This window comes from Oncorhynchus keta, chromosome 11 (assembly GCF_023373465.1).
Source record: "Oncorhynchus keta strain PuntledgeMale-10-30-2019 chromosome 11, Oket_V2, whole genome shotgun sequence".
Lineage (NCBI taxonomy): Eukaryota > Metazoa > Chordata > Actinopteri > Salmoniformes > Salmonidae > Oncorhynchus > Oncorhynchus keta.
In genome coordinates this window covers 41,707,238-41,851,416 of record NC_068431.1, presented here as the reverse complement: position 1 = coordinate 41,851,416, position 144,179 = coordinate 41,707,238, and the positions used below count along the sequence as shown (strand labels likewise).

General features: G+C 43.0%; 5 protein-coding genes and 1 long non-coding RNA gene across 16 annotated transcripts; 3 read left to right on the top strand and 3 right to left on the bottom strand.

Annotated features, from left to right (window-relative positions):
* The first annotated feature begins 1,153 nt into the window (after positions 1-1,153).
* Positions 1,154-5,582, top strand: LOC118390280 (galectin-9-like). Of its 5 annotated transcripts, none has more exons than XM_035780681.1 (11): positions 1,154-1,310; positions 2,055-2,143; positions 2,285-2,492; positions 2,665-2,790; positions 3,121-3,162; positions 3,357-3,434; positions 3,632-3,670; positions 3,879-3,911; positions 4,031-4,119; positions 4,756-4,912; positions 5,100-5,582. In XM_035780681.1, the coding sequence occupies exons 1-11, from the start codon at positions 1,281-1,283 to the stop codon at positions 5,244-5,246; spliced, it is 1,038 nt and encodes a 345-aa protein (XP_035636574.1). In that variant the 5' UTR covers positions 1,154-1,280; the 3' UTR covers positions 5,247-5,582. The 5 variants fall into 5 exon arrangements, with proteins under 5 accessions (XP_035636574.1, XP_035636575.1, XP_035636576.1 ...); XM_035780683.2 differs by lacking the exon at positions 1,154-1,310 and adding an exon at positions 1,352-1,552; XM_052457220.1 differs by lacking the exon at positions 1,154-1,310 and adding an exon at positions 1,610-1,889.
* Positions 5,583-26,190: 20,608 nt separating this feature from the next.
* On the bottom strand, positions 26,191-29,154 carry LOC127906256 (uncharacterized). The gene is made up of 3 exons (XR_008060674.1): positions 27,442-29,154; positions 27,264-27,335; positions 26,191-27,066 (listed from the first exon to the last, which is right to left on the bottom strand). It is a non-coding gene; the product is annotated as an uncharacterized LOC127906256 (long non-coding RNA).
* Positions 29,155-36,038: 6,884 nt separating this feature from the next.
* On the top strand, positions 36,039-113,154 carry nf1b (neurofibromin 1b). Of its 5 annotated transcripts, none has more exons than XM_035780676.2 (58): positions 36,039-36,280; positions 42,747-42,890; positions 42,993-43,076; positions 46,366-46,556; positions 49,628-49,734; positions 49,871-49,938; positions 50,400-50,475; positions 50,845-51,002; positions 51,092-51,265; positions 51,403-51,531; positions 51,689-51,763; positions 52,448-52,579; positions 54,343-54,468; positions 54,808-54,921; positions 55,081-55,160; positions 55,311-55,434; positions 55,661-55,907; positions 57,619-57,692; positions 57,813-57,896; positions 58,040-58,381; positions 58,575-58,714; positions 58,828-58,950; positions 59,088-59,171; positions 59,284-59,400; positions 59,512-59,693; positions 59,993-60,204; positions 60,445-60,606; positions 60,840-60,943; positions 61,205-61,340; positions 62,226-62,288; positions 64,151-64,309; positions 70,234-70,331; positions 70,447-70,593; positions 71,374-71,520; positions 71,663-71,773; positions 89,770-90,202; positions 90,474-90,814; positions 91,002-91,204; positions 91,647-91,840; positions 93,209-93,349; positions 97,668-97,947; positions 98,175-98,389; positions 98,648-98,709; positions 99,126-99,267; positions 99,686-99,787; positions 100,134-100,274; positions 100,431-100,557; positions 100,634-100,765; positions 101,430-101,565; positions 101,709-101,866; positions 102,085-102,207; positions 102,320-102,441; positions 102,596-102,696; positions 103,779-103,921; positions 104,034-104,080; positions 104,165-104,381; positions 105,574-105,627; positions 108,417-113,154. In XM_035780676.2, exons 1-58 carry the CDS (start codon positions 36,221-36,223, stop codon positions 108,557-108,559), a joined length of 8,331 nt encoding a protein of 2,776 aa, XP_035636569.1. In that variant the 5' UTR covers positions 36,039-36,220; the 3' UTR covers positions 108,560-113,154. The 5 variants fall into 5 exon arrangements, with proteins under 5 accessions (XP_035636569.1, XP_035636567.1, XP_035636568.1 ...); XM_035780674.2 differs by having other exon boundaries at positions 105,574-105,691; XM_035780675.2 differs by lacking the exon at positions 62,226-62,288 and having other exon boundaries at positions 105,574-105,691.
* Positions 75,090-78,155, bottom strand: LOC118390278 (oligodendrocyte-myelin glycoprotein-like). Its single transcript, XM_035780679.2, has 2 exons — positions 77,778-78,155; positions 75,090-76,817 (listed from the first exon to the last, which is right to left on the bottom strand). Exons 1-2 carry the CDS (start codon positions 77,921-77,923, stop codon positions 75,464-75,466), a joined length of 1,500 nt encoding a protein of 499 aa, XP_035636572.1. The 5' UTR covers positions 77,924-78,155; the 3' UTR covers positions 75,090-75,463.
* On the bottom strand, positions 78,930-81,001 carry LOC118390279 (uncharacterized). Its single transcript, XM_035780680.2, has 2 exons — positions 80,835-81,001; positions 78,930-80,293 (listed from the first exon to the last, which is right to left on the bottom strand). Exon 2 carries the CDS (start codon positions 80,287-80,289, stop codon positions 79,507-79,509), a length of 783 nt encoding a protein of 260 aa, XP_035636573.1. The 5' UTR covers positions 80,290-80,293; positions 80,835-81,001; the 3' UTR covers positions 78,930-79,506.
* A 244-nt stretch (positions 113,155-113,398) lies between the features above and the next one.
* Positions 113,399-139,492, top strand: LOC118390276 (A-kinase anchor protein 1, mitochondrial-like). Of its 3 annotated transcripts, XM_052457218.1 has the most exons (12): positions 113,399-113,731; positions 118,877-120,341; positions 120,843-121,027; positions 135,075-135,201; positions 135,320-135,444; positions 135,546-135,771; positions 136,463-136,510; positions 136,988-137,138; positions 138,262-138,329; positions 138,455-138,525; positions 138,633-138,695; positions 138,810-139,492. In XM_052457218.1, the coding sequence occupies exons 2-12, from the start codon at positions 118,907-118,909 to the stop codon at positions 138,870-138,872; spliced, it is 2,562 nt and encodes an 853-aa protein (XP_052313178.1). In that variant the 5' UTR covers positions 113,399-113,731; positions 118,877-118,906; the 3' UTR covers positions 138,873-139,492. The 3 variants fall into 3 exon arrangements, with proteins under 3 accessions (XP_052313178.1, XP_052313179.1, XP_035636566.1); XM_035780673.2 differs by lacking the exon at positions 136,463-136,510 and having other exon boundaries at positions 113,410-113,731; positions 135,546-135,723; XM_052457219.1 differs by lacking the exons at positions 136,463-136,510; positions 136,988-137,138; positions 138,262-138,329; ... (1 more) ...; positions 138,633-138,695; positions 138,810-139,492 and adding an exon at positions 136,233-136,330 and having other exon boundaries at positions 113,404-113,731.
* Positions 139,493-144,179: the final 4,687 nt, after the last annotated feature.

Sequence of the window (144,179 nt, the reverse complement as noted above, 5' to 3'; positions counted from 1 at the left end):
GTTGTAATTGTCATGATTACAAATACAAATCGACCGTTTAATCGGTATCAGCTTTTTTTTGTCCTCCAATAATCGGTATCGGCATTGAAAAATCGTAATCGGTCTACCTCTACTCTGGTGGCATTTATTTTGGGGTATGCATGGGTGTCTAGCTGTGTGTGTGTTAGTCGTTTAAACTAACAGCTCGGTGCTTTCAACATGACAATACCTCTCACAAATACCAGTAGTGATAAAGTCAATCTCTCCTCTACTTTGAGCCAGGAGAGATTAACATGCATATTATTAATGTTTGCTCTCTGTGTATATCCAAGGGCCAGCCATGCTGCCCTGTTCTGAGCTAATTGCAATTTTCCTTAGTCCCTCTTTGTGGCACCTGACCACATGACTGGGCAGTAGTCCAGGTGCAATAAAACAAGAGCCTGTAAGTCATTCCTTGTTGAGAGTGCTGTTAAGAAGACAGAGCAGTGCTTTATTATGGACAGACTTCTCCATTTTAGCTACTGTTGTATCAATATGTTTTGACCATAACAGTTTACAATCCAGGATTACTCCCAAGCAGTTTAGTCACCTCCATTTGCTCAATTTGTGTGTGTGCTGTTTGGAAGTCATGACCATGAACACATCTTGCTTTAACAATTTAACATTCGCTAAACAGCATACCCGTTAGGCTACTGCATCCTCTGCGACCTCACCTGTGATATCAAAGTCATTTTTGATAAGGCAAGAAAATAAAATTAACGATTTGGTATCATTTTGATTATGGAAGATTGAATAAGTGCGGTTCAAACTCTTTGCTTGGAATGATGTGTTGCTATCGTCTCTATCTGTGCATGAGAGTGCATCCGACTCCGTCTCCCTAACAGAAAATACGTATAACAACGATGACCTGAGTCATTATCAGAGAAACGACATTTTTCAGAGAAACGAAACTTATGGAAGAGAAAACAAAATAGTAAATCATTTACGAATGCCGCGTTCCACACAACTGGGAACTCGAAAATCTCCGACATCATTTTGTTCAAAACAAATCGGAACTCGGAAAAAATACTAGCTCCGACCTGGAATTATCGATTTGGACGGTCAACCAACTCGTAATTCCACCTGGGGAACTTGTGCCTCTTTCTCGAGCTCCGACTTTCCGACCTGAAGATCACTGACGTCATGATTTCCCCTCGTATTTTCCGAGTTTCCAGTTGTTTTGAACGTGGCAGAATAGAACCGCCGGACCTCGATGTGCTGCACTCTAGATTCACCAAACAGTCGCACAGACACACTGGAGCATGGCTTGTCAGCAACCCTTCTTCAATCCGGTAAAAATCTAATTTGACAGTATTTACATGTCTTTTTTTAGCCCCCCATTATGTTTGAGTTTCAGGAGTCATTTTGGTGATTATTTTTGTTGTAATGTCCACAATATTTTTATATTCTGGTCCCACAGATTTTCCTCTAGCCCAGCACGCACTAGCACATCCGCTGCAACTAAAATGAGTTGTAATGGGTCTGCTAATGATGAGTTTAGTGGACTAGAACAGGACTGAAAAACATTGAATAGGTCTGTCGATATTTCCTGTCATTTTCATATCCACCTTTGACACCTAAAACCTTAAGTGATTGATATAATTAATGAAAGAAGGTAAGGAGAAAGGAAACTAACCGTTGAGATTGTTATTGGTTACACAATGTTTGATGTGGCCATTGTTAGTGTAACGGATGTGAAATGGCTAGCTCGATAGCGTCTCAATCGGGACGTCACTTGCTCTGAGACCTTGAAGTAGTAGTTCCCCTTGCTCTGCAAGTGCCGCGGATTTTGTGGAGCGATGGGTAACGATGCTTCGAGGGTGACTGCTGTTGATGTGTGCAGAGGGTCCCTGGTTCGCGCCCGGTTATGGGTGAGGGGACGGTCTAAAGTTATACTGTTACATTAACGTTTAACGTTTTCAACTAAGTCTATTGCAAAGGCCCTCGCCTTATCAGGCAGACGACCTAACTACAAGCTGGTGAAGGACATTAGCTACCCAGCCTGGTCAAGTGTTGTTATTTGCTTCATGTCCTAGAGATTGCCATTCACTGGCTGTATCCACGGAGCTCTGCATGAGGGGAAGACCATCACGGTGACAGGGAGAGTCCTGCCAGGATCCCAGAGGTAGACCTACCTAGTAGTACATCTCTTTTTCACTGTAGGACAGCCATGTCTTCTTTAGCTCAGTCTTGTCACTATCAGCACAGAAGGGATCTTGTTAAACCTAATCACTTTAAAATATGCCCCCCTTTTTTCCCTCTGTAGGTTTTATGTGAATTTGCAATGTGGCTCAAGAGGAAATCCCGACATAGCCCTCCACTTCAACCCCCGATATGATGAATCCAAAGATGTTGTGGTCTGCAACACCATGCAGCACTCTAAGTGGGGCTCAGAGGAGCGTGAATACCCAGCATCCATGACCCGGGGGGCCAACTTTACCCTCATGTTCCTGGTCAACAGAGATTCATATTCAGTCAGGAGACTTTTATCACTTATACTTAGGCTACACATTTTTTTTTACTGTGGACTAATTGAATTGCATTGTGTCTCTGTTCTAGAGCAAAAAAGATTCAAACCCTTATTCATTATTTTTCCTCCATGTGCCATTGATTTTCTTGTCTCTCCTAAATCATGTCTTATCCCAGCTGATTGTGAATGGTGCTCACTTCATGGAGTACCTGCACCGGCTGTCGTTCTCCAGAGTGGACACCATCACCGTGGATGGAGGGGTGGAGATCCAATCCATTGCCTTCTCCAACCCTGCAGTGACAGTGAGTATCTGAAAGGTCCTCCGTTTTGGAGAATACTGTACATCTTTGCATTCCAAAGGATCAGGCTTGAACAAGGACAGATTTGCTGATCTTGGTCAGTTGTTTGGAATGCTACCCAGTCTGCAAAACAAGTTGCAACTTGCAATGGTCATGGTCGGAGTGTATAATGATTGTAAGGATGTTTTGGACATATTTTTTGTGTCCAAAAAACGTATTTCCCTCAGTTCCTACTTTAATCATTTAAATAAATAGTATTCAGACTTATATGTGCTGACCAAGGGTATGTCCATATCCTACACAGAGAAATGAAATGTGTTTTCTTTTCTCCAGTCACCTCCTCCCCAACCAGGATATCCTGTCCATCCACACAGTGTGAGTATTCTCCAGACAGACTGATCAACAGGTTTCTCAGTTAAACAAGTGTTAACGAGTTTTAGTATTTGGATTTACATAAGGCCTGCAGTTGTATGGAAACACTTGTAATTAGTAATAAGCACATTACTACATATGTGTCCTCACAAAACAGTAGCATAGGCCATAACCCAAGAGAGACATTTTGTTTACAGGGTCAACGGAACCGAACTAAATCTCATCAAAGTAAACCATGTCCCAAAACTCCTCCTCAATGGTGTAATGCCACACAGGTAGATTATAGCATTCTGGGTTGGAGGCTAATTTGGTGTATTTAGCCTTTTTCCTTGTGGTGGGTGTTGTCATAAGATGGCTGGATTTCATTCCATTCAGTCAATTTTAACTTTGATGGTTGATCATGCTTTCCTTGTATTCATGGTTTCCTTGTTTAATTTGATACTTGTTTGATAACTGTTTGTTTGTTTTGTAGGCTTTCTCGGCTGCGTTTTGTGCCCCAGGACTTTTTCAGGTGCATTGCATTCAAATGAATCAACTTTTTAGAGTTCAAAATTGTAGAGTAGAGGCCAACATCAGGAACTTTATTGGAGTCGTATCATTGATCTATCTAAAGGAATAAAGCTGAAATGAAAATGAAGCTCTGACCAGATTAAATAGTTTAGAGAATGTACTGAAAGGTGCTATTCTTCAGATGGTAATGTACAAGGTTTATTTTACAGACACCCCCTCCATACACCCCCCAGGCATCCTTCGTAAGTACCCCTTCTTTAACCTACAGACTAAGTGCAGACTGAAGAATTACATTAATTGATTTAGTATCGAAACCGATTGTTAGGGTGATATGGTGATGTTATGGACCCTGTGTTCTCAGGTTGTGCCATATAAAAATATAATGGTAGGTGGACTTTACCCAGGCAGAAACATCATCGTCCAGGGTGTGGTCAACCACAACGCTGATAGGTAAGTAACGATTACTCATTTGAAACACATCTGGCATTATTAATTTGCTTGTCACCTGCTATGGGTCGGAATTGGTACTATGAATCGTGTACCTGTACATTACAGAAAATCCCGATAGATGGTAAGGAAAAAGGTCCTTTTTAGATTAGTCTCACCCTCCAAATGATTTGCATTTTTTTTTCACAATTGTGTAACACCCACCAGCAAAGTTCTCCTTCTCTAGAAACATTACATTACAGAGCTATACAGTAGTCTCACCCTCCAAATGATTTGCATTTTTTTTTTCACAATTGTGTAACACTCACCACCAGCAAAGTTCTCCCTCTCTAGAAACATTAAATTACAGAGCTATACAGTAGTCTCACCCACCAAATGATTTGCATTTTTTTTTCACAATTGTGTAACACTCACCACCAGCAAAGTTCTCCCTCTCTAGAAACAGTACATTACAGAGCTATACAGTACTAAGTCATTCCTTCAGCATATCAATGGCCAACATGGGTAAGGGTGATACTCTTTGTAGGCTTACCTTTGCACACCCTTTCCTGTATCTACCACAGAGCGTTCATTTATTTGGTCATCTAACATATTCCTGGCCAAGCCTTATAACCATGATCATGGTCTTTATGGTTCCAGGTTCTATATTAACCTGCGTTTCAACTCGGGGGTGGCGCTCCACTTCAACCCCAGGTTTAATGAGAACACTGTCGTGCGTAATAGTCTCCTGAAGGAACAGTGGGGTCCAGAGGAGAGGAAAGGAGGCATGCCCTTCTACAGAGGCCAGCCTTTTACGGTATAAACTCCATTATACCTGATTGTAGACTGTATTATGGAAGCTAGCTATATTTTCATTTTTGTTTTGTTTTTGTGCATTGACAAGAATTTCATCTGAAATGAGTTCTGAATGTGTTTTAGCTGCAATGCTACCGTGTGCTTTTCCTTGGATGAACTCAGCACTCATGTCGGGCTCTCTGTTTCAGGTGACCATTACGTGTGACACCAAGTGCTACAGGGTGATGGTGAATGGAGTCCAGATGTTCAGCTACAACCACCGCCACTTCCTGCTCCAGCAGATAGATATCCTGGAGGTGGAAGGGGACGTGAGCCTGTCCTCTGTGGTGTTCTAAGTAATGACTCTGTCCTCTGTTATGGTTTGAGTCACATACACTGGGGTCAAAGGTCAACAGGGGTAGGATCTGATCAGGACATTATAAAGACCGATGGGTGAGAAATCATCTCTTCTGTGTGTGGATGTTTTGCTATGTGGCTGATGGCGAATGTTGATATCATGTTGGGCAAGATGTTTTCATCAATATTTTTATCTCTTTCATAAACTATTTTATTTAGAGTAGACTATGTATAATATAGTCTTCTATTTATCAAATTCCACGTACATACTGTACGTCTGTTCTCTCTGTACCGACAATGTTTCTACATCAAATAAACTTCAATATTGGAACTAAGATGTTGTCATAATTCTACATCTCCGCTAGGGGGCAGAGAGGTTCTGATTAAATTACTAACTTTGTCCTGCTTCAGATTGTCGTGGGAGGGTTCAGATTTTATATTAAAAACTCAATTCTATGGATTTTGACAAAGTAAATACTGATGACATTAACGGAGCTGTGAATCATTATAATTACATGAAGTGTATTCAAATGACTCTGGGAGTTCCAGGTGGTTGGAAATGGGCTAGTAGGCCGGTCGACAGATGTATGCCCTAGTTGGCTGGCCCTCGCTACATATTCGTCGCCAGACCCACTGGCTCCAGGTCATCTACAAGTCTATGCTAGGTAAAGCATCGCCTTATCTCAGTTCACTGGTCACGATGGCAACACCCACCCGTAGCACGCGCTCCAGCAGGTGTATCTCACTGATCATCCCTAAAGCCAAAACCTCATTTGGCCACCTTTCCTTCCAGTTCTCTGCTGCCTGTGACTGGAACAAATTGCAAAAAACGCTGAAGTTGGAGACTTTTATTTCCCTCACCAAACATCTGCTATCTGAGCAGCTAACAGATCACTGCAGCTGTACATAGTCCATCAGTATTTAGCCCACCCAATATACTTTTATATTTACTTTTCTGCTCTTTTGCACACCAGTATCTCTACCTGCACATGTTCATCTGGTCATTTATCACTCCAGTGTTAATCTGCTAAATTGTAATTATTCACTCCTATGGCCTATTTATTGCCTACCTCCTCATGCCTTTTGCACACAATGTATATAGATTTGTTTTTTCTACTATGTTATTGACTTGTTTATTGTTTATTGTTTACTCCATGTGTAACTCTGTGTTGTCTGATCACACTGCTATGCTTTATCTTGGCCAGGTCGCAGTTGTAAATGAGAACTTGTTCTCAACTAGCCTACCTGGTTAAATAAAGGTGAAATAAAATACATTTGAACACTGTGAAGCTTTTATTTGGGCTGCAATTTCTGAAGCTGGTAACTTTAATGAAAATATCCTCTGCAGCAGAGGTAACTCTGGGTCTCCCATTCCTGTGGCGGTCCTCATAAGAGCCAGTTTCATCATAGCGCTTGATGGTTTTTGTGACTGCACTTGAAGAAACTTTCAAAGTTCTTGAAATGTTCCATATTGACTGACCTTCATGGCTCAAAGTAATGATGGACTGTCATTTCTCTTTGCTTATTTGGTATTTTACCAAATAGGGCTGTCTTCTGCCTTATCCCGACCTTATCACAACACAACTGATTGGCAACACAAATTAACTTTTAAGAAGGCACGCCTGTTAATTGAAATGCATTCCAGGTGACTACCTTATGAAGCTGGTTGAGAGAATGCCAAGAGTGTGCAAAGCTGTCATCAAGGCAAAGGGTGGCTATTTGAACAATCTCAAAAATGAAATATATTTTGATTTGTTTAACACTTTTTTGTTTACTACATGATTCCATATGTGTTATTTCATAGTTTAGATGTTGTCACTATTATTCTACAATGTTGAAAATAGTAAAAATAAAGACAAATCATGGAATGAGTAGGTGCTCTAAATCTTTTGACTGGTAGTGTATATATTTTTCTCTCACAAAGTACCTTGTAGCCATCCTTTTCATCTGTAGGCCTATGGGCAGCCCTACATCCTTACTGCCACCAGTCATTTTTCACTCACTGTGCTATTTAAGAGGTAGCTCAGTGGTTGCGTAGGGGTGCTTTCAATCTATGGTGTGCATTCGTGCATGTATAAATACATACTTTCATGGGGGTGCTAGGCCTATTCTTTACAGGGCTTCAGCACTGTCTTGCCCCTCCCTGAAGCTGCCCATGACTGCCTGGTTGTACCAAAATTATTTAGACCAGTGCTGCACAAGTTGGCCTTTCTTTCACTAAAACAGATGCTGATGCAACATTCTTTAGATTAGTGAAATGAGTTCATTTTGCAGCATGTGATTTGATATGCTTTCTGAGGAGACCAAAATGGCATCTCATTCACAAAGAGCCCCTTCACACAGGGTCAAAGCATGGTAACATTACATGTCAACAAATTTGGATGACAACGTATGTCAAATCAAAGTTCAGGGCGGATGCAGCGAAATGCTTATGGTACTGGCTCCTAACAATGCAGTAGAATGTCAATCAAGTACACAAATAATACAAATAAATAAAGACATTTAGAACGAATCTAATTAACAACCCAAATAGCACTGTAACAGAATTGAATTTACACGATATTAAGAATGGTATGTACAGCAGTAGATACAGTGAGCTCCAAAAGTAATGGGACAGTGACAATTTTTGTTGTTGTTTTGGCTCTGTACTCCAGCACTTTGGATTTTAAATGATACAATGACTATGAGGTCAAAGTGCAGTCTGTCAACTTTAATTTGAGGGTATTTTCCTCTATAGCGGGAGAACTGTTTAGAAATTACAACACTTTTTGTACATTGTCCCCAATTTTAGGGGACTAAAAATATTGGGACAAATTCACTTATATGTGTATTAAAGTAGTAAAAAATTCAGTATTTGGTCCCATATTCCTAGCACGCAATGATTACATCAAGCTTGTGACTCTAGAAACTTGTTTGGTTGCGTTTGCTGTTTGTTTTGCTTGTGTTTCAGATTATTTTGTTCCCAATAGAAATGAATGATAAATAATGTATTGTGTGTCATTTTGGAGTTACTTTTATTGTAAATAAGAATATAATATGTTTCTAAACACTTTACATTATCATACCCCCAAGACATGCTAACCTCTCACCATTACAATAACAGTGGAGGTTAGCATTTTTGCAGCAGTAGGATATTTGTGTGTCTGTAACGTTCTCACTCATCATTATAGAACGGCAGCAAAAAAAGCTCTATTTTCATGTTGCTTATGAGTGCATTTCACACTTCTTTTGGATTATAATTGGATTTTAAGGGTTGTATGAATGTCATACTTAATATAATGTCTCATCATCGCAAATCAGTTGCATTGTACTTTTAAAAAATGGCTCTTTGGCTAACTTTTGCCATAGCCAATTCCAATGAGCGTTAGCATTCTAGCTAACAACTGCTGCCTCCAAAATAGTTTATTTGCAAGGATCACAAACAACTATAATCTTACGCTTCGATCACACTGACAGCGTCATTGTCATTGTGCAAAATAGTACGCAGCATCATCTGGATATGTCTGCAACAAAAGTTCAACATTCACCTTCTGCTGCCATTTCTGTCAAGAGGTCTATGCATACAGTTTGATGCATACATTATGCACCACACCGAACGCACTGCAACTGCCTGTGCAACGCAATGCTTAGAGTCAAATGCAGCCGTTTCATTGGAAATTAATGTACTTCTGGTGTACCAAAATGCAATGACGCTGTTGGTGTGATTGGAGCGTTAGAGACTGTTCACGCAAGAATCAAAACAATTGTTAGCATATGAGAACCCCAAAAACGTTTTTTGTTTAGAAATAATAAAAACATAAATCTAGGCTATGTTGAATAGGCGCAGATTGCGATGGCTTTCTTACTGCTGCCAAGAGTCACGCATATCTCTGCCTGATGTCAGTGTGTCGTGTACTGGAAACAGGTCAATAGGTTGCACCTCTGTCACTCGGTCGCGTCATGTGGTTATTATGAATGTTCTCAATCTGTCTTCTATCGGTGGCACCATAGTGATGCCCTAAAGAGGTGATACACCCAGTCATTCTGGATTGAGGATACTGTTTAGTCTAAATTAAACTATAGTGCCTTGAAATACGCTGACGTTGCTTAAGTAGTCAAATATACAAGGGCTGCATAGCGAACATAACAAATACAACTGTTTATATGGATTCTCATGACAATTTAAATTGCCATAAGCTGCAGTGTATGGGAATTGACGCTGTTGACTGTGTCTCCTCTTGTGGTTTTGAGCTCTTCGAACACACCGACAGCTCATTGCATTTTGGTACACCGGTATTACATTAATTTCCAATGAAACGCTGCGTTTCCCTTGCAGCATTGCGCTGCAGAAGCAGTTGCAGTGCGTTCGGTGTGGTGCATACGTTGACGTAAGCGTCAAACTGTATGCGTGGACGTCTTGACAGAAATGGCGGCAGAAGGTGAATGTTTAACTTTTGTTGCATACATATCCAGATGATCCTGCGTAATATTTTGCGCAAAGTCGGTCTATTCGAGTGGCCTGCTTTCAGTACGTTTTTAATGTTCTGGAATGTTCAATTGAACGGTAACGGTGCTGTACTGAACTACCAGTTGAAAACCAGGGAGGTTCGGGAACGCTGTCAGCATGGTCACTTCCCTTTAAATGCATCACTCATTGTTTCAAGCCACACCCACCAACACCACAACACCAAACGGGAGCAGATGCACCTCAAAGTCTGTTCAAGAACGTACAAGAACGTTTGGGGGAAACGTCTTGTTCAGTACAAACCGTTCTGCAACGTAGCAAACGATCAAGCGACCTGAACACACTTCTGATTTTATAGACTAGTAACATGGTAAACGTAAATCCGAGACACTCAAATGGGTATGTTATGTTTGGTGTGGTTACATAGGATTGACAGAAGGTTACTTACTAGCAACCCAAAAGTTATGTGTTTGAATTTCATCACTGACAACTTCAGCATTTTAGCGAACTACTTACTACAAAGCAAATCTAGCTTTGGCTTTGATAAATGCAACATGTAAAGTGTTGATCCCTGTTTTATGAGCTGAAATAAAATGTCCCATACATTTTCCATACCCCATACATTTTCCATATGTACAAAAACAATTATTTATCTTAAATTTTGTGCACACATTTTAGTAAGAATTTCTCCTTTGTCAAGATAATCCATCCACCTGACAGGTGTTGCGTATCAAGATGATTAAACAGCATTATCATTACACAGCTGCACTTTGTGTTGGAGACAATAGAAAGCGACTTTAAAATGTTCAGTTTTGTCACACAACACAATTCCACAGATGTCTCGAGTTTTGAGGGAGTGTGCCATTGGCATGCTGACTGCAGGAGTGTCCAACAGAGCTGTTGCCAGAAAATTGCATGTTCATTTCTTTACCATAAGCCACCTCCAAAGTCATTTTAGAGAATTTGGCAGTACATTACAAGCACATGTAACCACACCAGCCCAGGACTTCCACATCCAACTTCTTTACATGCGGGATCGTCTGAGACCAGCCACCCGGACAGCTGATGAAACTGAGGAGTATTTCTATCTGTAATAAAGCCCTTTTGCAGGGAAAAACTCATTCTGTGTGGGTAGGCCTGGTTCCCAAGTAGTTGGGCCTTTGGCCTCCCAGTCTCACCCATGGCTGCGCTTCTCTGCCCAGTCATGTGAAATACATAGATTAGGGCCTAATGAATTCATTTCAATTGACTGATTTCCTTATAGGAACTGTAACTCAGTAAAATCATTGAAAATGTTGCATTTATATTTTTGTTCTGTATAGTAAAACAATAATTGCTCTTATGCAATGGATAGACTGTGTCCTTAGGTTGTCATAAGAATTACTATGTACACTTTGTGAGAGAAAAATACACTGCTAAAAAAGTATAGGGAACACTTAAACAACACAATGTAACTTCAAGTCAATCACACCTCTGTGAAATCAAACTGTCCACTTAGGAAGCAACACTCATTGACATACATTTCACATGCTGTTGTGCAAATGGAATAGACAACAGGTGGAAATTGTAGGCATTTAGCAAGACACCCCCAATAAAGGAGTGGTTCTCAGTTCCTATGCTTCCTGGCTGATATTTTAGTCACTTTTGAATGCTGGCGGGTGCTTTCACTCTAGTGGTAGCATGAGACGGAGTCTACAACCCACACAAGTGGCTCAGGTAGTGCAGCTCATCCAGGATGGCACATCAATGCGAGCTGTGGCAAGAAGGTTTGCTGTGTCTGTCAGCGTAGTGTCCAGAGCATGGAGGCGCTACCAGGAGACAGGCCAGTACATCAGGAGACGTGGAGGAGGCCGTAGGAGGGCAACATCCCAGCAGCAGGACCGCTACCTCCGCCTTTGTGCAAGGAGGAGCAGGAGGAGCACTGCCAGAGCCCTGCAAAATGACCTCCAGCAGGCCACAAATGTGCATGTGTCTGCTCAAACAGTTAGAAACAGATTCCATGAGGGTGGTATGAGGGCCCGACGTCCACAGGTGGGGGTTGTGCAGGACGTTTGGCATTTGCCAGAGAACACCAAGATTGGAAAATTCGCCAATGGCGCCCTGTGCTCTTCACAGATGAAAGCAGGTTCACACTGAGCACATGTGACAATCTGGAGACGCTGTGGAGAACGTTCTGCTGCCTGCAACATCCTCCAGCATGACCGGTTTGGCGATGGGTCAGTCATGGTGTGGGGTGCCATTTCTTTGGTGGGCCGCACAGCCCTCCATGTGCTCGCCAGAGGTAGCCTGACTGCCATTAGGTACCGAGATGAGATCCTCAGACCCCTTGTGAGACCATATGCTGGTGTGGTTGGTCCTGGGTTCCTCCTAATGCAAGACAATGCTAGACCTCATGTGGCTGGAGTGTGTCAGCAGTTCCTGCAAGAGGAAGGCATTGACCTGTCAATCAATCACTGCGGGTGGACTTTGAGGGAAGGCAGTAGATTCGTCAGAAAAACTAGTGTAGTCTACTCTTTGAATTTATTGTGGCAAAAACCTAAGACAAAAGGTTGTGTTCTGTAAAGTAAACATGGATTCCTTGTTGAGAAACAACATTTTCAGGGGGATGACCCACAGATTGTGCACCCCCATTTTATACGAAGTCAGGGGCCCATTATAGACCTACAGGTATGCTTGAAGAATGAAGCAGGTTAAACATGTGCTTGGCTACACAGAAAGCATCAGCAGTATTTTGGACCAAAATGAGTCTCTCTCTCTGCTACTTATTGTTCCTGCAGTGAGGATTCAACATCTTAATTAAATGTTTTCATAATTTATCTGCAGATAATCGCCAAAAAGCAGTAGTAGCCTACTACTATGTAAATTAGGGAGCCAAATGAACAGCTCTCTCTCCGACTCAGTTCCCACATTCACCTAAAAGATCCGTTCAAAAATGGTTGTCACTTGTGAACAACTCATCACTAGGCTACACTGACAAGTCACTTTAGCGGTCACTGGCAAGTGTCGACATGGACTTCAAATCTTAGGACAATAGAAGCAAGATTTGGTTTACTTGTCCCAATGCGATACCATGGACATTTAACTATGTTGTATGAATAGCAAAGGGATATAGGATATTGACTTCATTCAGTCGACACCTTTTTATAAACTAGTCTGCTGTTAAAACACTTAAAAAAAAAAAATTTCACCTTGATTTAACCAGGTAGGCAAGTTGAGAACAAGTTCTGATTTACAATTGCGACCTGGCCAAGATAAAGCAAAGCAGTTCGACAGATACAACGACACAGAGTTACACATGGAGTAAAACAAACATACAGTCAATAATACAGTATAAACAAGTCTATATACAATGTGAGCAAATGAGGTGAGAAGGGAGGTAAAGGCAAAAAAGGCCATGGTGGCAAAGTAAATACAATATAGCAAGTAAAACACTGGAATGGTAGTTTTGCAATGGAAGAATGTGCAAAGTAGAAATAAAAATAATGGGGTGCAAAGGAGCAAAATAAATAAATTAATTAAATACAGTTGGGAACAAGGAGACTGCCTGTTACGCGAATGCAGTAAGCCAAGGTAAGTTGCTAGATAGCATTAAACTTATCTTATGAAAAACATTCACAATCACTAGTTAACTACACATGGTTCATGATATTACTAGATATTATCCAGCTTGTCCTGCGTTGCATATAATCAGACTGAGCATACAAGCATACAAGTATCTAAGTATCTGACTGAGCGGTGGTGGGCAGAAGCAGGCGTGTAAACATTAATTCATACAGCACTTTTGTGCGTTTTGCCAGCAGCTCTTCATTGTGCGTCAAGCATTGCGCTGTTTATGACTTCAAGCCTATCAACTCCCGAGATGAGGCTGGTGTAAGCGAAGTGAAATGGCTAGCTAGTTAGCGCGCGCTAATAGCGTTTCAAACATCACTCGCTCTGAGCCTTCTAGTAGTTGTTCCCCTTGCTCTGCATGGGTAACGCTGCTTCGATGGTGGCTGTTGTCTTTGTGTTGCTTGTTCGAGCCCAGGGAGGAGCGAGGAGAGGGACGGAAGCTATACTGTTACACTGGCCATACTAAAGTGCCTATAATAACATCTAATAGTCAAAGGTTAATGAAATACAAATGGTATAGAGGGGTATAGTCATATAATTCCTATAATAACTACAACCTAAAACTTCTTACCTGGGAATATTGAAGACTCATGTTGAAAGGAACCACCAGCTTTCATATGTTCTCATGTTCTGAGCAAGGAACTGAAACATTAGCTTTCTTACATAGCACATATTGCACTTTTACTTTCTTCTCCAACACTTTGTTTTTGCATTTATTTAAACCAAATTGAACATGTTTCATTATTTACTTGAGGCTAAGTTTCCGGCCTTTATTTTTTTTTGGGAGCTGGCGGATGGAGGACAGCTGTTAGTGGGTTCTTCAAGTCCTCCTTATTCTTGAAATCTGAATGCTTTTTGCATTATTGTTATTGGTCAGCCAAATGACGGCGGTCATTTTTTTAAAGCACATTTTGTACACTCCTCCACTCCTGACTGCATGTGCTGCTTAGCAGGGAGAAGGGCGCTGCCTTGGCAACCAAATACTTATTTTATACAACACCTTGCTTGTTTCAGTAAGGAGCAACCAAATTTCATCACGTTTTAAAGAGTCCGTGCTACCGCAGAAACGGACTCAATGCCTGGCCTCCCCGTCTTCAGTCAGCTGTTTGTTTATTCTATATTTTTCTTTTTCGATGGTATTTATTCATAATCGTGAGTTACATATACGGCTTAAATATACAGATTTCCACTTTGTTGCCCATGTCACTGCCAGTCAATTTAAAAGCATGACATATTAAACCCTTACTAGTAATTAGAAAATCCTTATATTTTCAATTAAATATTTAACTTAATGATCCACCACTATTGTCCCCAAGTATAACCCTCTTTGTCCCCAGTCCTCCCACGGTGCGCTGGGGTAATGGCAGATCCCAGGGGGAATAATGCAGAACAAACTATTTTGGTGGCCTCTGGTACATTCTAATGCCTTGATTCCATCTGAAATACACAGCTAAATTGTTGAATTCCCTAACGACTGCCTCCTAGATTGGGGAAATGAGTTGTGGTATTGAGTAGAAATATCTGACTTTAAAATAGCATAAAATGTAAGAATTCAGTGTGTTGTAAGTTGTTTTGGATATGGTCAAGGCCTGTATGTTCTAGGGCTGTGATGAGACCAATACCACAATATTTTATTCCATGGCAAAAATGAGAACAAGCATGCAACTCTCTGGTCCTTTAAAAACTTGCTGTATGCAAAATATTGTGCTAAAGCTTGGAAAATAAATAAATACATTAAATATAGTTGGGAAAGAGGTAGTTGTTTGGGCTAAATTATAGGTGGGCTATGTACAGGTGCAGTAATCTGTGAGCTGCTCTGACAGTTGGTGCTTAAAGCTAGTGAGGGAGATAAGTGTTTCCAGTTTCAGAGATTTTTGTAGTTCGTTCCAGTCATTGGCAGCAGAGAACTGGAAGGAGAGGCGGCCAAAGAAAGAATTGGTTTTGGGGGTGATTAGAGAGATATATACCTGCTGGAGCGTGTGCTACAGGTGGGAGATGCTATGGTGACCAGCGAGCTGAGATAAGGGGGGACTTTACCTAGCAGGGTCTTGTAGATGACATGGAGCCAGTGGGTTTGGCGACGAGTATGAAGCGAGGGCCAGCCAACGAGAGCGTACAGGTCGCAATGGTGGGTAGTATATGGGGCTTTGGTGCCAAAATGGATTGCACTGTGATAGACTGCATCCAATTTGTTGAGTAGGGTATTGGAGGCTATTTTGTAAATGACATCGCCACAGTCGAGGATTGGTAGGATGGTCAGTTTTACAAGGGTATGTTTGGCAGCATGAGTGAAGGATGCTTTGTTGCGAAATAGGAAGCCAATTCTAGATTTAACTTTGGATTGGAGATGTTTGATATGGGTCTGGAAGGAGAGTTTACAGTCTAACCAGACACCTAAGTATTTGTAGTTGTCCACGTATTCTAAGTGTTATGGATACAGTTATCCTGTGTCTGTGTGTATCCTGTGTGTGTGTTTCTTTTCTCTCCTTCTCCCCTCACAGGTGAAAATCATCACTCCCCAATCAATCATCAATCAGAAGACACACCTCCTCCTATTTCCTGACCTATCACAGTTCCTTCCCCATGGTTTAAAAACCCCATCATTTGTTTGTTCTAGGAGCTCAGCTCAGCTCAGCTCAGCTCAGCTCAGCTCAGCTCAGCTCAGCTCAGCTCAGCTCAGCTCAGCGCTCAGCTCAGCTCAGCTCAGCGCTCAGCTCAGCTCAGCTCAGCTCAGCTCAGCTCAGCTCAGCTCAGCTCAGTCTCTCTGTAATGCCATGTCTGTAGGTCTCTGTGTTTCACTCTCGCTTTGTGTCTTAACCTCTCTTTTGTTTAAAGCACTTCATAGCACTTTGTCATCACCTGTGAGTATTATTTTTGGTTATGGTATTTGTTTGTTGCTGGTGGGAAAAGGGGGAAACAAAGACAAGTCGCCCATGGGCATACACTACCCGTAGGTGAACTTTGTTAAATACACTAGTTAGAACTGGGTGGACCACCCACTGTATTTTTGGTTAGTTAGTTAGCTGTTGTTAAAGTAGGCTAGTCTAGCTTAGGGGTGTGTTTTTGTATACTTATTGTTTCTTTCCTTGGGTCCAGCTCAGCCCCTTTTCCTTCCTGCTCCCCCCCATTACCGTGTGTTTATAAATAAACCTAGAGTTTGACGGTAGATTTCTGTTGTCGTGGTTATTTCGTTCACACTTTTACTTTGTCACAATAATAATTTGCATGAGTTATGTTACGGGTCTCATTACCATCCCCCCCTAGACTGTCGGGCCAAAAGGGATTCGTAACACTAAGTCAGAGCCGTCCAGAGTAGTGATGTTGGACAGGCGGGTAGGTGCAGGTAGCGATCGGTTGAAGAGCATGCATTTAGTTTTACTTGTATTTAAGAGCAATTGGAGGCCACGGAAGGAGAGTTGTATGGCATTGAAGCTTGCCTGGAGGGTTGTTACAGTTTTTCTCAGTCGCTTTGGTGCATTTCTTAGATCAAAAGTGCAATTCTTGATACTACTTGTACAAATTCCAAATCATCTAGTCACTTCTGCACATCATTAAAGCAATTTCTTATTCCTTTTGAACAAATTGCAATTGATAATGTACAAGTGTCAGCTTTTTTTCACATGATCAATTGCTCATGTCATGTTGATCAAAATATAGTAGATGGTTCTCTGTTGAATAGTCTTACCCCTCAAAACATCTAGGCATTAGTTCCTTGCATAAGCCATTACATGCAAAATTGTTGAACTATTTGTCATAAACTGTCAAGCATAGTTTTACACATTTCTATTAGACCTTTTGTACAAAAACATGAATTGATGAATCGTGCAGGTGAAATTGACCCTCACTCATGAAGGAATGTAAAGTGTTAGTTCTACCAACAATCAACCAGTTGTCTAAATTGCTCAAAGTTGCATCTCACGAAGAATCAATTGGCAAGCATATATAGACAGACCACAACACAGAGTTGCAATTTTCCAATAATGGATGGACCAGGAAACGAACAGGGTCAACAGCAGCCGAATATTGGGAGATCAACCGTGTCCTCAATAGTTCAAACGTTTCGAAGAGAGAACAGGTATGTCCACCAATGTACAGTGCACTGTTACTGTATATAAGCAGTATACTGTATACTTCCTACAATGCTTCATATTACAGTATCCACTTGTATTTCACAGCATACAGAAATATACTCTATACAGATACATACTGCACCTTACATGCACCCACCTGTATGCTTTACAGTAAAATGTGTGTTTGCATAGTTTTTGTCTATGTGAAAGTGTGCGATGCATCACTGCATTTCCCCACATAGGACTGCAAGATTACCTCAAACCGGTGGCAGAGTACGACTTTTCACACCTAAACAGGAGGAGGCTATTTGCACCATGGTCCGAGTAAACAATGCCATGAGACTCAGGGAAATACAAAGGACCATTATAGAGGACAACGATGTCTTTGAAAACATCCATACGGTTAGCATCTCAACCATCGACAGGGTGCTGCATAGGAACCAGATGAGTATGAAACAGCTTTACCGTGTACCATTCCAAAGGAATGAGGACAGAGTTAAAGAGCTACGGTACCAGTATGTACAGGTAAAACATATATCTATGTAACTACTTTACAGCAACATTTTATAGTGATACATAGTACAGTAAGCATAAACTGCACACATTTCCATTGCTGTGAAAGGAACATGTAATATATGTACATTTTATGTCACTCTTCCTTACCAAAACAAATTCAACTGTGTGTTCTGGGATATAGCGTATAATGGAGTTGGAATCAAGTGAACCCTCTCACAACTTTGTATACGTGGATGAGGCTGGCTTCAACCTGACCAAATGCAGAAGGCAGGGTCGGAATATCATCGGTCACAGAGCTACTGTGGATTTGCCAGGCCGATGGGGAGGAAATATCACCATGTGTGCTGCTATTTCGGAGCATGGTGTCCTGACCCATATCCCCCTTATAGGGCCATACAACACCCAGCATCTACTCAACTTTGTAGAGACTCTCTACGGGGCTCTCATCCCTGATGATGAGAGGGGTCTGCTTAGAGAGGATTTGTATGTGGTAATTTGTGATAATGTGAGTTTCCATCGATCAAACATCATAAGGCAATGGTTTGTGACCCACCCGAGGATGCTCATAGAATTCCTCCCACCTTATTCACCATTCCTTAATCCAATTGAGTAGTTATTTTCAACATGGAGGTGGAAGGTGTACGATCGTCAGCCACACACACAGATGACCCTGCTGGCTGCAATGGATGCAGCATGTGAGGACATCACAGGAGACGCCTGCAGAGGATGGATAAGGCATTCCAAAAGATTCTTTCCACGTTGCATTGGAAGGGAAAATATCCGGTGTGATGTGGATGAGAATATGTGTACAACAGTGCTGCGGGCAAAGTTGTGCCTTAGGGGTGGTTTCCTGTGTTTCTTTCTAATTTAGTTTTTTTTCCTTTGTGCCCCTTGGGTTGTGCCCCAGTCTCTTTCAATCAATAACACACATACAGTAATATGTAAATAGTACTGTTGAAATTGATATATGCCATAGAAGTGCAGCCTTGTGCATTTTCAATACAGTAACTGTCATCCAAACTGTAGCCTCAGTTTACATCAGGTAATACTGTCAAAGTACACAGTTACATTGACAACATGCCTAAACATTTTGACGACCTTGTTCGTGAACAATGACTCAATGACTTATCATTCTGATGACACTGACATGATCATTGGCATGAATATTTACTTTTGAGAGATGTACTATGGATTTGTAGTGACTGACTAGCTTTAGAAACATATCTATTGTATATTGAAGTTTGTACAAATAGTTCTGAGAAATGCACTTATTATTTTGCACATGTTACGGATGATGCTAAAAATGCACCAAAGCGACTGAGAAAAACTGTAACACAGTGTCCAAAGAAGGGCCGGAAGTATACTTGCTGTTCGGTCGTCAATCAAAGCACAGTAAATAGCCTTTGCGCCCTGACTCCTTGGCTGGCTATATGAAACACGCTAAATTAATTAAATTAATTTGCGCTAAACATTAATTAAGTGGATTTAAATTAATTGTTACCACTTACATGGGACTTGTAAATTCACTCACAGGGGACGATGAAGCGCCATGCTCTCCCTGCTCCGTGAAAATACATTTTGACTGCAGCCAACCACAGCAAACATAAATAACATGGATACCGAGAGGCAGGACAGACAGCAGACTGACAAACCAGCAGTTACCCTGTCATCGCTCACTTTGTGACTGACAGGCGCCTGTTCTATCAATAGATTACAAGAAGATGTACGGTGTATCGTTCATTCTAGCGGGAGAAGGCTATACAGACTTTTCTGACGAGGGAATTGAACTTTTTAAATGAAATGAAGCCAAGTTTAATTTATGAAGTGGAAAAAGTAGGCGCTTAGAGAACACTGAATGTGTGACTTCATTTTTATGCAGAGCTCTCTCTGCTTTCGTGGTGCTCCGCACTGTCCATGGTGTAGTTGTTCAGGGATGCCAGCCTTGTCACTTGTCACTGACCATTCTCTGTGTGGGATGGCTTTGATCCTCAGCTATCAGTGGTTTCTCTCCTCTGGGTTAAGAGGGCAGTGCGGACATCGATTTAAAGGTTTTCTTCTTTTTGACCTCTAACCTTTCCTTCCTCCTTTCCTCCTCTTCTCACTTCCCTCCATCCCTCAGCAACCGAAGGACTGCATGCGTCTGGACGAGACCATGCTGGTGAAGCAGCTGCTGACAGAAATCTGTCACTTCATCCATACCTACCGCGAGGGCCACCAGCATAGACAACCCACCCAACTCACGCTCTGACCATACTAAAACAAAGACATAACAAAGGGTCAGAACGTGACAGGTGGGTAGTATATGGGGCTTTGGTGACAAAACAGATGGCACTGTGATAGACTGCATCCAATTTGTTGAGTAGAGTGTTGGAGGCTATTTTGTAAATGACATCGGCGAAGACAAGGATCGGTAGGATAGTCAGTTTTACGAGGGTATGTTTGGCATGAGTGAAGGATGCTTTGTTGTGATATAGGAAGCCGATTCTAGATTCAATTTTGGATTGGTATATGTAGTTGTCCACATATTCTAAGTCAGAACCGTCCAGAGTAGTGATGCTAGATGGGCGGGCAGGTGCGGGCAGCTATCAGTTAAAAAGCATGCACTTAGTTTTCCTTTCATTTAAGAGAAGTTGGAGGCCACCGAAGGAGAGTTGTATGGCATTGAAGCTCGTCTGTAGGTTAGTTAACACAGTGTCCAAAGAAGGGCCAGAAGTATACAGAATGGTGTCGTCTGCGTAGAGGTGGATCAGAGAATCACCAGCAGCAAGAGATATCATTGTTGTATACAGAGAAGAGAGTCGGCCCGAGAATTTAACCCTACGGCACCCCCATAGAGACTGCCAGAGGTCCGGACAACAAGCCCTCCGATTTGTCAGACTGAACTCTATCTGAGAAGTAGTTGGTGAACTAGGCAAGGCAGTCATTTGAGAAACCAAGGCTGTTGAGTCTGCCCATGACCAGCTCGGAAACCAGATTGCATAGCGGAGAAGGTATGGTGAGATTCGAAATGGTCGGTGATCTGTTTGTTGACTTGGCTTTTGAAGACCATAGAAAGGCAGGGTAGGATAGATATAGGTCTGTAGGAGTTTGGGTCGAGAGACAGGGCAGGGCAAGGTAGGATAGATATAGGTCTGTAGCAGTTTGGGTCTAGAGTGTCTCCCCCTTTGAAGAGGGGGATGACCTCGGCAGCTTTCCAATCTTTTGGTATCTCAGACGATACGAAAGAGAGGTTGAACAGGCTAGTCATAGGGGTTGTAACAATTTCGGGCAGATCATTTTAGAAAGAGAGGGTCCAGATTGTCTAGCCCGGCTAATTTGTAGGGGTCCAGATTTTGCAGCTCTTTCACAACATCAGCTATCTGAATTTGAGTGAATGAGCAATGGGGAGGCTTGGGCGAGTTACTGTGAGAGGTGCAGGGCTGTTGACCGGTGTAGGGGTAACTAGGTGGAAAGCATGGCCAGCTGTTGAAAAATGCTTATTTAAATGTTCAATTATCATGGATTTATCGGTGGTGACAGTGTTTCCTAGCCTCAGTGCAGTGGGCAGCTGGGAGGAGGTGCTCTTATTCTCCATGGACTTTACAGTGTCCCAGAACTTTTTTGAGTTTGTGCTACAGGATGCAAATTTCTGTTTGAAAAAGCTAGCCTTTGCTTTCCTAACTTCCCTGAAAAGTTGCATATCAAGGGGGCTATTCGATGCTATTGCAGTCCGCCACAGGATGTTTTTGTGCTGGTCAAGGACAGTCAGGTCTGGAGTGAACCAAGGGCTATATCTGATATTGCACCTGTACATAGTCCATCTGTAAACAGCCTATTTATCTACCTACCTCATTCCAATACTGTATTTATTTATCTTGCTCCTTTGCACCCCAGTATCTCTACTTGCACATTCATCTTCTGCACATCTACCATTCCAGTGTTTAACTGGTATATTGTAATTACTTCGCCACCATGGCCTATTTAATGCCTTAACTCCCTTATCTTACCTCATTTGCACTCACTGTATATATACTTTTTGTTTTCTTTGTTCTACTGTATTATTGACTGTATTTTTGTTTTACTCCATGTGTAACTCTGTGTCGTTGTATGTGTTGAACTGCTATGCTTTATCTTGGCCAGGTCGCAGTTGCAAATGAGAACTTGTTCTCAACTAGCCAACCTGGTTAAATAAAGGTGAAATAAAATAAAACATAAATATAACCTAGAGGATTTAGGGAGAAGAGGATAGAGGGATGAAGTGAAGGAGAGAGACTGTTATTGAGAAAATAAGGTAGTTCAAGAGACAGTGTTCAACAGTAATCTGTGTGTGGCCTCACCTGGTGTCCACACCACACTAAGTGGCTGCAGAGTACTTTATGCTGAAAAACATAAACGGACACATGAGGACAAACAATATAGCGTAGTTATATATATAATTAAGTGTCTCACTATTCTCCATGGTTGGTCCTCTTGCCTATTCTTTGAAGGTGGAAGGAGCCACAGTAATACACCTGAGCCTGCTTACTGCACAACACAATCCATCAATCAGATTGATACATGAGTGTGTAGGTGTGGGTTATAGAGTGTGTCATTGTTTTGTTTTTGTACAGACATCACAGCACCCTCACCTGAGAAGTAGAAATCAAAGGGAGAGAAACGGAACTGAATAACTGCAGTTGACATAGCGAAGTAAATGGAAGAATACTCTTATTGCAATATGAATGGCTCTTAAAAGAGCCTTTGGTTGTCCATAGTATAGTCTATGGTGTTGCCAGGGAACAGAACCCTCTTCAAAGAAGTAGGAGGTGAATATCTCCTGTACACAGATTGCCTCTTGCTGCGTTGTTGAACCCCATCCTTGAAACATCCTGCAGAGCAGCAGACTCCTCTGGCACATGGTGGCGAGCTGCAGATCCCCTCCTCGTTCTCGTGTCCATCCTCAAGAAGTTATCCAGGACACAGGTAGCCTTCACACACCTGAATTCCTCCAGGAGGCAGTCCCAGATGGCCCTGGTCACCCAACCTTGCAGTGCCCTACACGTTAACTGTAGGCAATCGTTTTGAAGGAATCTCAAATTACAAGGTATCTAGGAATATGGAAGATAATGTAATTATTTGACCTTTACATCACCAGGAGCTGAAGTAGTGGGGGTACAGTCTCGTTCCTATCACTCCCATGCTTAATGGTTGGTCCAAACTTTCTTTCCAGTTGCATTACAGAGTCCTTGGAGAAGCGGTATCTCCTTAAACTCATCATTATCATAAAACTCAACAGGATTCAACCTGTCTCTAATTAATCTCTGACGAACTCTGTCATTTTGATCTCTCACCTAGATATGCTGCCATTTGATCAGTTAAACCACCTCAAGTGGCAGTTCAGAATTAACCTTCCATCTAAGTTCATTTTATTTTAAAAATGTAATTGAGCAACAGGCTTAAAATGTATCTAGGTTTAAAGTGAAAACTAAAGGATTTAATTGAACTAAGATTAATTTAAAACTAGGTTTAAAATTTGGTGTGGCAAGATGAATAGATAAACCTTGATTTAACCCAGTGTGGCAGATGGCAGGGAGTGGTTATTGAGGGGAGTGGTTATTGAGGGGAGATACCTTGCAGCCCACTGGCTCCACCCCTGAGCTTTACATAGACTTCCTGCCCCAACGAGGCCAGGCTGTGGATCATTAAGCCAGGGAGTGCTTGGAGATAAAGGAGGAAGCAGCCTGCATATAAAGGGGAAGAGAATGGAGACAAAAATGTGGGTTATGAAGAGCGAACAATATCTGTGAGATTGACCGTTGTGACCTGGACTGTCAGATTACCCCCTTTGTGTACTGGATTGGCTGAGGACCTGAGTTTTAGGGTTACCCCTGAAGAATGGAACAGACAACAAGAACAGGTTCTGGAAGTAATTGAATTCCCCTTCTTCACCCGTGTACTAAAATCCCTAATAAACTCCCAATTTGTGTTCTAGTTGTGCTACTGGTGCATGTTTTGTTATTGAACTTGGTGATGTGGAAACCCCACACCCTTGAGCCTGCTACACAAGTTTATGAGTTAATCCATGTTGGTGCAACCCACCTTAGATTGTTATAGGTTACAAAATGCTTGATGTGGTCATTGTGAATGTAAAAGTTTTGCAATGTCCCTAGCATTATCAGGCAGACTTACTAGCTGGTGAATGATATTAGCTACCCAGCGTGGTCAAATGTTATTTGCTTCATGTCCAAGAGCGTGCCATTCACAGGCTGTATCCAGGGAGCTCTGCATGAGGGGAAGATCATCACTGTGACAGGGAGAGTCCTGCCAGGATCCCAGAGGTAGACCTACCTAGTAGTACATCTCTTTTTCACTGTAGGTCAGCCATGTCGTCTTTGGCTCAGTCTTGTCACTCACTATCAGCACAGAAGGGATCTTGTTAAACCTAATCACTTTAAAATATGGCTCCTTTTTCTCTCTGTGGGTTTCATGTGAATTTGCAATGTGGCTCAAAATAAGTACCTGACGTAGCCCTCCACTTCAACCCCCAATATGATGATTCCAGACAACATGTGGCCTGCAACACCATGCTGTGCTCTAAGTGGGGCCCAGAGGAGCGTAAATATTAAATACCCAGGAGGAACGATTTACCGTCCTGTTCCTGGTCAACCGAGATACATATTCAGTCAGACTTTTATCACTTATACTTAGGCTACACATTTTTGTTTTACTGTCGACTTACTGAATTGTATCAATATTCTTAAGCAAAAAAGATTCGAACCATAATTTTTTTCTCCATGTGCCATTGATTTCTTGTCTCTCCTAAATCCGGTCTCATCCCAGGTGATTGTGAATGGTGCCCACTTCATGGAGTACCTGCACCGGATGTCAATCACCCAAGTGGACACCATCTTCGTGTATGGGGGTGTGGAGATCGAATCCATTGCCTTCTCCAACTCTGCAGTAAGTATCTGACAGGTCCTCCGTTTGGGAGAGTACTGTACATCTGCAGTATTCTAGAGAAACTATTATGCATATATTTTTTTATCATAAAGTTAATTTCCGAAAATCTCGAATAAGCTAGCTAACATTAGTTAGCTAGCTTTATGTGTTGTGACATGCGTATGAAATTGTAATTCTGGTTTAATGTTTTAGGGACTCCTGAAACAACCAGCAAACCAGGCTGTCGTAATGTGAATCAGTGGATGTAAAGAATCTAGCTAGCTAAAGCATTTACTGCAAATTGAATGTACAATTTTGGAAGCTTGCCTTGCTGATATTTGCCATGCAATACAGAATATGAAGTAACGTAGTTATGTTCTTGCTTATTGTGCAGTGGAGGATACAAATACCTGTATGGCTGTTTAGATAGTTATTTAGCTGATCTGTGTATGGACCAAACAATTGGTATACATATCAGTTCAGAACCGAGCTATGACCCTCAGCTGTCATAGCCAGTTGTCATTCGGACGGGTTTGAAGTTGATATTTTAATGAAGCCTGTGGATTGAGTAGAATATAATAGAACTTTAGCCAAGGATGCAAGTTCTATATACATGTAGTTATTACCATGCATGAGATCCATCCCCACACTGTAGCCTGTACATTTAATATATTCACTGATCCATGTATTCTACCTTGGCAAATAAAGGTGCAGTTCAGGTATGAGTGTCTGAGATTATTTTCTGCCTTACTATTATTCGACCATGCTGGTCATTTATGAACATTTGAACATCTTGGCCATGTTCTGTTATAATCTCCACCCGGCACAGCCAGAAGAGGACTGGCCACCCCACATAGCCTGGTTCCTCTCTAGGTTTCTTCCTAGGTTTTGGCCTTTCTAGGGAGTTTTTCCTAGCCACCGTGCTTCTACACCTGCATTGCTTGCTGTTTGGGGTTTTAGGCTGGGTTTCTGTACAGCACTTTGAGATATCAGCTGATGTACGAAGGGCTATATAAATAAATTTGATTTGATTTTAGTCATATCCAATACCAGGAGTATCAAATTCCAGTGTTTGAATGATGCTGTGTCTGCATTACAATTATACACTTCAACAGTGTTTAACAATCTTGGTCCCGGGACAATGGATACACATGGTTCCCTACGACTAGAAAAGGGATTTAACTAGTTAAAGGCTGATTTGTAATTCATATATATATTTAAACAGAACACTACACTTCCTATGCATCATGTAAATACTCTAAAACCAGTTAATCACAATATCTAATGCCCTTCATCTGCATTGATCTGATTTAACACAAGATATGTTTAGTATTTCAACCAGTAGAGAATGTGAAATGTTTTGAAATAAGTAAATTATCCAAGTCTTATAAATGCATGCATTTATGATTGTATTATAAATACAAGTTCAATCTGTACTTCAATGCACATCTCTTGTGCATTTTTAAAAACAGAGGAAGAAAGGAGGTGAGAGGTGTAAGAATATAGGAGCAGGGAAGGCAGCATATTGAATTGAATCCCAGTGCTACCCAAATATTCTCTGTCACAATTACATAATAGCTTTTCAGTTTTTGATTTGTTGAAGGGGTTTGAAATATCCAGTGGGTGTCCTTCCACTTCATGATTGTGTCCCACTTGTTGTTGATTCTTCACAACAAAGTGCAGTTTTGTATCTTTGTGTTTGGGGCCTGAGGTGTGGCGGGGGGTCGCAAAGTTCAGGGGGGCCAGATACTTTCGCAAGGCACTGTATGTGTCTGTGTGAGTGTGTATATATGTGTCTGTGTGAGCGTGTATATATGTGTCTGTGTGAGTGTGTATATATGTGTCTGTGTGAGCGTGTGTATATGTGTCTGTGTGAGCGTGTATATATGTGTCTGTGTGAGCGTGTATATGTGTGTCTGTGTGAGCGTGTATATATGTGTCTGTGTGAGCGTGTATATGTGTGTCTGTGTGAGCGTGTATATATGTGTCTGTGTGAGCGTGTATATATGTGTCTGTGTGAGCGTGTATATATGTGTCGAGTCCTTCTGTAGCTCAGTTGGTAGAGCATGGCGCTTATAACGCCAGGGTAGTGGGTTCGATTCCCGGGACCACCCATACGTAGAATGTATGCACACATGACTGTAAGTCGCTTTGGATAAAAGCGTCTGCTAAATGGCATATATTATTATTATTATTATATTATAATAGCGTCTAGTCTACCCGAAGTTTATCTTAAAAGCAGGTGAGCTGGCGATGATGGGATCCTCTCACATCAAAACATATCTGCATACAGATGGAGAGAGAGCATGTTTAAGCCTTTTGTTATTTTTTTATTCTAACATTGTTAGTCATAATCAGGAGGTGAAATGCTAAACTGACCTTGGATCATTAACTCTGGGACTACAGCATCTCTTTCTGTATTTCAATGTAAAGCATCTCTTTAATAATTGTTTCTGTTGACCTGACCAATGATCTCTCACCTCTGATCATGCTGTGCCCTCTATGCAGCCAGTTCAGTTGCGGAAGGGGTTCACCAACACAGCTGATATAACCTTGAGGATTTAGGAAGAAGAGGAGAGAGGGATGAAGGAGAGACTTATTGATAAAATAAGGTAGTTAAAGAGACCGTGTTCAACAGTAATCTGTGTGTGGTCTCACCTGGTGTCCGCACCACGCTGGCTGCAGAGTACTTTATGCTGAAAAACAAACGGACACACGAGGACAAACAATATAGAAATAGAAATAATTTAGTGTTTTACTATTCTCCATGGTTGGCCCTCTTGCCTATTCTTTGAAGGTGGAAGGAGTCACAGTATTACACATGAGCCTGTTACTGCATAACACAATCAGATTGATAAATGTGTGTGGGTTATAGGGTGTCTTTGTTTTTGTACAGACATCACCCTCACTTAAGAAGAAGAAATCAAAGGGAGGGAAACTGGGAACTGAATAACTGCGGTTGACATAAGTAAATGGAAGAATACTCTTATTGCAATATGAATGGCTCTTAAAAGAGCCTTTGGTTGTCCATAGTGTAGTCTATGGTGTTGCCAGGGAACAGAACCCTCTTCAAAGAAGTAGGAGGTGAATATCTCCTGTACACAGATTGCCTCTTGCTGCGTTGTTGGACCCCATCCTTGAAACATCCTGCAGAGCAGCAGACTCCTCTGGCACATGGCGGCGAGCTGCAGATCCCCTCCTCGTTCTCGTGTCCATCCTCAAGAAGTTATGCAGGACACAGGTAGCCTTCACATACCTGAATTCCTCCAGGAGGCAGTCCCAGATGGCCCTGGTCACCCAACCTTGCAGTGCCCTACACGTTAACTGTAGGCAATTGTTTTGAAGGAATCTCCAGTTACAAGGTATCTAGGAATATGGAAGATAATGTAATTATTTGACTTTTACATCACCAGGTCACTGTGGATTACTAAGGTATAATATCCCCGATAACAAATCATGATAACATTGGATTAATAGATGCATGGGCACACATATTGACAATAACAGGATCATATCTAGGATAGCATCACAAATGAATACATAAATACCACTCGAAGCTTGATTATGAGTTGATCATTTGAGTCAGCTGTGCAGTGCTAAGACAACAACAACCTTCACCCCTTTGAGTCCCCAGGACAAGGACTGAGAACCACTGTTCTTCATTGGAACCTCTTCATATGTAGATATGCTTTCATAGCGCTCTTTAACTGAGGAAAGATAACCTCACCAGAAACAGACTTCATTATAGTCAAATTACACCGCACTGAATATTATGTTACTATTATCTCCGTCCTCACTTCTAGGGTAAGGTACTACACAAAAGTACTGCCCTATCCAGAATACAGTCGTGGCCAAAAGTTTTGAGAATGACACAAATTAATTTTCACAAAGTCTTCTGTCTCAGTTTGTATGATGGCAATTTGCATATACTCCAGAATGTTATGAAGAGTGATCAGATTAATTGAAATTAATTGCAAAGTCCCTCTTGGCCATGCAAATGAACTGAATCCCCCAAAACCATTTCCACTGCATGTCAGCCCTGCCACAAAAGGACCAGCTGACATGTCAGTGATTCTTTCGTTAACACAGGTCTGAGTGTTGACGAGGACATGGCTGGAGATCCCGCTCTCATGCTGTTTGAGTTCGAATAACAGACTGGAAGCTTCAAAAGGAGGGTGGTGCTTGGAATCCTTGTTCTTCCTTTGTCAGTCATGGTTACCTGCAAGGAAACATGTGCCGTCATCATTGCTTTGCACAAAAAGGGCTTCACAGGCAAGGATATTGCTGCCAGTAAGATTGCACCTAAATCAACCATTTATCGGATCATCAAGAACTTCAAGGAGAGCGGTTCAATTGTTGTGAAGAAGGCTTCAGGGCGCCCAAGATAGTCCAGCAAGCGCCAGGACGTCTCCTAAAATTGATTCAGCTGCGGGATCGGGGCACCACCAGTACAGAGCTTGCTCAGGAATGGCAGCAGGCAGGTGTGAGTGCATCTGCATGCACAGTGAGGCAAAGACTTTTGGAGGATGGCCTGGTGTCAAAGAAGGGCAGCAAAGAATCCACTTCTCTCCAGGAAAAACATCAGGGACAGACTGATATTCTGCAAAAGGTACAGGGATTGGACTGCTAAGGACTGGGGATAAGTCATTTTCTCTGATGAATACCAACTTTAAACATCTGCTATCTGAGCAGCTAACCGATCGCTGCAGCTGTACATAGTCCATCGGTAAATAGCCCACCCAATTTACCTACCTCATCCCCATACTGTTTTTATTGATTTACTTTTCTGCTCTTTTGCACACCAATATCTCTACCTGCACATGACCATCTGATCATTTATCACTCCAGTGTTAATCTGCTAAATTGTTTAAAATAAATTCTACTGTGTTATTGACTTGTTTGATTTGGAGTCACACTCAAAATTAAAGTGGAAAACCACACTACAGGCTGATCCAACTTTGATGTAATGTCCTTAAAACAAGTCAAAATGAGGCTCAGTAGTGTGTGTACCCTCCACGTGCCTGTATGACCTCCCTACAACGCCTTGGGCATGCTCCTGATAAGGTGGCAGATGGTCTCCTGAGGGATCTCCTCCCAGACCTGGACTAAAGCATCCGCCAACTCCTGGACAGTCTGTGGTGCAACGTGGCGTTGGTGGATGGAGCGAGACATGATGTCCCAGATGTGCTCAATTGGATTCAGGTCTGGGGAATGGGCGGGCCAGTCCATAGCATCAGTGCCTTCCTCTTGCAGGAACTGCTGACACACTCCAGCCACATGAGGTCTTGTATTGTTTTGCATTAGGAGGAACCCAGGGCCAACCGCACCAGCATATGGTCTCACAAGGGGTCTGAGGATCTCATCTCGGTACCTAATGGCAGTCAGGCTACCTCTGGCGAGCACATGGAGGGCTGTGCGGCCCACCAAAGAAATGCCACCCCACACCATGACTGACCCATCGCCAAACCGGTCATGCTGGAGGATGTTGCAGGCAGCAGAACGTTCTCCACGGCGTCTCCAGACTGTCACGTCTGTCACATGCTCAGTGTGAACCTGCTTTCATCTGTGAGCACAGGGCGCCAGTGGTGAATTTGCCAATCTTGGTGTTCTCTGGCAAATGCCAAACGTCCTGCACGGTGTTGGGCTGTATAAGCTCAACCCCCACCTGTGGGCGTCGGGCCCTCATACCACCCTCATGGAGTCTGTTTCTGACTGTTTGAGCAGACATATGCACATTTGTGGCCTGCTGGAGGTCATTTTGCAGGGCTCTGGCAGTGCTCCTCCTGCTCCTCCTTGCACAAAGGCGGAGGTAGCGGTCCTGCTGCTGGGTTGTTGTCCTCCTACGGCCTCCTCCACGTCTCCTGATGTACTGGCCTGTCTCCTGGTAGCGCCTCCATGCTCTGGACACTACGCTGACAGACACAGCAAACCTTCTTGCCACAGCTCGCATTGATGTTCCATCCTGGATGAGCTGCACTACCTGAGCCAATTGTGTGGGTTGTAGACTCCGTCTCATGCTACCACTAGAGTGAAAGCACAGCGAGCATTCAAAAGTGACCAAAACATCAGCCAGGAAGCATAGGAACTGAGAAGTGGTCTGTGGTCACCACCTGCAGAACCACTCCTTTATTGGGAGTGTCTTGCTTATTGCCTATAATTTCCACCTGTTGTCTATTCCATTTGCACAACAGCATGTGAAATTGATTGTCAATCAGTGTTGCTTCCTAAGTGGACAGTTTGATTTCACAGAAGTGTGATTGACTTGGAGTTACATTGTGTTGTTTAAGTGTTCCCTTTACTTTTTTAGCAGTGTATTTTTCTCTCACAAAGTACCTTTTAGCCATCCTTTTCATCTGTAGGCCTATGGGCAGCCCTACATCCTTACTGCCACCAGTCATTTTTCACTGCGCTATTTAAGAGGTAGCTCAGTGTTTGCGTAGGGGTGCTTTCAATCTATGGTGTGCATTCGTGCATGTATAAATACATTCTTTCATGGGGGTGCTAGGCCTATTCTTTACAGGGCTTCAGCACTGTCTTGCCCCTCCCTGAAGCTGCCCATGACTGCCTGGTTGTACCAAAATTATTTAGACCAGTGCTGCACAAGTTGGCCTTTCTTTCACTAAAACAGATGCCGATGCAACATTCTTTAGATTAGTGAAATGAGTTCATTTTACAGCATGTGATTTGACATGCTTTCTGAGGAGACCAAAATGGCATCTTATTCACAAAGAGCCCCTTCACACAGGGTCAAAGCATGGTAACATTACATGTCAACAAATTTGGATGACAAAGTATGTCAAATCAAAGTTTATTGGTCGCATACACAGTTTAGTAGATGTTAGGGCGGATGCAGCGAAATGCTTATGTTACTGGCTCCTAACAATGCAGTAGAATGTCAATCAAGTACACAAATAATACAAATAAATAAATAAATTTAGAACGAATCTAATTAACAACCCAAATAGCACTGTAACAGAATTGAATTTACACGATATTAAGAATGGTATGTACAGCAGTAGATACAGTGAGCTCCAAGAGTAATGGGACAGTGACAATTTTTGTTGTTGTTTTGGCTCTGTACTCCAGCACTTTGGATTTTAAATGATACAATGACTATGAGGTCAAAGTGCAGTCTGTCAACTTTAATTTGAGGGTATTTTCCTCTATAGCGGGAGAACTGTTTAGAAATTACAACACTTTTTGTACATTGTCCCCAATTTTAGGGGACTAAAAGGATTGGGACAAATTCACTTATATGTGTATTAAAGTAGTAAACAATTCAGTATTTGGTCCCATATTCCTAGCACGCAATGATTACATCAAGCTTGTGACTCTAGAAACTTGTTTGGTTGCGTTTGCTGTTTGTTTTGCTTGTGTTTCAGATTATTTTGTTCCCAATAGAAATTAATGATAAATAATGTATTGTGTCATTTTGGAGTCACTTTTATTGTAAATAAGATTAGAATATGTTTCTAAACACTTTACATTCATGTGGATGCTACCATGATTACAGATAGTCCTGAATGAATCGTGAATAATGTTGAGTGAGCAAGTTACAGATGCACGAATATCATACCCCCAAGACATGCTAACCTCTCACCATTACAATAACAGTGGAGGTTAGCATTTTTGCAGCAGTAGGATATTTGTGTGTCTGTAACGTTCTCACTCATCATTATAGAAAGGCAGCAAAAAAAGCTCTATTTTCATGTTGCTTATGAGTGCATTTCACACTTCTTTTGGATTATAATTGGATTTTAAGGCTTGTATGAATGTCCTGCTTAATATAATGTTTGTCTCATCATCACAAATCAATTGCATTTTACTTTTAAAAAATGGCTCTTGGGCTAACTTTTGCCATAGCCAATTTCAATGAGCGTTAGCATTCTAGCTAACAACTGCTGCCTCCAAAATAGTTTAATGTACTTCTGGTGTACCAAAATGCAATGACGCTGTTGGTGTGATTCGAGCATTAGAGACTGTTCACGCAAGAATCAAAACATAATTGTAAGTGTATGAGAACCCCAAAAACGTATTTTGTTTAGAAATAATAAAAATGTAAATCTAGGCTATGTTGAATGGGCACAGATCAATGGCTTTCTTACTGCTGCCAAGAGTCACGCATATCTCTGCCTGATGTCAGTGTGTCGTGTACTGGAAACAGGTCAATAGGTTGCACCTCTGTCACTCGGTCGTGTCATGTGGTTATTATGAATGTTCTCAACCTGCCTTCTATCGGTGGCACCATAGTGATGCCCTAAAGAGGTGATACACCCAGTCATTCTGGATTGAGGATACTGTTTAGTCTAAATTAAACTATAGTGCCTTGAAATACGCTGACGTTGCTCAAGTAGTCAAATATACAAGGGCTGCATAGCGAACATAACAAATACAACTGTTTATATGGATTCTCATGACAATTTAAATTGCCATAAGCTGCAGTGTATGGGAATTGACGCTGTTGACTGTGTCTCCTCTTGTGGTTTTGAGCTCTTCTTGCAGCGCGTTCGGTGTGGTGCATACGTTGACGTAAGCGTCAAACTGTATGCGTGGACGTCTTGACAGAAATGGCAGCAGAAGGTGAATGTTTAACTTTTGTTGCATACATATCCAGATGATCCTGCGTAATATTTTGCGCAATGTCGGTGTGTTCGAGTGGCCTGCTTTCAGTACGTTTTTAATGTTCTGGAATGTAACGGTGCTGTACTGAACTACCAGTTGAAAACCAGGGAGGTTCGGGAACGCTGTCAGCATGGTCACTTCCCTTTAAATGCATCACTCATTGTTTCAAGCCACACCCACCAAACGGGAGCAGATGCACCTCAAAGTCTGTTCAAGAACGTACAAGAACGTTTGGGGGAAACGTCTTGTTCAGTACAAACCGTTCTGCAACGTAGCAAACGATCAAGCGAACTGAACACACTTTTTTTTATATACTAGTAACATGGTAAACGTAAATCCGGGACACTCAAATGGGTATGTTATGTTCGGTGTGGTTACATAAGATTGATAGAAGGTTACTTACTAGAAACCCAAAAGTTACGTGTTTGAATTTAATCACTGACAACTTTAGCATTTTAGCTAACTACTTACTACAAAGCAAATCTAGCTTTGGCTTTGATAAATGCAACATGTAAAGTGTTGATCCCTGTTTTATGAGCTGAAATAAAATGTCCCATACATTTTCCATACCCCATACATTTTCCATATGTACAAAAACAATTATTTCTCTTAAATTTTGTGCACACATTTCAGTGAGAATTTCTCCTTTGTCAAGATAATCCATCCACCTAACAGGTGTTGCGTATCAAGATGATTAAACAGCATTATCATTACACAGCTGCACTTTGTGCTGGAGACAATAAAAGGCCACTTTAAAATGTTCAGTTTTGTCACACAACACAATTCCACAGATGTCTCGAGTTTTGAGGGAGTGTGCCATTGGCATGCTGACTGCAGGAGTGTCCAACAGAGCTGTTGCCAGAAAATTGTATGTTCATTTCTTTACCATAAGCCACCTCCAAAGTCATTTTAGAGAATTTGGCAGTACATTACAAGCACATGTAACCACACCAGCCCAGGACTTCCACATCCAACTTCTTTACATGCGGGATCGTCTGAGATCAGCCACCCGGACAGTTGATGAAACTGAGGAGTATTTCTGTCCCCTTTTGCGGGGAAAAACTCATTCTGAGTGGGTAGGCCTGGTTCCCAAGTGGGTGGGCCTTTGGCCATTCATTTCAATTGACTGATTTACTTATAGGAACTGTAACTCAGTAAAATCATTGAAATTGTTGCACTTTGCATTTATATTTTTGTTCTGTATAGTAAACCATAATTGTTCTTATGCAATGGATAGACTGTGTCATAAGGTTGTCATAAGAAGCACTATGTATATTATGTAACACTAGATACAGAACATCCGACTTTACCAATTGGGGCGACACGTAGTCAAGTGGTTAGCCTCTTAAGGATTCGCCCTTTCCCCCCCAATTTTCCCCTAAAATGACATACCCAAATCTACCTGCCTGTAGTTCAGGCCCTGAAGCAAGGATATGCATATTCTTGGTACCATTTGAAAGGAAATACTTTGAAGTTTGTGGAAATATGAAAGAATGGTAGGATAAAATAACACAATAGATCTGGTAAAAGATAATACAAAGAAATAACCAACTGTTCTTTTGTATTTTTTTGTACCATCATCTTTAAAATGCAACAGAAAGGCCATAATGTATTATTCCAGCCAGGTGTAATTTAGATTTTGGCCACTAGATGGCAGCAGTGTATGTGCACAGTTTTAGACTGATCCAATGAACCATTTAATTTTTGTTCAAAATGTTGTATCAAGACTATCCAAATGTGCCTAATTTGTTTATTAATAACTTGTCATGTTCAGAATTGTGCACGCTTCTCAAACAATAGCTGTAATAGCTACTGTAAATTGGACAGTGCAGTTAGCTTAAATTCTTGTTAATCTTTCTCCCAATATCAGATATGTCTATGTCCTGGGAAATGTTCTTGTTACATACAACCTCATGCTAATCGCATTAGCCTACGTTAGCTCAACCGTTCCGTGGACGTTAACTGACTTGCCTAAATATAGGTCAAACATTATTTAAAAAAAAAACATCATTAGCTATTAAGGAACTCCCTCCCCTTTTCTCACGCATTCAGCCCCCCACTCCTCACTCCACAGACACATTCACAAATAGCAGCCAGTAGGCTACTCTATTCATACTGTAGGAACGAAAGGCTCATCTGTAGGTGGATGAGGGAAATATATTTTCTAAGGAACAATCTGCTAAAAGATCATTCATAGGTTTAAAGGCAAGCCCATCATCCTTTCTTAAATATTAACAATTCATTATTTCCTGGGAGAAAAGAGGCAGGGAGGGACATAACAGGAAAAAAAGGTTACACAACAGCGTAGAATACCAGCACATATTACGGACTGGAGTATTATATTGTACATATTGATGATGTACACAGATCGAATGGCTATCTGGTGTACTGTTACCATGCATTTCTTATAATGTAACTGCAAAATGTTTATGGTTCTGTTTCTTCCGTATCTAAAATCACAAGGCAGTGTGACATCATCGGTTTGTTAACTAAAGCCTGTCATTGATGAAAACACACGGCATTGGTCCAATCCCCCGTTTTTACATTCATACTTGTCGCCGCAAAGATTCTTGCAACGCACGCGCAGTAATGTTAGCTGTTTCTCAAAGCAGCATCAGTGCCTGCTTCATTTCATTGAGAAGGAGGATTCAAACTTCCGGTACTGTCATGGCGACATGGTGCTGTGTCTGCTAAAATAAAGAAAAATAACCCCATCAACATCGGATTTTGAGCATTAACTGGTTGCAAATAGCAGAGGAATCATTGTTTATACGGATAATTCAGGTGGCCCATCGCGGCTCGCACCCGGCCGGCCATGGCGGCGCATAAACCCGTGGAATGGGTTCAGGCCGTAATTAGTAGATTCGACGAGCAGGTAAGAATAACACATCGTATCAGACATTGTGCCTCTGCCTTGTACCTGTAACATCATGGAGGTCGTGGTTTTGGCGACGGGATCATTTGAAGAAAGCTGCACTGTCATGACTGGTGTGTTTTGTGCGGATCTAGCTCGTTCAACACACCGCTCCTGCAGAGCCGCATCATCACACACAGGACTCGGGAGCAAGTGACAGCGACAGAGAGCGAAATAGCACATGGCAAATTTGTCCCAAACATTTGAGATACCATTTCAAATTCATAAGGATAATACCACGAGGATGTACTCTCTATATAAACAAAGGAGTCGACAGAGTACGCATTTCGCTGTTGAAAAGGAAGAACTAGCTAGATGTAGACTTAAGCAGTGAGTAGTTAGCTTGGTTAGCATAGCAATTACATTCAGCTTCTGCCAGTAACACTGTGCTAAGTATAGATAGCTAGCTAGCCACTGCGAGCTTTGTTGATATCCAATTTGTCAACCTGAAGCTAGTGTCCAGTAATTCATGTGCAAATTCAATTTCCATTTACCTACCTAGTAACTCATCTTGGACTACAAATCAAATTGTTTGTCTATACTACAAATAGTTTGTTTATAGCCTGTTGGCTATTACAGTAGCTGCTAGCTAGTCATATCCTGTGTTATTTTAGCTGCGTCCAGTTTGTTTAGCCAACAGTGTGTGTGTGGACTGTGGACTTTTCTATGCAGACTGACAAGCAGGTCTCATCCATTGCATTGGGAAACATTGGTGATGATGGGTATCGAAGCTTTTTTCTGAATGAATTTATTGATCTACTTTGCTCCCCTCACAAAATCTCACCAATATCTTAATTGTCCTTCTCGTACATCATAGCTATCCTATATGATGCAGTATGGGCTATGGTTGTACAGTATTAGGCTTGTATACAAAGCAGTGATTTCATTGTATCATCCTTGTGTTTACATTGTAATGTAACGTGTTTACATTGTAATGTATATGCCGAGCTAGTCTGTAATTCTGATCAGTGACGTTTGTAGTATATTGCAGTATGCACGGAGTGTACAAAACATTAGGAACACCTTCTCTTTCCATGACAGACTGACCAGGTGAAAGCTATGGTCCCTTAATGATGTCACATTCAATCAGTGTAGATGGGGAGGAGACAGGTTAAAGAAGGATTTTTATGCCTTGAGACATGGATTGTGTATGTGCGCTATACAGAGGGTAAATGGGCAAGATATTTAAGTGCCTTTGAACGAGGTATGGCAGTTGTGCTTGGAAGGCCAGGTGGCTGGGTGTGGCTCATTGCACTTTGATGAAGGTTTAATGGAGATCAGGCCTAATATGCTGTTAATCCTATTGATACCACTTTGTAATCATTAAAGAGGATTTTGTATGTTGGATTCTGGTTGGATTGAGACGGCTTTCTGTCAGAATCGGCTTTGAGATTAGCAGCTCAACCCTCGACTGTGACGTTATGCTGTATCACATTTCCTTTTGAGCTTGACCCGTTGAGGCCAGAGCAGAGCATTGGGGCAGCAGGTAGCCTAGCGGTTAGAGCATTGGAGTAGTAACCGAAAGGTTGCAAGATCTAATCCCCGATCTGACAAGGTAAAAATCTGTCATTCTGCCCCTGAACAAGGCAGTTAACCCACTGTTCCTAGGCCGTTGTTGAAAATAAGAATTTGTTCTTAACTGACTTGCCTTGTTAAATAAAAGTAAAGCAAATAAAATTGGATGTTATTAGCATATAAATAATCCAACCCTCACCTTTGTAAATCCAATGTTAGGTAGGCTTCTTTCCTCGTGCAAAATTCAAGAATAATGTAGTGTGTGAAGGGGATTCCAGTCAAAAGCAGATTCTTTCCCCCTGATGTGTAAACAACATATTTGTCAAATGTTATTAGTCACATACACATATTCAGCAGATGTTATTGCAGGTGTAGCGAATTGCTTGTGTCGCTAGCTCCAAAATGATGCACTATAATGTATTATCTAATAATACTGTCTTGCATGTATTGTGCTTGAGCTTGTAACACCAACGCTCCTAAGGAAAGAGCATGAAGTCTTTCTGACCTTTTCATTGGAAATCTGATGTTGATCCCTGATGCTGCTTTACAAGCCCTGACCTGGAAAGAGAAGCTCAGCCAAGTGAAGAGCCATGTCTTTTTTTTTAGATGGCATCTTAGATGGAAGATCATAAATATCTCCTAATGGTGTTTCTGTGCTCGCCTAAATAGTGTTTCTATGTTGGCAGCACTCAGGAAAAACATCTTAAACCGCGTTTGTGTATCTTCTGGCGTTATGTCGACTAGGGAAGTGTACTCTGCCTCTCCTCCCCTCTTTGTGTTCAGTGCCCGGTTGGCTGGTGCCAAAGCACTCATTAGGAAAGGGATTGACCTTAGAGGAATTTGACTGTGCCAGTGAAACAAAGTGGCCCTGTGTCTGTTGGCCTGGCCTGAATATAGATGTCAACAAGCCATACTCTGTGTTCGCAGGGAAGATGCTTAAGTCTCGGGACTCTCATTTCATGCACATGTCTCTGAGCCAGGAGAGGAACAGCCCCTCTCGGGTCTGTTATGGTGACCTCTGGCCTTTGCTGGAGGACATGGTATTAGGTCCTGCTATAGGTGAGGAATCTCCTCTGGACCTGTCGAATGGTTGGGATTGGTGTGTCCACCTCAATCTCCATACCTTTATATGTTTAGCATACTTATAAGAAGTCATAGTACAAAACTGTGCCAAGTTTGACTTCCTTTGCACTTTGCAGACTAAGTGTTTGTTTTCATTAGTAGTCTTACTTGTGAATTGTGTGTATTTGTGGGTGCGCGCGTGTATGTGGGTGGGTGCGCACGCGTGTTTGTATGTGGGTGCGCAGCAGACTGCCGCAGGTGTGCAGCTGTGGCCCAAATGGGAGCGGTGCAGCGCCAAAGGCCTCTTTGTTCCTACAGAGCGGAGCATGGAGCATGGCCCGTAGCGGGTGTCTGTGAGCTCAGCCCATCCACCCTCTGTGTGTGTGGTACGATATACTCTGGGAGGGGCCACCCAGCCACTTTCCAGGCTTCCCCAGTACTCTACACTCCTCCCTATCCCTTTAGCCTCTTCTACTCAAGGTTATTATAGCTTTGTGTTTTTATATATATTTTTTTACATTTAATTGTTTATATATTTTAAGTTTAATTTACTTGTGGACAAATATATATTTTTATTTTGTTTTTATATTATGTAGGTGTAGTTTTAGTGTTGGGGACTGAAAGCATGCATGGGGGGCTAGGAGCTTAGTTTTTTGTGTATTTGTGATGTCTCTTCTAGAGGTCGACCGATTATGATTTTTCAATACCGATACCGATTATTCGAGGACCAAAAAAGCCGATACCAATTAATCGACCGATTTTATAAAAATAAAACAAATAATTGTAATAATGACAATTACAACAATACTGAATGAACACTTATTTTAACTTAATATAATACATCAATAAAATCAATTTAGCCTCAAATAAATAATGAAACATGTTCCATTTGGTTTAAATAATGCAAAAACAAAGTGTTGGAGAAGAAAGTAAAAGTGCAATATGTGCTATGTAAGAAAGCTAATGTTTCAGTTCCTTGCTCAGAACATGAGAACATATGAAAGCTGGTGGTTCCTTTTAACATGAGTCTTCAATATTCCCAGGTAAGAAGTTTTAGGTTGTAGTTATTATAGGACTATTTCCTTCTATACCATTTGTATTTCATTAACCTTTGACTATTAGACGTTCTTATAGGCACTTTAGTATTGCCAGTGTAACAGTATAGCTTCCATCCCTCTCCTCGCTCCTCCCTGGGCTCGAACCAGCAACACAACGACAACAGCCACCATCGAAGCAGCGTTAGCCATGCAGAGCAAGGGGAACATCTACTAGAAGGCTCAGAGCGAGTGACGTTTGAAACACTATTAGCGCGCGCTAACTAGCTAGCCATTTCACTTCGCTTACACCAGCCTCATCTCGGGAGTTGATAGGCTTGAAGTCATAAACAGCGCAATGCTTGACGCACAATGAAGAGCTGCTGGCAAAACGCACAAAAGTGCTGTTTGAATGAATGCCTACCACCACTCAGTCAGATACTTAGATACTTGTATGCTTGTATGATCAGTCAGATTATATGCAACGCAGGACAAGCTAGATAATATCTAGTAATATCATCAACCATGTGTAGTTAACTAGTGATTGTTTTTTATAAGATAAGTTTCATGCTAGCTAGCAACTTACCTTGGCTTACTGCATTCGTGTAACAGGCAGTCAGTCTCCTTGTGGAGTGCAACGAGAGAGAGGCAGGTCGTTATTGCGTTGGACAAGTTAACTGTAAGGTTGCAAGATTGTATCCCCTGAGCTGACAAGGTGAAAATCTGTCGTTCTGCCCCTGAACGAGGCAGTTAACCCACCGTTCCTAGGCCGTCATTGAAAATAAGAATGTGTTCTTAACTGACTTGCCTAGTTAAATAAAGGTATAAAAATGTTTTTAAAAATCGTCAAATCGGCTCCCAAAAATACAGATTTCCAATTGTTATGAAAACTTGAGATCGGCCCTAATTAATTGGCCATTCCGATTAATCAGTCGACCTCTAGTCACTTCTTGTGGCCATATGTGCTGGTATTCTACGCTGTTGTGTAACCTTTTTTCTGATGTCCCTCATTGAATTATTTCCTGGGAGAAGAGAGGCAATGTTAATATTTTAAGAAAGGATGATGGGGTTGCCTTTAAACCTATAAATGATCTCTTAGCAGATTGTTCCTTAGAAAATATATTTCCCTCATTCACCTACAGATGAGCCTTTCGTTCCTACAGTATGAATAGAGTAGCCTACTGGCTGTGAGGGGGAGGGGGGGGGGGGCTGAAAGCATGAGAAAAGGGGAGTTCCTTAATAGCCAATGATAAAGTCAGAAGTTCTGTATCTAATGTTACGTAATATACACTGCTCAAAAAAATATAGGGAACACTAAAATAACACATACTAGTTCTGAATGAATGAAATATTCTTATTAAATACTTTTTTCTTAATAGCCAATGATAAAGTCAGGAGTTCTGTATCTAGTGTTACGTAATATACATAGTATTTCTTATGACAACCTTATGACACAGTCTATCCATTGCATAAGAACAATTATTGTTTTACTATACAGAACAAAAATATAAATGCAACGTGCAACAATTTCAATGATTTTACTGAGTTACAGTTCCTATAAGGAAATCAGTCAATTGAAATGAATTCATTAGGCCCTAATTTATGTATTTCACATGACTGGGCAGAGAAGCGCAGCCATGGGTGAGACTAGAAGGCCAAAGGCCCACCCACTTGGGAACCAGGCCTACCCACTCAGAATGAGTTTTTCCCTGCAAAAGGGCTTTATTACAGACAGAAATACTCCTCAGTTTCATCAGCTGTCCGGGTGGCTGGTCTCAGACGATCCCGTATGTAAGGAAGCCGGATGTGGAAGTCGGGCACTAAAAGTCTGACGTGTCAGGTCATAGGTTTAATTAGAATTATAACGTCAATCTCAAGAGACTTAGGTTTAAAAGGAATTGCGCCGATGCTGGCGCAAAAAAATATGATGGAAGGAAACTTTCGCTTATGTTTACACCAATCCAATGCTTTTTAACTTTTGTAGTACATAAAAAGAAAAATCAGTTTTGCTACCGAGACAATTTTTCCCCCCCCTGTTAGCTCGTTCTATAGCGATGCACTAGTTAGGCCTATCACTAGTTAAGCCTACTGTACAGTTCACCCCCCCAGACCTGGACAGGCCTCCTTGAAAACATATTGAGTATGTTTACATGTACACTGATTCATTCGATATTAAACTGATTGATAAATCCAACATATACACATAGAACGCACTGCCTCTGCAATGCAATGCTGCAAGGCAAACGCAGTGTTTCATTGGGAATGAATGTGCTTCTGGTGAAAACAATGACGCTGTTGGTGTGATCGAGGCGTATGCACGGGTGAAGTGAGTTTGGAAAAACTGAAAGTATGCATCTTGGAAATAGTTTTCACATACAAACTTAATATGTCCGATCTCAGAATCAAATAGGCTTTGCAAAAATAACATGGTCAATGTTGTAGAATGTTTATTTTGATTGACGGTTTTTGGCATTTATTTAAGTCCCATCAGGTAGCCTGGTTTCAGATGTTCAAGTGAACAGGATTATTAGGAATAATTGTTATTTTTGCAAGGCATGTAAACGTTTTAAACAAACTATTAGATTAATCTATCTGCAGTAATCGTATTGTTTTGTGCATGTAACCGTGCTCTCTGATTAACGTATTGACAGGAAATGGTATACACAACACTTGGCTATTCCTATACTCCATGCTCGTGACATTGTGGTTAGGGTTATGTGTGTTGGACACTGAAGTTACCAACTTCGATGAATGCACCAACATCAAGGATTTACACACTGTATAAGCCTAACTCCCCCACCCCCTCCCCTCTGCAGCTTCCAGTTAAAGTGGGCCAACAGAACACTCACACCAAAGTCAGCACGGAGCACAACAAGGAATGTCTGATCAACATCTCCAAGTATAAGTTCTCACTGGTGATCAGTGGCCTCACAAACATACTGAAGAATGTGAACAACATGGTAAGTGTGTGTGCGTGCAAGCAACGGCAGTTGTAGCCTATAGAGACATGTACAGTGTTGCAGATGTCTCAACCATGTCTCCCTCTCCTCTCTCTCCCCTAGCGAATATTTGGGGAGGCTGCGGAAAAGAACCTGTATCTCTCTCAGCTCATCATCCTTGACACACTGGAGAAGTGCCTTGCTGGGGTGAGGAACCTTAAGACTATCTACATTTTATACCCTGTTTTCTTTTTTCTTTTAAACCTTCCCCTTAATATATATATATTTTTAAGTGATGGATTCATGTCGCTTTTATTTCTCAGACTCTCGCTCTCCCTTCATCCTTCTTCCTGATTGGTTTCATTTTCTCATGCTGTCCTAAGACACTTTTTTTTTAATCAGGAGATTTCCATTGGATATCAGCAGAACACAATAGGATGTGGTGGGCTGTCTGTGGTTTAGATGTTTTGTTTCAGTTGGGACAGTGGCCTTTGCCCTGGATTTGGGCCCTTTCCCCTCCTCACACAAATGAACTGTGTGTTTGAGTACTGTCTCTCTCTCAGGCTCAGTGAACTCTGTTAGTAGCCAGTATTCCCCTGGTTCCTCTCCCTCCTCTCCTCAGTAAAGATGTGCTTACTGCCCACTTCTGAAGATTGCTTTTCCAGGTGCTTCCTCATCTTGACTTCACATTCGCAGCCTCCAAGTTTCCGGCCTTTTTTAAACATTTTTTTATCATCACTGGGAGCTGGCGGATGGAGGACAGCTGTTAGTGGGTTCTTCAAGTCCTCCTTGTTCTTGAAATCTGAATGCTTTTTGCTGACTATTTTACCTTTGTAAATAGTTTGTTAATAGTTTATTTACACACAGGGCAGTGACGGTCATGACTTATTGTTCAGCCAAATGACGGCGGTCGTCCTAATTTTTTGAATAGCAAAACATTTATTTGTATTCTTTTTGAAGCACATTTTGTACACTCCTCCACTCCTGACTGCATGTGCTGCTTTGCAGGGAGAAGGGCGCTGCCTTGGCAACCAAATACTTATTTTATACAACACCTTGCTTGTTTCAGTAAGGAGCAACCAAATTTCATCACGTTTTAAAGAGTCCGTGCTACCGCAGAAACGGACTCAATGCCTGGCCTCCCCGTCTTCAGTCAGCTGTTTGTTTGTTCTATATTTTTCTTTTTCGATGGTACTTATTCATAATCGTGAGTTACATATACTGCTTAAATATACAGATTTCCACTTTGTTGCCCATGTCACTGCCAGTCAATTTAAAAGCATGACATATTAAACCCTTACTAGTAATTAGAAAATCCTTATATTTTCAATTAAATATTTAACTTAATGATTCACCACTATTGTCCCCAAGTATAACCCTCTTTGTCCCCAGTCCTCCCACGGTGTGCTGGGGTAATGGCAGATCCCAGGGGGAATAATGCAGAACAAACTATTTTGGTGGCCTCTGGTACATTCTCATGCCTTGATTCCATCTGAAATACACAGCTAAATTGTTGAATTCTTTAACGACTGCCTCCTAGATTGGGGAAATGAGTTGTGGTATTGAGTAGAAATATCTGACTTTAAAATAGCAGAAAATGTAAGAATTCAGTGTGTTGTAAGTTGTTTTGGATATGGTCAAGGCCTGTATGTTCTAGGGCTGTGATGAGACCAATACCACAATATTCTTTTCCATGGCAAAAATGAGAACAAGCATGCAACTCTCTGGTCCTTTAAAAACCTGCTTGTATGCAAAATATTGTGCTAAAGCTTGGAAAATAAGTAAATGTGACTCTGGATGACAACATAATGATTTTGTTTCCAACATTGGGGCTATTCTCCTAAAGAAGTTAAATCTGCTTCTTGTTTTGTTTCCTTGCCATGATACTATCGTGATACTGGTATCGTCCCGACCCTAATATGTTCAGGACTATTTTCTAAGTAAGAACCGTTTGTTTAACATTTTCTATATGAATTGCCACGATGTTTGTTCTTCAAATTATGTATTTTATTGACTCTGACTGTGGACCCTAATTTGGGTGAACTATCCCTTTAACAGTTTGGCCTGTCAATCACTGTGGGTGGGATTGTCTGGGGAGGGAGCAGGTTGCTTGTGAGTCACAGAGTTGGTAGGGGGTCAGACCTGTCAATCAATCAATGCGGGTGGACTTTGAGGGAAGGCAGTAGATTCGTCAGAAAAACTAGTGTCGTCTACTCTTTGAATTTATTGTGGCAAAAACCTAAGACAAAAGGTTGTGTTCTGTAAAGTAAACATGGATTCCTTGTTGAGAAACAACATTTTAAGGGGGATAACCCACAGATTGTGCACCCCCATTTTATATGAAGTCAGGGGCCCATTATAGACCTACAGGTATGCTTGAAGAATGAAGCAGGTTAAACATGTGCTTGGCTACACAGAAAGCTTCAGCAGTATTTTGGATCAAAATGAGGCTCTCTCTCTGCTACTTATTGTTCCTGCAGTGAGGATTCAACATCTTAATTAAATGTTTTCAAAATGTATCTGCAGATAATTGCCAAAAAGTAGTAGTAGCCTATCACTATGTAAATTAGGGAGCCAAATGAACAGCTCTCTCTCCGACTCATTTCCCACATTCACCTAAAAGATCCGCTCAAAAATGGCTGTCCGTTTGCGACAACTCATCACTAGGCTACACTGACAAGTCACTTTAGAGCTCACTGGCAAGTGTCGACATGGACTTCAAATCTTAGGAAAATAAATGAGTCTGCTGTTAAACGCTTGCTGTTCGGTCGTCAATCAAAGTAAATAGCCTTTGCCCCCTGACTCCTTGGCTGGCTATATGAAACACGCTAAATTAATTAAATTAATTTTAGCTAAACATTAATTAAGTGGATTTCAACTAATTGTTACCACTTACATGGGACTTGTAAATTCACTCACAGGGGACGATGAAGCGCCATGCTCTCTCTGCTCCGTGAAAATACATTTTGACTGCAGCCAACCACAGCAAACATAACTAACATGGATACCGAGAGGCAGGACAGACAGCAGACTGACAAACCAGCAGTTACCCTGTCATCGCTCACTTTGTGACTGACAGGCGCCTGTTCTATCAATAGATTACTAGAAGATGTACTGTGTATCGTTCATTCTAGCGGGAGAAGGCTATACAGACTTTTCTGACGAGGGAATTTAACCTTTTAAATGAAATGAAGCCAAGTTTAATTTATGAAGTGGAAAAGTAGGCGCTTAGAGAACACTGACTTCATTTTTATGCAGAGCTCTCTCTGCTTTCGTGGTGCTCCGCACTGTCCATGGTGTAGTTGTTCAGGGATGCCAGCCTTGTCACTTGTCACTGACCATTCTCTGTGTGGGATGGCTTTGATCCTCATCCTCGGCTATCAGTGGTTTCTCTCCTCTGGGTCAAGAGGGCAGTGCGGACATCGATTTAAAGATTTTCTTCTTTTTGACCTCTAACCTTTCCTTCCTCCTCTTCTCCCTTCCCTCCATCCCTCAGCAACCGAAGGACTGCATGCGTCTGGACGAGACCATGCTGGTGAAGCAGCTGCTGCCAGAAATCTGTCACTTCATCCACACCTACCGCGAGGGCCACCAGCACGCCGCCGAGCTCCGTAACTCCGCCTCCGGGGTCCTATTCTCCCTCAGCTGCAACAACTTCAACGCTGTGTTCAGCCGCATCTCCACCAGGTGACATTAACCATAAACACATCACAACTCTCCTGTCAGCCCAACCTGCTCTAAGTAGGAACAGGCATCAGGCTGCACATAGAGGATGGGTTACTAAATGTACGTACATTGCATTTGGAAAGTATTCAGACCCGTTGACTTTTCCCACAGTTACAGCCTTATTCTAAAATTGATTAAATAGTTATTTTCCCTTTATCAGTCACAATATCCCATCATGACAAAGCAAAGACAGGTTTTTAGACATTTTTGGAACATTTATAAAAAAAATATATAGAAGTATCACATTAACATAAGTATTCAGACCCTTTACTTAGTTGAAGAACCTTTGGCAGTGATTACAGCCTCACTTATTACATATTACGCTACAAGCTTGGCACACTTGTATTTTGGGAGTTTCTCTCATTCTTCTCTGCAGACCCTCTCAAGCTCTTCCAGGTAGGATGGAGAGCATTGCTGCACAGCTATTTTCAGGTCTCTCCAGAGATGTTCGATCAGGTTCAAGTCCTGGCTTGAACCTGGCATTCAGAGACTTGTTCCCGAAGCCACTTCTGTGTTGTCTTGGCTGTGTGCTTAGGGTCGATGTCCTGATGGAAGGTGAACCTTCGGTCCTGAGTGCTCTGGAGTAGGTTTTCTTTTTTTCCCCTTTCCTTTTTTTGAATTTTACCCCCCTTTTTCTCCTCAATTTTGTGGTTTCCAATTGTTAGTAGTTACTATCTTGTCTCATCGCTACAACTCCCGTACGGGCTCGGGAGAGACGAACGTCGAAAGCCATGGGTCCTCCGAAACACAACCCAACCAAGCTGCACTGCTTCTTAACACAGCGCGCATCCAACCCGGAAGCCAGCCACACCAATGTGTCGGAGGAAACACTGTGCACCTGGCGACCGTGCACTGCGCCCGGCCCGCCACAAGAGTCTCTGGTGCGCGATGAGACAAGGATATCCCTACCGGCCAAACCCTCCCTAACCCGGACGACGCTAGGCCAATTGTCCGTCACCCCACGGACCTCCCGGTCGCGGCCGGTTGCGACAGAGCCTGGGCGCGAACCCAGAGTCTCTGGTGGTACAGCTAGCGCTGCAGTACAGGGCCCTTAACCACTGCGCCACCCGGGAGGCCCCTGGAGTCGGTTTTCATCAAGGATCTCTCTGTACTTTGGTCTGTTCTTTCCCTCAATCCTGACTAGTTTCTCAGTCCCTGCCGCTGAGAAACATCCCCACAGCATGATGCTGCCACCATGTTTCATTGTAGGAAAGGTGCCAGGTTTCCTCCAGATGTGAGGCTTGGCGTTCAGGCCGAAGAGTTTAATATTGGTTTCATCAAACCAGAGAATCTTGTTTCTCAAAGTCTGAGAGTCCTTTAGATGCCTTTTGTAAAACTCCAAACAGGCTGTTGTGCCTTTTACTGAGGCTTCCGTCTGGTTTGGTGGAGTACTGCAGTACTGAACTTTTCCTTCTGTTCTCCCATCTCCACAGAGGAACTCTGGAGCTCTGTCAGAGTTCTTGGTCACCTCACTGGCAAAGACCCTTCTCCGCGCCGATTGCTCAGTTTGGCCAAGCGGCCAGCTCTAGGAAAAGTCTTGGTGGTTCCAAACTTATTTCATTTTAACAATGATGGAGGCCACTATGTTCTTGGGGATCTTCAATGCTGCAGAAATGTTTTGGGACCCTTCCCCAGATCTGTGCCTCAACACAATCCTGTCTCGGAGCTCTACGGACAATTCCTTCGACCTCATGGCTTGGGTTTTGCTCTGACATGCACTGTCAACTGTGGGACATTTTTATATAGACAGGTGTGAGCCTTTCTGAATCTTGTCCAATCAATAAAATGTTACCACAGGTGGACTCCAAGTTGTAGAAACATCAAGGATGATCAATGGAAATGATGCACCTGAGCTTGACTTTTACCACATTTTGTTACGTTACAGCCTTATTCAAACATTTATAAAATAAAAAATGTTCCTCAATCTGTATTAAAAACAATATATATTTTTTAATACATTTGTTAAAATTTCTAAAAACCCTGTTTTTGCTTTGTCATTATGGGGTATTGATATGGGGTATATGTGTAGATTGAAAATTGTAGAAAATGTTTAATTTTATAAATGTTTGAATAAGGCTGTAATGTAACAAAATGTGGTAAAAGTCAAGGAGTCTGAATAGTTTCCAAATGCACTGTACACCTGTTCAGGCCTTTGGGCTTCAATGAGAGTGAGGGGGAAGAGTCGATAGCTCTATCACCCACCTAAGATGGAGAGAAAGGGAGGGAGGATGAATAAAGGGAGTCTAGTCTCTGTCAGCAGCCTTCATAAAGAGGGTCTTTGTCTGGGTCTGATGGAGCAATGTTCCACTGTGAGCACCGTGCCCCATAATGACCTGGGCCTGAACAAGGCGTGTGGGGAGATAACATCTGGTGTAACCATTAACCACTAGGGTTTATGAATTATTTGTAGAAGCTTGGAAAGCACAGCTTTTGTCTCCCATCTCGTTGTACTGGTGTACTATTTGGTTCTGAGGCAGAAGAGAATAGTGCTGCTCCACTCGTGTATCTATCATGTCTGTGAGTCGCAGTCTGCACTTGTTAACCAAGCTGTGCTGTGGTCTGATTGGTCCATGACTCACAGGCCCCAGACTGATGAAATAGCTGGTTATTAAAACATGAGGTTTTGTTATGCGATGTTAGGACAGGGAGAGTGCGTTGACCTCAACCACTCTCCAGTGTCAACTTTTGCTCTTCGGAGCTTTTACCTTGAAAAGCATTGCCCAGTCATCCAAACTATTTGATGTCATTAGTGCTACGTGAAGGCAAAGCTCTTTATGACCCTTAATTTGCTACTTAACCTTGTTCTTGGAGCTCTAGTAGTCTTACTCACCGAACCACCTAATTTATTATTACATTTCCCATTGGGTTTGGTTTTCCCCATACGCTAGTGTGTATGTATGATGAGTAGCATCATACACACTGTATACTATCTATCTACAGATTTGTAATGCTGTGATTCTATTGAATGTGAATATTTGATGAGGTGAGAAGGATCGTCTTTAAATATCCATCTCTGCTGCGTTTCCCCTCAGGTTGCAGGAGCTCACCGTGTGTTCGGAGGACACAGTGGATGTCCATGACATTGAGCTCATCCAGTACATCAATGTGGACTGTGCCAAGCTTAAGAAACTGCTCCAAGGTATACACCCATTCTTATCAGTCACGTTGCTTTATTTAGGACAACAGATGTCACATTTTGATAGAGCTACAGATTCAGTTTCTTTTGAGTTGTTCTCTGTTATTGATGCTCGGTGTTGACTCCCTATCTTCTGCAGAGACGGTGTTTAAATTCAAAGCCCTCAAGAAGCCTGCCCAGCTAAGTGTCATCAACAGTTTAGAGAAGGTGAATGTCTCTGTGTCGCCCTGTGTGTCGCCCTCTGCAGTGTCTGTCTATAGACTCACTGTCTCCACCTAGTGGTGTCTCTCCTCCTGTATCCATGCTCCTCCTGCTCTAGTGTAGTCTGAGTTTACATGGAGCTGCTCAGGCATCTGGAGACACTTCAGTGCAGTCAGGACGCTAGTGTTTACACAAACTGTCTCTGGCTCGCCAGAAGCCCCAGTCATGAAGCTGGAGTGTGGCTCCACTGAGAGGACGTGTAAACACATCAACTGTTTTATGAAGTTTTACATTTAAACAGTTTTTTATCTCTCGTCATCAGAGCGTGACATTACTATCTGAATAGTTTAGTTGGCTGAGGACAGGGAAACATCCTTGCAAGTTGGTGCGTTGATAGTTTTCTCTGTGAGTTGAGGATGGGGACAGTGCTTTCCAGGCAGTTGATGTAACCCTCTTCTCTCCCTCAGGCCTTCTGGAACTGGGTGGAGAACTACCCTGATGAGTTCACCATGCTGTACCAGAGGCCGCAGACAGACATGGCCGGTGAGGATGCTGTTAGAGATCTAATGTTACAATCAGAGATGAATCCTGTGTTATAGATTGTTGTTTCTTGGCCGGGTCTCTCCCAGACTGTGTGATATTGACTGTGTTGTTGCTTGGCCGGGTCTCTCCCAGACTGTGTGTCATTGACTGTGTTGTTGCTTGGCCGGGTCTCTCCCAGACTGTGTGTCATTGACTGTGTTGTTGCTTGGCCGGGTCTCTCCCAGACAGTGTGTTATTGACTGTGCTGTTGCTTGGCCGGGTCTCTCCCAGACAGTGTGTCATTGACTGTGTTGTTGCTCTCCCAGACTGTGTTGTTGCTTGGTTGTGTCTCTCCCTGACTGTGTTGTTGCCTGGCCGGGTCTCTCCCAGACTGTGCAGAGAAGCTGTTTGACCTGGTGGACAGTTTTGCTGAGAGTGCCAAGAGGAAGGCAGCCGTGTGGCCACTGCAGATCATCCTCCTCATCCTTTGTCCCGACATCACACAGGACCTATCCAGAGAGACCGTGGAGGACACCAAGGTCAACAAGGTCCGACATAAAACACACACACACACCAGTGTTTTAATTAGCTATGTCTTACTCTCCTCTCGTACACTACTCTTCTGTCTGCCTCACAGAAACTGTTCCTGGAGAACCTAAGGAAGGCCCTGGCCGGCCACGGGGGCAGTAAACAGCTGACTGAGAGTGCTGCCATCGCCTGTGTCAAACTCTGCAAGGCCTCCACCTACATCAACTGGGAGGACCACTCTGTCATCTTCCTCCTGGTGCAGTCCATTGTGGTGGACCTCAAGGTGAGCACCAGCCACAGATGGTCCTCTGATGATCACTGTTATGGGACAGCATTATTATCGTAGTATACAGGTTTAGTCACCAGCAATAACCAGTCACAGCTGATGCTATCTACCTTGTCTCTCCCTTCTCCTGTCAGGCCCTGCTCTTCAACCCAGCCAAGCCTTTCTCCAGAGGGGCGGGAAGCCAGAACGCAGATGTGGACCTCATGATCGACTGCTTCGTCTCCTGTTTCCGCATCAATCCCCACAACAACCAGCACTTTAAGGTCTGGGATTCCTGTGGACCTCTTGACTGTAGTATTCCATAGAAATGTTGATGTTTATCATGAACTGATGTTCAGCACATACTGGTGTGTTGAAGTAAGGACTGTGTTTGATCTCTGTTCAACGTCTCCCTCTATTTATTTCTCTCTCCCGCTATAGGTCTGCCTGGCGTCATCCTCCCCTCCCTCCTTTCACTTTGTCCTGGTCAACTCCCTACACAGAATCATCACTAATGTAAGTGTGTGGTGTCATGGCCCAACTCCGAGTGAAGGGATCACTCAACACACCCAATACTAATGTCCAGTGGCACCATCCAAAGTATATAAAAGTGACCACACAGTGCCCATCGACAATGACCAGTGGTGACCTTAACTGTGGTGACTCAGTATAGCTGTCACTACTGTAGGAATGGCTCACATTCTGTACACACTGGGCTTTATTACACAGCATTCGATGGACTACCATCTCACTCTGGCTGTGAGCCATGCAGGGAGAGGAAGTGCTGCAGACACGTATGTGGTGTGTTTCAATGGGAAGTGCCTGAGGGCAGGTTTCATACAGAGCCCTTTTTATTAGCTGACTGTGTGTTTGTCTGTGTGTGTAAGAGCGATGGAGTGGGAGTATTACTGGTCTTTCTCTTGCCCCCCTTACCCAAAGCACTTCCTGTCTGAGCAGAAGTTAGAGGCTGATTGTAATTCCTGTGTGTATGTCTGGGTGGGTACCATATAGGAGATGTCAGACACCATCTTTCTCCCCTCCAGGCTAACTGAAGAAGTCCATTTCTCCACCCCAAAAGATCCTCCTGGGCTGTAGGCCCCATGTTATCTGGGAAAGTTTTGATTGGGACAAGACCGTAAACACCCACCTTAATCAACCTACAGGATTGAGTTGAACCCTCGGTCCATTCCTCTGTTGCAGTCTCCGTTGGACTGGTGGCCGAAGATCGACGCTGTGTACTGCTACTCAGGAGAGCTGAGGGTCATGTTTTCTGAGACACTGGGCCACGTGATGAGGGGCTGCAGTACACACGCTCCCCTACGCTCGACTCCGGTAAGACGTTCACGCAGCAAAACACCCTCGCTGTAATATAATAATATATATGCCATTTAGCTGACGCTTTTATCCAAAGCGACTTACAGTCATGTGTGCATACATTCTACGTATGGGTGGTCCCGGGAATCGAACCCACTATCCTGGCGTTACAAGCGCCATGCTCTACCAACTGAGCCACAGAAGGACACTGCGCTGTCTGTGCGCAGACTGACCACACACACACAACACAGCACACACTCTTGGAAACAAAAACATGCTCCACAAACCCCACATATTATCGGTGTGTGAGTGTGCATGATTGTTTTTTCCGGAATGGGATGTGCTGAGATGTTAATGAATGTCAGACAGCAGTGACTGTGTATGGAGAAAGTGTAGAGACCAGGAGATCCACAGCAACAGGAGACAAATCCTCCTGTCCATTTGACACAGCCCAGACACTACTGGAGAGTCATGCAGGAGAATATTTGAACATTTCTGATAACTCCTCACGTCCCTGTCCTTTTGTGTGAATGTGTGAGTATGTTTACGGGCGTGTGTCACCTCGCTGTCATCGGTGTGTTTGGTTCAGTCATCTCATGGAGGTGGAGGACTGCAGAGGGAGCTCTCTGACATCACTGACTCGGTGGTGCTTCTTTTCTCTTTCCTCGTTCTTTCCTTCTCCTTCATTTTGAACTGGCTGCTGCTCACTCACTCAGATGCCAACTTGTCACTGTCACTGTTTTGCATGGCAGTGGGCATCTGTTGCTGTAAGTATAACTGCCACCCCTTCCACTCCCCAAGCCGCCGCCTCCTGAACCTTCTGCAGCTGACCCTCTGACCTCTAACCCCTGACCCCACCCTCAGGCTACCACAGACAAGAGAGAGACCCTGTCGTCCTCCACCTCCTCTGTGCTCTGGTTGAAGTGAGCCTGCCTCCGGCTCCTCCCTCCACTCCATCTCCTCTGTATGCTAGGCTAGCTGCTGGAGCATGTTTCTCAGCCTGTTGAGGCTGGGTCCTCCACTCCATCTCCTCTGTATGCTAGGCTAGCTGCTGGAGCATGTTTCTCAGCCTGTTGAGACTGGGTCCTCCACTCCATCTCCTCTGTATGCTAGGCTAGCTGCTGGAGCATGTTTCTCAGCCTGTTGAGGCTAGGTCCTCCACTCCATCTCCTCGGTATGCTAGGCTAGCTGCTGGAGCATGTTTCTCAGCCTGTTGAGGATGGGCTCTCCACTCGCACACTGTCTTTGGTTGGTTCATCTCCTTTATTTTAAGCATTGACATGCCTTCATACTAGGTTCTATGGATGGATACTTGGTTGGGATCTCATCACCTGGGAAGAAATGGGAGGCCTGTAGATTGTGCATAGTTGAATATTTCCTTCCAGCTCTACTAGAGTTGGTTATTATTTCCTCATCCATAATCTGGGTTTGCCGTGTCCTGACGTTGTGTGTCATGGTTTAGTCATGGCCCCATGCTCCTGTCTGTCAGTCTGGTTGCCCACCTCCTGTTTCATGGCCCACCCATGAAGGGCCCTCATGAAACAGTCCCTCTTTATCTTTGACACCTGATCCCTTCTCTCCTGGTGGCTCTCCTGATCCCTGTGCTGTGGGTCTCTGCTCGGAGGGAACTTGTTTGTCTGATTACAGTAGACTCTGCATCTGTTTCAGTCTCCTCTAGCTCCCTTTTCCACGTTTTCCTTACCCTCCTTTTTTCCCCCACTCCCCTCATATTGAATGAATGCTCCTGCTCACAGCCAGTCTCTACTGCTTGTTCCATTCAGAGTCTGACCTTCAAGGAGAAGATGACCAGTCTGAAGTTCAAGGAGAAGACCACAGACCTGGACACACGGAGCCTCCTGCTGGCCCTGGTCAAGCTCATCCACTCTGACCCTAAACTCATGCTGCATGTTAGTATTTACTCTGTTTATTTCTGGCCAGGAGACCTAAAGTAATGTGTGTTTTGCTGTTTGAGGATGGTCTGTTTAACACAGTAGTTTTACTTATCCTTTAATTCTACATTTTTTGTGTTGGGTTAAGGGATTATTGTGGTTAATTCCACATGCAGGGTTAGATTTAGACAAATAAGCCAAGTGTTTGGTTAGAGACTGCAAATCCCAAACCAGCTTAAGACTTTCTAAATCAAAGACTTATAGGCAGACTGGTCCGGAAAAGCCACTCTTGGCATGTTTGTACATGGCTGTGTAGTCGTGTACGTGTGTACTGTAGGTTTGCTTTGTGTGTGTCAGAACCCGGGTAAGCAGGGTCAGGAGATTCAGAGCAGTACAGCAGAGCTGATCACCGGCCTGGTGCAGCTGGTGCCTCTTGCCAACATGGGAGAGTGTTCACAGGAGGCCATGGAGGTGAGCCCCATCTCTCTCTCTACTCTCCTCTCTTCCTCTCTCTCTTCCTCTCTCTCTTTCTCTCTTTCTTTCTTTCTCTCTCTTTCTCTCTTTCTCTCTCTCTGTCTCTCTCTGTCTCTGTGGCTAATAGATACTCCTCCCGTTCTCTTCCTTTTGTAGGCCCTCTTGGTCCTGCATCAAACTGAGACCATAGAACTGTGGAACCCAGATGCTCCCATTGAGACCTTCTGGGATATCAGGTAGCCTAAATGCCCCATTTAGTTTAACCACCTTTGCTTATGCGTGATCCTCCACATTAGATGCCAGGTGAAATTGTGTGTTGATTGATGCTGATTGGTTAGCAGAGATGGTCACCCAAGTTGACTGTGATTGACTTTTGTACCCTACAGTTCTCAGGTCCTCTTCTTCATCTGTAAGAAGCTGGTTGGCCACCAGATGATCAACAGCACAGAGATCCTCAAGTGGCTGAGGGAGATCCTCATCTGCAGGAACAAGTTCCTCCTCAGGAACAAGGTAGGTTACTGCGTTGTGTGTTATGTATTCCTTATACCTCTGTGTCTCATTCAGGAAGGCACAACCGTCTATAATGTTCAGGAATATTCTTTGTATAACAGTCATGCAGAGTTGGGAAAAATGGCAGCTCTATGTATGACATTTCTACATACATTCTGAACACCCTCCTGAACGTGACCTCGTTTAGATCTCTGTTCTAACACTCTGTCCTGTCTTCCTCCCCCAGGAGCGGGCCACGGTGGGCAGTGGCATCCCCATCTGTAGACAGGCCCAGACCAAGCTGGAGGTGTGTCTCTACATGTTCCTGTGGAGCCCTGACATGGAGGCCGTTCTGGTGGCCATGTCCTGCTTCAGACACCTGTGTGAGGAGGCTGAGGTCCGCTGTTGCGTGGATGAGGTCCCGGTACAGACTATCCTGCCCAACTACAACACCTTCATTGAGTTTGCCTCCGTCAACAACATGATGTCCACAGGTTAGTCGTGAACGCACAAGCTAATGACCTAAGATTTCTTCGTCTGGGTCAGTTCAATAATCCAGAGGGACCTTGGGGAGAAATGATGGCGTTGTACCTCTAGAGCAGTGGAGGACGGTGCCAGGACGATTATTTAATTTTTATGAGCATGGCCTTTATTCTATTACAGCATATTGGATGACTGTCATTCATATTCCATTCACCCAGTTCAATGTAACATTGAACATTGGTTTAGGCAGCTACATGATACTCAAATGTTCCCTATACCCACCATGAGGTTGCTACAACCTACACTATGAATGAAAGTTTACAACGTAGGTGCATAGGTCAAGAGAAATATGTAAGTAATCAAGACAGTAATCAATCTAGCTGATCTAGGGTGTAGTCATTAGTCGAACAGTTGCAAGCGAGAGTTTCTGTTGGGAAAATTCACGTATGTTTATCCCTGTTTGGTTCCCTTTGCTTCCGTTTAAAAAATGTTTTTCAACAGAATCGGTAGAACGAATACACACAAACACAGTTCACTTTCATAGCTGCCACATACAAACAGCATGATCTGCTCGTTGTGTAATTCCTACGCGCGCTCCTCCACCTTTTCCCTTTACTTGTGGACTAGAGTGCACAACACATTAGCTTTTTCCAAGCGAAACATCCATACCATAAACCCTAACCGCAGCCTACATCATTGCTAACATACTGTAGCATCCCTCCATGTTTGAGTAGGCTAAACTAGCTACCTGCAATCACTAGCTAAGTAAGTGAAAAAAATATTACTAAATATAGCTAGCTCGCTCTCTTACGTCTCCTTTATTTTAGAAGAAATTTCTTCAACTGTTGTCTTTCTCTTTGAGTCATCTACTCACCACATGTTATGCACTGCAGTGCTAACTCGCTGTAGCTTATGCTTTCTGTACTAGATTAATTCTCTGATCCTTTGATTGGGTGGACATGTCAGTTCGTTCTGCAAGAGCTCTGATAGGTTGGAGGACGACTTACTGTGTAAGTCTATGGAAGGGGGTGAGAACCACGAGCCTCCTAGGATTTGTATTGAAGTCAATATACCCAGAGGAGGACTGAAGCTAGCTGTCCTCCGGCTACACCATGGTGCTACCCTACAGAGTGCGGCCGAGGCTACTGTAGACCTTCATTGCAACTTAGTGTGTTTTAATCAATGATTTGGTGATGTGAATATATTTAGTATAGTTTTATCTAAAAAGGATAACAGTTGTAATGTTTCAGTTTGAATTTGTCTGAAATTCACTGAGGATGGGCCTCTCCTTCCTCTTGTGAGGAGCCTCCACTGCTATAGAGGGCAGTCCCACCATGAGAACTCAGGTCATGATGCTCAAATAAAATGATATTTGTCACATGCTTCATAAACAAGTGTAGACTAACAGTGAAATGCTTACTTACAGTTTCCCAACAATTCAGATTTAAATATAAAATAAAAAATAATAATTACACAGTGAATAACAGGTAAAAAAATAACTTGGCTATATACACGAGGAACCAGTACCGAGTCGATGTGCAGGGTTACGAGGTAATTCAAATAGCTATGTACATATAGGTAGGGGTGAAGTGACTAGGCAATAGGATAGATAATAGACAGTAGCAGCTGTGTGTGTGTGTGTGTGTGTGTGTGTGTGTGTGTGTGTGTTGGGGCTGTCAGCGAGGTGAAGGCTCCTGTCATCGTGTGTTTGTGTGTTTTCAGGCCGCTCAGCCCTGCAGAAGAGAGTGATGGCTCTGTTGAGGAGGATCGAACATCCTACTGCAGGAAACAAAGAGGTGAAAGAGTGGCCTGCTGCTGTGTTTCTGTTCATACCCTCATGCTTAAATCATGGAAGGATGTTTGTGAAGCACGATATTGATATCAACTCAGCATTTGTTTTACGATCTTCCCCACAGGCATGGGAAGACACGCATGCAAAATGGGAGCAGGCAACCAAATTAATCCTCACCCATCCCAAAACTAAGCTAGAGGATGGCCAGGCAAGCACACACCCAGTACCTTGTTCTTATGCATTCCTGTTATGCAAATCAAAAATACACTTCACATATTTTTTGTTTGTGGATTGATGTTATCTCTCTGTTGCCTTCTCTCATTGGTCTTCTCTCTCTGCTTCTGTGTCCAGGAGTGGATCAACATGACGGGCTTCCTGTGTGCTCTGGGAGGTGTGTGTCTGCAGCAGCGCAGCGCCCCAGGCCTGGCCACCTACAGCCCCCCCATGGGGCCTCTCAGTGAGAGGAAAGGCTCCATGATCTCCATGGGCTCCTGTGAGGGGAACACGGAGACGCCCCTGGGCCGCTTCCTGGACCGCCTGCTGTCCCTCATGGTGTGCAGCCATGAGAAGGGTGTTCAGATCCGGACTAATATTAAGGACCTAGTTGGCCTGGAGCTCAGCCCGGCTCTCTACCCCATGCTCTTCAACAAACTCAAGAACGGCATCAGCCGCTTCTTCGACGCACAGGGGCCGGTGAGAAAACACACGCACGCTTGGAAAACGTCATCGATTATCTGTTTGTCATAGTATAATCACGTTGGTGTGAGCACTCTTGCTTCTGAAAAGGGTTATACCTTTTATATCCAATGTCACTGAAGGAATGGAGAAGGTAACTGTTGTCTTTGTTAGCTTTTGTGGTAAAATATATTTTTCTGTGTCTGTTTAGGTCCCAATCAATGACACCAACACCCAGTTTGTGGAGCAGACGATCGCCATCATGAAGAACCTACTGGACAACCACACTGAGGGCAGCTCAGAGCACCTGGGACAGGCCAGCATAGAGACCATGATGCTCAACCTGGTCCGGTAAATGCCACCCCTCCTGTCCTCTCCTCTATCCCGACCATGAGAATGTTGGTGAGCTGCTGTGAGCCCACTGCCCACTCTCATCCTCCACATGCCCTGTGTTGTGTTGGCAGGTATGTGCGTATCCTAGGCAACATAGTGCATGCCATCCAGATCAAGACCAAGCTGTGCCAGCTGGTGGAGGTGATGATGGAGAGACGAGACGACTTGTCCTTCTGCCAGGAGATGAAGTTCAGGTGAGAATGTTCTGGAGTTTTGACTGTCTGTAAAACTGTACTGTCCAGGTTTACTGCAACATATTGATACGGAGTAATACAAAAACCGTGTCATTTAGTTGACATACTGTAAAGCAATGTCCATTCATCCCTGGCAGGAACAAGATGGTGGAGTACCTGACAGACTGGGTGATGGGCACCTCAAACCAAGCGGCTGACGATGACGTCAAGTGTCTTACCAGGTACTGTTCTACTACCCCCTGCTTGTATTGTACCCCCCTCACACACCTGATGTGAACATGACCTCTGTGACCTCTAACCCCTAATCTATACCCTGTGCTGTGTGATATACAGGGACCTGGACCAGGCCAGTATGGAGGCGGTGGTGTCTCTGCTAGCTGGCCTGCCCCTCCAGCCTGAGGAGGGAGATGGAGTGGAACTGATGGAGGCCAAGTCCCAGCTCTTCCTCAAGTACGCCAGCCAAGCTCTACTACTATTGCATTTTATTACTTCTGTACATCATAAAGTCTGGCATCATTACTCCCACTAGTTTTGTAGTGATTGTGTGTGTCCTCCTCCCAGGTACTTCACCCTGTTCATGAACCTGCTGAATGACTGCAGCGAGGTGGAGGATGATGGGCAACAGGTGGCAGGGAGGAAGAGGGGCATGTCCCGACGTCTGGCCTCCCTCAGACACTGCACCGTCCTGGCCATGTCCAACCTCCTCAACGCCAACGTGGACAGCGGCCTCATGCACTCCATCGGTCAGTATGGAAGCCTAACATAGGAACTTATCAGGAATGAAGCTTGGGCTCGCTCTTTGGTTGGCTGCTTCATGTGTCCCTGTTTTTTAAAGTGCTTCACTGCACATGCGAAAGAAGATTGACAGTGGAAGTGGCTTTAATGGGATCTCTGTGAATTACATCTAATTCCTCATTAGTGTAGGGTCGTTAAAACGATACTTGCCCATGTTCAATGATATTCCCTCTTGTCCCACATAGAGAGAAATGCATTATCTTACCTATTGCGCTCTCTCTTGCGTTCTCTCGGTGTGTGTGTGTAGGTCTGGGCTACCATAAGGACCTGCAGACTCGGGCCACCTTCATGGAGGTGCTGACTAAGATCCTGCAGCAGGGAACAGAGTTTGACACACTGGCAGAGACGGTGCTGGCAGACCGCTTCGAGAGGCTGGTAGAGCTGGTCACCATGATGGGAGATCAGGGAGAGCTGCCTATCGCCATGGCTCTGGCCAACGTAGTGCCCTGCTCCCAATGGGTATGCAGTCTACTCACCACCCACTGTCCTTTCTGTGTGACCTATCATCTTGACCCTGGCGTTAGATCTGGCAGTGTAAATGGAATAACATTTAACGCAAATGGTTTCCTACTGTTCATAGGTGTGAATATGAATGTCAGTGTTGTGTTAGTGATGTGTAGACTGGGTGTCGGAGTGTGAGCTGTGTCACTAACGGTGTGATCTCTGTAAGTGATTTTCTCCCCTCCTGTCCCCTGTCAGGATGAGCTGGCGCGGGTGCTGGTGACTCTGTTTGACTCGCGCCACCTCCTCTACCAGCTGCTGTGGAACATGTTCTCCAAGGAGGTGGAGCTGGCAGACTCCATGCAGACTCTGTTCAGAGGAAACAGTCTAGCCAGCAAGATCATGACCTTCTGCTTTAAGGTACACACCATGACTGGCTCGGTGCCCAGTCCTGTCCTGATCAACCCAGGAAAGAAAGTGTGGTTGAGCTCTTTTACGACTATGCAGAATACCTGCTCTCTGACAAGGGTCATGACACAATATGGTCTTAGGCTTTCAAAGACGCGTGGCGCCTGCTTTCTAAAATGAGTTCTAGTTTAGGTTGTCAGTGTGTTTCTGCCTGTGTCCACCCCTCCCTCCCTCTGCTGTTTCAGGTGTACGGGGCCACGTACCTGCAGAAGCTGCTGGAGCCTCTCCTCAGAGGGGTCATCACTGCCCCAGAGTGGCAGCTCATCAGCTTCGAGGTGGATCCCACCAGGTAACCTACCCCACAGACACTATTCAACTCATTCGCCCACTTTGTTTTCCAGCTGTGCTATTTTAAACCAAGACAGCACTGCTTGTCAATTAACTGATAATCTGCTTGTTTTGATTTCAGTTAGGACCTTTGGAAAATGTTAAGATTCTCGGCAACATGGAAGAAGTGTTGCATTGTCCCATGCTCTCTTGCTGTCTCTGATTATGACTGACTGGTTCTATGTCTGGTTATGGCTGACTGGTTCTGTGTCTCCGGCTGCAGGCTGGAGCAGAGTGAGATCCTGGAGGAGAACCAGAGGAACCTGCTGCAAATCACCAAACGCTTCTTCCTGGCCATCATCAACTCCTCCACAGAGTTCCCCCCTCAGCTGCGCAGTGTCTGTCACTGCCTGTTCCAGGTACGTCTTAGACCCCTCAAGTCCCAACTCTAACCCACTCCACCGGCTGGAAACCCTCATCTGACTGACAGGGTTCCTTTTATCTCAGGAATTATCTGAGCTTTTTCTGCAGTGGTCACCATTTCTGTTTCCAGGGTGGTTATTATGAACTAGGTAAATGTACATCACAAGGTAAGCTTTGATGGCATAGGAATCATTTGCACTTTTGTGCAGGTTCTGTATACGAAAGCAGTAGTATTTGTGCAGGTTCTGTATACGAAAGCAGTAGTATTTGTGCAGGTTCTGTATACGAAAGCAGTAGTATTTGTGCAGGTTCTGTATACGAAAGCAGTAGTATTTGTGCAGGTTCTGTATACGAAAGCAGTAGTATTTGTGCAGGTTCTGTATACGAAAGCAGTAGTATTTGTGCAGGTTCTGTATACGAAAGCAGTAGTATTTGTGCAGGTTCTGTATACGAAAGCAGTAGTATTTGTGCAGGTTCTGTATACGAAAGCAGTAGTATTTGTGCAGGTTCTGTATACGAAAGCAGTAGTATTTGTGCAGGTTCTGTATACGAAAGCAGTAGTATTTGTGCAGGTTCTGTATACGAAAGCAGTAGTATTTGTGCAGGTTCTGTCTACGAAAGCAGTAGTATTTGTGCAGGTTCTGTATACGAAAGCAGTAGTATTTGTGCAGGTTCTGTATACGAAAGCAGTAGTATTTGTGCAGGTTCTGTATACGAAAGCAGTAGTATTTGTGCAGGTTCTGTATACGAAAGCAGTAGTATTTGTGCAGGTTCTGTATACGAAAGCAGTAGTATTTGTGCAGGTTCTGTATACGAATGTCGTAGTTTGTGGTGTGTGTATGTTTGTGGTGACTTTTTTTGTGCCCATCTCTGTTCTGTAGGCAACTTGCCACTCTCTACTGAATAAAGCCACAGTTAAAGAGAAAAAGGAAAGCAAAAAAGCAGTAAGTTCAGAGAACTTTCTCCCTGGCCACTCTGTTGAAAGAAATGGAAGGCCTCTTGCTCTTCTATCACCTTGAACTACTTTATACTCCCGCCCTCCTTACAATCACCACCTGAAATCCCACTACTAATACTTTTACTTCCAAACAAGTTTCTCTCGGTTTCAATGTACGCTCACCACAAACTGGTGGGACTGTTGTAGCTACAATGTTTCTATCCACTGCTCCTCTGGTCTCTTAATGGTGTGAGTTTTTTGGGGGTTGGTCTTTGAAAGGAGTTTGGGGGTCTATGATAAGGGGCTTGTATTGCAGGTCACGGAGCACTTTGGCAGATAATTGTGTGGTGCTACTCTGTGTCCTGGGATCCACTCCTGGAATTCCTTATCATTCCTGGAATTCCTTATCACTCCTGGAATTCCTTATCACTCCTGGAATTCGTTATCATTCCTGGAATTCGTTATCATTCCTGGAATTCCTTATCATTCCTGGAATTCCTTATCATTCCTGGAATTCCTTATCATTCCTGGAATTCCTTATCATTCCTGGAATTTGGAACACTTGTGAAGACCTCAGGTTTCTGTGCCGTTCAGTACAAGCTATGTTTGGCAGTGCAGAAAGACGTCCATCCCAGGGGTGATCTGATGACCACACCCTCAGTTCCCTCTACTGCATTTTTATAAATGTCTTTTTTTATTTAATCATTATTCTGTATTTGTATTTAATTATGATATTTTATTTAATTTGACCTCTTTTTTTCCCCTCAATTTTGTGATATCCAATTGTTCTATCTAACGGACTCGGGAGAGGCGAAGGTCAATAGCCGTGTGTCCTCTGAAACACGACCCCGGCAAGCCGCACTGCTTCTTGACACAACGCCTGCTTAACCTGGAAGCCAGCCGCACCAATGTGTCGCAGGAAACACCGTACACCTGACGACCGTGTCGGCGTGCAATGAGCCCGGCACGTCACAGGAGTGTCTAGAGCACGATGGGACAAGGAGAACTCGGCTGGCCAAAACCTCCTCTAACCCGGATGACGCTGGGCCAATGTGCGCCGCATCATGAGTCTCCCGGTCGCGACCGGCTGCTGCACAGCCTGGGATCGATCCAGGATCTGTAGCGATGCAGTACCTTAGACCGCTGCGCCACTCGGGAGGCCTCCTCTACTGCATTTACCTTTATCTGAAACGAACAATGAAGTGAGCTAGCAGCTTGTAATCATGAGTAGTTGTGTCTCCTTCATCGGTTGAGATGTCATATTGGCATCATCGTTAATATTGCTAGCGGTCAATATCCTGTGTTCATGGGACTGAGCAGTAAGCTGTAGAGGCCTGGTAATTGGCTGACCTTTAATCTAATACTGCAGGCTGTTAATAACAGCTTGTGGTGTTGCAGCAGCAATGAAACAATTATTTTCATCTTACAGCCTAGTAATTCCTTTGCTGCGATCTTCCTTTTAAAATACACTTGTGTTACAGCTGATGACATTTCAGTATGCAGACATGCAGAATGTTTGTTCAGTTCAGGCGAGGGATTTAACTGAACATTGCCCAGTGCTTTCTCAGTAGCATACAGTATCAAGTCTACACTAGTAGTTAGGACTGGTCTAATATTCTCCTCTCCCCTTTATCTAGATTTCCAGGCGCCTTGCTTTCCTTTTTAATCTCTAACTCAGTTTTGAAGCGGGCCTAGTGGTGTGAATGTGGTTTGGTGGTGACGTGGCCATCTTGTGTCCTCTAGCCTGTGGAATACTTTCTCCTACACTCGATCTGCTCCAACCCATGCCCTCTCCTCCTCTCCCTCTCTCTAACAATGAATCCTCCTCCCCTGTTCTTACTATCCCTCCTCCAACACCCTCACATTCAGGTGGTCAGCCAGCGTTTCCCCCAGAACAGCATAGGGGCGGTGGGCAGTGCCATGTTCCTCCGTTTCATCAACCCTGCCATAGTGTCACCCTATGAGGCAGGCATCCTGGATAAGAAACCTCCTCCCAGGATAGAGAGGGGATTGAAGCTCATGTCCAAGGTAAGAGGACAGGACACCCAGGCCTCATATAGAATATGGCTTAACCCTATGTGACCGGATTCAGCATCGTAGGCATTTGACGCTATTTCCTAGTTCACAGTAGGGCTGGAAAAGGCGGGCTGAACAGGCCCCCATTAACGTGGAGCGGGTCGAGAGTTTCAAGTTCCTTGGTGTCCACATCACCAACTAACTATTATCGTCCAAACACACCAAGACAATCCTGAAAAGGGCACGACAACACCTTTTCCCCCTCTGGAGACTGAAAAGATTTGGCATGGGTCCCCAGATCCTCAAAGTTCTACAGCTGCACCGTGCAACCGTAAGGTGCTACAGAGGGTAGTGGCCAAGCTCTCTGACATCCAGGACCTATATATTAGGTGGTGTCAGAGGAAAACCCCCAAAATTGTTAGACTTCAGTCACCCAAGTCATGAACTGTTTTCTCTGCTACCGCACGGCAAGCGGTACTCGAGCGCCAAGTCTAGGACCAAAAGGCTCCTTAACAGATTCTACCCCCAAGTCATAAGATAGATGAACAAGTAATCAAATGGCCACCAGACTATTTACCTTGACCCACCCCATTTGTTTTTTACACTGGTGCTACTCACTGTTTATTATCTATTGTATGCATAGTCACTTCACCCCTACCTACATGTACAAAGGACCTCATCTAACCTGTACAGCCGCGCATTGACTTGGTACAGGTACCCCCCCCTGTATATAGCCTCACTATTGTTATTTTATTGTGTTACTTACTTTAGTTTATTTGCGGAGGCTGCAGGGGTGCGTGCTACACCACTGCATAAGTTAAGTTTAGCTATGAGGAATCTAAGATGTATCAAGAAAATTATAGCCAGCTCAGGGCTCCAGCTACTCTTTCGGTTTGCTAACTTGCTAGCTAAGTGGCGAGATGTCAAGATTACGCTTCTTGGTTACAGCAGTGACATTCAATCCCGTTCTGGATCAAGATCCCTGTTGCCTAAATAGTTTTGTGCGTCCCCAAAATGTGTATAAGTACACTAAACAAAAATATAAACGCAACGTGCAATAACTTCAAAGATTTTACTGAGTTACAGTTCATATGAGGAAATCAGTCAATTTAAATATTCATTAGGCCCTAATCTATGGATTTCACATGAATTGGAATACAGATATGCATCTGTTGGTCACAGATACCTTAAAAAGGGTAAGGGTGAAAACCAGTCAGTATCTGGTGTGACCATCATGCGGTGCGACACATCTCCTTTGTATGGAGTTGATTGTGTCTTGTGGAATGTTGTCCCACTCATCTTCAATGGCCGTGCGAAGTTGCTGGATATCAAATCAGATGTTATTTGTCACATGGGCCGAATTCAACCGGTGTAGACCTTACCTTGTAATGCTTACTGACAAGCCCTTAACCAACAATGCAGTTCAAGAAATAGAGTTAGTAAATATTTTCTTAAATAAACATTTGAAATATAAAAAAGTGACCCACTAAAATAACTGCTATATATGGGCTGGTGGTACAGAGTCAGTGTGCGGGGGTACAGGATAGTAATGAGGCTATATATGGGCTGGTGGTACAGAGTCAGTATGCGGGGGTACAGGATAGTAATGAGGCTATATATGGGCTGGTGGTACAGAGTCAGTGTGCGGGGGTACAGGATAGTAATGAGGCTATATATGGGCTGGTGGTACAGAGTCAGTGTGCAGGGGTACAGGATAGTAATGAGGCTATATATGGGCTGGTGGTACAGAGTCAGTATGCGGGGGTACAGGATAGTAATGAGGCTATATATGGGCTGGTGGTACAGAGTCAGTGTGCGGGGGTACAGGATAGTAATGAGGCTATATATGGGCTGGTGGTACAGAGTCAGTGTGCGGGGGTACAGGATAGTAATGAGGCTATATATGGGCTGGTGGTACAGAGTCAGTGTGCTGGGGTACAGGATAGTAATGAGGCTATATACAGGGGGTAGTGGTACCGAGTCAGTGTGCGGGGGTACAGGATAGTAATGAGGCTATATATGGGCTGGTGGTACAGAGTCAGTGTGCGGGTGTACAGGATAGTAATGAGGCTATATATGGGCTGGTGGTACAAAGTCAGTGTGCGGGGGTACAGGATAGTAATGAGGCTATATACAGGGGGTAGTGGTACCGAGTCAGTGTGCGGGGGTACAGGATAGTAATGAGGCTATATACAGGGGGTAGTGGTACAGAGTCAGTGTGCGGGGGTACAGGATAGTAATGAGGCTATATACAGGGGGTAGTGGTACCGAGTCAGTGTGCGGGGGTACAGGATAGTAATGAGGCTATATACAGGGGGTAGTGGTACCGAGTCAGTGTGCGGGGGTACAGGATAGTAATGAGGCTATATATGGGCTGGTGGTACAGAGTCCGTGTGCGGGGGTACAGGATAGTAATGAGGCTATATACAGGGGGTAGTGGTACCAAGTCAGTGTGCGGGGGTACTGGATAGTAATGAGGCTATATACAGGGGGTATTGGTACCGGGTCAGTGTGCTGGGCTACAGGTTAGTAATGAGGCTATATACAGGGGGTATTGGTACCGGGTCAATGTGCAGGGGTAGAGGTTAGAGGTAATTTGTACATGTAGGTAGGGGTGAAGTGACTGCATGTATAATAAACAGTGAGTAGCAGCAGTGTACAAAACAAAGGGGACTGGAACGGTCTATTGTCCATGTCGATCCCGAGCATCCTTAACATGCTCAATGGGTGTCCTGTCTGAGTATGCAGGCTGTGGAAAACTGGGACATTTTCAGCTTCCAGGAATTGTGTACAGATCCTTGTGACATGAGGTGATGGGGGCAGATGAATGGCACGATAATGGGCCTCGAGTTCGTCACATTATCTCTGTGCATTGAAATTGCCAACGATAAAATGCAATTGGGTTCATTGTCCGTAGCTTATGCTTTCCCATACCATAACCCCACCACCGACCATGGAGCACAACGTTGACATCAGCAAACCGCTCGCCCACACGATGCCGTACACGCAGTCTGCCATTTCGGTTTCCTGTACAGTTGAAACCGGGATTAATCCGAGAAGAGTACACTTCTCCAGTGAAGGTGAGCATGTACCTGCTGAAGTTGGCTACAACGCACAACTGCAGTCGGGTCAAGATCCTGGTGAGGATGACGAGCTTGCAGATGAGCTTCCCCGAGATGTTTTCTGACAGTTTGTACAGACATTCTTTGGTTGTGTAATCCCACAGTTTGACCAGCTGTCCGGTTGGCTGGTCTAAGACCATCCCGCAGGTGATGAAGCCGGATGTGGAGGTCCTGGGCTGGCGTGGTCTGCGGTTGTGAGGCCTGTTAGACGTACTACTAAATTCTCTAAAACGACGTTGGAGGCAATTTAAGTAAGAGAAATGAACATTCATTTCTCTGGCAACAGCTCTGTTGGACATTCATGCAGTCAGCATGCCAATTGCACACTCCCTCAAAACTTGAGACATCTGTGGCATAGTGTTGTGTGACAAAACTGCACATTTTAGAGTGGCCTTTTATTGATCCTAGTTCAAGGTGCACCTGTGTAACGATCATGCTGTTTAATCAGCTTCTTGATGTGCCACACCTGTTAGGTGGATGGTTTATCTTGGCAATGGAGCAAGTATGTGCAAAGCTGTCATCAAGGCAAAGGGTGGCTATTTGAAGATTCTCAAATATAAAATATTATTTGATTTATTACTACATGATTCCATATGTGTTATTTCATAGTTTTGATGTCTTCACTATTCTACAATGTAGAAAATAGTAAAAAATAAAGAAAAGCCCTTGAATGAGTAGGTGTTCTAAAACTTTTGTGTGTGTGTGTGTGTGTGTGTGTGTGTGTGTGTGTGTGTGTGTGTACAGTGCCCTCAGACCACCTTACTTTTCCCACATTTTGTTAGGTTACAGCCTTATTCTAAAAATGCATTTAATAAAAAATAAATCCTAACCCATCTTCACACAATACCCCATAATGACAAAGCAAAAATAGGTTTTTAGAACTTTTTAGCAAATGTAATTAAAAAATACCCTATTTACATACAGTGTAAGTATTCAGACCCTTTGCTATGAAACTCGAAATTGAGCTCGGGTGCATCCTGTTTCCGTTGATCATCCTTCAGATGTTTCTACAACTTGATTGAAGTCCACCTGTGGTAAATTAAATTGATTGGACATGATTTGGAAATGCACGCACCTGTCTATATAATGCCCCACAGTTGACCGTGCATGTCAGAGCAAAAACCATGCCATGAGGTCAAAGGAATTGTGTCGAGGCACAGATCTGGGGAAGGGTACCAAAACATTTCTGCAGCATTGAAGGTCCCCAAGAACGTAGTGGCCTCCATTGTTCTTAAATGGAAGCGGTTTGGAACCACCAAGACTCTTCCTAGAGCTGGCCGCCTGGCCAAACCTGAGCATTTGGGGGAGAAGGGCCTTGGTCAGGGAGGTGACCAAGAACCCGATGGTCACTCTGACAGAGCTCCAGAGTTCCTCTGTGGAGATGGTAGAACCTTCCAGAAGGACAACCATCTCTGCAGCACTCCACCAATCAGGCCTTTATGTTAGTGATCAGACCGAAGCCACTCCTCATTAAAAGGCACATGACAGCCCGCTTGAAGTTTGCCAAAAAGCACCTAAAGAGTCTCAGACCATGAGAAACAAGATTCTCTGGTCTGATGAATCCTAGATGGAACTCTTTGGCCTGAATGCAAAGCATCACGTCTGGAGGAAACCTGACACCATCCCTATGGTGACGCATGGTGGTGGCAGCATCATCCTGAGAGGATGTTTTTCAGCTGCAGTGACTGGGAGACCAGTCAGGATCGAGGGATAGATGTACAGAGAGATCTTTGATAAAAACCTGCTCCAGGGCACTCAGGACCTCAGACTGGGGCAAAGGTTCACCTTCCAACAGGACCTCGTTCCTAAGCACACAGCCAAGACAATGCAGGAGTGGCTTCGGGACAAGTCTCTGAATGTCCTTGAGTGGCCCAACCAGAGACCAAACTTGACCCTGATCGAACATCTCTGGAAAGACCTCAAAATAGCTGTGCAGCGACGCTCCCCACCCAACCTGACGGAGTTTGATGGATCTGCAGAGAAGGATGGGAGAAACTATAAATACAGGTGTACCAAGCTTGTAGCGTCACACCCAAGAAGACTCAATGCTGTAATCGCTGCCAAGTGTGCTATAACAAAGTACTGACTAAAGGGTCTGAATAATTATGTAAATGTGATATTTCCGTTTTTTTTGTTTTTAATAAATGAGCTAACATTTCTAAAACCCTGTTTTTGCTTTGTCATTATGGGTTATTGTGTGTAGATTGAGGGGAAAAAAGTCAAGAGTTCTGAATGCTTTCCGATGGCACTGTATGTACAGTTATTTTTGTTGTTGAAATAGTGCACATTCAGGAATACTGTGTACCCCGCTATGGTACAGAAACGATATGACACTATGAAATGCCATTCTGACTCATATGTTTACATGTGAATCATTAAAGTTACCCGGAAAGTTGCTAGACTAGTACCCGGAAGGTTGCTAGATCGAATCCCTGAGCCGACAAGGTAATAATCTGTCGTTCTGCCCCTGAACAAGGCAGTTAACCCACTGTTCCTAGGCCGTCGTTGTAACTAACAATTTGTTCTTAACTGAATCGCCTAGTGAAATAAAGGTTAAAAAAAGTGCTTGGGGCTACAGCTTAAGAGGATGAGAACGATGCTGAATGGGTGTAAACTAAGAAAATATATAATTTAAGGGCTTTTTCTCCTACTTGTCTCAAATTCTTTGTTTCATTTTTTTACACTTTTATAAAATGTTAAAATAGTCAGTCTTGAGAATTTGGTAAGTTCACCTTCCTGAATTCAGTCACATATGGTGTATTCTATTTGAGGATCTTGCCTTGTTGTTGACATGTTTTTATTTATCTCTTCCAGATCCTGCAGAGCATTGCCAACCATGTTTTATTCACCAAAGAGGAGCACATGAGGCCTTTCAATGACTTTGTCAAAAGCAACTTTGATGCGGCTAGAAGGTATGATAAAATAAGGATCTCTTCCCTCACTGAAACCTATTGGATGTTTTTATTGGATACTCATTAATTTATCAGGCCTAGCTGAATCTTGTTCATTCGTCCTTTTGTGTTGTAGGTTTTTCCTGGACATTGCATCAGACTGCCCTGCCAGTGACTCCGTCAACCACAGCCTGTCCTTCATCAGTGATGGCAATGTTCTGGCCCTGCACCGGCTGCTGTGGAACAACCAGGAGAAGATAGGACAGTACCTCTCTAGCAACAGGTGAGTGGGCTGAACAGTCCAACAGAGTTGTGTTGTATTGCTTGGGACGACTTCGATGTTATTAGAGATATATCTGTTTCTATGTAAGATTGTAAGACAGTGGCCCAGCCTACCATAGTCAAATGTTTATTCACGAGAACGTTTTGAAGTCCACAATACAAAGACATCCATTTTATACCGGCGCACATAATTCCACACAAACAGTAGGTATCCTGCGCACATACTGTCTCCCTACCCAGCTGACATAGATTACAGAGACTGTGAGAAGCACTCCCTGGTGAGGCTGTGAGACCAAATCTCTGTGGCCCCTAGCCAAGGTCGGCACCGAATTTTGCTCAGACAGTCTGTTTAAGATACTATAGAGACATATTGTACAGATATATTGTTTTACTGACTAAAACTACACACATCATTAATTTTATGATTCTAATCAATTTCATACAATTATATGGTTTCAGGGTTGAGTATTCTAATCATTCATTTAAACATATAAATCCCATTATCAGAGTAGACTGGATCAAATCCAATTTTATTTGTCACATGCGCTGAATACAACAGGTTACAGTGAAATGCTTACTTACAAGCCCTAAACCAACAATGCAGTTTTAAGAAAAATACGTGTTTAGTAAAAGATGGATAAGTTAAAAAAAAATACAAATAATAATTAAAAAGCAGCAGTAAAATAACAGTAGCGAGGTTATATACAGGGGGTATTGGTACAGTGTCATTGTGCGGGGAGTACACGTCTGTCGTGCTAACCACTTCCTTGTTCTTCTTCAGGGATCACAAGGCAGTAGGGAGACGGCCGTTTGACAAGATGGCCACCCTCCTAGCCTACCTGGGGCCCCCAGAGCACAAACCTGTGGCTGACACCCACTGGTCCAGCCTCAACCTCACCAGCTCCAAGTTTGAAGAATTTATGACAAGGTACACACATCAAATTACTATTAATCACATAGATCTCACTGTCACAAGCCGGTCTCATAAAACTGGATATGATAGTATCTGAGGCAGGGGTTGTTTTATTAGTACTCTAAAAGTACCTCCGATCTTGTATTTGCTGCCTCAGACACCAGGTACATGAGAAAGAGGAGTTCAAAGCCCTGAAGACCCTCAACATCTTCTACCAGGCTGGCACCTCCAAGAACGGCAACCCTGTCTTCTACTACATCACACGCAGGTGAGGCCTGCAGACTGTCACATTTCAACAGAGTCACAAAACGCTCTATTCACTTCATCGTGATGCATTTATTCAGAAACATTGAAGCTGGAAACATTTTAAAACGAGGCATTGAGTTGGAGCACTCAACAATAAAAGGCATAGATTAATTTATTTTAGCTCACCTTAATCCATTGTACAGATGAGAACAGGTGACTGACGTTTTGACGTCAAGCTGATGTCTTTCTCACTGACTTGACAGTTGCACTTAGGCCACTAGGCTATAAATAGGAGCTATTTAGACACAACAATGTAAGAAAATAATGTTTCAAGGTAAATGGCAAATTAATACCAATAATAGGAGATCATGTCTGGTTAATCAATAGCATGTCTTGTTAATCAATATGGAATCATGAAATAAGCAAAAAAGTGTTGAACAAATGAAAATATATTTGAGATTTGAGGTTCTTCAAAGTAGCCACCCTTTGCCTAGATGACAGCTTTGCACACTCTTGGAATTCTCTCAACCAGCTTCATGAGGTGGAATGCATTTAAATTAAAAGGTGTGCCTTGTTAAAAGTTAATTTGTGGAATTTCTTTCCTTAATGCGTTTGAGCCAATCAGTTGTGTTGTGACAAGGTAGGGGTGGTATACAGAAGATGGTAAAAGACCAAGCCCTTATTATGGCAAGAACAGCTCAAGTAAGCAAAGAGAAATGACATTCCATCATTACTTTAACACATGAATGCCAGTCAATCTGGAAAATTTGATCATTTCTTTTGTGTCACTGGCTTACACACAATACCCCATAATGTCAAAGTGGAATTATGTTTTTGGAAATTTGACAAATTAATAACAAATGAAAAGCTGAAATGTCTTGAGCCAATAAGTATTCAACCCTTTTGTTTTGGCCTAAATCATTTAAGGAGTAAAAATGAGCTTAAGTCATATAATACGTTGCATGGACTCACTCTGTGTGCAATAAGTGTTTAACATGATTTTTGAATGACTAGCTCATCTCTGTACCTCACACATACATTTGTCTGTTAGGTCCCTCAGTCAAGCAGTGAATTTAAAACAGATTCAACCACAAAGACCGGGGAAGTTTTCCAATGCCTCGCAAAGAAGGGTACTTATTGGTATGTGTGAAAATCCCTTGGAGTATGGTGAGGTTATTGATCACACTTTGGATGGTGTATCAATAAACTCAGTCACAAGAAAGATACAGGCATCCTTCCTAACTCAGTTGCCTCAGTGGAAGGTCAATGGTGACTTTAAAACAGAGTTTTAAAAAATATGGCTGTGATAGGATAAAACTGAGGACGGATCAACAACCTTGTAGTTACTCCACAATACTAATTTAATTGACAGAGTGAAACGAAGAAAGCCTGTACAGAATAAAAAATATTCCAAAGCATGCATCCTGTTTGCAACAACACACTAAAGTGATACTGCAAATAAATGTGGCAAAGCAATTCACTTTTTTTTCCTGAATACTAAGTGTTATATTTGGGGAAAATCCAATTCAACACTCTTAATATTTTCAAGCATAGTGGTGTCTGATTCATGTTATGGATATGCGGCATGGTAGCCTAGTGGTTAGAGCGTTGGACTAGTAACTGGAAGGTTGCAAGTTCAAACCCCCAAGCTGACAAGGTACAAATCTGTCGTTCTGCCCCTGAATAGGAACCCACTGTTCCTAGGCCGTCATTGAAAATAAGAATTTGTTCTTAACTGACTTGCCTAAATGCTTGTAATTAAGGACTGGAGTTTTTCAGGATAAAAAAAAATTACTGCTTTCCACCAGACATTGGGAGATGCATTAACCTTTCAGCAGGACAATAACCTGAAACCCAAGGCCAACTCTATACTGGAGTTGCTTATCAAGAAGACCGTGAATCTTCCTGAGTGTTCGAGTTCAAGTTTTGACTTAAATCTGCTTGAAAATCTGTGGCAAGACCTGAAAGTGGTTGTCTGGAAAGGATCAACAAACAATTTCACAGAGCTTGAAGAATGTTTTGAAAAGAATAATGGGCAAAGGTTGCACTTCCAGGTGTGGAAAGCTCTTAGAGATTTACACAGAAAGACTGCCTCTCACCTGCAGTGGTTTGTGAACAAAGTAAACCCTCTCACAGTAGTGTGAATACTCATGTAAATGACATTTCTGTATTTCATTTTCAATAAATTTGCAACTATTTCTAAAAACACGTTTTCAATTGGTCATTATGGGATATTGAATCCATTTTGAATACAGGGTGCAACGCAACAAAGTGTGGAATAAGTCAAGGGGTATGAATACTTATTGTTTATGGCCCTCGTGCTGATTAGTTGTTTTCAGGGGTTACGTAGATTACACATAGTTACATTTATGAAGTTAAGGTCGCTGTACATTTTAAATAACTGACTTGAATGCAAGTACATTTATCACAATTAACATCTCACCAATTATAACAGGACCACCAGCACCATTCAAAGATCTCTGCCACTTACCTGTTGTTATGAGCAAAATAAACCCTCTCACCTGCAGTGGTTTATGAGCAAAGTAAACCCTCTCACCTGCAGTGGTTTATGAGCAAAATAAACTCTCTCACCTGCAGTGGTTTATGAGCAAAGTAAACCCTCTCACCTGCAGTGGTTTATGAGCAAAGTAAACCCTCTCACCTGCAGTGGTTTATGAGCAAAGTAAACCCTCTCACCTGCAGTGGTTTATGAGCAAAGTAAACCCTCTCACCTGCAGTGGTTTATGAGTGGCAGGGTAGCCTAGTGGTTAGAGCGTTGGACGGGTAACCGGAAGGTTGCAAGTTCAAATCCCCGAGCTGACAAGGTACAAATCTGTCGTTCTGCCCCCGAACAGGCAGTTAACCCACTGTTCCTAGGCCGTCATTGAAAATAAGAATTTGTTCTTAACTGACTTGCCTAGTTAAATAAAGGTAAAATAAATAAATAAATGAGCAAAGTAAACCCTCTCACCTGCAGTGGTTTATGAACAAAGTAAACCCTCTCCCCTGCAGTGGTTTATGAGCAAAGTAAACTCTATCACCTGCAGTGGTTTGTGAACAAAGTAAACCCTCTCACCTGCAGTGGTGAAGATTGTAGAAGAGCCAACCGTTTGGGATGAGGGGTTTTGACATCATGGCCATTATTTTTGTTGAGCCTTTCCAATTGAAATTCACAATGCTGTCTCTACCTGAGATCCACTCATCTACAGCCCATAGACATTCTCTCTCACTCACTCACTCACTCACTCACTCACTCACTCACTCACTCACTCACTCACTCACTCACTCACTCACTCACTGTGGTGCCACCTGCTGCTGAGTCAAGGTCATAGCCTATAGAATGTTTGGAAATAACTGTTTAATAGTCAAGAAACAGGCAAACACATCTCGGAGGTGAAGTACGGGCCATTAAGGAACTATTAAAATTTAACAATGAAAACAGAGTTATACAGATAGTGAATACCAAAACTTATTTTTTCAACATCCCAATAATGATGTGTACGGTGGTAGACTGGTAGTGTAAAATGTACATCGATGCTACCTGTGCATGTCATATGTTATTGATTAGTTTGAGAGATGTGTAAGTGTTTGACACAGTATTCAGAATGGTAAGAAAACAGAATGTTGGTTTAATGACACTCATTCGTGTATGTTTGTGCAGTTGTCCAATAGACTGACAAGGACATTAACTCCAGACATTTGAATTGAACTTTCAGAGAACGTACAGGGTGAGAGTCGGGAGGAGCCACAGGTTCAGTACTAGTGGGAGTGTTGACCTGGCGCTGGGGGCTGGGCTGGTGTTGTGGGCTGGGGAGCCACCCTGGTTGGCCCTCTTGACACTCCTGGTGCGGAGGGTGGCCGTTCTCCTTGGGATGGTAGAGGGGTTGTTCGTGGTGAAGGCTGCATCTGTAGTGTAGATGCTGTCAGTAGTAAAGGTTGTGTCTGTTATGAAGGTGTCGTCTGTGGTTGACGTGCTGCTTTCGGTGTGGGACCTGTCAGTGGACAGGGTGGAAATGGCCAGAGGGGTTGAAGTGAACGGGTAGTGGTCTGTGAAGAGGTTGTTGTTCTCTGGTCCACTGGGGCGTCCTGGGGCTCTCCTGGTGTGGAGCTGGGTGTTGAGCAGGGCAGACTCGGACAGGTACCAAGGCCACCTGGTGAGGGCCTCTGGGGGAGGAGGGTGGCTCCTCTCCTCCTGAGTACCAGCAGCCAGGGGAGGCTGAGTGTAGGAGGCAAAGTGCCATCCTCCAGTCCTGGCCGGGTGGGGCTCTCCACAGACAGGGTGAGTGTGGCAGGGACAGCCAAGCACGCGGGTGGACGTGTGCTGGAGCCAGGCCAGCAGGTGGGTAATGTTGGCCTGGTGCTCACAGGCCCAGGGGTTGTCCCCCAGGGAGAGGAGGCTCAGGCTGCCCAGCTGGCTGAAGGCCTCAGGGCCCACAGAGGAGAAGCGGTTGGAGTGCAGGTAGAAGGTGGTCAGCCTGGACATCCGGTTCAGAGTGCCAGGCAGGATCTGCACCAGGGAGTTGTGGGACAGGTCTACGGTCTCCAAGCTGGCTGGCATGTTGGTAGGCACGGTCCAGAAGTGGTTGTTGCTGAAGTTGAGCAGGCGCAGGCTGGTCAGGGTGTTGTTGATGAACACGGCCCGCTCCAGCTTGTTGTTGGACAGGTCTAGGACCCGCAGGTTCCACTGGTAGGCCGTGTCATTCTTGTCCAGTAGGTGGATGTGGTTGGCTGCAGCGTGGAGCTCCCACAGTGCCTTTGGCAGGGCGGTGGGCAGGCGGACCAGCCTGTTGTGGGACAGGTCCAGGGTGCGGAGGTGGGCGAAGGTACTCAGCTGGCCATCCAGGTCATGGATACGGTTGTGAGACAGGTTGAGGGAGTGCAGGTTGTGCTGCAGGCCCAGGGGCAGCGTCCTCAGGCCCCTCCAGGAACAGTCCACCTCTCTGTGGCTGCGGTTACAGGTACACATGGGGGGGCAGACAGCCAGGGCCTGGAGACACAGCAGCATCAACAGCCATAGCATGGCCACACAGTGGGGAGGGCCACTGTGGGGCATCAGTAGCACACGCCTTGAAACACAGGAGGAATGTGTTAGAAACATGATGGCAAACCCACTTTATTAGCTAGGCTACATAGCAGCATCTAGTAGTAAAACCTTATAGTCCACGTAGGTAGAAGACCAAGAAGTAGCAGTGTGAATGAATGAGAGGCAGACTGCACCAGTAGTGGAGTAGAGGCTGCTGAACTGACTTGAGACCACAGTTCAGATCTAATTCTCTCCCATTCTGCTCTGCCCCTCTCGCTCCCATTCTGCTCTGCCCAACTCCTTAAGGATCCTTAATATCTGGCATATGGAGGCAGTACATGCACTGTACCAACATGACTGTGACCTCAAAAATTATGCAGGTATAGTAATCAGGCAGTGTGTGTAGAGATGCACTCAGTCAGTCACAGTGCTGCAGATATACCTTCTCCAGCATGCTCATGCATGCAACACAGTATGTGAGTAGGGTTTAAACGTTTGTCTTTAACGCCTACAGTCCGGGACCTATTTATTTAGGGAGTTCCACCATCCTCCCTAGCAACAGACTAGTGGGCAGTGTCATGCTTTGACTACAATGGCTTGTAGATTGTTTTGAAGAGGATGTTCTGATTGGCTTGGGTTATTAGTCTGTAGGGGATACCTTTTTAGAAGATGGTTGTAGTTCACTTGAGGTGGGAATTCCCTGCTGTCCCATTTCACTGATGTTAATTAGCCTGTACGATATATAGCCCAGTTAGTGAGTGTCAGCTATTGAGCAGGGAGTTGTTCTTACTAGAACAGGCTGACTAGATGGGTTTTATAAATGACTATGGAGAGGACGGAGACACCGGACAGTCCCACAGCAAGCCAGAGTCAGAGAGGATGTATTGTGAGCAGTGCAGATATTGTTACTGTAGCACCACGGTATGTAAGGTTGTGTGTGTGCATTGCTACTTTCTTGTTTTTCTATTTGATACCATCGGTGTGCGAGAGTAGAGACACTCACCTTTTCCTCATCTTTGCATTCCAGTCTCTCCTCTCCTCTGTGGTCCCCAGCCCAGGCTGAGCTCCTGCCTTTGTCTCCTGAAACACTGGAGTGGCTGCTGCAATGCTGATGAGGGATTTTCCTGGGTTTGACCGGTTGTCGCTCATTCACTGTTTTTAACGCTCTCTTCCTTTTCCCTCCTTACCTTCTGAGGCTGTTTTGTCCCCTGGTTTTGTCCTGCATCTCTCTTTCTTCTCTGGAGGATGGACTGTTAGGAGGATATGTCTCTTCTTCTGTCCTTTTGGTTCAGTGATGCAGGGAGCATTAAACAGTGTAAGCTCCTACTGCTTGAGCAGCCACTGCCGACTCTGTGCAGGGAAGAGTGTGTGTGTCTTGGGGAGGGGGAAAGTGGGAGGGGTGTAGGAGAAGAGTAGAGGGATGCAGAGCGGCTCATAGCTATTGATGACTGAGGAGCTCGGGGCTGCTGATGCCAATGTTTCATAATCACTATCCTTTCACTCATTCAAATAAATCTCTTCCTGTCTCTCTCTCTCTCTCCCCACACCTTCCTCTTTCCATTTATCTGTATTAAGCTACCAATACAATTCCACTGACTCACTGCACCATTGAAGTGAATTGATTTTATGGCACAGCAACGTTTTTCATATTTACTATAATAGTTGGGTACATAACTATAATAGTTATGTACCCAATTTGAACCCCCCCCCTCCCTACAAATATTGCTGTAATGGAAAACCTTTGAATGTTGGTGTCAGTATTATGTCATCACAGACAACCCATTTTAGACTTGGCATGCAATACATCCAAGCATTCATCATGTTGTCAGCCATAAGTAGCTGAATAATTATCTGGGAAAGACGCTGGGAACACGAAGGGATCCGTGGCGGTGTGGAAGTTCAGAATGTGGTTTTGTGCTGCTTCGTTGTTTTATTCCATCTCTGGTCAGTGAAAACAGGGCATTCTTTGAGAGCCCAGTGGTACTGCCCAGCAGAGAGACTGACTCGCTCTGCTTACTAATGCCCAGCCTCACACGCTCTGTAATGGATGGTCTTGCACACTCTCTCTCTCTCACACACACACACACACACACACACATTTAGCTGTCTCTCAGACACACTCTCTGTCGCAGAGAAGCACTCAGGAAGCACTTGACAAGGTGTCGTAATTCTTTATTGGTGTATACAAAGGATAGATGGAGCTAGAGTAGAAACATTTGAATTCTTCTTTACTGTAGAGAAAAGACCAAGAAAGTGATGTTGAATTGTAGTAATACATTGTGAGTGTTTCTGGAAGAGCTTTGATGCTTAAAATCCTCTAAATGCAGAGTCTCTTTACTTGACCTGATACTACAATTCAGTGGTGGTTGGTTCTGCTTTTGTCATATTAACAGCATTTATATTGCATTTACAATGTTTAAAAAAGTGAGGGAAATGTGAAATGTGACAACAAGCAAGCTGTGAATATATCCACTAGACAAAATAGGAGTCAGTTCCTCTGATCAGTGACACGAGGAATGCTCTACATTTGAACAAATACTTATTTTTGTTTTTCAAAAATACAAATGAAAAAAAGCTACTGTGGTATTGAAAAATCACTCTATTTGTCTACGCAAACACCTGTCAGTGCGAAAGCAGATGGTCTCTTTAGGGCATGTCAATAGAAGCTGTTGTATAAAACTGTGCTGTACCAATCGGTATGCGGTCTGAGAAGGTCACCATGAGTGCGCACCTCACCCCACCACCACATCACTGGAGGCCTGGGAGGAAGGAGAGGCTGTTGTGGCTGCGGGGTCAGGGGGCTCTGCAGGCTGGTTGGTGGTGACTGGACTCTCCTGGCTGGGGGTCGCAGCTCCATTTTCAGCACTTCCTGATGTGACGTTAGCTGTGGCTGCCTCCTTCTCTTTCTTCTTTGGCTTGGCTTTCGCCGTCTCATCTTTCCCTTGCTCCTTGACTGACTTCTCTGGCTCCTCTTCCTTGCCCCTCTCCCCCTCCTGCATCTGTCTGAGCTCTGGCATCATCAGGCTGGTCTCACTGGGCTCAGAGCCAGGCCTCTCCTTGGTCTTCTGCCCAGTGCCCCAGTGCCCAGAACCACTCTCCAGGTCTACGTTGCTGCGGGTGGGGTGGCTGCTGATGGTGCTGCTACGTAGCTGGTGCTTCAGGTGGAACACCTGGTATAACAGCACCACGGTGGAGACCAGCAGGACGGTACACAGGACCACCAGGCAACCCGTCACTATCAGCAGGATGGTGCCATCCATCTCCTTAAACAGACAGTCGGCACAGGGATTCGCCTTAGTATTGGCTCTGGATGGTGGGTTGGTGGTTGCTGGGATGTTGGTGGTTGCTGGGATGTTGGTTGCAGATGTTGCCCAAGTGGAGTGTGTAGTTGAGGTTTGATTTGTTGCTGTGGTTAAACCTGTAGGTACAGATGGTCCCATGGTTGTTTCAGGGCTAGCCCCATATCCCATTAGTACTACACTGTACAGCAAGAGGCAGACCCGGGAGCCATTCATATTTCTAATGGGGAAGAGTGAGAAAAAGAGTGAGCTTGACTGGTGACTCTCAGAAAGTATAATAGGATCTTAATTTGTGCTTGTTTTTTTGTAACAGTTCCTATTGTGATTTCATGTGTGAGTCCGTTTCCATACTGTCTGTTTCAATCAGCAGTCGGAGATCAATGCTCTCATCTGAGATTTCACGTCTTGATTCATTTGAACCATTGTTCATTTGTTTTGCCCAGAATATATTTTAGATCATTGACGATCAATGTTCACTTCCAGATTAGGCCAGCACATTTTAAAAAATGTACTGATATTATGCAATTTCTATCTCCCAGAAAATGTAGCTCAAGCGATTCTGGTCAATATAGACCATAACCTATACATTCTGGTCAATATAGACTGTAACCTACACATTCTGGGTATGATGAACAAAATCTCACTATTGAATTTCCTTATAGTTAGGCTCTCAAAATAATAGACTACAATTTTGTAATTTTCTTTTTTTAATGACTATTTCCAAACTTTTTTCTCTTCTTAAATATGTTAATGTCACTTACCTTGACGGAGTTGACAAGTTTGTTTGTGGTACTTCGTAACACGGGAGAAGCCAGCCAAGATTTAAAAAACAGCCGTATGTGTGAGAAATGTTCTAAAAAATAAATGTCTGGGGGTGTGTGTGTGTGTGTGTGTGTGTGAGAGAAGCCTTCATCAGGCTCGCACAGTAATGATATGTTTCCTGTACCGCTCTCACTTCTCCTTTGCTGCTTTATTTGAAGCTAACGGTAACTTCCAAAATAACGGAAACACTTGAGTAAACAAAGGATACAAAGTATATTGAAAGCACTTGAATCCACACAGGTGTGCTTCCTGATTTAATTAAGCAATTAACACCCCATCATGCTTAGGGTCATATATAAAAATGCTGGGCAGGCCATTATTTTCCCCATTATTTTGGCTACCATGGCTATGTCCCCATCCACAGGGCACGAGGGGTCACTGAATGGTTTGATGAGCATGAAAATGATGTAAACCATATGGCATGGCTTTCGCAGTCACCAGATCTCAACCCTATTGAACACTTATGGGAGATTCTGGAGCCGCGACTGAGACAGTGTTTTCCACCACCATCTACAAAACACCAAATGATGGAATTTCTCATGGAAGAATGGCGTCGCATCCCTCCAATAGAGTTCCAGACACTTGTGAATCTATGCCAACTTTACCAAGATGCATTGAAGCTGTTCTGTCCCAATGCCCTATTAAGATGCTTTATGTTGGTGTTTCCTTTATTTTGGAAGTTACCTGTATATCAGTTTGTGTGTGTGTGATGATTAGCTTGGTCACACAGAAGCCAGAGAGTAAGCACTATGGTTAACACCCTACAACAGGTGGGCTGTTGAGAGGAGTGGAAACATGCTGTGTTGTCTTGGAGACGAGAAGTGTTTATAATTACACATGCGCCCGAATACAACATGTGTAGACCGTACATGTGTAGATATTACTTACACGCTCATAAACCAACAATGCAATTTTAAGAAAAATACCTAAAAAGAAAATAAATAAAAGTAACAAAGAGCAGCAGTAAAATAACAATAGCAAGTCTATATACAGGGGGTACTGGTACAGAGTCGATGTGTGGGTGCACCGGTTAGTTGAGGTCATTTGTAGAGTCGGAAGTTTACATACACTTATGTTGGAGTCATTAACTCATTTTTCAACCACTCCACAAATGTCTTGTTAACAAACTATAGTTTTGGCAAGTCGGTTAGAACATCTAATTTGTGCATGACACAAGTAATTGTTTTAACAATTGTTTACAGGCAGATTATTTCACTTATAATTCACTATCATAATTCCAGTGGGTCGGAAGTTGACTGCCTTTTAAACAGCTTGGGAAATTCCAGAAAATTATGTCATGTCTTTAGAAGCTTCTGATAGGCTAATTGACATCATTTGAGTGTACCCGTGGATGTATTTCAAGGCCTATCTTCAAACTCAGTGCCTCTTTGCTTGACATCATGGGAAAATCAAAAGAAATCAGCCAAGACCTCAGAAACACAATTGTAGACCTCCAAGTCTGATTCATCCTTGGGAGCAATTTCCAAATTACCACATTCATCTGTATAAACAATAATACCTAAGTATAAACACCATGGGACCACGCAGCCGTCATACCGCTCAGGAAGGAGACGCGTTCTATCTCCTAGAGATGAATGTACTTTGGTGTGAAAAGTGCAAATCAATCCCAGTACAACAGCAAAGGACCGTGCGCAGATGCTGGAGGAAACAAGTACAAAGGTATCTATATCCACAGTAAAACAAGTCCTATATCGACATAACCTGAAAGGTCGCTCAGCAAGGAAGAAGCCACTGCTTCAAAACCGCCATAAAAAAAGCCAGACTACGGTTTGCAACTGCACATGGGGACAAAGATCGTACTTTTTGGAGAAATGTTCTCTGGTCTGATGAAACAAAAATAGAACTGTTTAGCCATAATGACCATCATTATGTTTGGAGGAAAAAGGGAGAGGCTTGCAAGCCGAAGAACACCATCCCAACTGTGAAGCACGGGGGTGGCAGCATCATGTGGTGGGGGTGCTTTGCTGCAGGAGGGACTGGTGCACTTCAGAAAACAACTCCGCATCACGAGGAAGGAAAATTACGTGGATATATTGAAGCAACATCTCAAGACATCAGTCAGGAAGTTAAAGCTTGGTCACAAATGGGTCTTCCAAATGGACAATGACCCCAAGCATACTTCCAAAGTTGTGGCAAAATGGGTTAAGGACAACAAAGTCAAGATATTGCAGTGGCCATCACAAAGCCCTGACCTCAATCCTATAGACAATTTGTGGGCAGAACTGAAAAGGCGTGTGCGAGCAAGGAGGCCTACAAACCTGACTCAGTTACACCAGCTCTGTCAGGAGGAATGGACCAATATTCACCCAACTTATTGTGGGAAGCTTGTGGAAGGCTACCCAAAACGTAGTTAAACAATTGAAAGGCAATGCTACCAAATACTAATTGAGTATATGTAAACTTCTGACCCACTGGGAATGTGATGAAATAAATGAAAGCTGAAATAAATAATTCTCTCTACTATTATTCTGACATTTCACATTCTAAAAATAAAGTGGCGATCCTAATTGACCTAAGACAGAATTGTCTTTACAAGGGTTACATGTCAGGAATTGTGAAAAACTGAGTTTAAATGTCTTTGGCTAAGGTGTATGTAAACTTCCGACTTCAACTGTACATATAGGTAGAGTTATTAAAGTGACTATATAGATAATAAACAGAGTAGCAGCACTGTAAAAGAGGTGGGGGCAAAGCAAATAGTCTGGATAGCCATTTGATTAGATGTTCAGGAGTCTTATGGCTTGAGGGTAGAAGCTGTTTTTTAGAAGCCTCTTGGACCTAGACCTGGCCCTCCGGTACTGCTTGCTGTGCAGAACCGTTAATGACTAGGGTGGCTGGAGCCTTTTTTTAGGGCCTTCCTCTGACACCGCCTGGTATAGAAGTCCTGGGTGGCAGGAAGCTTGTCCCCAGTGATGTACTGGGAGGTACGCACTACCCTTTGTAGTGCCTTACGGTTGGAGGCCGAGCAGTTGCCACACCAGTCAAGATGGATGTCATAAGGTGAATGCACCAATTTGTAAGTCGCTCTGGATAAGAGCGTCTGCTAAATGACTTAAATGTAATGTAAATGATGCTCGCGATGGTGCAGCTGTTGAACATTTTGAGGATCTGAGGACTCATTCCAAATATTTTCAGTTCAGTCTCCTGAGATGGAATAGGTTTTGTCGTGCCCTCTTCACGACTGTCGTGGTGTGCTTGGATGTTTGTTTGTTATGTGGACACCAAGGAACTTAAAACCTGTTGGGGCTCGGGGGGCACAAGCAGTTCCCTGAAGGGAACACGCCCTCCCATTCAGCTGATAAATATTTCTAAAGAATATTTTAAACTTTAACACATTTAACAAGTCCAATACAGCAAATGAAAGAAACATTTTGTTTATCTACCCATGTCCGATTTATAAAAAATAATAATAATAGTAATGTTTTACAGCGTAAACACAACATATATTTATGTTCGATGACCACCAAATTCCAAAACACACAGAGCGATATTTCACAGTCACAAAAGCATAAATATAGATAAAATGAATCACTAACCTTTGATTATCTCCATCAGATGACACTCATAGGACATCATATTATACATGTATTGTGTGTTTTTGTTCGATAATGTGTGTATATATATATATATATATATATATATATATCAGTTTACATTGGCGCGTATATAAAAAAATCTCAGTTTACATTGGCTCGTTACGTGCAGTAATGTTTTGATTCCAAAACATCCGGTGATTTTGCAGAAATACTCACAATGAACATTGATAAAAGATGCAAGTGTTATTCACATAATTAAAGATAAATGTATCCTCTATGCAACCGCTGTGTCAGATTAAAAAAAAAAACTTTACAGAAAAAGAATAATCTGAGAATGGCGCTCAGAACCCAAAGAAATAGCCGCCATTTTGGCGTCAACAGAAGCTACAAAAAAGACTGAATATTCACTTACCTTTGAATATCTTCATCAGAAGGCAGTTCCAGGAATCCCAGTTCGACAATAAATGACTGATTTGTTCCATAAAGTTCCAAAAAGCCCATAATTTAGCCACTTGTTATCTTGTTCAGCCCAGCATTCAATCAAAAAGCACAAGCAATTCCTCCAGACAAATACTCAAAAAGTTCCGTTACAGGTTGTAGAAACAAGTCAAATGATGTATGCAATCCATATTTAGGATGTTTTAAACATTAATCAGCAATAAGGTTCCAACCAGAGAATTTCATTGTCTGAAGAAAAGCATAGGAACGCAAGAACACTCTTGTGACCGCGCGTAATGAAACCGAGGCTTTCTGCCAGACCACCCACTAAAATAGCTGTTATGAGCCCCACCTTTATAGTAGAATCAGATAACCAGAATCTAAAGACGGTGACATATTTTGTAAGCCCTAGGAAGTGCATTCTCATCCATATCTAAGGTGGACATTCAATGGCACTGTTTTCTAAATTGAGTTCTCACTTCCTGTTTGGATTTCTTCTCAGGTTTTTGTCTGCCATATGAGTTCTGTTATACTCAGACAATTCAAACCGTTTTAGAAACTTCAGAGTGTTTTCTATCCATCAGTAATAATACAATGCATGTATTCCCATCTGGAAAAGAGTAGGAGGCTGTTTTACTCTGGGCACGCCTTTCATCCAAAAGTGAAAATACTGTCCCCTAGCCTCAACATGTTTTAACTCTCAACCTGCTCCGCTACAGCCCTGTCGATGTGAATGGGGGTGTGTTTGGTCCTCTTTGTCTGAATGATGGTGTTGGAGTCGTGCCTGGCCACACAGTCTTGGGTGAACAGGGAGTACAGGAGGGGACCGAGCATGCACCCCTGAGTGGCCCCTGCGTTGAGGATCAGAGTGGCGGATGGGTTGTTACCTATCCTTACCACCTGGGGCGGCCGGTCAGGAAATCCAGGATCCAGTTGCAGAGGGAGGTGTTTAGTCCCAGGGTCCTTAGCTTAGTGATGAGCTTTGGTGTTGAATGCTGGTGTTGGTGTTGAATGCTGAGCTGTAGTCAAGGAATAGCGTTCTCACAGGTGTTCCTTTTGTCCAGGTGGGAAAGGTCAGTGTGGAGTGCAATAGAGATGTCATGATCTGTTGGGGCGGTATGCAAATTGGAGTGGGCCTAGGAATTCTGTGATAATGGTGTTTTATGTGAGCCATAACCAGCCTTTCAAAGCACTTCATGTCTACAGGCGTGAGTGCTACGGGTTGGTAGTCATTTAGGCAGGTTACCTTGGTGTTGTTATTACAGACTCAAACAGGGAGAGGTTGAAAATGTCAGTGAAGACACTTGCAAGTTGGTCAGCGCATGCTCGGGGTACACGTCCTGGTAGTCCGTCTGGTAATGCGACCTTGTGAATGTTGACCTATTTGAATGTCTTACTCGCATCGGCTACGGAGAGCGTGATCACACAGTCGTCTTTAACATCTGATGCTCTCATGCATGTTTCAGCGTTACTTGCCCCGAAGCGAGCATAGAAGTAATTGAGCTCGTCTGGTAGGCTCGTGTCACTGGGCAGCTCGCGGCTGGGCTTCTGTTTGTACTCTGTAATAGTTTATAAGCCCTGCCACACTCGACGAGCATCGGAGCCGGTGTGGTACGATTCGATCTTAGTCCTGTATTGGTGCTTTGCCTGTTGGCTGGTTCGCGGAGGGCATAGCAGGGTTTCTTATAAGCTTCCGGGTTAGAGTCCCGCTCCTTGAAACGGCAGCTCTGCCCTATATCTCAGTGTGGATGTTGCCTGTAATCCATGGCTTCTGGTTGGGGTATGTACGTACAGCCACTCTGGGGACGACGTCATCAATGCACTTATTGATGAAGGCAGTGACTGATGTTGTGTACTCCTCAATGCCATCGGAGGAATCCCAGAACATATTCCAGCCTGTGCTAGCAAAACAGTCCTGTAGCTTAGCATCTGCTTCATCTGACCACTTTTTTTTTTATTGACTGAGGGAGGATAGTGTTATGGTCAGATTTGCCAAATGGAGGGCGAGGGAGAGCTTTGTACTGCTGTGTGGAGTAAAGGTGGTCGAGAGTTTTTTTTTTTTTTTTTTTTTTTTTGCTCCCCCCCCTCTGGTTGGTTGCAGATTTAACATGCTGGTAATTAAAGTCCCCGGACACTAGGAGCACCGCCTATGGTGAGCGTTTTCCTGTTTGCTTATGGCTGTATACAACTCATTGAGTGCAGTCTTGGTGCCAACATCAGTTTGAGGTGGTAAATAGACAGCTACAAAGAATATAGATGAAAACTTTAGCAGATTAGCCACTCGTCGCCGGATCCTTACAAGGCACACCAATCTCCTCCTACTAATGCTACTACAGGTAGACGTTATTCAACAAATGAATGTTTTGCATTGTCAGAATAATTTAATTATTTATTCATTCTGTTATTAACCAAATATTTAATTGAAAGCTGTACATTAGCCATTCAAATCTGTAATTTACTGTACATCAGTCATTCCTCCTATCTGTTTCTGTTTTTAAATGTAAATGTAATGTAAAATGTTTCTAATTTCTGTCTTTGCAGACTCAAATTCCAAGTTTGTCACATGCTCAAGTACAGTGAAATGCCTTTCTCTCAAGCTCCAAACCCAACAATGCAGTAATCATCATCAATGTAGCACTACAAATAACACAAGGTAGAACAAAAATACACAAAGTAAGAAGCAAAATACAGGGTCAGTTCCAATACCATACAGTATTTACAATGTGCAGGGAAATGTGTGTGTGTGTGTGTGTGGAGTCCTATGAGTGTGCATAGAGATGCTGAAAAAATAAAATACAAGGGTTAAAGTCTGTGTAGCCATTTTGTTAGCTATTTAGCAGTCTTATGGCTTGGTGATAGAAGCTGTTCAGAAGCCTGTTGGTGTCAGACTTGATGCACCGGTACCACTTGCTGACTGGAAGCAGAGAGAACAGTCTACGGCTTGGGTGGCTGGAGTCTTCAATGATTTTCCAGGCCTTCCTTTCACACCACCTGATATAGAGATCCTGGATGGCAGGGAGATGTACAGTTGTGGCCAAAGGTTTTGAGAATGACACAAATATACATTTTCAAAGTCTGCTGCCTTAGTTTGTATGATGGCAATTTGCATATACTCCAGAATGTTATGAAGAGTGATCAGATGAACTGCTATTAATTACAAAGTCCCTCTTTGCCATGCAGATGAACTGAATCCCCAAAAAACATTTCCACTGCATCTCAGCCATGCCACAAAAGGACCAGCTGATATCATCTCAGTGATTCTCTCATTAACACAGGTGTGAGTGTTGACGAGGACAAGGCTGGAGATCACTCTGTCATGCTGATTGAGTTCGAATAACACTGGAAGCTTCAAAAGGGGGGTGGAGCATGGAATCATTGTTCGTCCTCTGTCAAACATGGTTACCTGCAAGGAAACACATGCCGCCGTCATTGCTTTGCACAAAAAGGGCTTCACAGGCAAGGATATTGCTGCCAGTAAGATTGCACCTAAATCAACCATTTATCGGATCATCAAGTACTTCAAGGAGAGCAGTTCAATTGTTGTGAAGAAGGCTTCAGGGCACCCAAGAAAGTCCAGCAAGCGCCAGGACCGTCTCCTAAAGTTGATTCAGCTGTGGGACCGGGGCACCACCAGTACAGAGCTTGCTCAGGAATGGCAGCAGGCAGGTGTGAGTGCATCAGCACGCACAGTGAGGCGAAGCCTTTTGGAGGATGGCCTGGTGTCAAGAAAGGCAGCAAAGAAGCCACTTCTCTCCAGGAAAAACATCAGGGACAGACTGATATTCTGCAAAAGTTACAGGGATTAGACTGCTGAGGACTGGGGTAAAGTCATTTCTCTAATGAATCCCCTTTCCAGTTGTTTGGGGCATCTGGAAAAAAAGCTTGTCCAGAGAAGACAAGGTGAGCGCGATCAGTCCTGTGTCATGCCAACAGTGAAGCATCCTGAGACCATTCATGTGTGGGGTTGCTTCTCAACCAAGGGAGTGGGCTCACTCACAATTTTGCCTAAGAACACATCCATGAATAAAGAATGGTACCAACACATCCTCCGAGAGCAACTTCTCCCAACCATCCAGGAACAGTTTGGTGACGAACAATGGCTTTTCCAGCATGATGGAGCACCTTGCCATAAGGCAAAGTGAAAACTAAGTGGCTCGGGCAACAAAGCATCAATATTTTGGGTCCATGGCCAGGAAACTCCCCAGACCTTAATCCCATTGAGAACTTGTGGTCAATCCTCAAGAGGTGGGTGGACAAACAAAAACCCACATTCTGACAAATTCCAAGCATTGATTATGCAAGAATGGGCTGCCATCAGTCAGGATGTGACCCAGAAGTTAATTGACAGCATGCCAGGGCGGATTGCAGAGGTCTTGAAAAAGAAGGGTCAATACTACAAATATTGACTCTTTGCATCAGCTTCATGTAATTGTCAATAAAAGCCTTTGACACGTATGAAATGCTTGTAATTATACTTCAGTATTCCATAGTAATATCTGACAAACATATCTAGACACTGAAGCAGCAAACATTGTCGAAATTATTGTCATTCTCAAAACTTTTGGCCACGACTGTACTTGGCTGTCCGCATCACCTTCTGTATCGCCATGCGATCGAGGGCGGTGCTGTTGTCATACCAAGCAGTGTTGCAGCCAGTCAAGATGCTCTCAATGGTGCAGCTGTAGAACATTTTGAGGATTTGAGAGCCCATGTCTGCTTGTTAATCCAGTTCACACTGTCTGTCATTTTCCAACCGAATCAAGTGTTGAACTGTGACGCAATCAGGTTGGCAAAACACACACTTCCTGTCTTGTGCACCTTATTTAAATTACTATGAAAACCACCAATGCTCCTGTGACGTCCCTCTTTATCCTCCCAGATTCAAGACGGGTCAGATCAACGGTGACCTTCTCATCTACCACGTGCTGCTGACCTTGAAGCCCTATTACGCCAAGCCCTATGAGATTGTGGTGGACCTGACCCATGCCGGACCCAGCAACCGCTTCAAGACTGACTTCCTGTCCAAGTGGTTTGTGGTGTTCCCGGGCTTCGCATACGAGAACGTGGCTGCCATCTACATCTACAACTGCAACACGTGGGTGAGGGAGTACACTAAGTACCACGAGAGACTGCTGACAGGCCTGAAGGGGAGCAAGAAGCTGCTGTTCATTGATTCACCGGTGCGGCTTGCGGAGCACGTGGAGCCTGACCTGCAGAAGCTGCCTGCGGCCACGCTAGCCCTGGAGGAGGACCTCAAGGTGTTCCACAACGCCCTCAAACTGGCCCACAAGGACACCAAGGTCTCCATCAAGGTCAGGACATGGGGGAGTCAGTAGATTTATAAGGTTATATGATTCTTACGTACTTTTTGGGACGTGGGATGTAATTAGGGGCACAGACAGGAATGACAGGAATGTCTGAGACTGATTGAATGCTTGTCCCCCGGAAGTAGATGTGGTCTGAAGGGTCAACCGCTAAACCAGACTCCGGCTGATAATGGACGTTTTTTTAAACCATGTTACTCTTTTGTGGACCATATAGCATAGTGACTCAGTCTCAATGAGCTGTCTCTGTTGTCCCCAGGTGGGCTCCACAGCAGTCCAGGTGACGTCAGCAGAGCGTACCCGGGTCTTGGGTCAGTCGGTCTTCCTCAACGACATCTACTACGCCTCAGAGATAGAGGAGATCTGCCTGGTGGATGAGAACCAGTTCACGCTTACCATCGCCAACCAGGGCACGCCGCTCACCTTCATGCACCAGGAGTGTGAGGCCATCGTCCAGTCCATCATCCACATCAGGACGCGTTGGGAGCTGTCCCAGCCGGACTCCATCCCCCAGCACACCAAGATCAGGCCCAAAGACGTGCCGGGGACCCTGCTCAACATTGCCCTGCTCAACCTGGGCAGCTCTGACCCCAGCCTCAGGTTAGAAACACAGCTGTGGAAAATAGTCATATGTGATTAGTATAGATTTTGATGGGACTATGAGAGCAGACCGTTAGGCTTCATAGGGATGTTTGAATTATACATCTATGATGCTTACTTCCGTACAATTTTTTTTTTCTTTCTATCTTTCTTTCTCTCCTTCCCTTTCTGTCTGTGCTGGTTTCAGATCAGCGGCCTACAACCTGCTCTGTGCCTTGACCTGCACCTTCAACCTGAAGATAGAAGGCCAGCTGCTGGAGACGTCGGGCCTGTGTATCCCTGCAAACAACACCCTCTTCATAGTGTCCATCAGCAAGACACTGGCCGCCAACGAACCACACCTCACCCTGGAGTTCCTGGAAGAGTGTATCTCTGGCTTCAGCAAATCTAGTCAGTATCCTTGTTCCTGCCCTCCACACACATATGCCAAACGCACGCATACTTGCGCTCACACACTCACATGCACAAACACTCACACGCACAAACACTCACACGCACAAACACTCACATGCACAAACACTCACATGCACAAACACTCACACGCACAAACACTCACACGCACAAACACTCACACGCACAAACACTCACACGCACAAACACTCACACGCACAAACACTCACACGCACAAACACTCACACGCACAAACACTCACACGCACAAACACTCACACGCACAAACACTCACACGCACAAACACTCACACGCACAAACACTCACACGCACAAACACTCACACGCACAAACACTCACACGCACAAACACTCACACGCACACGCACACGCACACGCACACGCACACGCACACACTGTAACATCCTCTCTGATGTGTGTTTAGGTATTGAGTTGAAACACCTGTGTCTGGAGTACATGACCCCCTGGCTGCTCAACCTGGTGAGGTTCTGTAAGCACAATGACGACGCCAAGCGCCAGCGTGTCACCGCCATCCTGGACAAGCTCATCACCATGACCATCAACGAGAAGCAGATGTACCCTTCTATCCAGGCTAAGATCTGGGGTAGTCTTGGACAGGTGGGGGTCTCTCTCTCCTCTCTGTATGTGTTTTAGCCCATGTATCAACCAGTATTTCAAATCACATATTTTCACATGTAATCGCAGGTACAGCGAAATGCTTTTGTTTCTAGCTCTAACAGTGCAGTAATACCTAGCAAAACCATGCACACAAATCTTAAAAATAAGAAATTAAGAAATATCAATAAAAATAGTGTGTTTGGACAGTATATGAATAGAAAAGGTGTATACAGCAGTAGTGATTAGCCATGACTAGAATACAGTACACATGAAGTGGGTAAAACTAGTATGTACACATTATTAAATTGACCAGTGTTCAATGACTACGTTACACAGGACAGCAGTCTCTTAGGTGCAGGGTAGAGTACCGGGTGGTATATTGAATATTACTGAGCCTGTGCAGTGTCTGTTATTGCCTTAATGCTACTGCTGATTCATGCACTGGGAAATGGCTGAAGGATTCAGTGGACCCACTGTTCAGGATGTTATAGATGCTGGACAGGGACACCCTATGCCAGGGATCATCAACAAGATTCAGCCATGGGCTGTTTTTTTTCTTGAGCGGATGGTCGGGGGCCCGTAAAATAATTTGTTGACTGTAAATTGGCTGCAAGAAGCCCAAACAGATATGTTTGACTAAAACATAAGAATTTAAAACCTTGCTTACATTTGTATATAATCACGTGTTTCTTTATTATGTGTGGGAATACTTGGGAACAGATTTCTTAAATTAAAATCACTTAGAGCTTATTTCCAGGTGTTTTTACAGTCTTATGTCCAACAAAAGACAAGTGTTAGTATTTTGTTGAACACAATTTTGCACACAGTGAGTCCATGCAACTTATTTTGGGACTAAGCACATTTTTACTGCCGAACTTATTTAGGGGGTTGGATACTTATTAACTAAATACATTTCAGCTGTTCATTTTTAAATAATTTGTCAAAATTTAGAAAAACACAATTCCACTTTAACATTATGGGGTATTGTGTTTAGTCCAGTGACCCAAAATCTCAATTCAATCTATTTTAAATTCATGCAGTAACACAACAAATTGTGGAAAAAGTCAAGGGGTCTGAATACTTTCTGAAGGCACTGTATGTTGTCATTACAAATGATTCTGTCTTCTGTGTCAGCGTCTCTGTACTTTTCAGCCCTCACCAGTTATCATGCTTTCCACTGAAAGCTTTGTGTATTAGCGTGGAGAGGAACGTCTGACTAAAAAAGATGCTGGCTGAGAAGTCATGCAAGTCCCAGTATCTATAGGTCTACTGTGAGAACTTTGGTGAAAGTTCTGGGTTGCAATCACACCTCTGTGGGCTATTAATGGAGATGAGTTTATGGTTTGTCCTGTTGTCCCTGTTCTGTAGATAACTGACCTGCTGGACGTGGTGCTGGACAGCTTCATCAAGACCAGCGCTACAGGAGGCCTGGGTTCCATCAAGGCTGAGGTCATGGCTGACACAGCTGTGGCGCTGGCCTCCGGGAATGTCAAGCTGGTGTCCAGCAAGGTGAGAAACGCACACACAAACACCTCAAGAATTACCAGTGCGACATACGATGGGTATGTGGACACCTTGTTGAACAACTCGTTCCAAAATCATGGGCATTAATATGGAGTTGGTCCCCCTTTGCTGTTATAACAGACTCCACTCTTCTGGGTAGGCTTTCAACTAGATGTTGGAACTTTGCTGCGGAGATTTGCTTCCATTCATCCACAAGCGTTAGAGAGATCGGGCACTGATGTTGGGCCATTAGGCCTGGCTCGCAGTCGGAGTTCCAATTCATCCCAAAGGTGTTTGACAGGGTTGAGATCAGGGCTCTGTGCAGGCCAGTCAAGTTCTTCACACCGATCTCGACACACACATTTCTGCATGGACCTTGCTTTGTGCACGGGGCATTGTCATGCTGAAACAAGGAATGGTCTTCCCCAAAGTTGGAAGCACTGGAACTAAGGGGCCTAGCCCAAACCATGAAAAATAGCCACAGACCATTATTCCTAGTCCACCGAACATTACAGCTGGCACTGCGTTCGGGCAGGTAGCCTTTTCCTGGCATCCGCCAAACCCAGATTCGTCCATCAAACTGCCAGATGGTAAAGCGTGATTCATCACTCCAGAGAAAGTGTTTCCACTGCTCCAGAGTCCAATGGCGGCAAGCTTTATACCACTCCAGCCGAAGCTTGGCATTACACCTGGTGATCTTAGGCTTGTGTGCGGCCATGGTAACCCATTTCATGAAGCTCCCGACAAACAGTTATTGTGCTGACGTTGCTTCCAGGGGCAGTTTGGATCTCGGTAGTGAGTGTTAAATCTGAGGACAGACGATTTTTACGCGCAACGTACTTCAGCACTTCGCGGCCCTGTTCTGTGAGATTATGTGGCCTACCACTTCGCGGCTGAGCCGTTGTTGCCCCAAGACCTTTCCACTTCCCCATAACATCACTTTCAGTTGGCTGGGGCAGCTCTAGCAGGGCAGACATTTGATGAACTGACTATGACGGTGGTACGTTGAAAGCCACTGAGTAAGTAAGGCCATTCTACTGCCAATGTTTGTCTATGGAGATTGCATGGCTATGTGCTCGATTTTATGAACCTCAGCAACGGGTGTGGCTGAAATATGCTACAAACATCAATACAGGTGCTGCACACATGAAAACAATCTTTCCAGATGTCCCTTGTTCTATAAAATGACATGAAAGATCAGTTTTGTACATTTATTATACTGCTTTATGGCAAGGTGTAATTGTGTAATGTCACTGAATTAATTGGAGTAGCTAACATATTAGCCAATGTTACAGATTACATTACACAGGGTGTCTGCGGGTCCTTTAAAAGGGTTAAGTTAATTTATCTGATTTTAAAGGCCTTAAAAAGTATTCATGTCTTAAATTCAGTTTTCAAAGGTCTTGACAGAGTGACTACAGTATTTCCATTATATTGTGCCGCTGCTTAATGCCACCGTAGCAAACAAAATGAATAAATAGAGATGCATTCTAACAGTTGAGCAACATTTCAAAATGTACAGTGCCTTCAGAAAGTATTCACACCCCTTTTCCACATTTTGTTGTGTTAGAGCCTGACTTTAAAATGCATTACATTTAGATTTTGTCACTGGCCTGCACACAATCCCCTATAATATCAAAGTGCAATTAATTGTTTTATTGCATTTTTTACAAATGAATAAAAGATAAAAAGCTGAAAGGCAGACACGGAATTTCTCTTTGAAAATGGTGAAGTTATTAATTACACTTTGGATGGTGTATTGATACACCCAGTCACTACACAGATATAGGCGTTCCCGGAGGGGAAGGAAACCGCTCAGGGATTTCACCATGAGGCCAATGGTGACTTTAAAACAGTTACTGAGTTTAATGGCTGTGATAGGAGAAAACTGCACATGGATCCACAACATTGTAGTTATTTCACAATACTAACCTAAATGACAGTGAAAAGAATGAAGCCTGTACAGAATAGTTTTAATTCCAAAACATGCGCAATTAACTTCTATGTCCTGAATACAAAGTGTTATTTTTGGGGAAATACAACACATTACTGAATAGCACTCTTCATATTTTCAAGCATTGTGGTGGCTGCATCATGTTATGGGTGTGTAAAACTAACCTGGTTGTCTGCTTTCCAACAGACACTAGGATACAAATGTACCTTTCAGCAGGACAATAACCTAAAACACAAGGCCAAATTTACACTGGAGTTGCTTACCAAGACGACATTGAATATTTCTGAGTGGCCTAGTTACAGTTTTGACTTAAATCGGCTTAAATCTATGGCAAGACTTAAATGGCTGTCCAGCAATGATCAACAACCAGATATTGACAGATATTGAAGAATTTTAAGAATGTGCAAAATATTATATCATCCAGGTGTGCAAAGCTCTTAGAAACGTACCCAGAAACACTTACAGCTGTAATCACTGCCAAATATGATTCTAACATGTATTGACTCGAGGGGTTGAAGACTTATGTAATCAAGATATTAGTGTTTTTTAACATATATTTTTTATTGCAAATTTTCAAATTTTTCTTCTACTTTGACAGAATATTTTGTGTTGATCGTTTACAAAAAAATTATAAATATATTTTTATCCCACTTTGTAACGTAACATAATGTGGAAGAAGTCTAGGGGTGTGAATACCTTCTGAAGGCACTGTAGTTGCAGGAAAGACCATTGTTAAAAAAGAGGAGAGCTTCATGTGAGTAAGAATGATTTTTCAAACTGTCAATATAGAGGAAATAACACCACTTTATCAACAGAGTATGTTGTTGAGATGATGTGCCATTTACAGTGAATATATCAGGAGGCCTATATAGGCCTACCAATGGAACGTTTTTGCGTGGCTATCGAGCAATAATAGCATATTTAGGGTTAGCAATCTAGCTAATGTGTTTTAAATTCCCACTTCCTCAGTTTTTAAATTATGTAGCATTATAGCCCCTATAGGCCAATATTCACAAAAAACATTCAGGCAAATTAATTTGTAAATAGGATCCAGAGTAATCCAATCTATTTTGACATGTTGCACATAAAAATATCCATCATGCATTCCCTGAACTTGTTAGATTAAATGTATGTTCATGTCTTACTTGGCACTGGAAAAAGTCAGTCAAGAGCCCTCCCGCTCAGCTACCCTGTTTTGGAAGTACAGCCGTTTGATACCTGATTCACTGAATGAGGGAAGGACCTTGTGTGTTTGAGCAGTGCTGGATCAAAAGCCTGCGCACCCAGAGTTGACCACTATTTTATACAGTAGCAGTGATGTAAATTTGACTTTATAAGGCAGTTTTTCACATTGGTATTGTTTTGGTATTGAGTATAATTTTCTGAACACAAGAGTTTGTGATCCAGCTAATGATTATCCCATTGAGGTAGCCTTAACAAATGCAGATGGGCAACCCCATGCTTCAGCCATCTATAACCTAGCCACTATGCTACTACTCCTTCAGTCTAGAGGTGAATGCTCATTGTTACAATAGCACATCTGCCTGATTTAATATGCGTCATATAGGCTATAATCTTTGGGGAAAGAGCCAGCCCTAAAAATTATACTTTTTGCCAACATGGGTTCATTTCTGGCGGAGAATATTAGCAGATGTGTGCTGCATGCATACTTCAAATTGGTATTAAATTGCATTCCAAGTAGTATTAAAAAATTGTTAAATGAAACTTGATAGAACCTGCAGATACCCTGATTACAGTTAGTTGTTGAACCATACCACTACAGTATGTATGAAAGCCTGTTTTAAACATCTCACAAACCAAACATACAAGCAGACACATTTTAAAAGTGCCTACCCTATTCAGGTCACAGGTGGTGTCCTGCCTTTACTTGTCATTTCCTTTTGACTGTTGAGCTACTTCTCTCCTAAAGAGAGCATTGAGTGTATTGCCCAATGAAGTATCCATAACTTACCTCACAAAATGCTGATCATGTGATCTAGTACCAGGAACAGTATGGCAACTGAATACAAAGGCCAGTCTGTGTGGGGTGACGTCTCTTTTCTCTTCTATCTGTACTTGTATGTTCAGGCAAAATACTGAACACAGGTTTAAATTGTTATTGAACAATTGATTAACACCACACTGGGATATTAAACATTACTTGCTGCATTCCCAATTCTGCCTGTAACCTTTAACTACAGGACAGTGATGCTAGCTAAATGACATGAAAGAGTCCTGAGTCATCCTGCTCTTTTATCATCGGTGGATGGGAGAGATAATAGAAGATTGGGATGTCAAATGTGGTAATGTGATGTGCTACGTACCATACCTTTGATGTAACCTTAACTCTATCACTTGTCTGGTCTGCAGGTGATCATCCGCATGTGTAAGATCATCGATAAGACGTGTCTGTCTCCCACGCCCACCCTGGAGCAACACTTGATGTGGGATGACATCGCCATCCTGGCCCGTTACATGCTGATGCTGTCCTTCAACAACTCTCTGGACGTGGCCACTCACCTGCCCTACCTGTTCCACGTGGTCACGCTGTTGGTGGCCACCGGCCCCCTGTCCCTCCGCGCCTCCACACACGGCCTGGTCATCAACATAATCCACTCCCTCTGTACCTGCTCCCAGCTCAACTTCAGTGGTGAGGAGGCCACACACACAACATCCTGGCCCTGGCTGTAGAGAAGAGAGGACAGACAGAGAGACCGAGAGAGAAGTGAAACTATTTAAAAGGCAGAGGGTTGATGAGTGTCATTCAGTGTTTTGAAAGTAGATGGATAGCTAGAGATGTACACTTTTGGGAGATGTACTGTATAGCCTTGCTGAAACTAACTGATAACTATTCCCCTGTGTGTTTCTCTCTTCCAGAGGAGACCAAGCAGGTACTGAGGCTGAGCCTGACAGAGTTCTCCCTGCCTAAGTTCTACCTGCTGTTCGGCATCAGTAAGGTCAAGTCTGCTGCGGTCATCGCCTTCCGCTCCAGCTACCGCGACCGCTCCTTCTCCCCCGGGTCCTACGAGAGAGAGACCTTCGCCCTGTCGTCCCTGGAGACAGTCACCGAGGCCCTGCTGGAGATCATGGAGGTCAGGAGATCACTACACTGACATCGTCACTCATTATTCCATCGTCTCTATGAAACTACTGTCTGTACCCGGGTGATGCTAGAGATCACCACACTGACATCGTCACTCATTATTCCATCGTCTCTATGAAACTACTGTCTGTACCGGGTGATGCTAGATGCTGGGTGAACACTAACCAAATGTAATATTCTACTTGCCCAGTCTAGCAAACAAAAATAGTTTTTGAATGTGCTCAAACTGTTTCCTCTTTTCCACAAGGCCTGTATGAGGGATATCCCTGGCTGTAAGTGGCTGGACCAGTGGACAGAGCTGGCTCAGAGGTATGGTAACAACATTTACACTCTTCTAATGAACAGAACCAACCACACTGTTTGCTCTAAATCAATTTTCTGATGCTTATATTACTATTGGTGCTAATGTCAGAGCAATGTAGAGAGGCTTCAGATCATTTACATTTAAAAAGATATATATATTTATTTTGATATTTAGCATACATGCTTATCCAGAGTGACTTACAGGAGCAATTAGGGTTAAGTGCCTTGCTCAAGGGCACATAGACAGATTTTTCACCTAGTTGGCTCTGGGTTTCGAACCAGCGACCTTTTCGGTTACTGGCCCAACTCTCTTAACCGCTAGGCTACCTTCCGCTGTCAACTTGACTGACTTTCATAAGGCATGCGTATGAAAGTAGTCTGTGTATTCATCCGCTCTCTCTCCTTTTCTCTCCCTCTGTCAGGTTTGCGTTCCAGTACAACCCGTCCCTGCAGCCCAGAGCCCTGGTGGTGTTTGGCTGCATCAGTAAGAGGGTGACCCATGGCCAGATCAAACAGATCATCAGGATCCTCAGCAAGGCCAGCCCCCTGCTCAGCATAGACAGGGTCTGTGTCCCATCACTCTGCCCTGTTCCTCACTACATTCTGTCATACATAGAATTAGGACATGCATCTCATTCTCACTTGAATGACTGTACTGTATCTTGTAAAAGACAATGGTCAGTGCAATTCTTTTTTTTAAAGCAGCGCTGTTGTCAAAATAGAATCTAATCACTTCAAGTAACCGTGCTTCCATCTCGTGCACTTTTTATCTGCCAATTGGTGTTCTAAATCTACAGACATGACCTCTACTCTCGTGGGAACGTTGCAAGTCTTTGAATAGATTCTGCTACAAGTTTTGGAAGTAGTTGTGAATGCTGGAGCAGTGTCTGATCCTGTCTCATTAGGGTCTGTCTGTTGAAAGATGCTGTGTGTAGCATAACCTGTGCTGCGCAGACTGAATTGACCTGCTGTCTGTCAATAGGGTCTGGAGAGCTGTCTAAAGGGACCTGATAACTACAACAGCCAGGTGTTGATAGAAGCCACAGTAATAGCTCTCACCAAGCTGCAGCCTCTCCTCAACAAGGTACACACACGAAGACACAGATGGCCGATCTCAAGGGATAATTTAAGAGATGGATGTATTAAATGTTCTGGTGAGCTAACTTATTTGTGTGTGTGTGTGCGTATGAACCACATTCTAAAAAGTAGAACCCAAAGCTCTTTCTGACATGCAGAGAGGAGGGAAGTTATTTTGGCCCTGTCTGTATGTGGTAAATAGGCTGCTGATAGATGGTGGCAGTAAATTGTCGTGTGAGACTCGCTCTGACTGCAAGTGTGTTTGTTGGCGGCTCGCCTACGCACAGGGCCCTGTGTGTGTGTTGGATGGTAGTAGTGGTGAGGCTAAATAACAGCCTCTGTGTTTCCTCCAGGACTCCCCCATGCACAAGGCTCTGTTCTGGGTGGCCGTGGCTGTGCTCCAGCTGGACGAGGTCAACCTCTACTCTGCCGGCACCGCCCTGCTGGAGCAGAACCTTCACACACTGGACAGCCTCAGGGTCTTCAACGACAAGGTACTAAACACACAGACAACTTTTCAAAGGGATGTTCTTCCACAAACCTTCAGCTCAAACATTCACACTTTTTTTGGCTAGGTCTTCTCAGTTTCACTTTGAGTTAATTATTTACAAAAACATGTCAACCCTATCTTCCCCTATTTTCCCCTGTAGAGTCCAGAGGAGGTGTTTATGGAGATCAGGAAGCCTCTGGAGTGGCACTGTAAACAGATGGACCACTTTGTGGGCCTCAACTTCAATTCCAACTTCAACTTTGCACTAGTGGGTCACCTGTTGAAAGGTAAGTAGGCGGGGGTGTCTAAGCATTGGGTCGGCATGGTTGAGCTCTTTCTCTAACCAATCACGTCTCTGTCCAGGGTACAGACACCCCTCCCCCAACACAGTGGCGCGGACCATCCGGATTCTCCACACACTGCTAGCCCTGGTGGGAAAACACCTCAACTGTGACAAGTTTGAGGTGAACACCCAGAGTGTGGCCTACCTGGCAGGTGAGTTCAGGAGGGATCCTCAATGAAGCCATACTACGAATATTTATGATTGATACATTTTTATTTATAAAAAAATATATATAAAAAAAAACATTTTCTCATTTTCTCCCCAATTTCGTGGTATCCAATTGTTAGTAGTTACTGTCTTGTCTCATCGCTGCAACTCCCGTACGGACTCGGAGAGGCGAAAGTTGAGAGCCATGCGTCCTCCGAAACACAACACAACCCAACCCAACTGCTTCTTGACACAGTGCGCATCCAAACCGGAAGCCAGCCGCACCAATGTGTCGGAGGAAACACCGTGCACCTAGCGACCTGGTCAGCGTGCACTGCACCCGGGCCATCGCTAGTGTGCGACGAGACAAGGATATCCCTGCTGGCCAAACCCTGGACCAATTGTGCACCGCCTGCAACAGCCTGGGCTCGAACGATGCAGTGCCTTAGACCACTGCGCCACCCGGGAGGCTATTGATTGATTTTATTATTAGAGTGTCTTGCATCTTCAGGATGCCCATGTTCATATTGACTTTAAACAAAAGTGATTTTCGTTCCGGCCTCCCGGGCGGCGCAGATTTTCGTTGATTTTCTTAATTTGCATGCCAACGGTTTCTGCGTAGAAAACACACTGATCTCGTACTGAAATGACGCCTGTCTGTGTGTGTAGCTCTCCTCACTGTTTCAGAAGAGGTCCGCAGCCGCTGTAGCCTCAAGCACAGGAAGTCCCTGCTCCTCTCGGAAGTTACCATGGAGAATGTTCCCATGGACACGTACTCTGTGCACCACAGCGACCCCTGCTGCAGGTGAGTCTACAGGGCTGCCTGCTGACAGAACAGCTGACTGAAGATTAGTTTCAGCTCTCTGTATTGTACAATGTCAAAAAGGAATTGTAGGGACAATATGTGTTCAACTTTCATGAATGTTTTGTTTTTCTCTCCTGTGTCAGGACTCTTCGGGAGAGTCAGCCGTGGACATCCCCCAAGGTGTCAGAACGCTACCTAGTGGCTCACTACTCCTCGGTGGGGCAGATCAGCCCCCGCACACGCAAGTCCATGAGCCTGGACATGGGCCAGCCTTCCCAGGCAAACACTAAGAAACTGCTGGGTAAGACACCTGTCAATCATTCTGCACTGCTGGAGATCAACAGAAGCGTTTTATCAAGAGGGAACTGGTCAGAGGGAGTTAGCCTGTATAGACATGATGGCCAAGATATCCATAGAGGATCCACCAGGTCTGTGCTATTTTAGGTATTGTTAGTGTTTAAGTGAATTGACCTGTGTGATAATATGGCCATCATGTATTTTTCTATGCTGGCTCACCAGGCACTAGGAAGAGTTTTGATCACTTGATATCAGACAACAAAGCACCAAAGAGGCCAGATATGGAGTCTGGCATCACTACGCCACCAAAGATGAGGAGGGTGGCGGAGAACGATTATGAAATAGGTGAGTGTCCAGGTCAGTGTCTGTCTCCTGTTCACCTGACACTTACATGTTTGTGGCAGGGATGCTAGAGGTTTGACACTGACTCATGTGTCTCTCTCTCTCCATCCCACAGAATCGACCCAAAGAATCTCCCACCACACCCTGAGGAAGGTGTCTGTGTCGGAGTCCAACGTGCTGCTGGATGAAGAGGTTCTCACAGACCCCAAGATCCAGGCTCTGCTGCTCACGGTCCTGGTGAGACCACTCGCTCAGCTCTCCTCCTCCACCTCTGTCTCTCTCTCTTTTAAACTCCCTCTCTCACAGTTCCTCGTCATTAGTTTGTGCCTATTTCTAACATGCTGGTGTAAAGGATCTCACTGTTCCTTCCTGTCTTGCCTCTATGCTACAGGCTACGTTGGTGAAGAATACAACAGATGATTTTGACCAGAGAATCCTCTACGAGTTTTTAGCTGAAGCTAGTGTTGTCTTCCCTAGGGTCTTTCCAGTTGTGTAAGTGTTTCATTTCAACACAATAAAGCCATGAACAAATACATACAGTACCAGTCTAAAGTTTGGACACCTACTCATTCAAGGTTTTTTCTTTATTTTTACTATTTTCTACATTGTAGAATAATAGTGAAGACATCAAAACTATGAAATAAATTCTCCATGCATCACGGTGGGAGCCACACATGTGGAGATCATCCATTCACCTACTCTGCGTCTCACAAAGACATGGCTGTTGGAACCAAAAATCTCAAATTTGGACTCATAAACCAAAGGACAGATTTCCACTGGTCTAATGTCCATTGCTCGTGTTTCTTTGCTCAAGCAAGTCTCTTCTTATTATTGGTGTCCTTTAGTAGTGGTTTCTTTGCAGCAATTTGACCATGAAGGCCTCCTCCTTTCCTGAGGCGGTCCTCATGAGAGCCAGTTTCATGATGGTTTTGCAACTGTACTCGAAGAAACTTTCAAAGTTCTTGACATTTTCCAGGTTGACTGACCTTCATGTCTTAAAGTAATGATGTACTGTTGTTTCTCTTTGCTTATTTGAGCTTTTCTTGACATAGTATGGACTTGGTCTTTTACCAAATAGGGCTATCTTCTGTATACCTCCCTTGTCACAACACAACTGATTGTCTCAAACACATTAAGAAGGAAAGATATTCCACAAACAAACTTTTAACAAGGCACACCTGTTAATGAAAATGCATGCCAGGTGACTACCTCATGAAGCTGGTTGAGAGAATGCCAAGAGTGCAAAGCTGTCGTCAGGGTGCAGGATGGCTACTTTGAAAAATCGAAAATATATTTGGATTTGTTTAACACCTATTTGGTTACTACAAGATTCCGTATGTGTTATTTAATAGTTGTGATGTCTTTACTATTATTATACAATTTAGAACAATTTAAATTGTTTAAATTTAAATTCAAATACAATTTAGAACAATTTAGAACAAAAAAACTCCATCAATTTAGAAAATAAAGAAAAGGTCTTGAATGAGTAGGTGTGTCCAAACTTTTCACTTGTACTGTATATTCCTGTTAGTGTGTACACAAGCCTTCATATCATGTTGTGGTCTTCTTTCCAGTCACAACCTGCTGGACTCGAAGATCAACACCCTCCTCTCACTGTGCCAGGACCCTAACCTCCTAAACCCCATCCATGGCATCGTGCAGAGTGTGGTTTACCATGAGGAGTCACCCCCCCTGTACCAGCCCTCCTACCTACAAAGTGAGAGTGCACCCACTCCTCCCCCTCTCCACACACCATTACAGTTAGAACTATGGGTTCTGTGGTGAAAATGTCCATTTATTAATTGTCGTTTCTTCACTTTCTCTCTCAGGCTTTGGGTTTAATGGTCTATGGAGATTCGCTGGGCCCTTCTCAAAGGTGAGCAGACAAATCGTTTGCCTCTTTAGAGTATGGAAGGTTTATTGTCTGTTTAACTTCCTTTCCATTCTGCTGTGCACACAGCAAACCCAGATCCCGGACTATGCTGAGCTGATAGTGAAATTCCTGGATGCTTTGATTGACACGTATCTGCCGGGGATCGACGAGGAGACGAGCGAGGAGTGTCTGCGTACGCCCACGTCGCCCTACCCCCCGCCGGGCCAGAGCCAGCTCAGCATCACAGCCAACCTCAATCTCTCCAACTCCATGACCTCACTGGCCACCTCCCAGCACTCCCCAGGTCTGCACACACATACAGTACACACACACACAGATAGCCAAATCTAGCCCTTCTCTCAACAGTTTTTATTCTTTCAAATGAACTAGCTGTGATGCTTTACAGTAGCCTCCATCGCAAACTAAATAGACCTTTGAACTATTTGCGTTTTGTCGTCATCATAATAATATTCTGGCATGTTAGGTCTTTCCATTTGACCAATCAAGAGTCTCAACATGCACTAACGAATACATAGAATTAAAGAGAAATATAAAGTATCCATCCATTTCCCACTGAATTCAACCTCACCTGAAAAGTTCCATCCACTATATTTAAGCAATAAGGCCCAAGGGGGTGTGGTATATGGCCAATAAACAACAGCTAAGGGCTGTTCTACTGCACGACGCAACACGGAGTGCGTTGATACATCCCTTAACCGTGGTATATTGGTCATATACCACAAACCCCTGAGGTGCCTTATTGCTATTATAAACTGGTTACCAACGTAATTCGATCAGTAAAAATAAATGTTTGGTTATACCCGTGGTATACAGTCTGATATACCACGGCTGTCAGCCAATCAGCATTCAGGGCTCGAACCACCCAGTTTATATGTAACGTTACATGGTGGGTTCACCAACTTGGACCATGTGTACAGCTGATTCTCTCTCTAACCCTTTTATTATTTAGTGTTCATCATAGACATCCCATTTCATGTTTTTGTTCACTTTACTTTTGCCTCATTTGATGTGCTGGATGCAGTGTAGTTTGTAGACGATCTCCAACTTTGTCCCGTTTGATGTCCCCCAAGGTGGTGCCCCCCAAAATGATGGATACAATTAAACTATAGAGCTGCAATGGGCAAATAGTGTTTCAGCCTATAATATGTGCATTAGTGGTAACAACTTATTTATGTATTGTAATGTCATACTGTATGTCTTAACCATTTATTCAATTTTATACTTTTGGAAATGTTTCATTATTTGTTTTCTTAATTTAAGGAATGTTTCATTTCTGCTATGCCACTATTTGGATGAAAGAATGAGCCCCCTTTTTTTCATATCACTTTTCTCATGATTTATTTCTGTCACTCCTTTGTTAAGTTGGGTTAAGTGTTGTTTTTGTTAATCATGTTGCTCTTTGTTTGATGTCATTCCTCTTTTTGGGTTGCCCTGGACACTCACTCCTGTTTCTTTCCCACTCTGTGTCTGTGAAGCTTCTCTGCCTTGCTCTAAGTCTGCTGTTTTCGCCCCACACCACGTCCGGCCAGGTATTACAGCCCCTCCTCCCCATGCTGCTCCTCACTCCCAGGCACACGGCACAGCCTCTCAGAGGTGTGTGGGGTAGCAGAGGCCCATCACAAAGCCCAACAGCACTACGAGTATTTGTGATGGAAGTTGATGTACATCATGTTTCAATGCCCATACACCGTATGTCCTGTTTGAACAAAACCAGTGGCGAACCTTGACTATAGAACCTAGGACTTCAGAGGGACAAAAAAATCTTCCAATACGTTGTATCAAAATCAAGAAAAGAACGGAAAACATAGCATCTCTTAATGCGCCCGACACATCTTCTGTAGTCAAACCATTCTAGTTGTAGTGAAGGAGGAGCAATGCTTTTTGATGATATTATGAATGAATCAAGTAGGCCTGGCAGCGCTTTGGGCTCCCGCACACACAGAGACAGAACCAGCATGGACAGTGGACACAACATAACACAAAGCATTAAATAATGTAACCAGCAAAACCAAAAACACACTGTTTACACAACCTAACACCACTATCACCAATAGCGACGACAACCTAGCTAGCTAGCATCAAAGCTGACAAGGTACAAATCTGTCGTTCTGCCCCTGAACAGGCAGTTAACCCACTGTTCCTAGGCCGTCATTGAAAATAAGAATTTGTTCTTAACTGACTTGCCTAGTAAAATAAAGGTAAAAAAATTACAAAAAATAAAAAAAAGTTGACAGGCTCGTGGTGCTGAACGGACAGCGACCGTCATACCTGTGCACTCCATGGCGCTGAAGGAGAGAGTTTTGGTGAAACACAGACATGGATGATACAGGCTATTAGCAGCCCATTCACTCTAGTAGGCCCCATGAAATCAGAACAATACAAAAGCACAACCATTTCATTTAAAAAATGAAATTAACAAACCAGCTATTACTTCCACGTTCATCACACTAACCGGTGATCTAAAGTTTAAATGCAACACTGTTTTACAGTCATTATTTTAAAATAGATGGACAGCAAGCGAGCCGCAACCAAAAACGGTGCCACTCACCAGATGATAATTTGAGTTAATCTTGAAATGGGGAATATTAACGAATTAGCAACAACATTTACCTTCAAATTGAAAACAGCCGCTGTCGCCGTTGTAACACTACCACAACACAAGCTAGCTAACGTTGTAACACTACCACAACACAAGCTAGCTAACATTGTCACACTACCACAACACAAGCTAGCTAACATTGTCACACTACCACAACACAAGCTAGCTAACATTGTCACACTACCACAACACAAGCTAGCTAACATTGAGTTGAGTTGCAGAGGCAGTTGCAGTGCGTTCTGTGCAGTGGTGGAAAAAGTACCCAATAGTTACATTTGAGTGAAGGTAAAGATACTTTAATAGAAAATGACTAAAGTAAAAGTGAGTCACCTAGTAAAATACTACTTGAGTCAGTCTCAAAGTATTTGGATTTAAATATACTTTATTAAAAGTACATGTAATTGCTAAAATATACTTAAGTATCAAAAGTAAAAGTATAAATCATTTAAAATTCATTATATTAAGCGAACCAGATGGCACAATTTTCTATTTTTAATTGTATTTATAAATACCTAGAGGCACACTCCAACACAGACATCATTTACAAATGAAGCATTTGTGTTTAGTGAGTCCGCTAGATCAGAGGCAGTAGGAATGACCAGGGTTTTTCTCTTGATAAGTGTGTGAATTTTATTATTTTCCTCTTCTGTTAATCAATCAAAATGTAATGAGTACTTTTGGGTGTCAGAGAAAATGTATCGATTAAAAAGTACATAATTTTCTTTAGAAATGTAGTGAAGTAAAAGTTGTCAATTATAAATAGTGTATTACAGATGTACCCTAAAAAATGGCTTTAGTACTTTAAAGTATTTTTACTGAAGTACTTTACACCACTGGTTCTGTGTGGTGCATACATTGGATTTTTTGAAGGTATGCATCAAATTCTATGCGTAGATGGCTTGACAGAAATGGTAGCAGAAAAGGTGAATTTTGAACTTTTGTTGCACACATCCAGATAATAATAATAATAATATATGCCATTTAGCAGACGCTTTTATCCAAAGCGACTTACAGTCATGTGTGCATACATTCTACGTATGGGTGGTGAGGCTGCATACCATTTTGTGCAATGCCACTAGAGGTGTTTTGGGCGTTAGTGTGGGATACTACTGCTTGCACCTGAAAATTATTCTCTAATATAGTTGATTGGTAGAGGCCTTTATGTACAGCTTTTTAAGACTTAGCCAATGGCTGGCTGAGCTAGCTAGATTTTTCTACTCCGAGACCACCAAAGAAAATCCTGATTGGATCTTTTTTTCTCCTCACCGTTAACACTTCTCTTTCCAACACAAACTGAAGAGATGAAATCAGAAGATAATTACATTTATTTTAAAGATTTAAATAGAAATAAAAATATATATATTTCAAAGAATGTATATATATTTTTTATAAATCTTTAGGCCTTCCCTGATGGCCCTCATGGTTCACCACTGTTCAAAATACAGAGCAATCCTATTGCAGAAGTTGGGGCACTTAGGTCAGAAATGGTGGATTTGTTTTCAGCCATTGGTTACATTGGTTCACTGCTCCCCCTGGTGTTGGATTTGTAGATTTACAATCCCTGTGTTTTTCACAGTATTGATAGCCATATAAAGGTAGATTACATTTAGTTTTTCAGGTAGATAACTTAAAAGCGTTTAGAATTATAGAATAGATTGTAATGTATTAGTGTGACACATTATACCTGATGGCCTGTGTTTGGCGTGTGTCCTCCGGCAGGAATCGACAAGGAGAATGTGGAACTCTCTCCGACCACGGGTCACTGCAACAGCGGACGCACGCGCCATGGCTCTGCCAGCCAGGTGCAGAAGCAGCGCAGTGCAGGCAGCTTCAAACGGCCCAGCATCAAGAAGATCGTATGAGAGAGGCCCACCACTAGGACCCCTTACTGGGGTCGCCCACGCCAGTCATCATGCTGCACTTTTACTCCAACTCTCCTCTCTCTTTCTATCTCTCGTTCTATCTTTCTCAGCCTTGATTCTCCTCAGTTTCCGTTGTTTTTTTTGTGTTTTTTTTACCCTAAACTGTCCAGTCAGCCATATTTGCTTGACGATCAAGAACTCTGAATATGATGCAGTTTTGTTTATGAAACAGTCAGTGTATGAGATGTCATTGAGAAAGAGTCTGGCGGTTATTATGTTTTGTGTATTTTTGTCACATCGGAAACCTTTTTTTAAAACAGCATAAATTGAAAGAAAGAATTAACATTGACAACACAGCAGTAAAAGTAGGGAACATTGTGTCTGAAGCCATTTTGTTGTCTTGCTTCTTTCTGGTTTTAATTTTTGTTTCATAATGACAAAGTATTACGAGAAGACCATTTCTGTGATTTGCACAATTTTCTGTAATTCAACATGCTTGTACGCTTTTTTTTTGTGTCTTTTCTAAGTGGTGTTAGTAGGACATTTTTCTTCAAGTTGAGAGAGCTTTGCCAATGGGGCTGAACGACATCAAAGGACAAGCTGCAGATGCATCTCAAATAGTGCATCTCATTGGGACACATGGCCATGAAGAGGCATTGTGCCTTGGGACCCAGCGTTGAGGAAAGGGATCCCTCTCACCCACCAGAGAGACGCTACAGAGGGAGAGCACTACCCTGACACACACACACACCATTGTGGAGGAAATTGCTGAATACCCTAAACCCTCCTGTAGTAGCAACATCTGTGAAAAGCATGACCAACAACAGACATTAGTGGTTTACTGTGTTATTGGGGGCTGGACTATCAATTGGCCCTGTTTTGAGCTGTGTCGGGGACAATCTAATGATGGCCAAGCCATGTGTCTTTATTGATTAGTGATTGTCAAAGCTGTGGGGATTTCTGTTAGGCAGTATTTTTATTCCCACATGAAAGTCAGAGGGCCAACTAGGCGGCAGGTTGATGTTTATTGTCATAAGTCTTGTCCTAGAGGCAGAACTGAACGATTTTCCCCTTAGATAGCCCAGCTGTAAAGTCAAAATTGGCTATATTGTACAACAAATCATGGAAACTTAGTGCTAGATTTGATGATTTTGTGGCTGTGCCTCTAGAACTAGATTTGTGATGGGAAAAACGCTAACCTGCCAGGTGGGCCACTCTGGTGTTGGAGGACAGCAGCCCTGCAGGTTTCAGAGCTTTTGCTTTTAATCAGCACCCTATTCACGTTTTATATCACTATGTCAAGGAAAGTAAAGGAGGAAAATCTAGAAAACAGGAATAGATATTGGCCTATGTCGGAAATTTGGATTGGACATTTGAGATTGTCCTTAGCTTTGAGATTTGAAATATATCTATAGTGGTAGTCTTTCTCAGTAATATTTGTTTCATTCTTGCCCCAATTTACTGTAAACGCATACAAACCATAAACTTGGGAGGTTGTTTTGTTCATTGTGTGCCTTTTCTAGGGTTTTCAGATGTTTATAATGAAATGAAAAAATTGCTTCATACAGCATTAAAGGTAGTGTAGATGGTTACTCTGCATAAATGTATATTTATATATACAGTTGAGTATTGTAAACAATACCTTATGAATGACAAGCATACAGGCATTATTAATATGCTGCCTGGTAATTGCCTTGTATGGTTAAATATTTATGTAAAACATTAACATTCGGTACCTCTTGTCAAAACAAGTATTCACACACAAATTCCATGACACTAGGGACCAGATTTGCTGAGTAAGTGCAAATGTTGCACCTGTTTTGTCAAGAGTGAAGTTGAAGTCAGAACAGTGATGGCTTTTATGTTTGTTTTTATCTTTGTTTTAAGGAAATTGGTGCCAATTATGTTCTGGTTCAAAAGCTTTAGTAAATCTGTCCCTGTTTATGATGTAAATAGTACAATAAGGTATTTGTTATATAGTAATTACAATGACATAGTTGTGATTTGTTTTAGTGAGCTTTGAATTTTATCATTGCAAAAGTCTGATTTAATTTGAAAATTTTGAGATTTGAAATATGGATTAATTAAACTATGGTTGTAATTAATCACCTCAAGACACACACCTGCTGAATAGTGTTCTCCATGTTTAAAATCAGCATAAGGAAATAATGCCAAAAAATAACTTTGCGCGGGATTGAGACTATGGTTAGGGTGTCTGTTCGCAGATAGAACTGTGTGTATTGGGAGTACAGCTGTACAGGGTGTTATTGGCCCTTTTGCCATTGTCTTCCCCTCATTAGTCCGTAGTGTGGCATGTGTAAAGGTTTAGGCAGACATAGGGGTCAGTTCCATGATGCAGTGCGGCAGGTCCTGGGATGCTGCACCAAAGACTGGCAAATCCGTTCGGTAGTTTTGTCATTGTTGACTTTCTCTCAGCCTTTGCAGTTGGTCCAGTAGGCCTTGCACAGATAGACGTGTGGCAAACAGAGACGTTCCTTTCTCTAACAACATGGTGCAGTTTGTTAGGCAGCAGAGGAGTTCTCTGGTCACACTATTCAATTTCCTCGTGGAGTCTTGGTTCCTAATTTCTGCTGTTTGAGGTTGTGTACCAAGAAACCAACCAGTGCCATACACGGAGTCTCGCTGAAGTCATGGTTGTTTTGGAAGCTTGTGCCAAATCCTTCAGAATTTTTCTTAAGTGTGCTTGTTAACATTGATGTTAATCCTGGGGTCAAACACAATTCCATTAGACATTTTTGACTTGCTTTTGCGAAGGCCAGCGTGTGCATTAAATGAATTATGTAAACTGAGTAGGAGTCGGTGTATAGAGATGGGGGAAGGGAGGATATGAAAACTGACACAGTTTTAGTTTTTCACCTACATCCAGACATTTTAACAATCAACAACCATGCTCAACCCTACATTTATTTTCTTATTCTATTAATCTGGTTTAGTTTGGACATGATGACCACAAGAAAATGAACAATGTGCACACTTAGTTTTTTCCAAAATCAAAGTGTGTTGGTGCTGTTGAGAGGTAATGAACCTTGTGTAATGAAGTTGATTCCAAATGCCTAGATTTTGTTTACAAATGTTAATATACTTGAATCAGGAGGCTATGTCAAGAAGAAGCAGTTCCTCATCATGAAAAGGGAAAAAAAATATGTTTTTAGAAGTCAAATGGAACAAGTTTACCAAACACAACATTTCAAAAGATGAAAGGAAACCAAAGTTTAGGAACTGCAATATAGTACACACACAAACTCGGAAACTACTGTGTTTGATAAACAGTCCTCCGAGAGAAGTCTAATGTACTAATCCACAACTTAGCTTTCATATGGGGGTGAGAGATGATTCAAGTAGTGAAAGAGAGATGGAACAAGCTATGAATCAATGCAAACCATGTTTTCTTTTTGTATGTGCTTTTTGTACAGTTAACGATAATTATAACCACAGCATTCTTCATAATATGCTATGATGTGTGTATTGTAAAAAACGTATTTTGTTCTGGCCTCATTAGACTTTAGGAACTACAGATCTCTGTTTCTAGCTCATATGCTTTGAAGGATAAACCCAACCAACTGATTTTATTTGTATTTATTTTACAGTGTAAACCAGACAGAGCACACTTTGTATATTCAATGGATCTCTCTTTCTCAGTGTCTCTTCATAAAGGGTAGGCCAGAGGGAATGTGTTTGCCTTGCTTTTACGGCATGGAAATGTGCCACTTTAAAGAACTGAAAAGAATTGTCCTAATTTGAGTGAATTGAACATTTGTCTGTTCATGTGAAATTGAAAATGGTCACTTAAAGGCTCTAAAATGTACTAGCAGTAGCTCAGGGGAGACAGTATTATAGATAGCAGTTAACCACTTTGTTCAATGCAAGGATAAAACAATGTCAAAACAGCTTTTCTCCTCAAACATTGCTTTAATATACAGTAATGGCCAATTGGTCTTCCTTTTAAGATGGTAAAGTATAGAAATGATAGCTGAAAAGTTTTTGATGCAGAGCACCCTACCACCTGTTATCACACCATTTAACAGACAAAAGTATTGGGAGCAGAAACTGTCATCCTAAAGGTCGACTGAACTCTCTGTAAATGTATTGTAGGTTTTCATAATTCTCAACTGAAGTCAATTGTGTCTTGCACTGGTGTGATATCTCCTAATTTGGCACACATCTCAAGGTTATGCAAAATATTTTTAACCATTGGCCACTGTTTTACTGTTTCTTTCCCTCGTGTTTTATGCAGTAAGCTCCACCTCTGTAAATAATTTTGTGTAAAAATTGATAAAGGTATATTTACTACACTGTAAATACATGTGATGATATATTGTATTATTTAGCTTTTTGTAAAGCAGTTAGTTGCTGTACATGTAAAACATACACATTGAATGATTCTAGTGTTAGTAATGATAACCTCTCTCCATCATGTCACTGCATTGTGTCATTAAATATATTGAGGAAAATAAAGGATTAAATCGAGGATATAGATGACTGTGTACTCTAAAACCTCCACTGTATGATCGGTTGCTGTCCTCATCTGACATTTACAGATGTTGCCCTAATAAATCATTTCTGTCCAAACTTTGGCTGCTGGTGTCAAACTTGTAGATCATAGCATTTGTGTGCTTTTGATGGTTGTTTAATTTATTATTTAAAAAATAACTAACCTCTACCTCTGCACCTCATTGTCATTAATAGTAAAATAAAAGGTGTAGACTACCTGCCACTCCGCCATTATGCTCATCAGCATGCGCATGAATCCGGCCGTCACTAGTTACCACAGCCACAAAAATCAGAATTATGACTAAAACCCAACCCCTCTATTTCTACAAATTGTGATTTTAAACCTATCCTTAACCATACTGCTAATCTTATACCTAACCCTTACCTTAAATTCATGATTCTTTGTTTGTTTTCATACATTTTTACGGTAGGCTTTACCCAATCTTGACTGGTTGTGGGGGTGACAACCTATGAAACCATGCAGTCTCCCTCCCTGCGCAATACTATCGCGAGGGTTGATTGGCTGCAGTATTTGGAGCAAAGCTGCTGGACTTCTAAAAGTAACTGTGTGCTGAAAGAAACAGGTGGAGATGTCCAAGAGGTAGCTGGAGAAATTGACTGGTGTGCTGTTATATAGCTAAGCGGGATATTGAAAACGTGGTGAGTAGATATCTAGCTACCAAATGTTAGCACTCAAACTGGTGTACAGTTTGTTTGGCTAACTATCAACCTCTTCTTGCACCAGTGCCAAATGCATTGCATGTCAATGGGGAGAAACCAGAGGAAACGTTCGATAATTGCAAGCAAAGATGATCGCAAACTTACTTTAACTGCGGTAATTAAAGTGGGAGCTAGCTAAGGTTAGCGCTCTATTAATTAGTAACACTCTAGCTAACTAACTAGCGAGTTGTCCAACGCACTTGATTCCCATTTAACACATTAGCCGGTCAGAATGACAACTGCAGAGGCTAACATTTGGTGATGGTTATATTTCGGCCGTGCAAACGAAGGATGAAATGTCAGTGTCTTTTGGGGGAAAGAAAGTGATGCTGATAGCTGTCAGTGCAATATGGTTGCGTTTACACAGGCAGCCCAATTCTGATATTCTGTTGACCAAGCAGATCTGATGTGAAAACCTAATGTGATTTGGTCAATTAGTGGAAAAACATATTTGAATTGGGCTGCTTGTGTACACCAGTTTGAGTGCCAATCAGTCATGTTTAGTTTTTATCAGCCTCATCATAAACTCGGACCACAGGTTGTCTTAGTTTTTAAAACATTGGCTAGTCAGACCATTTGGGGCGGCAGGTAGCCTAGTAGTTAGAGCGTTGGACTTGTAACCGAAAGGTTGCAAGCTCGAATCCCTGAGCTGACAGGGTAAAAGTGTAGTTCTGCCGCTGAACAAGGCAGTTAACCCACTGTTCCGAAGGCCGTCATTGAAAATAATAATTTGTTCTTAACTGACTTGCCTAGTTAGAAAAGGTAAAATAAAAAAAGTAATACTGTTCCAGTTGGCTAACAGCAGCTGATTCCTGTTCCCAAAGGCGCTGTTCCCAAAGGCTGTGGTAAATGGCAACTGAATTGCGAGAAAATTCGCCTTCCTGCGGTCCTGGTTGTCAGCTCAACTTGAATGTTGTCATTAAAACATTGATTGCTCATTGGTCAACCATGCTCTATAGGGGGTGATATGTGCCAGAATTAGGCCTCATAAAGCTACTGATACTTCTCACGAAGTCACGCGGTAGCCGCTCAAGACTTCAGCTAATTTCCTCTTTTGGAGCCTCACGGGAGCGAGCACCACGAACCGTGCTGCTTGCGAAACTGCTTGAGTTTTGCCGCACTACTCCCAGCGGCCCATCTAACTGCCCTTAGGTACTATAAAGCATGGCACAGTACATTTTCGACCAGCCTTTACTTGGCGACACTTCCTCAATTCCTGACTTGGAAGACCACGCATGTCTTCTAACCTTCTATGCAGATGGTTTGTCTCATTGATTGAGACGGGTGGATGTCCACACCAAAGTGCTGCATGTCATGAGCGCCATCTAGAAATCAAGTGGTGCGTTTAACAACACTCGCCTGTCTTGACAAATGAGAAGATTTGAAGTAGACAAGATGGTGACATACACATTGTTGGCTTACTTCATGGAACAAAACAATTATTTTATTTAATAACCACCTGACCCAACTTTGTTGTCTTTCAAGTTGGGAATTCAGGAAGTATAGCTGGAAATTCTGTGCTATGCTTTACTCTGCCAACGGCTATCAGCCATCAGTAGTAATGGTCTGACTAGCAAATGTTTTTAAAGCTAGTTATTTCAGTCGGTCCATGCTTGCTGACTTGACTTTTTGACCTAATGCAAATAGCTAGAGGGCCCTCAATCCTGTTAGGATAATTAGTTAGGCATTAAATAGAAACTGATTCCATGTGTACCATTGCTATTTTCCTATGCCATGTACTGTCTCGTCTTTTCTGACACCACCTTCAGTTTACTGTTACATTCATTATCAAAATTGAACAGCAACATTCTGGGCGCACGTTAATAATTGATTATTCCTTACAAGGATTCAACCAATGTTATCGATTCATAAGATTAGCCTACAATTTAATATAAACAAACATACTTTAGCAAAGACCACAGTCGGATTATTATTGACTGTGCTGTGGTCATGCTGCGCAGCAGAGGGGAAATTAAGCACTTAGTCCTAAGGTTCTATCTGTATTGTTTTGTTGTCAATTTTTGTTTTTGACATAGCTTTGTTCTGTTCAATATTCTCTACCTGACACAGTACTTTAAATACCCTGATTCATGTTCAGTTCAAAAGAATACAAGATGAAAGATTGCTGACACATTAACCTCTTGAAGCTAGGGGGCACTATTTTTGTTTGGAAAAATAACGTTCCCAAAGTAAATGGCCTATTTCTAATGACCAGATGCTAAAATATGCATATAATTGACAGATTAGGAAAGAAAACTCTAAAGTTTCCAAAACTGTCAAAATATTGTCTGTGAGTATAACAGAACGGATATTGCAGGCGAAACCCTGAGAAAAATCAAACCAGAAAGTGGCTTCTATTTGGGAACTCCATGTTCCATAGCCTCCCATTGCTCCATTTAAAGGGATGTAAACCAGATTCATTTTCCTATCGCTTCCTCAAGGTGTCAACAGTCTTCAGACACAGTTTCAGCCTTTTATTTAGAAAAATGAGCCAGAACGATAACATCGCGTCAAGTGGTTACATGAGTTTGGCTCACAACAGTTTGGATAGGTATTGCTTTTCCCTCTCCTACTGTGAAAGACATTTGCAGTTGATATATTATATATTTTAAAAACAACCTGAGGATTGATTATAAAAAAACTTTTGACATGTTTCTGTGGACATTACGGATATTATTTGGAATTTGTCTGCGTTGTTGTGATATCTGAACATAATGCGCCAAACAGAGGTATTTTGGATTTTAAAATAATCTTTATGGAACAAAAGGAACAATTGTTGTGTAACTGGGAGTCTCGTGAGTGAAAACATCTGAAGATCAAAGGTAAACGATTAATTTGATTGCTTTTTTTGATTTTCGTGACCAAGCTACCTGATGCTAAGTGTACTGAATGTTTTGTCATGCGATCGATAAACTTACACAAACGCTTGGATTGTGTTCGCTGTAAAGCATAATTTCAAAATCTGAGACTACAGGTGGATTAACAAAAGGCTAAGCTGTGTTTTGCAATATTGCAGTTGTGATTTCGTGAATATGAATATTTTTTGTAATATTATTTGACTGAGGCACTATGCTATTCAGTGGTTGCTGATGACAATTATCCCGCTTAAGGGATGGGTAGCGTCAAGAAGTAAAACCATTGAGAGTTCTGAACTTTAAAGGGATACTTTTTTTTGGCAATGAGGCCCTTTATCTACTTTCCCTACTTTTTTAGTCTGATGTACTTGTGGATACCATTTTTTATATCTGTATCCAGTATGAAGGAAGTTAGCATTGACTCGTGAAACTACATCTAACTAGCGTTAGCGCACTGACTGGAAGTCATTGGGTATCTGCTAGCATGCTAACTCTGGGGAAGTAAAGGGAATCATTGCCAAAATCCTGAAGTTTCCCTTTAAAGCCAATTATCTCCATCTTTTTGCAGATAGAGAGCTAGGGATTATAGAGGTTCTATCTGCAGTCAGAGGGCTAGTTGTTGAGGGTAGATATTGCTGAGCATGGGACGTTAGGCCTGTCACTCCCCTTTCCTGTTGGTTGTGGAGAGGATGCCCTGCAAATGGAATTAGATATTGAGCATAGTTTTGGAAATCCTCTGAGGAATACTAAGACAGGTCTGTCACATGAACCTGCTTGTTTGTCAAACATTTAGGCTACACCTCTTCTCCTGTCTCAAAGATCATGTTCATAAATGAACTGCTGTAGCCTATAGGCATTCGTTTTCAGAACCATACATTTGCGTGGCTCAGATGTTGATGATGCTATTAATGGTTATTATTCCTTTGTTCTGTGGGAACTTGAAACGAACTATAGGAAATAAGAGCTTTCCTCCTTGAAGATTAAAAATATATATATATTTTTTTATTTCACCTTTTTATTTAACCAGGTACGCTAGTTGAGAACAAGTTCTCATTTGCAACTGCGACCTGGCCAAGATAAAGCATAGCAGTGTGAACAGACAACACAGTTACACATGGAGTAAACAATTAACAAGTCAATAACACAATAGGAAAAAAAAGGGGGAGTCTATATACAATGTGTGCAAAAGGCATGAGGAGGTAGGCGAATAGTTACAATATTGCAGATTAACACTGGAGTGATAAATGATCAGATGATCATGTACAGGTAGAGATATTGGTGTGCAAAAGAGCAGAAAAGTAAATAAATAAAAACAGTATGGGGATGAGGTAGGTGAAAATGGGTGGGCTATTTACATTGGAGAGAAGATGAGTATTTTCCACAGCACACCCTGCCTGGCACTTCTTCCATGAGGGTCAAAGTCAAGTCACACAACGGCCCTCTGAGACTTTGCATATGTCACGGTAGGGCTGGCATGCCTGGCGAGAAGCGTAAGCCAACTTGTCCGTATGCCAAAACCTGAAGGTCACAGGCTTAAGTGGAACTGCAATATAGCCCATTGTGTTTCATTGGACTGACTGGATCTGTGAACGAATGGCATGCCTTTCATGCTCACCTCTTTTTATAATTCTCTACCAAAAGGTTACGGGTCAACCTGCATGTAGGACAGCTGGTCAGGGTCTGGCCAAACTGTAAACAATACTTCTAGCTTGCTACACTGTATAATCTTCTGTTCTGTGGCAAAAAACTATTGGGCAACATAATTACTGATATTTAGCCTATTGGTTAAACAACAGATAATGACGAATAAGTTGATTCTCCCCCCCCACAGTAGGTAATAATGAGTGAGGTTATATTGGTAATGCACCACTCTAGACAGTGGTGCATTACCATTGTCCTATCAGGGCCTGGCCCCTTAGCCCCAGACCCAGCTTCCCAAAGTTAACTTCTGCAGAAGGTAACGTGACAGGTGTGCTTTGTTCGCTGCAATCAGATGCTTTCACTATGGCCTGGCTGCTAATGGGATTGCTGCTCAGAGGGGTGGCGTGGTGGAGACTGAGGGGTTTTTCTCGCTAAACTAGAATAGTGTGGCCATGCCCCCTTAGCCATCCCCTCAATGGTATTTTTATCATCAGTGCTTCACACCTTTCTAGCCCAGCTAGAAGTAAAGAGACTGGGTGTGTTGTGATTCGTTTTTATGGTGTTAACTTGTGTATGTCTCTCTTCTCAGGTGTTGCTGTTAGCAGCAGGAGATTAGGTGATGGTGCTGAGGCTTCAATCCGTTCTGGTCCTCTCCCTGTCAGGAGTGTTGGCTTTCCTAGGCCTGTGGTGGTACACCTCTCGGAAGAAAGAACAACCCACTGACAAGGATAAGACGACCACAGACCAGGCGCACCTGTCCTCCTCCACCAGAGACGGAGGTATTGGTGTTGTGGAGAACGGCCACTCCACTGGGACAGATCGGGACAGGCACGCAGTGAGGAAGAGGTCGTTAGTGGAACAGGAGCGTGTTGATTGTACAAACACACAAGCGGTAGCAGAGCTGGTTAACATCCCACTCTGCCAATCACAACCGGAGGAAAGGTTTGTGGCTGCAGAGTGTCTGAGTAGAGGCCTCGATACTACTAATGTGAAGCCCGTTACGGAGAGAACTGAGTCTTCAGCTCAAGTACTCCCAGAGACTGCACCTAAGAGCCAAGCCCAGGGGGGACCTGAAAAGGATATAGCATTACAAAATAAACACCAGCCATCCTCTGATGAACAAGTTTCTTCTATCTTTGAACTAGGCTATAATCCTAACCCTGGTGAGAGTGCAGGCCTAAAGCCACATGCACCGCCGCTCTCTGAGACGCTGGAGGACACTACAAACAGAACTTTCAACAAAGAGGCTGCAGAGGAGGTTCGACTAGACCCAGGGGAGGTTAGGCTGGACCCAGAGGGAGAGGTTGGAGAAGACAAGATTACATTTTGTTTTGCAGAGATGAAGCCTCAAACCGATCTGGCTGAGAACTGCCTCCTCTCCAAAGACAACCTATCTATCCTGCCTGCTGTGGAAGAACCAACCTGTGAGTCAAGTCTACAGGATGACACCTGTCTGGCTTCCCCCATCAACCTCCTTACCAGTCAGGTGTCCCCCTCAAGGCAGCCATTGGGCTTTCTGATATCACCTCAGAAGAAAGACCAGTCTGAGGAGTGTGAACTTAGCAGGAGTAACACAGAGGAAATTAACCAGCTGGCGTCAAGTCTGATTACTGACGTGGTCTCAGTAGCAGTGAGTCAAGTCCTGAAAGAAAGGACCCAACTAGAACATAATGTTGGGCCTCTCTGTAACAGGGACCCCTTCACATCCCAAGATATCATCTCAATGGTTAACAGTGAGACTGGGAGAGAGATGCCTGGTCTATTGCAGGACGATCAGTGTTCAACAACTGGCAGGGAGAACATATGTTCATCTCCTATAGTCTATGAGGATGTGAAACATGACTGCAGCAGTAGGACTGAGCAGGCAGAGCAAGCAGAAGAAGATTCTGCAGTAGGTGATTCTGGCTCCAGCTCAGGTCATACCGAGGAGAGCTCCAGTGGCGAGGACTCGAGCCCCAGTGTGAGCCTGCAACCACCCAGGGGACCTGCTGAAGGACTGGGAGCCACCAGCATGGCCCTCCCTAACGGTCACAGGACAGAGGTGGCTGTTCCAGGTGAGTCGCTTCATAGCAGATTTTCAATTTCTCACAATATATCAGTGTCTTTCTGTTCAAGCTGACCTGTCCCCTTTATTTCTTAGTGTTGCTGTCACAGACCAGTGGCTGGTGTCTTGTTTTAGCTCTACCTTATGAGTTCAGGACTGATTTTACTGCAGTGAAGAAATATCTTTATTTTGTAATACTCTAGCCTGCAGCTGCTAGAGTTCCCATATAGAATGTGAACCTGGTTTAGTCTCAGTACTAGCTAGACACCATACCGTAGACCGTTTTTACAGTTGCTGATGAGGGAACATTCCCCTGCATGCTAATTTAACTTTTTGTATTGCCTTCTTGGCGCAGTATTTTCAGGTAAGAACTCTCGCCATGCCAGAATATTTTCTCTTTCTCCCATGTTACTGTTGTATGTGGGTGTTTTGTGTGCTGCTGTGTTTGCGAGGTTACATTGTGTACACGACACAAGTGACTGTTTTTAGTGACTGATCCGTACTGCCCCAGGCTCTGGTGTGACCAGCATGGACTCTGTAGACCGTTACGTTGAACACGAAGCCAGGGACAACCAGCATATCAACAGTCCAAGTCCGTTAAGTCAACTGCTGAACAGCGATCAGCAAATTGAAAAATACATCCAGAGTTACAACAGCAGCCAGCCACCGACTGTTTGGGACATAGAGGTGCCAAAGGTGAGTCTACCTCCCCTGTCTAACCCTCTCATCACTTCACCACATTACTGATAATATATTTTTGTCTGGCTACTGATTGCAATGTTAGGTTCTCTAATGTCGGTAATTTTTGGGCTTGTAGTAGGGACTTCAAATGTTGGACGCTATATTGTCTTGAGCACCTAGTTTAAATTGTGCTTAGGAACATTTAAAAAAAATCTCTACGTAGTTTAACTAGTTATGTATGTATGTATGTATGTATGTATATACATATATACACACAAAAGCATGTGGACACCATTTCAAGTTTGTGGATTCGGCTATTTCAGCCACTTGTTGCTGATAGGTGTATAAAATCGGGCACACCGCCATGTAATCTCCATTGACAAACATTGGCAGTAGAATGGCCTTACCGAAGAGCTCAGGGACTTTCAACATGGCATAGGATGCCACCTTTCCAACAAGTCAGTTTATAAAAGATCTGCCCTGGTCAACTTTAAGTGCTGTTATTGTGAAGTGGAAATGTGGTAGGCTACACAAGCTCACAGAACGGGACTGCTGAGTGCTGAAGCGCGTAGCGTGTAAAAAAATAAATAAAAAAATCTGTCCCTACAGAGTTCCAAACTGCCTCTGGAAGCGACGTCGGCACTAACTGTTCGTCGGGAGCTTCATGAAATGGGTTTCCATTGCCGAGCATCCTCACGCACACAAGCCTAAGATCACCATGTGCAATGTCAAGAGTCGGCTGGAGTGGCGAGCTTTCGCCGCCATTGGACTCTGGAGCAGTGGAAACATGTTCTCTGGAGTGTTGAATCACTCTTCACTGTCCGGCAGTCCAACAGACTAATCTAGGTTTTGCGGATGCCAGGAGAACACTACCTGTCCAAATGCATAGTGCCAACTGTCAAATTTGGTGGAGGAGGAATAATGGTCTGGGGCTATTTTTAATGGTTCGGGCTAGGCAACTTCTTTCCAGTGAAGGGAAATCTTCTTGCTACAACATATGACATTCTAGACGATTCTGTGCTTCCAACTTTGTGGAAGGCCATGTCGTGTTTCAGCATCACAATGCCCCCATGTACAAAGCGAGGTCCATACAGAGATGGTTTGTTGATAAGTGTGGAAGAACTTGACCGGCCTGCACAGAGCCCTGACCTCAACTCCATTGAACACATTTGGGATGAATTGCCTAATCGCCCAATATCCGTGCCCGACCTCACTAATGAACGTGGCTGACTGGAAGCAAGTCCCCGACGCAGTGTTCCAGCATCTAGTGGAAAGCCTTCCCAGAAAAGTGGCGGCTGTGATCGAAGCAAAGGGGGGACCAGCTCCATATTAATGCTTATGATTTTGGAATGATATGTACAACAAGCAGGTGTCCACATACTTTTGGTCATGTGAAGTGTGTTTATAAAAAATATGTACTACAAAAATCTTACTAAACCTAATTTAAGATTTATTTTTTCTATATCTAATACATTTATATTACGCTACTTTCCATGATGTGCACAGTATGTGTTACTACATTACACAAGCTGCTGTTTTTGACCACATCAAATTGGGGGAATTGCACCCTTTTTACCTCTGATTGGGGATGTTGGTATAAAAGTTTAGTCAACATGATCACACGATCAATTGCTTAAAACAGATCATTATTATTATACCTCCCTGACCAAGGCCCTTCTTCCCTGATTGATTTGGCCGGGCGGCCAGCTCGAGGAAGAGTCTTGGTGGTTCCAAACTTCTTCCACTTAAGAATGCTGGACGCCACTGTGTTCTTGGGGACCTTCAATGCGGCAGAAATGTTTTGGTACCCTTCCTGTGCCTCGACGATCCTGTCTCGAAGCTCTACGGAGTGTTCCTACGACCTCATGGCTGGGTTTTTGCTCTGACATACACTGTCAACTGTGGGACCTTTTTTATATAGACAGGTGTGGGTCTTTCCAAATCATGTCCAATCAATTGAATGTACTACAGGTGGATTCCAATCAAGTTGTAGAAACATCTCAAGGATGATCAATGGAAACAGGATGCACATGAACTCCATTTTGGTTCTTATAGCAAAGGGTCTGAATACTGAATAATGTTTATTTTAAATTTGTAAACATTTCTTAATCTGTTTTTGCTTTGTCATTATGAGCTATTGTTTGTAGATGTAGGATTTTCTTGGTATTTAATCAAGGCTGTAACAATGTGGAAAAAGTCAAGGGTCCTGAATATTTTCCGGATGCACTATATAGGTTATTCCAAGTTTCCCAGTGGCTTTTGTATAATGTATGTTTAAACGGCACATTTAACCCCAAAAAATTGCCCCAGTTGTATTGTTTTCAACATGTAATGATATGCGTGATATAACAAAAGTTTGTCCAGATTTTTTACATGGACGATACATTGGAGATAATATACGACAACTAATAGAACAACATGAAACATCTAAGAAGCCAGGCCTGGTATTCATAGCAGATTTTGAAAAGGCCTTTAATAAAGTAAGGCTGGATTTTATATATAAATGCCTGGATTTTTTTTCAATTTCAGGTTGTCTCTTATTCAATGGGTAGAAATGATGTATAGCAACCCCAGCTGTAAAATAATAAATAGAGGCTATTTCTCAGAGCTTAAAAACTGGAGGGCCTTAACAGGTTTTCTCAATTTCTGCCTGAAAACATACCCTAATCTAACTGCCTGTAGCTCAGGCCCAGAAGCAAGGATATGCATATTCTCGGTATCATTTGAAAGGAAACACTCTGAAGTTTGGGAATGTGAATTGAATGTAGGAGAATAACACAATAGATCTGGTAGAAGAAAATACAAGGAAATAATCAGACGTTTACTGTTGTTGCATCTTTGAAATGAACAAGAACAGCCAAACATTCAGATGTGATGCTGGGGATCATTTCAAATAAGAACATAAGTGGGCAACGGTATTTGACCAAAGTTTCAGACTGGTTCCTTCAGGAATGAGTGCAGTCACCCAGGTGTCGCTCACAAATTTCCCAAAATGTGCCCGAATTGGTACATTGCGAATAACTACATACAAAACATTTATTCTAACATACCCCCCCAAAAATATATATAGTTGAACAATTTAAAAAGAAAAAAAAAATTAATGGGGGAAAAAATGAATATTTCAAAATAACAAGAGTACCTATTTACACTTTCAATGTACAATAATGTGAAGACCCTCAGTCTTCACATTAATATTGTGCTGCTGATGCCATAGCAGTCTCTTTCTGGTGTGAAGCAGAGTCACTGAACAGGTGGTGTCGGTGACAGGGGATTTCTTGTGGCAAAGAGCACAACGAAGCCTCCCTACTGAGCCCGTTTTGCCCTGAGGCACATTCCTGCCTGCAATGGTGAATTTTGGCATGTGAACACCACTGGTTGGAGCAGAAGGGACAGAGGTAGAGGGGACAGAAGGTGTTACATGTTACAGTGGTCTTGCTGTAGCTAGCAAGCGCCTGGATGAGCAGCTCCCTGAAGGCTAGCTGTGCGATGGGGGGCTTGTCCACAGCTCTTAGCCATTTCCTTCTGGAGCATGAAGGCATTCACCATCTCAATGAAATGATAAAACAATGTCTTGTACCATTTCATGGTCTTGTGGAAAACATTATAGTAGCCTACCAGCGCATCTGACAGGTCCACACCTCCCATGCTCTCGTTGTAGTCCTTCACAGCAGCTGGAATGGGGACATTTTTGGTGGTCCATGCCCCAGTATCACCACTGAAGGACTTGTGGATACTGGAGCACATGACCACCTCCCTGGTATCCATCCACTTCACAAAGAGCAGGCCATCCTCGTGAATCCATCTCATGCTACCCTGCTCAGCCCGCTTAGGCATGTCATTCACCCTGGCTTTTGGAAATCCCACTCTGTTGGTCCGTATGGTGCCACAGGACCACATCTTCAGCTTCCTCAGGTCTATGAACAAGGTAGGGCTTGTTTACAGGTTATCCACACAGTTTGTAGCCCTTCCTTAGCAGCTGAAAATCCATAACGGAGTCATAGTTAATGCCCTTACCGGTCACACAACTGCTCTTCCCCTCATAGATGACAAAATGATAATAATAATTGCACGTGTATGCACACGCATAATCGGCCAAAACCCCATTTAGTTGGTTTGTTGCGCATGTACTGTTTTTGGCCAATTCTGGCCTTTTGAGGCTACCATTCTCTCATCTATGGAAAGGTTCTGGGTGGGCTGAAAATAAGTATTGCAGGCCTCAACGATATTGTGTTAGAGGTTTAATTTTGCAGAGCTTATCAAACCTTGCCGTACCTCCGCTTCTTCTCGTTGTCCTCATCCATTTTTGGGTCACTGATATGAAGCGCCCGTGAGATTGTCAGAAACCTTTTGCATGACGTGTGTGGTGGGGAAATGCAGTTGATAGAGGGTTGCAGTTTTCCAGTCGTCCTTCAGGGTTTTTAGCTTTACAAGACCCATGTAAATGACCATAGAAAGGTAACAAAAAAGATCTGAAATGGGCTTCCATGTCTCTTTCTTGCCTGCCTGCTTTTTAGCTCCGTACTTATTTGTGTTCAACACCAGAGAATCAACAACTGCCGAGGTGAAAAACAACTTACGGTCATGTCCAGCTGAGATCCTGGTGGCCTTTTTGGTCTGAATATTGGAGGTGGAGGCGCCACATCCTCCTCCTCTCTGCCAGCAGGTTCCACACTTCCCTTCCTCTGCTTCTTTGTCACAGACTTCACACCTCTGGATGGCCGGGCGGGTGTAGGTGTGGTGCCAGGGACCGCAGGGGTCCGGCTGGATGGACCAGCTTCAGTGGGGGATGGGCACCTTGGCAGTATGGGCTCACAAGCAGAATTGCTGGGACTGTGAAATAAAGACACAGACACAGATTATATATAGAGTAGGGAAACAATCACTATGGTGAGGAGCGATTCCATTTTTAGATCAAATAAAATGTAAAAAAAATATATACAGACATGCACACACCCACAATGTAGAGCAATGTGTACTTTACACATTTCATTACTGATTATTTTTATGTATGGCAAAATAAAACATCTCAAACAACTCGAATGAATAATATTTGATATTAATTTCAAACAACGTTACTCACCAATCCAACACTGACTCTTCTCCATACAAGAACATCTCTTCAGATTTTGAGTCAAAAGTATTCTCCCTGTCTGAATCATCTTGGAGTAATTCACTGCCACTATCCCTATCAATTTCTTCAATAATATTATCTTGGAGTAATTCACTATCCCTATTTCTTCAATAATATCGTGTAGATCTGTATATTTTGACTGTCTTTGATTTTACAGATTTAGTCACCATAATTCTTCTCTGAAAATGCTCTCAAAACAAAAATGCTGTGCGTAACCAGCGTGGCTGCTTCTGGTAGAATTTTCAATGGTGAATGGCTGTGTTTACGCTCGAGTTTCCCACAAAGGCTAGTCTTCCCGGATAGAACCATTACCTATTACCGTTTACCTCAGCTCATTGGCTATCACCAAGCTAGATTTCAAGACGATCAGTGTTCGTTGGTCCGAAATACAGTCAGTCAACGAAGAACTGGTCATATCATTGGTGCGCTATGAGGTCATAGTTTGGTGTGTTCAAATCAGTTCCTTTCGGTCAATATGTCCTGGGAAAAAAAACATGAAGTATGGCTGTGTTACTAACAAATGGAGGATTGCAATAAAACCAAACATGTTTAGAGTGAGTAATTACATCGAATGTTACGTCCAAAGGACACTGAATTTACGATACAAGCCGCTTACAAAATATTTCATGTTAGGCTATTAAAAATGGATTATATCGAACAAAACGACTATTGTTTGTCGTGGCCTTTAGTATTGCCAAAAGATCTTCAAAGGTAATTTTATTCCTATTTCTGACTTTCGTGACTAATTTACTTGGCTAGTAACTGTATGTGATGTTTTGTCTGCTGATCGTTATTTGTATGGTTTGCTTTCACAGTAAAGCCTTTTTGAAATCTGACACGGTGGCTAGATTAACTCCGACAGTTAAACAAGGGTGTTCGCTGTCACCATATCTATTCGTTATGGAGCTCGAAATGCTAGCTCTTAATATCAGATCAAATAACAACAAAGGATTAGAAATCCAAGGCTTAAAAACAAAGGTGTCCATGTATGCCAGTGACTCAAGTGCTATATTAAGTCTGGATGCTAGATCCCTGCAATGTCTTATTGAAGATCTAAACTTTTTGGCCTCTGGACTAAACTAATTATGATAAGTGTACCAACTTTCACATTTACCCTGAACTTTACCTATACAATGGGCTGATGGTGAAGGAAACATACTTGGGATTCATATCCCTAAATATATAAATAAGCCCTCCAATGAATTTGAATAGAAAACTAGTAAAATAGACAGGATCCTGCCATGGAGAGGTAAATACCTGTAACTCCTTAGTCATATCTCCGTTTACTACCTATGTATGTTGCTATGTACTCTTAATTTTTATTTTATTTATTTTAAATCATGTGAGTAAATTATTTTGTGCCCATCTATATAATGAATATGAACTGGGTGGGTAGAAATATTTAAAGCACTAAACCTCTAAAAGCTTCACAAATATTTTAATTTAACAATGTGACTCACCACCTAGATTTGATCTTATGTAGCAACATTTTTACATAAGATAAAAGTAGACTCGGAGCTAGAAAATGATATAATCATACACTGCATTTGTGGAAAAGATTTGGAAAGTAATTCTGCTTTGAATGTTGATCAACTTTTAAACTCTCTTTTAAGAACTCTTTTCAATGTTTTGGTACAACTTTTGGAGAGTCCTTCTGTGTTTACACCATTCAGTATTGGTCACACCCTCTTAAGCCTTAGTCCCATTTCTTTAAGGTTTGGTCCAACCATTCTGTACTATCTTGCCAGCTACTTCCAGACATCAGAGAGAGGGAACAGCTCATTGAACATTACTCTCCCTATGGCTCTCTGGTTTTGCATTCAGAGCGCACACTGAATCCTCTGGCCAATAAGTACAGTTCGAAAGCTCTGACCTCTCAACTACAGTCAAGCATTGGCTAGCTAATTCCAGACACATAATAAGAAAATATCCCACTCTGACCATTTTACTCTCCCTAGCAGAGCTGGTTAGGCTTTTTTTCATGTTATCTAGCGCATTGGTGACTAACTGTGCTGCTAGCAACAATTGAATTACGCTTTGTTGCCAACGTTTACTGACATTCAACGGGTGTTAAACATTAAAAAATGCATCAGTTATTCTGCGCTCTTGCACGCGAAGATGAGTCTTTTGTTAAGAAATGTAGCTAGCTAGGTAAACGATGAATCCCAATGCATGACATAACTTTAGTTAGTTAGCTAACAGTACACTTTAACTTGACATAAATGCTTTGTCAAAATTAGTGGTATTTTTGTTAAGACATATCTCTAACTAAATAATGGACCATAATCACAACTCATGACGTTACTACCCTGCATGAATCAGCAGGTAGCTAACCAACAAGGTTATATGGCTACAGCTAGTGTCTGAGAAATTAAGAATAAGATCATACACAACATTTAGCTAGAGACCCAGCCAACTAACGTTAGCTAGCTAACAGTACACTTGAAATGAAACTACTTTCTGTCAAAATTAGAAACGTGTAATATCTGAATCTTACCCATATACATAATGGTTTGACGCGTCTCGGTCTGATGCCATGCATCGTTGCCTTAGTTTGTGATGTAATCCAGACTTGTGTTTTCTCCTTAGCTATCATACCCGAATTCCACTTTTTCTTTGGCTAAACCAACTAGGCTCGTAATTTAACCTTCTTTTTTCCCATTTTTACAGGTGTCCTACAAGTTTGATATTAAGGCGCATCAAAGTTGTTAGAATGCATTTCTGCCAAAAGAAGCACATTTTGATAATACATTTTTGAAGTCGTGACTTGCGACATACGCCTAGTTTCTTGAATCGGGTCACAAATGGCTCAAGTAGATTACTAAGAAAAGCTCATCCATGGTTGCGTCGAGCCATCCCGGATCCGGTATCGTGACTACAGCCTCAAGCTCATTACCATAACACAACGTTAACTATTCATGAAAATCGCAAATGAAATGAAATTAATCTATTTGCTCTCAAGCTTAGCCTTTTGTTAACAACACTGTCATCTCAGATTTTCAAAATATGCTTCTCAACCATTGCAAAACAAGCATTTGTGTAACAGTATTGATTGCTAGCGTAGCATTTAGCGTTAGCATTCAGCAGGTAACATTTCCGCAAAAACCAGAAAAGGATTCAAATAAAATTATTTACCTTTGAAGAACTTCAGATGTTTTCAATTAGGAGACTTTCAGTTAGATAGCAAATGTTCCGTTTTTACAAAAAATATTATTTGTGTTGACAAATCGGTCCGTTTTCTTCATCACGTTTGGGTAAAAGAAAAAACGAAAATTAAGTCATTAAAACGCGAACTCTTTTCCAAATTAACTCCATAATATCGACAGAAACATGGCAAACCGATGTTTAGAATCAATCCTCAAGGTGTTTTTCACATATCTATCGACGATAAATTCCTTCGTGGCAGTTGACTTTCTCTTCTGAAGAAATGGAACGCGCATGGACCTACAGATTACGCAATAATTTCGACACAGGACACCGGGCGGGACACCAGGTAAATGTAGTCTCTTATGGTCAATCTTCCAATGATATGCCTACAAACACGTCACAATGCTGCAGACACCTTGGAGAAACGACACAAGGGGCAGTCTCATTCCTGGCGCATTAACAGCCATATAAGGAGACATTGGAACACAGCGCCTTCAGAATCTGGGGCATTTCCTGTATGAAACTTCATCTTGGTTTCGCCTGTAGCATTAGTTCTGGGGCACTCACAGATAATATCTTTGCAGTTTTGGAAACGTCAGTTTTGTCTTTCCAAGGCTGTCAATTCCATGCATAGTCGAGCATCTTTTCGCGACAAAATATTGCGCTTAAAACGGGCACGTATTTTTATCCAATAATGACATAGCGCCCCCATAGGTTGAAGAGGTTAAAAATAGCCTTTTTGTCATGTCTCATTTTCGATTTAAATATTTTATTTATCTCTTTTTCAAAAAAAATACTGCAGAGTTGCTTTCAATTCCATCCCCCAAAAACTATAGAACAAATTATGGTTGCATGTACTGGTTGGTAAAAGACTTGTATCTATGGAAAATATGTTTGTTTTTAAATTGTAATGGTAGTTGTCTTTTTCATGGAGTTATCGTAAGGTCTGCTCAATCCAATATATTACAACTAATTGATTACAGCATTACCCCAAAATGGAGGAGGCGGGTGGCAGCGAGAGGTAGGGATTCACAAAACCTTAAATGTCTTAACAAAAAAATGGCAGTGAACTGTAGCCTTAAGAAGAAAGTTAGGCAAAGTTGTTATTTCTTAGGTTTCTCCTTAAGCAAGAAGTTGAGAAGAAATTATATTATTGGAAATGGTTATTGGAAATGTTGTTAATTCCAAGATGACTAAATCATTGTCTTAAACTCAGGGCAGTGAGAGAATAAGCTCATGAAAGCAATTGAACATGTTTAATTCACTCAAACTTTATCTGTAAGTTTCAGTATTGGTTCTTTTAAACCCAAACCCAACAGTATTCTCAGTACAAAATATGGTTACATGATTGCTTATATGGCCAACAAAACTGGTTGCCTAACAACAAACATATTAAGCAAATTCATAAGAAAATCATTCAATATTAAGATATTGTTGAGGAATTGCACTTACAAACTATCTTATGAACCTATTTTTTTTCTTAAGCTTTATGTTTTGAGTAAGTGTTTTGTGAATCTGGATCCTGTGTGTGTGTGTGTGTGGATCAAAACTGCATTTGAACTCACATGTGCGTACATGCAAATGTATACAGTTGGCTTTTTTGTTATCTTTTGGTTTGGATTTTTGTTTTTCTCTTTTGTAAATTTTGTTGGTATGTGCATGGGAGGCAGAAGTCTGAATTGTGGGGGCAGTTGATTGCCTGGTTGTCTGGGAGCTTGGGCTGGAGGCTGGTAGGTCGTTGGTTTGGGTTGACCTTTTTGACTTGGTGGGAGATCTGTCGACGTGCCCTTGGGTGGGACACTTGACCCGGCTAGCTCCTGTGGGTCACTTTGGATGGGAGTTAGATCACTGAATGTAATGTAAATATTGAGTGGCTTCACTACAAGTAGATTTTATTTAATAGTCAATAATAAAAAAATAAAAAAAAATGTATGCTGGCGACCCACTTCAGAGGTTGAAAGATTGGGGCCTTAGTCAGACTTGCGTCTTTCATACCATCCACTGCTTCCGAGTATATTACTCGCTAAAGTGCTAAATGACTTAAAATGTAAATGTAAAGTTTAGTCCCTGGACAATAAAGTAGATGAGCTCAGGGTCTCCTTCCAGAGAGACATTAAGCACTAACATACTGTTTTATGGAATCATGGCACTCTCCGGATCTATTGCCCTGTCCATTCAGCCAGCAGAGTTATCCGTCCATCTCATGGACAGAAAGGACTCTGGGCAGAGTAAGAGAGGCGGAGGAGTTTGTTTCATTACTAACATTCATGGTGTGATTGTGGTAACGTACAGGAACTCAAGTTCTTTTGTTCTCCCAATCTGGAATACCTCACCATCAAATGCCGACATTATTGCCTCCCGAGATGATCCTTTTCTTCGGTCATATTCCCGGCCACCCCAAGCTGACACGACTGCTCTCAAGGAACTGTGCAAACTGGAATCTGCATATCACCAGGCCACATTTATTGTAGCTGGGGAAGTCTGAGGAAAACACTACCGAAATTCTGTCCGCACATCTCCTGTGCTATACGTGCAACATGGACCCTGGCTCATTGCTACTTTCCCTTCCTGGACAGAAACAAGGCCCTCCCTTCGGCAAATCACGCCTCCATTCTGCTCCTCCACATCTATAGGCATAAAGTTAAACCGGAAGCTACCGTGGTCAGGACTGTTCAACATTGGCCTGACCAATCAGAATCTGTGATTTTTGATCATGTGGCCTGGGAAATGTTCCAGGACGCCTCAGAATAGTATCGACAAATGCACTGAATCTGTGAAGTGCTTAGGATGTTCCCACTGACGAATTTATCCAAACCAAAACCTGTGGATAGATTGCAACATTTGTGCAAAACTGAAAGCACAAACCACCGCATTTAACTATGTCAAGGTGACTTGGAACATGAACATTTACAAACCGATCAGCTAGGTCCTCCTTAAGACAATCCGAGACAAAACGACAGTACAGGGAGAAAGTGGAGTCACATTTCAATTGCTCAGACACGAGTCATACTGTATATGGCAGGGACTCCAGATAATCACGTCTTATAAAGGGAAAGCCAGCCACGTTGCATACAGACGCCTCGCTCCCAGACCAGCTAAACCCCTTTACTTGATTAAACCTATGGCAAGACCTGAAAATGGTTGTCTAGCAATGATCAACAACCAATTGTTTTTTTAAACAGCGCTTGAAGAATTTGAAAAGAATAATGGGCAAATGTTGCACATTGTAGATGTGGAAAGCTCTTAGACTTACTCAGAAAGACTCACAGCTGTATTCGATGCCAAAGATTATTCTACAAAGTATTTAAACTGTCGCAGTAAAACAAGGTTGTCCACTATCGGCATATCTATTATTATTACATTCGAAATGTTAGCTGTTAAAATTAGATCCAACAATAATATTAGAAATTCATGGCTTAAAAACAAAGGTGTCATTGTACGCAGATGATTCATGTTTTCTTTTAAAACCACAATTGGAATCCCTCCACAGCCTCACCAATCAAATGTATTTATATAGCCCTTTGTAAATCAGCTGATATCTCAAAGTGCTGTACAGAAACCCAGCCTACAACCGCAAACCGCATGCAATGCAGGTGGCTTGGAAAAACTCCCTAGAAATGCCAAAAACCTAGAGAGGAATCGGGCTATGAGCGGTGGCCAGTCCTTTTCTGGCTGTGTTGGGTGGAGATTATAACAGAACATGGCCGAGATGTTCAATTGTTCATAAATGACCCGCATGGTCAAATAATAATAATCACAGTAGTTGTCGAGGGTGTAGCAAGTCAGCACCTGAGGAGTACATGTCAGTTGGCTTTTCATAGCCCATCATTAAGAGCATCTCTACCACTCCTGCTGTCTCTAGAGTTGAAAACAGCAGGTCTGGGACAGGTAGCACGTCCGGTGAACAGGTCAGGATTCCATAGCCGCAGGCAGAACAGTTGAAACTGGAGCAGCAGCACGACCAGGTGGACTCGGGACAACAAGGAGTCATCATGCCAGGTAGTCCTGAGGCATGGTCCTAGGGCTCAGGTCCTCCGAGAGAGAGAATTAGAGAGAGCATACTTAAATTCACACAGGACACCAGATAAGACAGGAGAAATACTCCAGATAAAACAACTGACTGAAAAAGATACTTATGTAAATTAGGTGTTTTTGTATTTAATTTTCCATAAATTAGCAGAAATGCTGAACATGTTTTCACTTTGATATTATGGGGTATTGTGTGTGTGTGTGTGTGTAGATGGGTGAGAATATTTTTGGTTTGGGCTGTAACACAACAAAATGTGGAATAAGTCAAGGGGTATGAATACTTTCTGAAAGCACTGTACATAGTCATTGAATATTAGTCACTAATAATGTGTATGCACTTCAATGTTTTTGTTTTTTTTCCCCCCACTTTATACTTATTCTAGTCAAGGCTCATCCTATATAACGACTGCTGTACACCTTTTCTATTCATATACTGTTTTTTACACACCATTATAACAATATATTTATGACATTGCTGGTTATGATATTTAAAAAAAAATTCTGAATTGTGTATTTATTTTGCTAGGTATTACTGCACTGTTGGAGCTAAAAACACAAGCATTTCGCTGCACCTGCAATAACATCTGCAAACCTGTGTACACACCAATAAACTTTGATTTGATCAAAATGCAACACTTCCAAATGTAGCTGGCTGTCTTCTAAAAGTTGTCCTTTACCAGTGATATACAAATTATTCCTAGATTCTGTGTTTTTATTTATTTTATTAACAGGATGTGCAACCTGTATCTTTTTAAATATATTTTTGTCACTCTTGATTTCAATGTGATATCGATAGAAGTCATTTACGAAAGTGTTGCGTTTTGGGGACCCCCGTATCAAAATCCAACATTCTGGATTTTTATCATTGTCATCTAACCAGTGAGGTAAAAAGATATCTCCCGTTTTTTTTTTTTTTCTTGTTGTTGGGGTCCGGTGATTGTTTCAACAGGGTGTACACTGATCACTAATCAATCTGAATGTCTTTTAGACATTTGTCAAAACAAGTGGTTAGTGCTTGTGCTTTAGAAAATAAATAAAATGGACTGATTTACTATTGTTGCATGTGTAGATGTTACATTTTAGGTTTCCAATATCACAAACTGTTTCTGCGCATTGGTTATTGATTTGGACACCTTAAAGCTGTGTTTTGACATGAGTTATTTATCCAAATGTGTGGTCCACAGGAAGTTTTAGGAATAAACTATGTAAATGTAACTTTCAATATTAATTTCCAACTGTATTTTTATATATTTTGAAATACCAGAAGTCACCGACTCAGTTTTGCCCTGCCTATTTGTAGTGTGAGCCATTTAGCTGTAACCCAAATTTGGTAGAGTAGTGTGCTGCAGTAAATAGTCTCTGAGACCAGGCACTTCGGTGACACTGAGCTGGGTACAGCTGTCTGATTAGTAGTGCTATGGGGAACGGTGGTTGGGGCTGTGGTCTGGTAGTGTGTAATGGGAATCCTGCTGCCTCCTGATGCCATACTGTCCTCATGTTCTCACTCAAGGACATGCTGCCTGACTCTGATATGTGGCATATATATAATGCACACACAGACCGCTCCTTCCAATTACTCAGAGGTGCTCGGTGGAATTGGTTACATCTGAGCACGTTATCAGAGCAAGCCATGCGACGGGTGACATGGACAGCCTATATGCCACTCAGAGAAAAACACACACATACACCTTCTAGTATGGTATAGGAACTTATGCATGATTATCTCTCTTTGAATTCTGTTTCACTGTCCGACAGCATCTTGTTGGGAGATTGATTGGGAAGCAGGGGCGATATGTGAGCTACCTGAAGGAGACATCCGGAGCAAACATCTTCATCGCCACCCTGCCTTACACCCAGGAGTTCCAGATCTGCCATATAGAGGGTGAGTGCACGAGACGCTGGCTCTCCACAACAGGACATCACTTGTAGTCAGGCACCTAGGCTTTGGTAGCTGCATTGCCCCTTGTGGCTTACTCAGCTTGTCCCTCTGTTTCCTCCAGGGTCAAAGGAGCAGGTGGATTGTGCTCTGGAGCTGATCAGAAAGAAGTTCAAAGATCTGGATGTGACCAGCTGTTATGTCCATCCTCCAGTGGCCAGACTGCCCTCTCTCCCCATCACATCCTGGGTAAGTAGTATCTTTTGGTTGGCTGAAGTAGTGTGGAACGGTGGGTAGTGCGTTGACTAAAAGCCTCTCTCTCTCTCTCTCTCTCTCTCTCTCTCTCTCAGCTGCTGCTTCCCCATAGGGTGACAGTTGAGGTAACCGTGATCCAAGTAGCCTCTGGGAACTATGTGTTCCTCCAGCAGCACACACACCCAACCTTCTATGCTCTCCGCAGCCTGGACCAACAGATGAGCTTGTGTTATTCTCACCCAGGGTGCCCTCCCCTGCCGGCCCCAGTAGAAGGTAGGCATGCACAGCCAGGGTGCCCTCCCCTGCCGGCCCCAGTAGAAGGTAGGCATGCACAGCCAGGGTGCCGGCCCCAGTAGAAGGTAGGCATGCACAGCCAGGGTGCCCTCCCCTGCCAGCCCCAGTAGAAGGTAGGCATGCACAGCCAGGGTGCCCTCCCCTGCCAGCCCCAGTAGAAGGTAGGCATGCACAGCCAGGGTGCCCATGCACAGCCAGGGTGCCTCCCCTGCCAGCCCCAGTAGGCATGCACAGCCAGGGTGCCGGCCCCAGTAGAAGGTAGGCATGCACAGCCAGGGTGCCCTCCCCTGCCAGCCCCAGTAGAAGGTAGGCATGCACAGCCAGGGTGCCCTCCCCTGCCAGCCCCAGTAGAAGGTAGGCATGCACAGCCAGGGTGCCGGCCCCAGTAGAAGGTAGGCATGCACAGCCAGGGTGCCCTCCCCTGCCAGCCCCAGTAGAAGGTAGGCATGCACAGCCAGGGTGCCCTCCCCTGCCAGCCCCAGTAGAAGGTAGGCATGCACAGCCAGGGTGCCCTCCCCTGCCGGCCCCAGTGGAAGGTAGGCATGCACAGCCAGGGTGCCGGCCCCAGTAGAAGGTAGGCATGCACAGCCAGGGTGCCCTCCCCTGCCAGCCCCAGTAGAAGGTAGGCATGCACAGCCAGGGTGCCCTCCCCTGCCAGCCCCAGTAGAAGGTAGGCATGCACAGCCAGGGTGCCCTCCCCTGCCAGCCCCAGTAGAAGGTAGGCATGCACAGCCAGGGTGCCCTCCCCTGCCGGCCCCAGTAGAAGGTAGGCATGCACAGCCAGGGTGCCCTCCCCTGCCGGCCCCAGTAGAAGGTAGGCATGCACAGCCAGGGTGCCGGCCCCAGTGGAAGGTAGGCATGCACAGCCAGGGTGCCGGCCCCAGTGGAAGGTAGGCATGCACAGCCAGGGTGCCGGCCCCAGTGGAAGGTAGGCATGCGCAGCCAGGGTGCCGGCCCCAGTGGAAGGTAGGCATGCGCAGCCAGGGTGCCGGTCCCAGTGGAAGGTAGGCATGCGCAGCCAGGGTGCCGGCCCCAGTGGAAGGTAGGCATGCACAGCCAGGGTGCCCTCCCCTGCCGGCCTCAGTGGAAGGTAGGCATGCACAGCCAGGGCCTTGGGACTCCTTACCCTCAGATGATAGTATCTTTCTGTAGTGTCATTTCCTATCTAAAATGTTTTTCTCTCACACACACACACACACACACACACACACACACACACACACACACACACACACACACACAGTGGGAGTGATCTGTGCTGCCCAGATGCCTGAGGGCGCCTGGTGGAGAGCCCAGGTGATGGGTTACTATGAAGAAACCAAGGAGGTGGAGCTCTGCTATGTGGACTACGGAGGCTATGTCCTGGTGAAGATCGACACCCTCCGCCAGATCAGGTGACACACTAACTGTGGGGAGTCTAAATGTAACTGGAATAGAAGTTGATGTTGGAATTTACCAGTGTTTCCATTACCTGGTAAAACCTTCTTTTGGATGATTTAATTTTATGCATACAATCTGACCAAATTAAAAACATGTCCAGCAGAAAATATTATATTGAAAAAATCAATATCCTCTATAAATCACATTGGCTGTTCATGGAGGTTGGTTCAGGTTCTTTCAATCGCATCATCGCTCTCTACTCTGCCGGTCGGTTTTGAGAGCACACTCTCGCAAGCAAGGTTTCAATGTACCAACTGGTGCTGGCCAGCAAAGTTTCCCTCACCTGTAAGTTTGTGACTGACACAGAGTTGTCCACCAAAGAGGAGTATTTAGATCAGCATTTCCCAACTCCAGTCCTCCAGTACCCCCAACAGTGCACAACTTGTCAAGTAATCATCCAGCCCTCAATTAGTTGAATCAGTTGAGTTTGTCTGGTACTACAAAATACAATTGTGCTGTTGGGGGTCCTCGAGGACTGGGGTTGGAAAACGCTGATTTAGAGGAAGTAAAATGACTTTCATTGCCTCATCGTGTAGATTGCTTAAACTGCTAATAATTTAAGCAAACTAGCTACTGTACCAATGATGGAGGCACAGATAAGTGGGTAAATAGATTGACACTGAAACAGAGAATATTTACAAACCAAATGGACAAAGACATGCATTTTCCAAGGAGCCAACGTTCATTCCGCATAATTAATGTAGTCATTTCCATATGGTGTCAATGAATCGGCAGTGGGTCGTCCTAAAGAAAGCATTACCTTACACGTCAACTAGGCAAGTCCGTTAAGAACAAATTCTTATTTACAATGGCGGCCTACACCGGACGACGCTGGGTCAATTGTGCGCTGCCCTATGGAACTCCCAATCACTACTGGTTGTGATGGCCTGGATTCGAACCAGGGTGTCTGCAGGGACGTCTCTGCCATTGAGATGCAGTGCCTTAGACCGCTGCACCACTTGGGAGCCCCAAGATTTTTAATATGATATTTGTTATGCCCGGTAAAGCTCACATTTTGATCTGCACATTTTTTCCTATGGAAACGTGGGATTGACTTTGCTGTTGGTCTTCCCACAGATCAGACTTTGTTGCCTTGCCTTTCCAAGGATCTGAGGCGATCCTGGAACATATTGCACCCCTTCCAGGTATGTTTCAGCTGTATTTATGAAACAGAATTTCAAAATGTTGTCAACAGTTTAAACTCTGTATTTAAACTTCCATTAAAGTTCATGCTCTCATATCACTGTGACATCTCTTCCCTATCTACTAGGAGAAGGGTTCTCTGTTGCTGCCAAATCTGCACTGGAGGAAATGACACTAGGATTGCCACTACTTGCACAGGTAGAGAAAAGTACATGGATATGTCTCCTCCTGCTGGTGTACAGTCAGCACAATGACAATAAGGAAAGGTGGTCTCTGTTCTTACCCTGTATCTGCACACTCCCCAGGTCACAAGCTGTCACACCAGTGGCATTCCCTTGGTACAGATATGGAAAACTGAAGGAGAAGAGGTATGCAATACTTTTATATTTTTTGAAAGCGTCCACTGTTTATGTGAAACCTCTTCATTTATAAAAGTATTCTAATGGGTTCATGTTGCTAATGTTACACTCTTGGTCTTCCAGTTGGTGTCTGTGAACCGTGCTCTGGTGGATAACGGACTGTGTAGCTGGGTAGACTGCCTCTGACTGTGAAGACAAATCCTGGCCCTGTTTGGATAGTTTTCAAATGTATCCTCCCTTTTTGAGCACAGCTCTATAAGGGATTGGATATGTGTGAGTAAGGTTACCAGCCCTATTACCCTCACCAATCTACCAAATTTAGATCTGTGATTACTTCAAGGAAAGTAGGAAGAAAAATTGGATCTCTGAAGTATTCAAACATGGCCCCTGTCTTGCCTTTCATCGTTCCATCCCCTCAGTCCCATCCTCTGGACTGTTGCCCTGTTGGGGCACAACAATGTCTTCCTTCTCAACTCCACTGTTCATGCTTGTTGTTTCTTTATCACCATGTACACTTTCTGATGTATTTATTTGGTGAAGTTTTATTTACAGCCCCCCACCCTTATATAAATGTTTGTTAATTATGCTTACATGATTTTTGACCAATATTATTCACGATTCATCTAAATACTGTTTTGTTTTCAATGGATACAATCCTATTAAGAAACAAAATAAAGATGAACTGTCCTTTCTGAGGTGTCCACTTTGACCATAGCCAGACTTATGTTGTGAGATGTACAGTATAATGAAGCTACAGTCTGTAATTGACTTCAATCACATCTCATTAAATGAATGCATCTTGTGTACATCTTGTGAGTTTGTTAGATGATACACAAATTCAGGAACCTTTTGTATATTGAGCTCGATGTCCAAACTAAATATGCACAGTGTACTAAACATTAGGAACACTTACTTTCCTAATATCAAGTTGCACCCCTTTTTGCCCTCAGAACATCATCAATTCGTTGGGGCATGGACTAACATTCCACAGGGATGCTGACCCATGTTGACTCCATTGCTTCTCACAGTTGTGTGACGGTAGCTCGGGGTCTTTTGGCTGGTGGGCCATTCTTGATACACATGGGGAAACTGATTGTGCTGCCATACCCTGTTCAAAAGCACTTAAACATTTTGTCTTGCCCCTCTGAATTGCACACATACACAACCCATGTCTCAAGGCTTAAACATCCTTCTTTAACTGATCTCCCCTTCATCTACACTGATTGGATTTAACAGCTGACAATAAGGCGTTGTAGTTTTCACCTGGATTTACCTGGTCAGTCTGTCATGGAAAGAGCAGTGTATTGTGGCTCTGTAGCCAAGGACATTTTGACTTGGTCAACCAGTGCCGGTGAGGAACTTGTCTGGACTGTTAAACTCGCTGAGGGTTATTGTGCTTCAGCTTTGATCCCCGGAGTGTTTGTTTCTACGTTTGAGTTATTTGTATGTCTCTGATGTTCGTTATGAGTAGTTTTTGAAGTGGATGTTCTGGGGAATGATGGAATGAGTAAACAAAAACCTAGCGAATTCAGTAGATGGCGCCAAAGGCTTAGTTTTTGCTATTCCTATTAGTCAAGCACAAGACCGGGAATGTTACGACTAGAGAGAGCATCTGCTGTCTTGATAAGCACAGACAAATGTTTCAGTCAACTGAGTACCGTGTAAAGAATGAGTGTATATGAATTTTAGTTTGACTACTAAATGTTATAACTCTCCGCGGTTACATGTGTAATCAAACATTGTTTACGTGAGGCAACTTGGTAGGCCCATCGTTCAAGGCAGCTGAAGACTTCGTTATTATTTTGCAGCTTAACTACTCATCGCACTCAACTGAAATATGGAAGGAATCACTTGCAGGACCAAATTAGAGCCATTCTGAATTAATACTGTATACAGGAAACCATGCCCATGTCTGAAAGAACTAAATTAATTTGTAATCCACTTTTGTCTAGATTCATCCCAAGTTTGAATTTAACACAGTAAAAAAAAGTGTACATGTGTGTGAAGATGTGTTCTGTTTCTTTGGCTTTACATCCTTCGTTTGTATCTTAATTCTGCAACTCATAGTTTTCTCTCAGCTTCTATCCAGGTTTTTTTTTGGGGGGGGTCATTTCTTTTTGTTTCAATTTAGGGTCGTTTCGCCACAAATGTGTTACGTTATTTGAGTTGGAACTGGAACTGAATGTAAATATTAAGTACATAAGGGTTATTATTTTGTCATGAACGGACAGATTTGTTGATTGGATTTTTCTCCTTTTTTGTTCTATTCACTATAATTGTCAGTGGTGTACGTTGAAGACTGAGTGGCCGTTGTCTTCCAGCGTGCCGTCTGGGCATTTCAGAAGTCCGTTGTTCTGCTGATAGGATAATATGGAGGGAGTTGGGGAGGATTTCAGAAATCACCTGTGGTGCACATTAATTTTCCAGCAAAGGCCCCATGATAATGCAGCAGCATGCACTCCTTGGTGTCTTTGATGAGACTAATTAAAGGCATGAGGCATGTAAAAAAATAATAATAAAAAAAAGCTAATCGGGGGGCAGGACTATGAGGAGCCTCATCCAAGACCCCTATTGATTAATGAAGTCACACTGTCATTCCCCATTATCTTCGCTGCTTATAATAGCACACTCACTCACCCACCAACAGTGGAGAGAGATTGAAGGATTAGCAAAGGTCTCCTCACGTTGCGCTCTATAAATGCTCTCTTTAGTCATGATGCTCAACTCAAGTCAGTGCTATACTTCATGATGTTTTGATTGTGCTGCTGAGTGCAAGGATTCATTTGTATTTTATGTGACATGTCAGTTATCTTTTTATAATATGTAATAGTATTTCTTAAAAGAGTCATGTTAATTTGTGATAGTTGAAACAGAATAAAAAGCTTGCCTTTTCATGGAAGAAACTAGTGATCTATTTAGGGTTATGAATGACTCCCAACTTTATTGTTGAATAGTATTTTTCTTCTATATCTATATTTTATTTCTATATTAACCAAATTGCTATATTGTTGTAGGCCTACGTTATGTTATCCTGCAAATGATTGTACTGGATATTTCTGTGAAGTTGTGTGGGTGGCTAACCAGCACAGGTGCAATTGATTAGTCAATTATGGGACCTAATGTAGGACACAGGTGTGCTGGGAATTAATAGGAGGGTGGTAAAGGTAAAAACAAAATGTATCATCCAATCACAGGTATTGCTTTTTAACCGTTTAAAATCCTCTGGTAAAAATAACTTTTATATCCCCCTGTATTTAGCTTGACACATTTCCTCTTTTAAAAATACAGTAATAATATAGCAAGACAGCGCAATCACTACCAAATAGGAAGATTATATCTGCTATTTAGGCTCCTCTATTATTTATGTAAAATGGCCTTTCAGGTTAAAGGTTGTTGAATCACTCCTTTTTGATTTTAATAAATAATAACATTAAGAATTGACATGCATGGCATCAAAACCATGGTTGTATCTGGGGAATACTGCAGACCAGGGCAATGTTTTGAAGCAAATGTCATTACAATATGGGTTGAATATGTGAAGTCATGATTGGGGATTAGACAGCAGCAGAGCCCCCTAACACAGAACAGTAGAGACCCTAACACAGAACAGCAAAGCCTCTGACTGTCACTGAGATCTATGCATCGATCTATGCTGGAGCTCGCAGTATGAGGACAAGGGACTGTGTGACAGCTGCAGCAGACAAGGATGTCCCCAGCTGTCCTCTCACTCAACTTCCCCTCTGCTCTCCTCTCACACTAATTTCTCCTTCTTTCCCTTTAAATCTCCAATAGCTCCATGCGAACAGCATCCACAGGCCTGGTTATCTCTCTGCCGTCCTGCATGCTGAGTGCCATCACTACTGAGGAGCTGTGTGAGAACAAAGTCTTCATGTTGAATGCTTGTCAATGCTATGTTCAATATATCAATGCTCTCAGGACAATGTTTCCTTGTCTCTAGGCTCAGCTTTCTGGGTAGAGGGGTTCACTTTATTGAGCTTGTGTTACATTTCTTAGCTTCTTGTTTTAACCTTAGTAGATGGATACAGTCCCCACATTTTTCCTCAATGAAAAATGCATCTAACTTCTGGGAGTTTTTAAAAAGTGTATTTCATGGTGCAAAACAGGAACATATATATGTTGTACATTTCAATCGGGAATCGAGTCATAGATGTTTTGATGTGCGAAAGTATCAAATTGAAATGTTCAAAGCATGTAACAGATGTAGGATAGAAAAATGTAACTGTCCTTTAAATACTTCATGCGTTCATTAATGGAATACAGATGCTATTGTGACTACAGGAGCACTCACAGAAGTGTCCATGCCGTAGAGCGATATAATGCAGTTTCCTCACTGTTGATAAGGGTGTTTTACGTATTGTCTCTAACCTTGATCACTAAAATACCAATATTTTCCCTTTACTTTTCAGCACTGAACAAACCTTTGACTGTGTGTATTGTTAATTACTAGATAGGGATTGATTACATTAATAGGTAGAGAGGGTTTATCACATATCATCATGACTAGTCAAAGGGATCTCAGCTGTTAGGCTGGAAAGCAGCATTGCCCATGTTGTTTGGAGGCTGAATTGCATCTCAGACATGCTCACTTAACACTAGTGGCTGCTCAGATTAAAGGGAATGCTCCACCACTCCATAAACCTTGGCTTGGAGTGTTTGCATTTCATTGAATACAACAGCTGTCACAATTACTGGGATATATCCACATTGTGATGTTTACTTGCCTTGTGTAAAGTACTTTGATGTATTTGGCTGTTTAGAGCTCAACTTAACCGTGTGCGTGCCTGCTAGAGAAACACAGAGAAGAGAATACGATAAACAGTATAAATTGACTCATTTGCCAGAGCAAGCATCAACATTTAGTTGTTGTAATATTGATCAATTCAAGTGGCTTTTTCCTCTTTGAGTGGTGGTTCATACAACAATAATCAATTGCAGTGCCTTCAGAAAGTATTCACAAGCCTTGACTTTTTCCACATTTTGTTGTTACAAAGTGGAAATAAAATGGATTTAATTGCTATTTTTGTCAACAATCTACATTTGTAACATTTGTACAAAAAAAATAAACAAATATATATTGATTAGATAAGTATTCAACCCCCTGAGTCAATAAATGTTAGAATCACCTTTGTCGATTACAGCTGTGAGTCTTTCTGGGTAAGTCTTTAAGAGCTTTCCACACCTGGATTGTGCAACATTTGGTTGTTGATCATTGCTAGACAACTGCAACATCACTGTCTTCTTGGTAAGCAACTCCAGTATATATTTGGCCTTGTGTTTTAGATAATTGTTTTGCTGAAAGGTGAATTTATCTCAGTGTCTTATCCCCATTCCATTTTTTTTACCCTGAAAAACTCCCCAGTCCTTAACGGTTATAAGCATACCAATAAACATGATGCAGCCTCCACTATACTGGAAAATATGGAGAGTGGTAGTCAGTAATGTGTTTGAATTGGATTTGCCCTAAACATAACA

Bases quoted from the DNA above. Each gene is read 5' to 3' on its own strand.
- LOC118390279 (XM_035780680.2), bottom strand. From the start codon at position 80,289: ATGAATGGCTCCCGGGTCTGCCTCTTGCTGTACAGTGTAGTACTAATG.
- nf1b (XM_035780674.2), top strand. From the start codon at position 36,221: ATGGCGGCGCATAAACCCGTGGAATGGGTTCAGGCCGTAATTAGTAGA. The intron at 49,939-50,399 runs GTGAATGTCTCT...TCTCTCCCTCAG, and splicing joins TCATCAACAGTTTAGAGAAG to GCCTTCTGGAACTGGGTGGA. The intron at 91,205-91,646 runs GTCAGTATCCTT...ATGTGTGTTTAG, and splicing joins CTCTGGCTTCAGCAAATCTA to GTATTGAGTTGAAACACCTG.
- LOC118390276 (XM_052457218.1), top strand. From the start codon at position 118,907: ATGGTGCTGAGGCTTCAATCCGTTCTGGTCCTCTCCCTGTCAGGAGTG. The intron at 120,342-120,842 runs GTGAGTCGCTTC...GTACTGCCCCAG, and splicing joins GACAGAGGTGGCTGTTCCAG to GCTCTGGTGTGACCAGCATG. The intron at 136,511-136,987 runs GTAGGCATGCAC...ACACACACACAG, and splicing joins CCTGCCGGCCCCAGTAGAAG to TGGGAGTGATCTGTGCTGCC.
- LOC118390278 (XM_035780679.2), bottom strand. From the start codon at position 77,923: ATGAGCGACAACCGGTCAAACCCAGGAAAATCCCTCATCAGCATTGCA. The intron at 76,818-77,777 runs GTGAGTGTCTCT...CTGTGTTTCAAG, and splicing joins AATGCAAAGATGAGGAAAAG to GCGTGTGCTACTGATGCCCC.
- LOC118390280 (XM_052457220.1), top strand. From the start codon at position 1,818: ATGGGTAACGATGCTTCGAGGGTGACTGCTGTTGATGTGTGCAGAGGG. The intron at 2,144-2,284 runs GTAGACCTACCT...TTCCCTCTGTAG, and splicing joins GTCCTGCCAGGATCCCAGAG to GTTTTATGTGAATTTGCAAT. The intron at 2,493-2,664 runs GTCAGGAGACTT...GTCTTATCCCAG, and splicing joins TCAACAGAGATTCATATTCA to CTGATTGTGAATGGTGCTCA.